Raw genomic sequence first — 104,862 nt, 5'->3', positions numbered from 1 at the left:
AAGTAGGGAAACCGGCGCTCCAGATTTCCTTTCCATCACTTTATCCTGAGTGTAAGGTTACTGCAGCACAATCTCCCCACAGTATGCAGACACTGAAATGGGTCTACTGTTGGAGATCATAGGCACTGGACTGGGACCTCGTTGGGCACAAAGTATAAAAGGAACAAGGTGCTCCAATTCTGTCCTCACTCACAGCTGGCCTCTTCTCTCACAGAAAAAAAAAAAAAAAGTATTTATATCTGGAGCTTACGTAACTTCCAGAACTACTGTCTGAAGGATGGTAGCTGGCTACATGAAGTTCTTGGATGGTAAGTGCCTACAAGTGCCCTCTCACTTGCTTTGGAGGTTCTGCCTTTGCCTCTGCGTCAATATTCAGATCCAAAGATTTCTATTTTAAAAACCAGACCTCACTACAGCTATCCACAGAGCCCCAGCAGACACAACCACAGGTTCCACTTATTCTGCTTGCTGCCCACTCACACGCACAGTCGGTGAGATTAGCATTAGTCATCATCACTATCGACTTTTGGTTTGAAGTTCTAACTTGTGTGTGTGTGTGTGTGAGTGTCTATGTGCGTGAGCTGGAACCTTTGCATTGGCCCTCAAGGTGACATAAATTTTGAGAGAAACCCCTTTAGTGCCAAAGCTCTCATGAAAAGGAAATCCCCACCCCGGACCCCCTCTATGGCTCACTCCCTCTTTCCCTTCAGTGGCACACACTGGGGGACTGTGCTAGTCTCAGCGCCAGTCACACAACATTTTCCACACAGCACTGTCAGCCTTCCAATAGCATTTGCCTTCCCCTTTCGCTTGCAGCTTTCATTTGCATGAGGGAAATGAGCCGTGGCCTCTCAAGCATAAAAAAAAGATATTTCCCTCCACCTTGCACGTGATGCATCACAAACCTACTGTACCTCCAGCTAAGACAAGGCACGACATTCTCTGTGCATCTGGATCTGAATTTAGGTTATCACATTTGATATGAAAACGAGATTTGACTCAAAATAGTTGATGGTTTCCCTGAGAGCTTGGTGCATTTGAAACCTCTATGCTGCCGGCACAACGGACTGGAGTGTTGGGGACAAACAGCTGCTGCTGCCATTGACTTTGAATCAAGGGCATGTGATGCGAGTCCAAAAAAGAAAAAAAAAAACTGTCTGGAGCAGCTGTACCTGACAAGCAGCCCAAGTGGCAAGTTAACCCCACCCAGCTGCCTCGCCATTAATAAACCTCTACCCTCTTTTCTCCTTTCTCCTTTACCATCTTCCCCGTTCGGGAGCTCTGCACATCTGTGAGAAAGTCATCATTTCACAGTCTGGCGCAGCAGGATGCCACGCAGCCTGTCAGCCACAGGAAGGGAAGGGAAATGTTTTATATCAGGAGAGAATGCTGTCGTATTACCAACTCAATATTTTAAATACAGTTCACGCCTTTAATATCTAGCAGTAAAGAGATAATACTGTAGCTTCTTAAGCATCAGAAATAATTATCAATATATCTGTGTAATATTCCCATTCAAGATGAATGAATAGATGGATACGATTAACCTGTTATTCAGTCTCCATACTATCTGCCCTTGCAGGAAGCTGGAGAAATAGCACCCATCTCCTGTTTGTGCCATAAAAAACTTGTTTCCCAAAATCTGACTTTGTGACCATCAACAGTGTGCTGCAGAAGCTGGTAGAGGGGGTTGATGCAGTTAAATAGTTGCTTTAATGATCTTAATGTCACTGAGAGGCAATTATTTTGATGTGATTCAACACCTTTAATTATACATAATTTAACAAGGCAAGTTGTCTCATTACTTGCAGTGGCGTCATTTTTGAAAAGAGATGTCAGACGGAGGGTTTTAGTTTTTTTTTTACATAGAAACTACAGAGCTACAGCACTTAACTTTTCCATTTTATTTTGTGGGTGTCAGTTTTCCACCGTTATGAGCGCCAGTCAATAAGCTTAAAGCTTCATTTTGAGGTTGGTTTCCTATCAGGGTGGGTGCTCCCAGCTCATTGGTCACTGCACTTTCTATTCAAGATATTACAGCCTTGCTAGTCCAGTTTTGACTTTGACTTTTTTATGTCTTCTACAGAGTGGTAGGTAAGGATTTTTGTATCTGGGTGGAGCTACAGTTTAACTAAAGGGGAACTTTTGGGAAGTATTACTGCATATGTGAAAAAGGTTGTATAAAGCCTTTTGAAATCTGATAAAGTGTCACTTGAGTCAGTGTCTGAAGGAGTAAACTGAGTTTACCAGACCCTTATCCCGCTCCTCATCTCTGCTTCAGTTTAGCGACTTGGGGCTACGTTAGCTGCTACTAGCATAACATATCTCTAACCCAACTGTCAGAGCTCAAGTTGCATTGTGGGAAATGTAGGCACCAGGTTTTGGCAAAAAAGAACAATTAATGGAATAAAAAATGACGATATCTCTGGTTCTTCTGCATTTATTTTGGTCCTTATTGTGCATTGAGAGTCTGACAGTGTTGTAGGAGTTCAGTGCATTTTACCATTTTCACCAAGTTTGTTCTTTGAATGTGAATGATTGATGACTTATAATATCACCTAAGCCAGTGGTCGACTATTGGTTGCTGAAGCTTAATGGGGTAAGCAAGGCCTTTTCAATTTTAAGGCATTTTAAGAAAACCTAAAAAATATACACAGTAGGCCTAGAACCAAAATGAGGAGGCATTTGGTTACTAAAAGATAGAATAGGTAGTCTATATTTCTCTCCGCCAAAGAGTGGTGGTGTGATTGGTGCTGTTATGGTTTCGTTTTTGGTGTTGTTTGTTTCTTTGTTTTTTGGTTAGCAGGATTATGAAAAAACTGCTGGCCCGATTTTCATGAAACTTGGTGGCAAGGGTGTAGCATGGACCAAGGAAGAACACATCTTTTTGATGAATGTGTTATTTCTTCTTGATTAGTTTGTCTGTCAGTCTTGCTCTCTCCAAAATTTCTCAAATAAACCATTTGAATTGATCAGAACTATTCTATTGGTCTTGATTCATGTTGATATCTGTGTGTGATGTGATTACACCGCACAACCTTTGACAGCCCAGTTTCTACACTTGTCAGTATTCATTTTCCATTCCCCCCAAAGCTAACACTTTAATTTTGAATAGGATAACAAGGCTCCAACACACACACACACACACACACACACACACACACACACACACACACACACACACAGGCACACTGTTTGCTACTCAATCATTTTGGGGCAGGATGAGTCACTGTGTGATGACGGAGCTCACCCTGTCAATCAGTCCGTCTGTAATGGAATCAAACGCTGCATATGAAGCAATTACCCGAGCCACTGATGATGTGTGTTAATAGGCAGCCCAGGGCAGGCCTGTGCCGAATGCATGGTACCACACACACACACGGACACGCATAACCAGATCAGCTCCTGGAGGGAAAGATGGAAACTACGTATGCATGACTTACCATCAGTATCAATAGAATAGACTGAAAGTCCTGAAAGATACTGATTATCGAACAGCTGGCCAACAAATAATGAGTGCATGACAATGTTGATAATTACCGTAATTAAGTCATTTATCACAAAAAAAACCTTCAGGTACTATCTTCTCAAGTGAGGGGTTCTGCTTATTCTGTGTTTGGTCATTGTAAATCTCAGTTTTGGCTGTTGGTTAGAGAAAACAGAACAGATGATTCTGACAGTTATCATCATGCTATGTTAGCAGAGCCTTGTGTAGATTTGTGTTAGCATGTTTGCAAAAAAGCTGCATAGGCAATGGTTTCCTACACTTCAGCTGTTTTCAGCCAATAGTTCAAAACACCCACTGTACACTGCCTGCTCAGCCCCAGACAGACGCAGGTACTTGCTGGTGAACAAAGTGGTGCTTTTACACCTGAAGTATTAGCTAAGACATTTCCCTCACAAGTTGGTAAAGACCAAAAACTGAGCTAAAAAGGCCTTATATTCACCAGGTAGACACATTCATGACTCCAAATGAATGACAGTGTTGCTCCAGAAGTGCTGGATGTTTAAAATAAGTAGCTTTTGCCAACAATATCACCATATCATCTTAAAGGTCCAGTGTGCAAAATGTTTATATCTATTGGCAGAAATGCATTACAATATCTAAAGGTATGTTTTCATTAGTGTTTAATCACCTAAAAATAAGAATTGTTTTGTTTTCATTTCCTTAGAATAAGCCGTTTTTAGTGGGAGTGGGAGTTGATCCTCTTCCACAGAGTCTGCCATGTTGAACCACCATGTTTCTACAGTAGACAAGAAGGGACAAACCAAACACTGGCTCTGGATAGGGCCTTTCGTGTTTCTCACCTACATGATTGGAATGGGGTGAGGTAAGGCGGTTGCAATCAGCAACTGAAAGCTGATCATATGACACCTTGTTTCCTTCCCTCAAGTGGCCAATCAGTTATTGCAGGTTTAAGGTAACTTGTAATGCATTATTATTTTACAGACTAAGTGGATAATTGATCAATTAAAAAACATACACATGCATATTCGTCTCTTATACCCAATAAAGCATGCTTTGCCCTTTAAATTTTTTTAATGCTTTGGCAACATTTTAGTTTCTTCGGCCTTAAGCTGTAGGACAGACATCACACATGACAGTGTCACAATTCCTGTATCTGTGCCTGAGCTCAACCCACAATCCAGTCAGCCCACAATCAAATCAGTGGGCTCTAAAGCAGCCTGTACCATGTTAAACCACTGGCAAATGTCCCTGAAAGACTTTGTATGGTTAGTAAATATAGATGCTACAAGCGTTTGAATTAAAGAGAGATAGAAACATTTATTTGACACATTAGAGGGAAATATTTCATTCAGCTCCAGAGAAAAAGATTCCTCACATTATTTGACACAGCACTTATGCTTTGTCCTGTTTGTTCTGAAGGATCAATAATTCCCCAGTGCAGCACAGCTGTACTGAACCTGCTCATTGACTACTTTGCCTCATATTTTTCTTATATGAAATCTATGGCTTCCTCAGACACCCCACAGATGCTGTGTATTAAAATCTTCTCACCTTAGGCGAAGCCCTTACTGAGCACTTCAGTCGTTACCGAAATGATTAACTGTGACCAAACAGTTCAATCAATAACTATGAGTCTGAGCAACGTTTGCTCTTCGAAGAGGAAGCAAGAAACCCCCCAAGAATCTAATATTCCTATGTCACAAAGACGTACAGCTTTGAACTGAGCCCGGTAATGACAAATGGAAGAATGACTTTGTGCATATACAAAGTACATTAACATTGAAATGCACTTGATTTTTATAACAGTAATTATCAATCTGAAACAGAACGATATGTACCCATACTGTATCACTGCTAAATCTCCCAGTCACCTTTTCAATTAGTTTGAATTCCTAGTCAAAATTATAGAGCTGTAAATCAGCATTAGCATAGATTAAGAAGCAGGTTAAATGGACTGCAGAAGACAGCGGTTCACAAATACAAAATGCTCTACTGTCCTCGGGCAAAGGAAAGACAAAATTGAATAATGAATGTTGGTGCTATTCCCCTGTCCAGGTGATGGATTGAATTTTGTATTCCAAATTTGCTCTTCTGGCTTGTCTTGCCTGCTAATGCTATTAATAGCAGTGATGATCAACTTCTGAAGTCTCCCTCTATCTCCTCCTGTGCTCCTCAGCGCTGGTTTGACAGGTCATCTACACCAATTAACTCCAGCATGAAACGCTGTCTACAAGTGCAGAGGTTTCAGAACCTTGGGCTTTGACATGACAGTACAGCTGCCGGTATAAATATCCAGACAGTGTGCTATGAACACATTCACAAGTCAGTCTGTGTGCTTTGAAGGGTGTCATTTCTCTATCATGAATATTCAAAGACAAAAAAATTGATTTTGGTTATGAAAAGAGATTACACTACAAATTAAAGAAGTGATAGTTTAAAGAATTACAACCCCTATATGCAATGATAATTGTTTATCAGAAGTCACTTCTGCTCTTGTGTGGGTCCCCTGACTCTTCTAATCATTTCTCCACACTGATCATCACCAAGGACAGACTGGGCCATTAAAGAGGATCAAATGCCGGGTCGCCTGTTCCCCCAAGGGCTTTTATGTAAATTACCAATGAACACGCTTCTCCACATCACAACAGACAGAGCACAACAACAACGGAGGCTGTCACTTCCTGTCAGACAGCTCCAATTACCAATCAGTGACCTGGGAAATAGACGGCGTGGCTGAGAGAGGGGGTAGACAGAGAGGAGCAGGTGATGCACAAAGCAATAACGTAAGATCCAAATGAAGGAGAGCACTGGGAGCTGCTGACAATATTTTCACATCAGATCTCTGAAGGTGGGTAAACAGAGTTTAAGTTGGTTTTGTGGTTCACTTTGTCCCTGCGTGTGACACCCAGCACTCAGTTTACCTTTGAGTGAAAAACAATATCATTTCTCTACTTTAGTGAAGAGGATAGAGTTCAGAGAAGAGGAAGTGGACTTTTCCCTCTGCCTGCCTGTCATTCATAATATTAGCTTCAGTTGTCATTCAGATGGGGGTAATTGTAACTAAATGCTCCATCAGTTGGTTGCTAACTTTGTCTGTGTGTTGACTGGTGCTGCTCCTGTTTTGGATCTTTCTTGAAAAAATGACGCTAAGAGAACAGGGAGAGTGAATCAAACAGTAAGGTTGCAGGCTGAAAAACTATTCTCTGTCTCTGCAATCACATTACATATACTCATTTGATCCATATTTATTATAAAATATCATATACATATAGTATATATATAATAATAATATAATATCATATATTATTGGCATACATACAGGCAAAGATTTTTCTGTACATGGCCGAGTTACCTTTAGCCCCAGAATGTACAATAAAAGAAACCATAGGTTGTCCTTTGAATAAAAACCTGCAAAATGTTTTGATAAGGTGCAAATAAAGCCTATAGCCAAAGCAGAATGCAAACCACACACACCTTCTCCTGTAAGACAGAACCCAGGGCCTGTTGACACATCTTCTGACATGCACTGTTCAAGCTTCCTAACAAGGAGGCAACTCTTATTAGTCTTTCCACACTCAAAGTTGCCATGGCAGACAGAGAATCATCCTTGATCCGTCATCCCAGTGGAGATATTTCTCTCACAGTGTGTGTGTGTGTGTGTGTGTGTGTGTGTGTGTGTGTGTGTGTGTGTGTGTGTGTGTGGACTGCATGTATTCCTGTCTGAATGAGGACTGCTGTGTCCAGTGGTGACCTGACTCTCTCCTCCCTCCGTTTTTAATGAGCGACAGATGGCTCCTCTCTGTCAGCACCTCTTCCGCTCATCATCCCTTCATCGATCTACAGTGTAACAACGCAAAGCAGAGCAATGGCGGCTTGATGACAAAAACTCTGGGTGCAAAGTGCGTGGCCTTTCATATAGGGACATCCCTCCCCAGTGAAAGTACAAGTTTGTTGTTTGGTTTGTTCTCAGAGATGACTCGGGCTTTTGGGACATGACAAACACTGTCAGATGGAGCAGATGGGCGAGGATAGTAACTCTTCAGTTTGAATATCAACACTTCCCCTTTTAGAAAAAATGTGTGACCTTATTCAAACAAGCTGAGAGATACACACTTCCTCTCTTTGAGTCCTGCCTCCCTGTCAACAGAGTGAGGCTGAAAGAGCAGTGCCGCTCTGGGACAGGTTTCGTTCCAGTCGAACATCAGCCACACCAGATTTCATGACTGAGCTCCCTTGGGCCTGATTACATTCGTGCGACACTGTAAGAGATAGTTTCTCCTGTTAGTTTACCCCACTGACCTCTATGAAATGCTAGACACGGAGGATGTGCTGTGCACCCACTGAGCAGGGAAAGTGAACGTTTAATTATTTCTGTGAAACCTTAGAAATTTGACTAATGACGTTAACTCCCATTCTGGAATAAAGCTTTCTGGAGAATATACTGTTGGCAAAATATAGAAGTTAGCAGTATTCATTGTTATCAAAAAAGACCAATTTGAGAAGTATGTATGGTTCAAAATTCTGAAGCACAAATAAATAATGCACTATAAATAACAGATAATTTGATTACAGTGTACTGTTTTTTTCCTGCTATGGCAGATTAGGATCAAAATGGACAAAATCAGCAGTCCAGTGGCAACAACATAGAAAAAGCAAACATGATAAACATCAAACAAACAGCAAAGCACAAGCCAGCATAGCATTACTGACAAGATACATCAATACAACCATCAGTGGCAACACCATAATCAGAAATATGCATAAACATCATCCTTTAAGTAGGCCTACATCCTCGTGATGGTCAAGCTGCCTCCTTTTCCCTGCGTTGAGGGGAGTAATGGCTGTGGGGATGAATGAGTGTTTGTATCTGTTAGTCTTGAGGGGAATCTGAAACGGGTGCCAGAGGGTAGGGATTGAAACTCCTGAAGAAGGTGGGTGCAGTCAGACAAGATGGAATTTGCCCTCTTCACCTGCTGATTTTTATACAGACCAGACAGACTACTCGCTGGACACCTGTAATTTTGATGCTTGAAATAATTTTTTTAGCCAGTGCATTCTTGGATTTGATTTTTAGACCGCCATACCAACAGATGAGGGGAAATGCTAAAATCGATTCGATGTAGGATTTGTAAAAGAGACTCATCAGGGACCTATCGACATGACCACTCCTTCAAACCATTTCAGTGTTCCACTCAAAAGTGAGATAGTTATCGATGATTGGATCATGGTATTTGTAGCTGACAACAGATTCCACCTCTTGTTCTGAAGTCCAGCTCATGTATTTTGTCTTTGATACATTAAGTTGAAGGAATGAGTTTTTGCACCAGTTGCCATGTACATAATTAGAATGGTGAGAGGACACACCTGTAGATGTAGAGAGCTCCCTTGACACTCACCCATCCTCAGATTCTGGGTTCTGTTGGAGAGAAAGTCAAAGATCGAACCAGCCAAACTAGAGTCAATACCAAGGTAGTTTATCCACCAACAGGTGGGGCTGAATGTTGTTGAAAGCTAATGTAAAAGCAACAATATCTTGCCATGAGTTTTACTGCCTTCTACGTGTTTGAATAAAAAATCAAACAAGGTGGACGTAGCATACACCCCGCCCAGTCCTATATGCAAACTGTAAAGAGCAAGTTGTTTTTTGTCCAGAAGTTCCTGTTTAAACAGTTTCTCCATGACTTCATGACCAGGGAGGTCAAGGCAACTGGCCTGTAGTCTTTCCGGACCTTTGGGTGGTTGTACTGGCAACAGGAATAACAATAGTCTTGTTTGTTGGAACCCTCTGCTGGCTAAGTGACAACTTCTTTAAAATTGGACCTGGTTGTTCTGCACAACAGGTGAGCATGAGGCTGTCAATGTTATCTGGGCCCGAGCTTGTCTTCATCAAATGTAGTAGGTGGGAGTAGGAAAGGCTAGCCCTTAGTTGATCAAATTAATTTCAAATCTGAGGTTAAACTCATGGCTCAGGGTCGGTCAGGGTCGTACATTGTGTTACACTAAGGTGAGCACAGACCTTCCCCCTTCAGGAGATGAATGTAAAAAAAGGCCTTCTAATGTCAAACTGCACATACAACATTCTACTGAAGGTTAAATTGCAGTAACAAGAAGCACAGGGCTTTAAACCTGAAGTAAATAATATTTCAGCCTTTTGTGTGGCAGTGGAAAAAAGTAGTGAAAGCAACACTGACACAACTTTTTACGCTGATAAAGGAAACATGTTTGCCAAGTGTGACCTATTTACACATCCAACCAATACTGCACAACATTATAATTCCAATATTCACTCTCCTTTTAGCTTTGTTTTTGGTCTCCACCAGCTCCTGAGGGAGTCTGTCTGCCATTTGGTGCTGAGCAGGTAATGTACAATGGGTTTCTAGAGCTTTTTCACTGAAAACAGCTGACTGCTGCGACCAAAACTGACACTAGAGTGGTGAGAGCGAACCAAAACAGTAACACTGTGGCCTGTAAAACTAAAACACTACGCAGAGCTGAAGGGAAGTGCTGAGTTGTGTGAGAATTCTCTGTGTGTTCATCACTACGAGCTCAGTGTTATGATGGGAGGTCCACACAGTACCAATTTAAGTAAACACAGAATTTATTAAGGATTACTCAACATAAGTCAGCAGTCAGTGGTAAGTATGAACTAAACCAAACGAAGTTGGATGCCAGTCAATCTTTATTATAAAAATATTGATTATGGGTGATTTAAATACAGACAAAATTAGCCCAGAATGGACAAGGATACTGACAGCTCATAAATACTGACATGCAAAAGCACTGTACAGCAGACTCCTTTTCTGCCGCTTTGTTCACAACAGTTGTGAGCTTTAACCACACTTGTGAGGTTTGTATGCTGCCAGTCATAGCTAGAGAGTTTTACAGCAAAGGAAAGAATAACAGGAAGGGGAGGAGCGAGACTTGAAAGCAGGAGGGTCCAAAAACTGTTGGTGTTCCACTCGAACAATATAGATTAAAATAGTTACACTGTGGACAGCACAGACCAGTCTGCCATGATCAGACACAGTTTCCGGACTCTGAAATACTGAAGTGAACTCATATAAAGCGCAAGAAAGAGGATCCAAGAGAGATTTGCTTCAAAGTATGTCCAACTTCTGGCAAATGCAGTCCATTAAGTGTTCTATCAATAGTGGAAAAAAAGGGATAATCTGTGAGATAACTTATTAAAATTTTACATGTTTAATGAGTATGGTACACTATGTAACAATCAGCTGCAAACAAATCAATGCTTGTAAGGTTGGTGGTAACGCCCATCATCTGCCTCTAATGCTGGAATTTAGGCAACCAATACCAGGTGTAAAATGGTGCCAAATGTAAATGCTGTGTGCCTTTAATGTGCAAAGAACAACCGCATAAACAAAAACAAGCCTTCCATCATGGATTCAGGACAAACATGCAAATCAGACAGGCGAAAGGCAGCTCTCAGATTAACATACTTTCAAAAACAGGGAACAAGTAAGATGAAGTGTCAGTTTTTCTTTACAAAACATTAATTAAGCAAAGATAAGGGACTTTTGCCATGTAAGAACACATTATTTAATAACATTGCATTATGTAATAACTCCACATTATGTAACACTCATTATTTTGCAACAATCTGCTGCATTTTGTAAAAACAGCCCAATACGTAATACAGTTTCCTACATTTTGAAATAAATGATTATATTTTGGTATCACAGTTTTGTTGTATTTGTGAGACAACAACAAGCTGATCTTGTTACTGCTTTTTTGTGGCTATTTGGACTGAGCTCAGAGTCAACTATAACACCAACGGGGGCACCGAAGGTAGGACTGATTATTACAAACGGGGGTGTGTTATTGCATAATGAAGTAAAAACAGTATTTCATTTGGTTGAGTTATTACATAAACCATTCTAATGAAATATAATGGGGCTGAAACCATAAGAGACACCTTATGAATGAATACAAACTAACAGACTATAAAAAGGAAGTGAAGACAATTCAGTGGTTTTCTGAAAAAACAGGGTCTCTTTAATAATGTAAGTGTTCATAAGTAAGTGTAAGTGTCATACTTTATCTACAGAACCCCAGACTGTGGGTGGAAAATGGTTTATCTGCTTGTCATAGATACAAACCACTTACAAAAATCACCATGAATAGCCTTGAAGCTGCACTAAATGATTGACAGAGAGGAAACCTCGCTGCTTTAGGCAAGTGCAAGCCAGCAGCGAGCCGTTAATGCCGAAACTGATAAAATATGCCGAATAAACTTTACAAACAGTTTATATTTGAGTAAATATCCCAAGTGGAATCAGTTTGAGAATCAGCTGCTTTATGAAACTAAATGCGTCTCAAAAACACTTTTGTCTTATTTCATCAGCATCTTGAATGCTTTATTCCTATTTCTCTCTATCCTTTTTGGATGTTATTTTGCAGTCCTCTCTTTCAGATAATTTGCACCTTTGTCCATGTAACTAATAAAAATAAATGGTTTGCCCCTGCAGATGTTTTTCTTTCCTATTAAGCTGCTTCCCTCATCATTTCTTTTCTGAAACTGTAGTTAACTTTGTGTACAACTTAGCTTTTACTGTCCAAGTTCTCCTGTGGAAAGAAAGTTTTCATTACTTTGTCATGTCCCTATGTTGCTGTTGTATATTATACATTTTTCTCAATGCACACTGATTTAGTACACCCTGCAGCTGCTCCAATCAGAATGACAAGGACATTAACTTCTTAAACTCTTTGCCAGAATAATTCAGCTGTAAATCAAAAAGTCATTATTTTATAGCACTACTACCCTTTCCAAACCAGAAAATACAACCTTTTACACATAAAATAATTTCAAGTGCTTTTACAGTCCTCTTTTTCATCAGTTCTTCATGGAGCACAGCACAGCAAAGTGAAATCACAGCTCAATGGTGGAAAAAGCCTCCCTCTCTCACCTTGCTTTGGCTTCGGAGGACTCGGTGCATGCTCAGTCATGAATGTGAGTTTGTACCTGCTTTGCTTCCTGATCGTGCCTGCCTGGTCACGCTCGGCTCATCATCCCAGGGATGTTTCCCCTTGTCAGAGCCCTCGTAACACAGGCAGAATTTTAACAGAGAAAGAGGGGGACAGGGTAGCTTATGCAGTCTTGTAATGCTTTAATGAGCTGTCACGCCATCAGACTCAGACAGATAATTAACCTTGATCATTTGTCATGTCAGAATATCATTGGAAAGGTCTTCTGTGTGGCTCAATGTGCTCATGCTCCCCTCTCTAGCTGACATCTGTGTGTTATCTGCACGTCTCCTGGCTGCAGGTACGAGGAGATGGAGGAGAGGAAGAAAGGAGAAGTGATTGTGATGGAGGTCAGAGATTAGGGCCAGCGGATGTTGATTCCTCTGGGAGTGCCGGTCCTCTGGGAAGTCTCATTCTTTTTATAGTCTCAGTGGTCAGGCTGGAGGAGCTGCTAAGATCCCATACAGTCCACCTGACACCTCATCTCTTTTTTTCATTTCATTTCTCTCTCTATCCGTCTTCCTCCCTCTAAACGAAAGCCAACATAAAGCTAATGTTTGTATTTGAAGTACTGAGCTCTCCCCCATGGCTTTCCATGGAAGGTTGTTCAAGTAAACACATGTACTGACTCTCACCCGTTCTTCGACTCCCCGGAGGAGGCAGCTTGGGAGAGTCACTGTTTATTTAACTGTTATCGGACATAAATGGCACGTATGACGCACCACAGCAAAGAATAGAGAACGTCTACAAGAGGAGGAATATGCAGTCACTGGTTATGTAAAGAACTTCACAAATGGAATGTGAGAAAAAGCAAGCACACACAGAAGCACCCATGTGAACTGCGTGTGTGTGTGTGTGTGTGTGTGTGTGTGTGTGTGTGTGTGTGTGTGTGTGTGTGTGTGTGTGTGTGTGTGTGTGTGTGCCTGCCTACTGTACAAACACACACAAGCATAGCGTCGCCCAAGCTACGAGAACAGTAAGAGGCTGCATCTTGTCTGTGGGTGGGACAAGATGAGCAGACAGTCCAACTTAACAAGCTTCGAGCTGAGCTGGATGGGAAACACATACACAGCTCACCCCCTGCCTCTCTATCTCATTCTCTGTCACACACAAACACATCTGTAAACACAGCAGTTCTTCATCAAATTCAATGACATCCTCCACTTATTTGTCCTGACATTTTGTTTAGCTACACATCCCAAAGTGGAAATCCCACGTGTACAGACTGCTGTTAGTCTGTCTTGTATTTGCTTCCTTTCCAACTGCAAAGGAGAAACTTCAGTGGCTGCAACATGAGTGAAAAACATGAATGGCCCTATCAAGAGTCAGTGTTTGGTTTGTCCGTTCTGGGCTACTGTAGAAACATGGCAGTTCAACATGGCAGCCTCCACAAAGGGTGACCTTCTGTGTCTTTAAATAAAAATGGCTCATTCCAAAGTAACAAAACCACAACGATTCTTATTCTTAGCTGATTATACACTAATGAAAACATACCTATGAATATTATATTCCATTTCTGCAAATAGATACTCCTAAATGTTACACACTGGACCTTTAAGTATAATTTTGAGGTCCTTCTAGTGTACTAGAAAATAGTATTTCCATTTCCTGTTACTTTATACTAACAGCGAATATTGTCATTTTTCCTCCACTATATTTATCTGACAGCTACAGTTAGCCAATTATGCATATTAAAGGTTTGGTTATAAATTGATTACATTCTAAATTACTCAGTAAGTAATTATACAGGAGCCACTAGTTAAGTTTAGATTGTGGATATGTGGATCACCCTACAGAACAAATGTGAACTTAAAGGGTAACTACACCCAAAAATTTGGCTAGAACCCTCCCTCCCAGCATATTAAAAAAAATGCCTCATGGCTACATAGTTTGTGACGTGGACAGTCAGGGGATGTGGGACACTGACTGACCACCGCTCAGTAGCACGGATAGCGACGCAGAGCTGGTGGTCAGAGCTAACAGCCATGAGGAGCTACTGTAAGACGCTGCTGGAAAGTCCGGGAGTCTGGTGAAGCTTTGAGAAGTCACTAGAAGCACATTTATGGCCCTTTGAGTCTCTGTGTGGGTACCTGTTGTAGCTCGGTTAGTGTTTCTACCATAAGGTGTGTGTGTTGGCTGGGGAATGTCAGTATTGTGTTTACTGCCACTGCAGACACATCTCAGGGAGCAAGAAGGGACATAGGGAAACAAAAGATCTGCTATATAACTTGGGGCTAGGATTTGTAAGTGATCAATTTTGTCTTTGCATCAATTCTAAATGCAACAGGTAGCGAGTGTAAGGAAGCCTGAATTGGAGTGATGTGATCATGTTTCTTAGTCAAAACCCTGGCAGCAGAGTTTTGTATGAGCTGGAGACGTGAAACAGATGTTTACTGATGCCAGAGAGCAGGAGAGTAATCTTACCGACTGGTCCATTGTGGATTGCACCAGAGTCTTACTGGCCACCAAAGGTCACTCGCCATCATCTCATCATAAAATTGGTGGATGATGTTGACAAAATGGGCTGAGCAGCAGAATTTCAAAATGACTCATTACACACACTGTCTGTGTTAACAGTGCTGAAAGACAGTCAGGCCAGGTGAGGACGACAACTTATCTGTCTCGTTCTTGTAGACTGTAAACTGCTTGCTTATTTGGTTTTACACACACAGACACACACACACACACACACACACACACACACACACACACACACACACACACACACACACACACACACAGTTGAACTGTATTTCTGAATACGTAGTTCAGTTACTTCTGAGTATTCTGTATTTGACCAGGCTGAAAAAATGTGGAACAGAATACTAGAGAGAAGATTAAAGCTTTAAAAAATAATATTTCCTCCATGATTTCCAAAACATAACAAAACAACCCTAACAATTTCTCAGCTGAAGAAACTGAATAATCATAGAGACTCTTCATTTCCTGGAGGACACCAGAAGGGACCTGCATTCTCTGGAGCTGTACCCACTGATCAAGCTCCTTTTTGCTCCATTTAGCACAAACCTCCCCTCTTCAGCTCTGGTTGAGAGACTGTTCTCATTTGCATGAAAAATATTCCATACAATCCGAGGGCAAGTAACAACAGAAATATTTGAGTTGTTGTTCTTTAAGGCAACAAAATAAACTTACTAATGGAAGTGGCTGGGTCTCAACTGCCATGTCATTGAATTGGTCAGAGAGCCAGTTTCAACATACTGTTCCAGTAATTTGTTAGTAAAACATTTATCTGAGGAATATTTTGTAACAAGACACTTTTTGATGTATATTTCCATTATCTCTCTCCCTCTCTCTCACTCTCTCTCACACACACACACACACACACACACACACACACACACACACACACACACACTACACGTATACACACACACACACACACACACACACACACACACACACACATACACACACACACACACACACACACACACACACACACACACACACACACACACACACACATTACAAAAAAAGTAAGGAAACTGTCCAGATCTGGTTTTCCTAACATGGTGCTCCCTCACTTCAGTCAGTGATCCTAAACTATCCTAAAGTATCCTAAACTAATTTTTTCATTTGTTTTTGTATGAAGGAAGTTTCTTTTTCTGTGTCAAACAAGGATTAAAGCAAAATTACTGGAGTGAAGGGCAAACAAGGAAAGTTCATGGAAGGTTCAGTTTACCAAAATGTGAAAAAAAAAGAAGGAACCTAAGACGTCATGGAAAGAAGAAAAGGCTGTAATGTGTTAATAGGCATGCTAATGCTTTTCTTGTAACTAAAACCATGTCCAGCAGCACAAACAGGCAATCAAAATGAGAAGCGCACATTTTCTTCTGTTGCTTGGGGTGTACAGATGCATGAAACAGCACCCTGAACTCAAACCTTTTATGATTACCACAGGAGCCTTGTATGGATGGATATCACAAATAAAAAGGGCTGCAGAGGATCCTGATTATTGTCGTAATTATTATATATACTTTATTATCATCTGTTTTTAAGCCCTTTTTGAAACTAAAAAACAAATATATTTAATAATTATTTACTTTTATTATATTATAAATTATATATTTTATTATATAGGATTTTCAGTAATGTTAGTTGGTACATACATCTCAAATAGCAAATCTGGGGAGCAAACAAAATGCCACCTTCAGCTTTTGGGAATTGATACCAGCTCCTCAAGTCAAAATAATGTGTTTTGGTATGAAATGAAACCATATAGCCTATATTACATAGATGAAAAGGCGATGTTGCAATGCACAGAAAAAAACCTTTTCCAATCACCCAGAGGAGATGTGTTGGACACTGTTCTTCAGCTAGCTGGTAAACTCAGCTCTAAAAAGTCAGTGCAGACGTAGTGTGGAGAACAGCCTGGCAACGCGAGGCCAGCACGTCGCTGATGACAGCGCTAATGAGCAGAGCTCCAGCAGGTTTATTCCTCCAGATGGGAAGTAGCTCAGGAAGCATTGGTGTGTCTGGGTAGGGGAGAAATTACTCATCAGCGGACCTGACAGTCATCTGGTGTCGGAGGCAGGTTCACTCCACTCCACTGGCTCTAAAATTGCTGAGAAGATAAACCTCTGACGTATGAGCGAGTTCACAGTCCTCCTTACATTTTAAGTCCATTAAGTTCATATTTTCACTCTGTTTATGTTTACACCGGTGTTGTCAACTAGGCGTAGGCCCTAGTTGAAAACTTATGTAACACCATAACAAGAAGACATTAAATTATTCTTAGGAAAATGTTGTGTAATCAGATTTCAAATTCTTTCACAGCTAACCTTTCAAGATCAATCTTGTGAGCACTTTTGTGAATCCAGCATTTCTCTTTCTCACATATTAGACTTTAGGCCCCTCACATTTCCCACACTCCCTCTTCCTGCCCCTCTGTTTTAGACCTGTGTGGTCAACAGCTCTGTGTATGTGTGATGCTGCAAACTAGAGGCTCTGCAAAGTCTTCAAACACCTTTATAAATCTGGCACGCATGCAGACAAGGGAGCGAGCTATTTGTATCTTTCATACATGAGGAAGATATAATATTCATAGGTATGTTTTCATTATGTATAATCAGCAGAAAATAGGAATTGTTGTGTTTTGTTACCTTAGAATGAGCCGTTTTCATCTACAGAGGGAGAGGGTCCTCTTCTATGAAGTCCGCCATGTTGAATCGCCATGTTGCTACAGTAGCCCAGAGCGGATAAACCAAACACTGGCTACGGATAGGGCGTTTCATCTTTTTTGCAAGTTTTGCTGCCACTGTATTTCTCCTACATGCTTGGAAGGCAAGCGGTATTTAGTTGGTTGCAATTTGCAACTTCACCACTAGATGCCACTAGATGTCCTTGAAGCCCTGAAAACCTATTGTCTTAACCACCTTCTTCTTCTGAGTGCTCTGATCCTAGATGAACGCAATATTTTCTGTTCTGTTTTAATTATTTCACATGACATTTATGTTGTCAGTCAAATCTAATCTGCTGTCTGTTTGCAGGTGTTGGCGAGTACTACTGCCAGTGGCATCTAGCGGTGAAGTGTCAGATTGTTACCAATTTATCAACGCTGGTGTCTGTATTTGAGGACCTGCGAATGAGAACCGGCTGTGAAGTGTGTAGGAGAAACTACATGGACTGCAAAAAAGGGCTCTATCTAGAGCCAGTGTTTGGTTTGTCCATTCTCGGCTACTGAAACATGGCAGTTCAACATGGCGGGCTCCATGGAAGGTGACCCGTGGCATTTATAGATAAAAATAGCTAATTCTAAGGTAACTAAAACACAGTTCCTATACTCAGGTGATTATACACTCGTGAAAATATACCTATGAATATTTGACAAAGGAGAAGAAAACGTGGGATAAAAAAATCACACCCATGCAGTCCTGATTAGCTGAATTATTTTAGTCTTAAACTCTTAATAAATCATATCTTAATATAGTTTTCCACACTTTAACTTCTTTTTTATTCAAGAATCTGAACAATTACAGAGAAAAAGTCAAACTGTTCAGGAGCTTGAAGATTGATACAAAAAGATACACTGTTCACTGTTGCTACAGTCTTTTCTCTTTGGAAGTATGGAAGTAGTGTAGCCATACTGAGCAACATTTTTTTGCATCTACATCCTTGGCTGAAGTCTTCAGTTATGAGTCTTGAGGAAGTTGTGTGATTTTTGGAAGTAAAAGACATAAAGTTGTTTGGCTACTCACACAATTTCTAAAGGTGAAACCACTCACCATTACATAATTATCATCCTTGCTGAGCGTCCACGGCTTTTTTAGTCCTTTGTGATGTTACAGCTGTTGTGCTAATCCCGACATTGTAATAGTTGTTGTTATTGTTATTCTTGCAGTAGCAGGGCCTCTGTGACAAACTCAAACACACAAAGAGCTCGATGACTGACAGCACTGCTAGCTCAATAAAGGGTCACACTCACACAAGAAAGCGGGCATCTCGGGCACATCAGCACTGTGCACATGGCATACACTTTTCCACCCACATGTTTACAATACTAATGAAACATACAAAGTCATTGACCGTACGCATACAAACACATGACAAAACAGATGTCCACTGTCCTCCTCTTTTGCTTGAGATATCTCCATCTCTTGCCATCTCCATCCCGATCCTTTCTCTATTACGCGTAATGTTTTATAGAAACCATCAGAAAGCAGCTGTCCAGATCCCGATTGCACCAGATTCGAAGTTGAGGGAGAAAAGGGCTGAGGTGTTAAAAGTTAGTAGGAGGTCTGATCACCTCTATGAGAGCTGTGCTGTGAAGCATCGAAGCCCGGGAGAATTGCTGCTGCCCACGTTACAGTCTTTAAATAAAACACTGCCCTGATTATACTGCTCTCTTCCCAGCACAGAGCTCAGACACATGCAGCAGAAGGCAGCTTGCCTACATGGCCTAGATGCAAAGCCCAGCTCAGTACAGTATGGTGCAGTACAACACGACGCAGGACGGGATGACGAGTGCGCCACAACTCAAATTAAGAGTGAGAGCAGTCAGATCACAGCACAGTGAGCATTGTGTTGTCAAACACACCACCTATACTCTCCCAGTGCAGTGAGAGGATTTCACCTGTTTGTTTCCAATGCAAAGCAAATGGTAAAAGTTCTTGAACAAAGTGAATAATCCACTTTATTTGTTTTAGTTAAAACAGGCATGAAGTTGTACTACTACTCAGTCTGCATTATGACTTCTGAGACTCTGGTTTGACAAGTCTGAAAATGCCCCCTTATGATGTCATCAGGGTTATCTGAGCTTGGCCTTCAAATAAAAAAGAATAAAAAGCCTGAATTACAAACTGGGAGTTTGAAAGACACAATGGCCTTCTCAATCTGTGTTCTTGTCTGCACTTGTGTTGTTCTTGTATGTGTGAAACATCATTAGTCACAGCTAAAGAATTGTTCCAATTCCAAATCTGCATCTAAGTACAGTCCAAATGACTGGAAGTGTTCTTGCTCCGTCCATTTTATCGAGGACACGCTGGGAGATGATTTGTGGACTTTGGGTCCACAAGTATACAGCATGCATTGCACATCAAGCAGTGGCTAAAGCAGAGAGTCAGGGTCAGAACTATGATGAACTGCTATAAATTTCATCCAGCTGTTACTGTGTCACTAAATTAAGTTTTGATATTTTTTCATATTTGAACATTTTCAGAGATATGAGGACCAGTCATCTCAGCTGCTAGCAGGCCAGCTCCTGCAATGACCAGATGGTCAACATCCATTAGACTTATCTCTGCAAACCCATTGGTAATTTGATGTTTTTGTAGCATTTTGAACATATTAGTTCATTCCTTTTGGAAAATAAATTTGGTTCCCAGACTTGAAATTGAATATTTGTTGCTGCCAATTTGGTTTGTCTGAAATTAATAAGGTCCATGTTTTTTTTTGGGCCCCTATGTACAGATCTTAATGTCTTTCAATAAAAATGTATGTATATGTAAATACATAACATAATAAATGAAAACAAACAGAGGCAGTGTGGTATGTATGAATTTTGCATTATGGAAGCTGTACAATCCCACATTTTTGGAGCATGTTAAGATATCTCAACTCACTGTATCAATGCTGACCATTCTTTAAAAAATATGTCTCTTGCAAGTAACCAAAATCTATGAAAGTGTAATATTACATTCCTGAGGTAAACTGACCATTTAAGACATTTTATCATGTATTTTTTAAACAAAGACAAAAACATGTTTTTCATTACACCAATGGGCACCTATTTACTCTTGTGACAGGCTGCCGGCTGTAGGACATTAGGTAAAGGTTGGTCAACTTGAACCATGTACAGTATTTGCCTAACAAATGATGGCAAGCAGGAATGGACACTGGATGCAAACGAGGCTGAGATAATGGAGACTGAGGCAGTGTCACACATACTTTTAGTGTGTGCATTATGGCTGTTACCTAAGAAGGTTTTTAAAAAGGGCAGGTGTTATTTAAAATAAATAAAATATCTGTTAAGGACTAAATCTAAGCAGTATTTCAGCTAATAAAACAAATCCAAAGGTTCTTTTTCTTTTTGGAAGACATTAATGACACCTGTGGGCGACAGTTTTTGGATTTGGCCTTTTAGCCAAATTCTGTTACAGTTCCAGAAATGTGTGTTGCAGCTCATTGTTCCTGTTATGCAAACTCATAAGAATCTTCCTATCTTGCTCTGTTGTGCCTCTGTGTTTATCTTCAACCAGCACTTAAAGATGAGATAAAAAGAGTCTGATGTGGAGACGTATTAGGCTCTAATTTAGCTTTGGAGTTATCAGACTCTAATTTAGATGGTAATGAGCAAAGTGCAGTGGTTCCATCATACGATTAGTCCTCATACGAGGCATAGCTATTGATGTGAAGTTGTCTCAGAAGCAGCATTCTTGGCACAAGGCCACCTTTGCAATCAGGCAGAATTTCTCCGTTCCCCAGCTCTCTAGAAACAGGCTGGAGCCCATTTGATGTGATAGTGATACATTATGTCTTGTGGGAATACATCATTTGAAAGATGTGCTGAAGGAAGTTCAGTATAAAGATATGTTGAAAGGAAGTTCCCCCATCTGCACTACTTATTCCTGGACTCCATTACTGCATGTGTAATGGAAAAATTTCCGGTTTATGTGCGGGCTCTCACACAGGTGGCTGAGACACCCGACTTTTAAATGCAGCGACAAACCAGCTGCCTCTGACAGATAGCCAGAAAGCTGCATGCTACAGTGTGAGTACATTTACTCTATTACTCTCTCTCTCTTTCTCTCTCTCTCTCTCTCTCTCTCTCTCTCTCTCTCCCTCCCTTCGTTGCACTCTCAGCAGCAAAAGGTGACAATTTGGAGAAGGGAAATCCCAAAGAAATCAGTGCCCAGTGTTATTTTTCCTCTCAGTTTCTTAATGATTTGTTTTCCAGAGTCATTCCTGCTGACATTGAAATTTCCAATAATTTTCAGCCATTAAAGTAACAATAATTTAAGACCTTTTCCTTTGGTCATCTGTAAACAAAAAGTTTCCCTCCTGGCAAAACCAAACTATGTTTTTCTAACACACAGACATAACCTAGTGCAAAAAACATGCATGCATACAGGCTCTGCTGTTCCAAGTTCAAGTAATAATTGAGATGGCCATTAACTATTAACCAGCTCCTATTCATTTATGCTGAGGCTTCTTTGTCTGTCAAGGTCATTTGGTGAGAAAGGACACCAAGCCAGGAGGGCTCTATAAAAATGAGGGAATTAAAATATCATCTTTCACAGCCATGACTCCACTGGACCGTCCACATTGAACCTGAATGAGTTCTAGTACAGTGAACACTTAAGAAGATCACATTGTGCGGCGGGGATGTGAGCTGATGATAGAGTTACAAGTAGACTGCTGCAGCACATTGCTGTGCATCAAAGTGTGACCTGAATTCGGGGCGAGTGGATGTGGAACAAATGAGGCACGAGTTGCAGCACGGTGTAACATTTTGTCAGGTTTATTGGGTTTAAATTCAATATCAAAGTGTCAGATATGTATGTATGGACTGGATATGTATACGGATTGTAGGTGCCATGTGCATGCACCTGCACACGTGTCTGACCTTTCCATTTTAGGAGCACCTGAGCTAAAATAAGTCAATGCAGGCACGCTTCTCATTCTGGCATGGGCTCCGACATTTTTCTTTCTATAAAACACACACTTAACAGACCAAGGCAAGGTCACGGATGATGTGTGCAGCTTATTAACTTCTAATCATGGCTTACACTATAACTACTGTGTAATTAAAAAAAAACTCTTGTTGTCACATAGCTGCTCTCAGAACCCTGACAGGCTTCTCTATCAGTGTCCTCCACAGAAATAATAATTAGGCAGCTGAGTGTGACAAAAGTGTTTTATATACTTGTGCATATGTGTAGGTTGAAATCCCAGTGGTGTAACAGCTACGACCTTGCAGAGCAGAGGCTGGTATTCTCTACTGCATAATGTCCTCTCTGTTCCTTATTACCCACCATCCCTTCCTCTCCCTGTCTCTCTGTCTTATCTATCATCTAATAAAGCCCAGCGTGAGTAAGAAGATCCCCTGGGCTCAGTTGAACAAGCTTTATCCCTGAGGGAGACAGATCTCTAAAGGAACACCCAACATTTTCTCCAAAACATCTGTTTTGGATTCATGAAAGTACACACTGTGCATGTGTGCAATGACTGTGTACACACACTGTAAAGGTCGTATATACAGTGATGGGGAAAGATGCTTCATTACAAAACTCCTACTAAAGCAAAAGTACAGAAGCATCCTCAACAAAATGTCCTTAAAGTATCAAAAGTAAAAGACCCCTTTTTATAGAATTATAGTATCATTATTACTGATGCATCAATGTGTAAGCAGCATTTTCGTTGTAGCTGGTCAAGGCAGAGTGGATTTTAACTACTTTATTAAGTATTTAAACTGTAAAAGCCTTGATCACATAAAGACATTTCTGTCTGTAGTTGAGTCCTAAAAACCTTATTTTGGAGTACAGTGAGAATATTTCAACCAAGACAGAATAAGGCACGAGAGAAGCAGAGTTTAGAAAGGCCTTGAAATAAGTTCAAGTATAAAATAACATAAAATAGAAATACTCAAGTAAAGTTCCGCAAAACTGTAAAAAAAAGAAAAAAAAAATTACAGTACTTGATTGAATCTACTTAGTTACTTTCCAGCTCTGTGCATATGGGCCATCCAACTTTTTCCACATACATACATTTCCAGTTAAGTATATGTTATGAATTTAACCTAATAAGATCCTTTAGTCTGTGAATAACTGGAGACACATGTGGAAGCTCACTGTAGTAATTGGACCCAAGCAGTGAACTGTTCTTATTCAACCTAACAACAAAGTTACAGGATCAATGAGTTGAAAGTTTTCCCATGACTTACTGCATAAAACCCTAATGTTTGCAGCTGGACTTGTTTGTCACAGGAGAGCTGGTGAGAATAGAGACAAAGGATGAAAAGAGGAGAAGGAGACAAAGACAGAGAAAAGAGAGAGGGCGGCATGGCAAAAAAAACAGAGGAGCAGAGAAGAGAGAGATGCTGTCCTCCAGGCGTGCAGGTGGATAGGTTCACCTGGCGTGGGCAGGCGGCTCTGCAGCGCAGAGAACAGGGACTAATGGAGGGTTTATGATTCTCCACCAACTTTCAGCCGTCTCTCAGCACCCGACAGCCTCCTACAAGAAATGGCATCATAACAAGCAGGCCTCCTCTCCTGTGTCACAGATGAGCAGCGAAGAGGAGAGACTAAACAGCTGATGGCACCGTATTCCAAGGATATTTCTCACTTCATTTTTGCTACTCTTGTTACAAGCCTTGAGGTCTTTTTTCCACCAGAAAGGAGGAAGCATAATACATAAACTCAACTCTGACTGACATTTGTTTGGAAAACAAAAGGCGAAGCCCGTGACGGCCCACTTGAGGTTTAAGAGTCACCAATTTCTTCTGGAGCCGTGTTTATGCTGTAGCTGGAGAAAGAATCAACACACTGTAGGAGTGAAGCTGGCTAAATAACATTTGGCTTGGATGCTAAAATGGGAACAAAAAAGCCACACTGATCTCTTGTAAGGTTAGAGGGATAGTTGAACAGTTTGGGAAATATGCTAATTTGTTGAGTTAGACGATAAATTTGATAGCACTCTGGCATCGATGCATGGCATTCACCTGTTCCGCTGCCTCATATCACTCCGCAGAGCCCGTCCCACCAAACCCACAAGTTTGAATGTCAGCACTAGAAGTTGGCAGTGTGTAGTGCTAAAGTCAGACTCGAGACATCTTTAACATTGTCCCGGACTCACTGGTATTTGCACTTTGACTTGGCCATTGGTCTTGCCAAAGATTCTAGTTGGTCTCGACCGAGTCCGGCAATATATGTTATTTTTTCTGAAGTTAGTTCCATCTTCAAAACAAAACCACGGATGAAGTGTGCTTGTTCAGAAAACAGGGTATTTTTTTTAAATTCAGAATCCATCTAGAACAGGCATTGACATAGGCCGTCTGGTACACTTTGTACGAGCAACGTATACAAGACTTCAAAGTGAGGAGACAGGAGTAGGTCAGACTGTGATCTGTAACATTATAGCCTATTACATTTACGCAATATAAGGTAAGTAGCCAAAACTAAAGGTACACTAAATTAACTGCAATTCTATAATATTATATACTTAAGTGAACAGTAATTTGATCCTACAGTATAGTTACATTGCACTTGCTTTTTGATCATCACAAATACAGTACAACAGCCTTCTCAGGGTGGGAGTTACATGCATGAGTGTTGAGTATGATATCAAATGAAATTGCTATACTTAAAGTAAATAAATTGGACTAATTTGATCCTACAGTGTAGTTACACTGCACTTGCTCTTTGATCATTACAAATAATGATCATCTTTTAATAGAGGATATAAAGTCTCTCTAGCATATACTCACTCTGTCTCCCTCATTTGGACTCGGTCTTGACTTGGACTTGAAGCTCTTAGGACTCAGCCTTGACTTGGTCCCAACTAGTCCTGGTCTTGAACTTCTATTGGACTTAACAAAGGTGGTGTTGACTACAGCCAATAGGAATGCCCTTTCTCTGAAATGACCTGTGATTGTGAGTCTCCTGATTTTCTAAAACCTGAAAATGGAGGCAAGGGGAGGCGCAGGAGTCTAGTTTTCGCTCCGCCCCACTTGAATTCCAATATGCTGAAAGGTTATTTTGGAATTTTTGATCAATGACACGAAGAAAGCTGCATATCCCAGCTTTAAATGTGAAGCTTCAACCAGGAGACGGTTACCATGGCTTAGCATAAAGATTGGAAATAGGATAAAACAGCTAGCCTGGCTCCGTCCAAAGGTAACAAAATGTGCTTACCATCATACTTAATGATCAATAATTAACATTAATAATTTACTCTTGTTTGCTTAATCCGTACAACACTTAAGTGGTTGTATATAGGTACTGTGCAGAAATATTTCTGGCTGGGCCATTGGTGAATCATAAGAAACACTCTTACTACATATGTGGGCCTGGTGCAGTGACTTCATGAAGTCAGTGACAAAAAGCCTCCATGAAGTCACTGCTCTTCACCAAAAATAGTTCGCCACTTAACCCCCACTAAAACCTTGTTGTTTTTACAATTTGTCTTTTAGCACAGATTTAACAAACCAGATGTAACGTATTAATTAGGGATTTTTAGGGATGCTGGTAGGCAGATTTTGTTACCTCTCAGTAAAAAGGCTAATAAGTGTATCTTCTGAAATCTCCTGTGTCCATTACAGAGAGACACAAGTCAAAACTGTTTCAATTGCTTTTAAGAGACTGGATGAATACAAAGTTTTTGGGACATAAACAGATAACAAACAAGCAGCAGCAGCACTCATTTGAAGAATTTTACTCACAGCTTGTGTGTATACATGTTTTGAACTTTTCACTCACACCAGCTGCTCTGCAGAGGCAATCAGGGACAAAATGCCAAAAGGATTCGAGGACATTTACGTAACTCTTTATAGGCCTTGTCATGTTTACTTGTGACATCCTATCCTATAAGACAGAGCTTTTTTTAGAGAAGGACTTCTGGTCCACAAACAATAGGTGTTGTTAGGAGAGTATTTCTTTGTTATTCTCTACACAAACCTGTTGGCGTTCTGAGCCGTAGTTGGTACAGCACTTCTAATTTTGGACAGCATATGGAGCACAGCGTTCTAGAGGTGTTCAATTCATGTATGAACAAATCTTTAACCCTGCATCTTCAAACTGAATTGACTATACTGAATCATCAATGTCACTGACTGAACCAATAGCTTTTAGCAGTGGCTGGCAAATGAAGCCAACACAGAAATTAAAAAAAAATATACAGGAAATGTCTTTGGTTTTAGTCTTTGTCAATTTGGTCAAATTTGTCAACACAACAAGCACGAGGAGGTGCATATGTTTACTGAGATTGAGATGTCTACATGACTGTGAGTCAATGTATTTGTATTGTAACACCTATTCCATACTCATTACCCCTGACAAATACCCCCATATTATGATTAAAACCTAAAACTAATACTGAAACTAAAACTAAACATTTTTAAACAATAAAAACTAAACTCTGGAAACTAAACAAAAATATAAAAACAAATGAAAAATACAATACTACAATAACACTGCCAAGATGGCGACGGCCAGGGTCGACCACACTGAGCTTCTCAGAAACCTATGGGTGATGTCATAGAGACTACGCCCATTTTTAATAGTCTAAGCTCTGTGAGTTTGAACACCGCTCAGCATAGAAGAAAATGGAACAAACTAACTACGAATGAAATTGAACTGAGCGAAACATTTTGAATCTGGTGGAAACTACGAATCACTTTGATTAATAATTTATTGAGGGGGATTCAATCTCGAAGGTTTGAGTTGTTTCACCAAATTATACTGTAGCCTGTACAAACTGTCGAACCTTTTGCTATAGATGGTCAATTCCATGACCCAAGTGTTCCTGACTATAGTGCCTGCCAGCTGGCTTCCCAGAATGAATGGGTAAAGATGAAGCAACTAAACTCTGTTTTGGTGCTGTTGTATCGTAAGGAGTCACAGCTGCGGTTCGGTGAGGTAGGCAACCATCCAAAATCTCAGCTGTTCTGTCTCTTACACACTGGCCATGACCCATCGTCACTCAGGCAGTCTGTCCTTAAGCTAATTTGGCTGTTAGTGACCCATCCCTGGCCCGGGTCAGGAATAAACATACAAGCTTCCATCTGACACAGGCTCGGGGCATGGCAGGGCAGTCCATCTCCTCACGTCCCCATCACATTAGAGCCACTATCTCCTTTTAGTCATACACAGCCCTCTTCCTAATGATCCAGATTAGTTAACAGCCTTGGCACCGCGGCTGTCATGTTGGAACCCCCAGCTATCCATTATAGTCCACCTTCTCCCGGTGCCACAGGTGGCTGTTCCAATAACAGCCCGCCTCTAACCCAGATAGGAGACAGGCGAGAAATTAGATCAAAAACAGCAAGCTTCTCTCTCCCAGTGCAATCAGACAATAGCATGTGCGGAGCTGCTAAATATGGGTGTAGACCGTTGGAGTGTCTTATTCTCACTGGATTGTTTAAACTACCCAATTATCCACGAGTCTCCTGAGAGATGACCCACACTGGCCCCCTGTCCCAGGGCGGTGAGAGGAAGTAGGTCTCATTATATGACAAGGTGGAGGTGGAGTTTCCTCCAGCGTGGCAGCAGTTTCATCAGCAGGGTTGTGAGTTCAGATGGGGTCAATGGTGCACGAGGAATCTGCGTAAAAACGCACGGCACAAACCGAGAACACGACCAGTGAACCCAAACACTCCAACACTTCTTATTCGAATAAGTTAAGGCTCTTTATAGTTCATCGAAACCGATTGTGATATAATATGTCAAATCTTTTTTTTTTTGCATTTCTGCCATTAGATGCCTCTAAATGTTACACACTGGACTAGATAGAGTGCAAGTTGAAACAGCTTTTTAAATGTTTTGATGATTTTTTATGTAAAACCTACATCATTATTTTTAGTTACTTATTTTAGCTTTTATTTTTTTCTACTGGTACTGGTGTAATGATGTACTGAATTAATATTATGTTAGTTATATTAGCAACTATCTTGTATCCATTCTGACTTGTGCCGAGGTGCTTGGAGTATTCCTTATGTTGTAGGTTTTGCCACGATAGTGCCTCGACCTTCCAGAAAAGTATTTCATATTATTGCATTTTATATTTGTAATTCATTTGGATCCCTTTGTAGAGATGTCAAAGGGTCTCTTTCTATTGATCGGTGTCACAAGAAAACTAATTAAATCTACTTCGACTAAATGTAGTAAAACAATAAGACGTGAAAACCTCCGAGGGGGAGTGAAGACTTTATAGGCACTGCATATTATATTGCCTCAACTGTCAAAATGCTTGCATTATTTAAAAAAATGTTAAAGTGACAAACACAAGATTTCAAGACAGACAAAATCTGAAAAGAGATTAAAAGAGATAAACTCCCAGAGAACAGACAGCACTGCCACACCAGAGCGGAGCTTCGAGGATGAGGTTTTGCACTGGCGGCAGCATCTTGCAACTTGCAATCTAAACAAGTGACCACACATGAGGAGGCATCTGATTGTGTGCCTCCGAAATGACGCAAATGACACACTTAGAGCATATGTCTGGTGACAGCAAAGATCCCTCGACGAGAGGAGGGAGGGAAGCTCCGCAGCAGGAGACAGAAAGGATGCAGATGATTGCAATGGGCAACTTGTCCCTCAGCTGACCTTAATCATTGGAGTCATACTGTTGTTGCTTAATTTATCTGAATGATCTAACAGGAAAATGATGTGAGACAAGGGGGGGCAGCGTATAAATTTAGGGACATGGGTAGGAGGGTGCTGTGTTACTGCTAAAGGCAACATTTTGAAAGACATTAAGGATCTGATTCATTTGATGCTCATGGTGGTTTGTGATTTGTGTAAGAAGTGTAAACAGCTGAAGGACACGATCATGAAAAGCAAATGAGGTCTGAGACATAATGTTGCTGTCATGTTCAGTGCATATGGGCTCATAAAACAAGTTCTCTGTGATTTTAATGTTTTTACTGACAGTCTTTTGGCTCTATACAGAGTGGTGTCTCTTTCTCTGAATAAAAGAACTAGCTGCTGTTAACACAGTCTTCACTTTGATGCTGAGTAAAGCTGGCTAGCTAGCCATATAGCATGTTCAGCCCTGTTAAGCTAAATAAATAAAAGGAAATATTTTCTTCGACTGTGTATTGTGTGTATTTACAGCAGCAGCTAGATATTTGATTCAGGGTGACTTGATCATTGTTGCTCTAGCTAACAGGAGCCAACTCGCTAAATACAGTAACATTGCTCACTATAAAACCAGATACGTTGATTTAACTCTAAAAAACAGCCTTAATCAAATGGCTTTAGTAATTTTAAGTGGCTGACTTAATTTTGATAATTATCATTTGTATTGTAAAAACAAAGTACCTGGAACCTAAGAAGTATCAAGAATGTTTTTTTAAATTACAAAATGTTTGATGAAATCCATTTAAATTTTGTTTTACTTAAAATAACTTATTGTATTACAGTATGCTTGATTAAGAGACATTTTGAAATAACAAAACACTTTATAAAAAGGGCATTTTGAAATAAAAATGTCCAATATGAAATAAATACAAAACTATGCTATATTTTACATAATTTATTCATCCATATAATATATATATAATGGAACAGTACCGGAAAGTCACATTTTTTAAATCATCACGTATCACCCAGCTTTACCAGGGAAACCCCAAGTCATGACAGTTACTGTAAGCCTTTTTGTTTTCTCTCTGCCTTCATGGCTCCTTCCTTTCACCTCGGGTAAGAGAGAACTCTGCGGTCCTGGGTGAAAAAGAAGCAGGAGACAGAGCAGGGGGAGAGGAGCAGGAGGAGGGGAGGCAGGAGAGCTGACTCACTCCAGTGTGGGGGCTTTGGTGGCGCAGAGGGGCACTGAATCATCTGGAGCTTTATTGAATATTTCCTCCATTTGATGTCATTATCGCCCCAGTGATCATCACTCCCATCATCAGCGCGGTCCCTGAGACTCCAGATTACAGGCAGGGGAGAGATAGAGGAGGCAGAGAGACAGACCAGGGGCTGAGGGGCATTTGAGGTAAAAGCCAGCATGCAAGATGAGACTGAATAAACAGAAGGAATACCAATGTTCTGCTTGGACAAATAGCAGAGAAATGGACTTGAGATTGAAGAAAGGAGCTATTTAGCTGAATATGTGGGGATGTCTGTAATAAAGTGCAGATGTATTTGTGTTCTTAGAGGTAAAAAGGCTGGAAGCAGCGGGAAAGAACTATTGATGGTGTTGGATCACAGAGTACAGTATCTGCTGGGAGTGAGTGTGTGGGCTCTAATCAATGCCGACTGAGTGATCAATACATTATTTGCTGCTGCACAGAATTTCTCTCTTGAGCCCACACATAAAAAAAAAAGACGACAGCAGAAGTCGTATTTAAGTCATTTCTATTTTTATTAGAAATTGATCACATTTCAACCCAAGCAGTAATTTTTTAACCTTCAATGTGCCATGCATACAAAATCAGAGTCAAGTCAAAAGACAAGTGTCCACCTGTTAGTGCCCAATAAAGTTTATATTTGTAAGGGGTTGATATCAAAGTCTTTCTCCTGTGCAATTAATATTCACAGATATGTACATTCAAATTAGTCAGCCTCAAATATCAAGCATCCTCGCAAAAAGAAAGCAACATTAAAAGTAAAAAGTTACAAAAAACTTCAAATTAAACAATATATTTCTCTTTTAAAATATAATTAATAACTATTCAGCTAACATGAGTTAAATTATGATTGCTTCATTTTTAACCATAGGCACGTCGTAGATAGGTGAGGCGTCGTAGAAGCCAAATGGAGGCCATGTATCTCTTCCTCTCTCCTCACTGCAGCTCATGCTTGTGTAAACAAAACCACAGAGCTATTCTACGGCCCTCGTAGGGACCGCTTCAAAAAATAAAAGTAAAAAAATAAAAATAAAAAACTGAACAATGTCTAAAGGTTTCCTCGGCTCTGGCTTCTCACAGGGTAGCTATCGGATACGTGATCAACAGAGAAGGAACTCTACTAGGAGGTCTTTCAGAGATGTCATGGCTCACAATGATTGGTTTCTTTGGTATAAACCACCATGACTTCCTACAACTACGAGAATTTTCTTCATTTGAAATGAATACATTAATGATTGGAAAAAACAACCCCCGCCTGCTCACTCTCTTTGAAACAGATTTGTCAACATACAAAACTCAATGCCTTCTTTAACGTGAAAGAACACGACTGATGTCTGTGGATGTGGCAACACGTCGATCTCAGCTTTAATGAAACGTGGGGTTAGTGTGATGTCATCAAAACTCACATTAAACATTTGAGGAAGCGTCACACCAATTATCTGTGTAATTACAAAAGTTGAGGTAATTCAGTATTAAAGAATCAAACTTTCTTGTGTTACTAGTGGAAAAGTGGGATAATGTGTCTATTTTACAGTTGCCTTTATGTTTATCAGTGTATCAATTCTCACCAGTGACAGTGATATTATACATATAGTCAATTAAGTCTTAATAAGTGATGTGAGGGAAACACGGTCCATCTGTGTGTTAGAGGGTGTTTGCTCTGTCATAGATATTTGTGTAATGACACCAGTATTCTCACATTCATTATGGTATGGGGACATGATGGTGGGATTTAGCTCTTTTTTCACTGCTGTGAAAAATAAATCAGGACCCTCAAAAAGTGTTGAACTTAATTAAACGTTAGATAAAATAACAGTTAATAAATTAATCAGTGGATAAAACTGAAGGCCTTTAAGAGATTCGTCGTTTCTCGTGACTTTTTTTTGCTGTCATTCATTTTCATGAACATTGTTTGACATCATAACGAACTTTCATTCATTCACTAGTAATGAAAAATACTTTAACATATTGATAGAATAACATGGAGGAATACATTGCAATAGTAGATTATCACAGTTTTTCCACAGCTGTAATGTTAATTCTCATCCTATGCAAAGACTATGGCTATTGTGAGTATCATCTTAATCCAGCCCAATAAAACTGTCAGCAGTTCTGAAGTGCGCATTACACAATCAGATACATGCTTAGGATATCTTTTATGATATACTGATCCTACGCTTCCTAAAAATATACCATCATCTACTTCTGTTTTCTGAAAGGGAAAAGTAAATAGGGGAGAAAGAATGCGAGTAGGAAGAAAGGAAGTGTAGATAAAATGAAAGAAAGAAGGAAAGAAGGAAGGAGTGGAATGAGCTAGTAGGTCAGTACTTTCTCCCCATGGTGACTAATGAGCCTCCACTGTCCTGGACAGTATTTTTAGGATGCTCTACATGTCCGTTGAGACACGCAAGTCGCCAAGGTGACCTGTTTTCACCATGATCAACTATGTATCCCAGAGTGGCTGCTGTTTAGGAGGAAGAAAGGCAGGACAAAAAGGAATATACTTCCCCTTGAAAGTCGTGAATTTGGCACACTTCATGTCCTTTAGCACGGCATCTTCAAGTAAAAACTTAATAAAATTAAAAAAGAAAAATAGACCCCGCAATAGTTCCTGTTCCAGTGAATGCACATGCTGATATACTGGATTCACCTAAGGCAAAAAGGATTGTGAGTGAGTGTGGAAAGTGCTCTTTGAGTACCCCTCCACATCTCATGTCCAGAGTACTGCAGAGAGTTACCGTAGTGGAAGGGGTCCTGTTAGAAGGAAAGCACTAGATGGTTCAGGGGAGGTTTTTCCTCCCTCACCTCTCCAGCGAACCAGCTGAGTCAGGATGTGTCCCCTTCAGGTTGTTCTCTTCCTTTCTCTCTGTAGATCTCTCAAGGAGACATGTTGAGTAGTTTTGTAGATTTATTGGGGTAATTGATGGCCAGGCTGATGGCAGCGATGTTCTTCAGAGCCTACACAATAAAAAAGTATGTGAATGAAATACAGAAGAAAAGGTGTGAGGGGAGACCTGAACTGAGTGAACCTGAGAAACTGTTTTATTCACCCGTGCTGTGCACTGCATGTTGAGTGACGATAACCAGGGTGACTAAAATGAAGATGGAAAGACTCCTGTGCGCTTTACGTCACCTTACTTAATAATCAAAAGTGCCTAACAGACTGAACTGTCATCAGTGTTTTTGTTCACTCCGCTGACATTTGTTCACTGCTACCTGCAAGGTGGTGATATCAGTAAGTTGTTTCTCTCTGTCTTGGTCCAGAGCATAGAACTACTGGACCAGAATGTCATTAAATCTGGTATGGTTTTCCAGAGGAGCGTTTCTATTTTTTATGACATTTTTGGGGCTTTTTATGCCTTTACTTGATAGGACAGGTGAAGATAGACAGGAGAGGGAGGAGAGGAAGGGGGCAACATGCAGCAAAGGGCTGCTGCAGTAAAGACTCAGCCTACATGGGGCGCAGGCTCTACCAGGGGAGCTACTGTGCGCACCGAGAGGAACATTTCTTATGGTTTTAGTCTGACAAACATTGCCACTATCAGGTCAAAAACTCATTTTCAACTCAAGACTTATGATTTATTGGGAAAACTAAAAGCCACATTTCACTAGCCCCCGGAACGGTCCCGTAGCCAGAGGAAACTGTTTTTTGTTTTGCTTTTTTGTTCACGCTAGAGAGGCTGTCTGAATCCTGTCTGCATCCTAATGCTGGAGCCAGTGGTGCAGGTAGCTTACAGTGGTTTTTTGAGAGCTTGTTTGCTGAAAACAGCTGTGGCCGGAAATGAAGCTGATGAGAGCTGTTTACCATAACAGGCTCTAAAACCAAAACAATGAGCTGAAAGATACTAAAAAGCTCAGCAGAGCTGAAAGGAACTGTAGAGTCAGGTGAGAATTCTCTGTGGCTTCATTACTACAAGTGACCCCTTTTACAATACAGTCATTTGATCCATTGTTAATATAAAATATTAATTAGTGCCGCTTTAACTTACATCTCCCGTCACAGTGGTACCTCAGATATTGTGTCATTTCTAATACAAGTTTCCCCTCAAATATGTTTTTAGGTCTGACCGGAATTTATTATGCTCCCTTTACACTTTCACTCTTGTCGAAGTTCAATAATTTGTAATTTTTTTGTGGCCTTTCGCTTTATTCGACAGGACATTAGAGAGAGACAGGAAAGATGGGGGAGAGAGAGGGGATGCAATGCAGCAAATAGTCTGGGTCTGGACTCGAACTTGGCCGCTGCGGTAAGGACTTGACATGTGGTACCCGCTTTACCCAGGGCCCCAATAATTAGACATTTCTGAACGCTTTAAAATTCCTACTCCTTAAAAAAAATACCCGTCACCTAGTGATTTCCTCAGAGCTCAGAAGTCCAATACAGCTCCAGGTAATTCCCCGACACACAGCAGTACTTTAGTGGGGAATTCCATTGCAAATTTCATATCATAAAGACAGGTATTTTACAATGTTATCAGTGTTTAATTGAGTTAACAACAGGATGACTAAAAGCCAGGGGAGTAGTGGAGTGAATATGATCCTCTGAACACTGTCCAACTTGTGTTGTGATATAATAAATTAATCAAAAAATATCAGGCCGCTAGAGGAGCAAAAGCCTTCAAGAGAACTAGAAGAAAGTCTCCAGTAAGAGAGTTCTGTTTTCAGTGGCTTTGGACCATTTTTCCAGGCCGTTGAGAGTGAATTTACTCTTGGACATTGCATCATTGTTATCATAATAGTTATGACTACTGCCAAGTCACCTATGGTTTTGTTTTCAAGCTGACAGGTATTAGGTAACTGCTCAACAGAACCACCCACAATGTTTTTTCACAACCCCGCATCCTCTGCTCCTCTTAACTGCCTTCAGGCTCCTCTGCTGTATTACGGGGTCCACAGTACAAAGAACGCAGTGGCTCTCTCTGCCACAAATGCTAATGGACTGTAATTACCAAATACATTAGTCCTGAGTGAGGCCCACACATATTCAAAACAAGGGGAGGAGGGTGCGGAGTGATCTACTGGGTGTCAACAGCTTGGTGATTCACTAGCAAAAGAGACTCCGGCCGCGAGCTGACTCACAGCGGCTGAACACCGTTCAATCAATGGGACTGCGTGTTGAAGAAAGGGAGTTGCATTATATTAAAACACTTGAGGGTCGCGGGCAACTTCTTCAAGCTACTATCATCGGTGTCAGGCAGCATTTCACAAGTGAAAACATCAAAGACGACCTGACAGAGCCTGGCTGAAGGCAGAGATGTAAACAGTCATCAGTGGTTATTATGCAGAAATAAAAAAGGAGTTAAGGTCTTACCATTGCAGTGTGATTGAGGAGCTGCTCGTCAGTGGTCATGGCTAACAAGTACTCCTGGAGGATTCCCTGTGCCTGGAAAACATATCAAAGGCTGGTCAGAAGGGTTTCCTCTGCCATGTTTCCAAATGCATCTTGCGAGGAAACACAGATAACCTCGCAAGCCAGATAACTGTCATGAATAAAAGGAACTTCCCAAGACAGACTACCCTAGGAGGCTACATAAGGGATGAATTCAGTTACAAATGAGGCCTGGTTCCCTGACCACTCTTCATCTCCATCTCAGCATCAAATTTAACAGTGGAATGTTGGAATAGTGATTCAAATTATAAACAAACTGAAGAGAGCTTCCACTAAAGCCCTACGGGAGAGACGTACCTCGGGTTACATAAGCACAAGGAGTTGGGGAACACAGATAAGACTACATAGCGGCTAAATGGGCTGAGACTGGCCAAATGGAGTTTTTACAGCGCTGGAGACACAGTCCAGAGACCCGGTCCACCATTCATCTCCCAGCACCCCAAATGTTTATGCTGGGGAACATCCTAGGACCATTTGTACAGTCAGTAGTGCATGACATACCGTTTTGATTCCTAAATATAGCTTTCACTTCCTGGGGTGGAGAGTTCATTGAGTCTCAGTGGACCGGGCCGCCAACTCCATACAAAGAACGAGGACCGATGCTGGAATGTGGACAGCGAAGGCCGCTAAACCTTTAAAAATAAGCTGGTTCTAGGCTCAGACCTAATATGGCCACAGAGGATTCCATGATGTGATCAGCCACTCATTAGCTTCCCATTATTTTACAGTAGAGTCAACGTGGAGCTGTTGAAGCCAGCTGTATGTCATCACTGCAGTTAAGCTCAAATGTCAACATGACATGAGGGCCACCAACCTTTGTCAACACTAATCCTTACTTTTTAGGAAGGTGGTGACAGATGCTGCACTGTGCTGGAGGTAGAGTACCCATTTTAGGCTACCAAAGCTAATACTTATTTTCAGGTGATTATAATATAACTATGAATTTTATATTCCATTTCTGCCAATAGATCCTAAATCTTACACTCTAGGTCTTTAAACAGTGACTTTTCCGCTCTATATTAGCGTCACAGCAGTCCTTGCTCGTTATAAAATCCTCAGTGAACCAATGCAGATGTGAACATAACAGCAGTGTAACCACTTTCACTTAAATCCAATCTAGATGGTGCACAGCTGAGTTGACGCATGTGTAACCCAGTTTAGAATCACATTCGCTTTATTTAGGTTTGACCGACAGCCACTTTTAGAAATTTCTTGTCATACTTTGAACCACATCCTCAACCACGTTCAACACAAACCAAAGTTCACTGTGACGGCTGCCACAAGAAGTGGCAAGTGTGTGTTTTGTTTTTAAACCAACATTAAGGTATTTTACTGTTTTATCTGGAGCATGCTGGCAAAACTTAGCTGGGGAAAGTGAATGGGTCAATATCTACTAACCACTGTGAATGCACTCCATAATACTCCTTACCACAAACAATTCCATCTATGCATCTTTTATTTACCTCTGCTAAGGGCTTCATCTCATAATACTTTGAGATGTGGATGAAGAGTTGGGGGTGACTGCAGCACACAAATGTGTGTTGTGTTAATAAAATAGGGGTCATGCTCTGTGAAGATGCTCTGCTGGATGGAGGCGCCATGATGTGACACACACCAAGTGTGTCCATCATTGCTAACACAAGGCCATGAAGGGCATCCCAGGAAAAACTACTGAGTACTGCTACTGCCCCCTGGTGTTTGTGGACACATACTGGCATCTCAGGCTCCCTCACATGAAACAACATTCAGTTGGTGGAGATGGGAGTGCAGAATCTATCCTGTATGACAAGTCAACCGATGTAATTTTATTGTCAGATCAGCAGCATCAGGCCTTACCGACCAGACCTGAAGGGAACGGGAGAGTTAGTGCTTTTCTGGGACCGTCTGGTTCAATTGCATCTACAGATGGGAAACTCCTGGCTGACGGCGTGCTCATAATCCTTAAGACTTCTCTTAATCAATAATTCAATAATTTAGACAGAGAGAGAGAGCGAGAGCGAGATATATATATATATATATATATATAGAGAGAGAGAGAGAGAGAGAGAGAGAGAGAAGAGAGAGAGAGAGAGAGAGAGAGAGAGAAAGAAAGAGAAAGATAGATAGAGAGAGAGGCATCACAAAATGGATAGCATCTCTTCCTCTCTCAAGCAGTCTGCAGGGAGCCAGTGTGGCACTGTGCTGTCTGGCAGATGGCAGGGCCGGGCTTTGGCCCTGAGCCCAGCAGAGAACAGGTGGGTGGAAGAAAAACATGCTCATCTCACAGAGAGACAGATATAGACAGAGAGACGGGGGAAAGACAGAGGTAAAGAATAAAATGTTAATTTTGTTAATTTTACACATCATTTCATTCAAATTGCCTCGCACTGAATATGCTATCGAACCTAAAGAAAACGGCGGACTAAAAAATGGTTTCTTAACAATCAGCCTTGTTGACTCCATTTATATTTAACTTACAAAGTCAATAATGCTGTCATCACAGCAAAAACAACAAACACAACTGAACAAATGCCTAAAATGTCACTTAGCCACACCTCCAGCTTTATCAACGACAACACATACAATACTGGATGTGGCCTGTATATGTGTGTGTGTGTGTGTGTGTGTTGTGTGTGTGTGTGTGTGTGTGTGTGTGTGTGTGTGCGTCACTCACAATGGCACGGGCCTCTGCGATGAAGAAGAGTTCAGTGAGGGCTCTGTGAAGAGGCAGCAGCACAGTGATACTGGTGGGATCCTGGCTCAGGCTGTTTTCCATAGACATAAAGAGCTGCCATAGAGGTCGCAGCAGCGTCAGCTCACAGGCTCTGGGGTGCAAACAAATCGATAGTGAGACGAGTAAACACATGCACACAGGCCGGAGAGGACAACAAAGTTACATTCTGAGAAAAGAGAAGCAGTGGCTGAAAAACAACCAACAGCCACTTCAATGAAAACTTCATGCATTTATCATGACTTAATAGCGCATTTTGTAACCTCCAACAGTCATAAAGAAGCAAAACTTGATTGTTCAAACTGATGAGAGGATAGACCTTTCATTGTGACTAGATTGTACAGAAAGAAAGAAAAAAGAAATGTTTGTGGGAGGTTATTAAAAAAGCCTCTTTCATTAATAAAACTACTTCTGTGTCCATCTGTATGGTGAAGTATCACAACACACACAAATACACACATTTACTCTTCTATTGAGTAATTTGACTGCTGTGCCCTGGTTTGTCAGGAACTAAAGAACCCCTCCAGATGTGGTTTTATACAAAAAACTTGAACCACCTTTCCCTCATTGAAAAATACAGAACTTATGAATATGCCTTCCACATCTTCCACAAATGAAGTTGCAAAGTGGGAGGAGTTATTTATGCCACACCTGGTTCAGGAAGTAAAAGCGCTGTTCATTATCCCAAAGACAACATTTTGTGCCTCACAGTTGGATAGCATGAAACTCTCCCAGTTAAATCATCAGCACAAAACTGAAACTGAAAACAAAGTCTGCAGCTTAAATCAATTCAAATTTATATTCTGGTTCAGGTTCTTGTTGTGGGAAAATTCTGCAACTATTGTGCCGTGTTTTGTTCTCAACTGACTGAACTGATCTCACTGATCAGAAACAAAGCTGAAATAATAGACTGGTGCCCATAAACCTACAGAGTCGCTGCATTATCTGGGAGAGTGCCATGTTTCTGTGTTAAGTAACATTAAGGATATTGTTTGCAGGTAAAATTGAAATTGAAATACTGAATGAGGAAAAAACATCCCCCTCCAACTTCTCAACTCCATTGGACCATGACTGGCTTCCAAACTAGTTGAGATCCTGCTCTTACATCCACGTCTTCAACTCTTTTCTCAATTTAAGGTGAGCAGAAAAAAACATCCCACAAGAATCTATCTATCTATCTATCTATCTATCTATCTATCTATCTATAGTCTGCACATATATCATTCTGCACAGTGAAACATCCAAGTGAAGTAACATTTTTGAGTGGAGGGGGACTTTAAAGTCTGGTTAAAGGATGCCTTAATGCCTAGAAGTCAGCTTTAAGAATGTGTTTGCTGCCTGTGTGTGACATTTTTTTCTAAATTGTGTGATGGTGGCTGAATCAGTTTGCACATACAGTATGCAAATGCCTGCACACATCCTTCACCTCATTTCCGTGGTAGTGACATGAGGGATTTATGAGGGCTTTCATGCAAACCCTGTGTGCAAGTCACTGGTGCAATCCTGCACCTCTAGGGGAAATACACTGCTGAGGTAAAAATGTGCACTGGGTTGTCTTACTCTAAGCATTACTTAGGTCAAGGTGGATGGACTTTATGTCTAAGTGAAAATGTTTATCTATACATGACAACATAAACCTTTCAATTTAAAAAGATTTCACTGACAAGATAAAAAGTGTGAGAAGCACTGACGATAAGTAGAAGGAACGGGCAGTTTGTGAATACAAGATAGAAATGTAGAAGCAAAGCTGGACTCTTACGTCTGGGACTGACACTGCAGGAGGCGGAGCAACAAGTGAATGGCTTTGAGTCGCTGGTTCCCAGTCTGGCGACAAGCCACGCCCACCTGCCACTCCCAGATGTCAGCCAGTGGCAGGTGACTGAGCACTTGGTCATCTGCCAACATTTGCTTCAGTATTTCAAAACCTGGTTAGAGGCAAGCAGAAGTGCAGAGAGGTTGATAACCTGACCAACGTGGGGATTCATTTTTTTTGTTAATCTGCATGTTATTGTACCTGTCTGGAAACGTCCTCTGTGGCCTCCTGTAACAGTGAACTTGTAGCCCCACTCTGTGTTGCTCATATCTGACATAAATCTGTAGTACAGGGTATCACCTGAAAGAGACCCACATACAAGACACATGTTGATAAACATGATTTAAATGTATTCAATCTATCTGAAATGCGCACAAATCAATACTGAGTAGAAAATAAATTAACACATTTTTAAAATATTCCTCACCAGGAATCTCGAAATCGGACCATTTCTGAGGAGAGCCACTGAAGTTGTGGACATCCTGGAGGAAATCACTGCTGCTGGACATGATGAGCTCATCACAGCCTTCCTCCGTGTAGCAGCGGGAGTCAAATTTCACTGACAGGTAGATGGCCCCTGGAATATGTACCTTGTCCTGAAGAGAGAAAAGATGGACACAACAGAAACTGAATTGAAAAATCATACAGTACAGGAATAAATAGAGAGTTCAAAATACTAGAACATTATGTCACACAAGCTCCTTTTCAAATAAGGATCTGTACTGATAGCTCTCTATTGCAAAATCTTCTTTAGTTAGACAATGTTACATGTTGTGACCAGCTCAAAGGTTGAATCTAAGAAGAAATGGCTGTTAATTCAGTATTTGATGATAAAAATAAGACAAAAAAGGCAGTTTACTCACCTCAAAGTTGGTGTTGTTGTCATATGGGTGTTTGGACTCTCTGACCTGCACGGCCATACCTGGCTCCTCCATGAACTGGCAAGCAGTGAGAGACAGACTGCACAGCATACTTTGACTGCAACCCTTGAGCACCCTCTGAAGAATCTGATCATTAATGAGTTAACACAATCACATTAATATTACCACAAAACACATATAATGTATCATGTGAAAATCACATGTTGTACCTTTTACACACAAAACTCTCATTTACCAATGTGAATACGACACAAACTCCACATTCTCCTCCTATCTACCCACCTTCTCCCAGAGTGGTTTCTCCTCCAGCTGCATCAACATGTCCAGGATGTAGGCCATGTGTGAGGCACCATTCAGTTCCAGCGCCTCCTCGCTCAACGCTGCCTCTGCAGGCCAGTCGGCAAGCAGCGAGGCCAGCACGTGGCGAGCGTACAGTGTGGCGATGGCCTGGTTGACCTTCACCAGGTATTGACGAACTGCTCGATTGCTGCGCACATCCAGTTCCTTGTGCAAGAGGGCTGAACTTTTGGTGCGCCTTTGTTTGGCGTAGCTGAGCTGTAAGTCGGCCTCTGAATTTGTGATGAGCTTCTGGGCCACTACGTTGATCTCCTCTGTGGCCTTTTCACAGTGACTGGGTTTAGACTGTGGGAGGAGGGCGATGATGGGGACATAATATTGACATATGAAAAACATCCCCTCCAAACTTTTTCTCCAAGTATCTTATGTCTTCTTGTCATAGTTAGTAATCTTGACATTGGGAATGCCAAGATTATTAACTATCTAACTATGATCACTCATTTATAAGTGGTGCTTTTTGCAATTTCAAACTCACCACACATGACACCACTATCATATCAGTGTCCACGGCCTTGGTGTTCCTCTCCTCAGAGCGAGGTCGCCTAGTAGGTTGCCACTTCTGGGCCAGCGTACGGATTGTCTCATCTGTTTTTATCTCTTCTCCATCAAATCTGAAAATAACACAAAGGCACAACAACATACAGAGAGGCAGTATTAGATTATAAAATGTGACCTTTTTCATGGTGGATCATAAAAACAAAGTAAATTAAAGAGAAGTTGATGCTGACCTTTTCTGCACCTCCAGAAAGAAGGAGTCAGTTCTCTTCATCTGCAACTCATACATGGCTCGCAGGATGGGCAGAGGGGCGTTTAAGGCATCGTGGGTGATCTGCATTGGAAAAAAAAGAGACTTAAGATTATTATATCCTACTGTACTTTGCTGCATGTATTATAAATAGTATCCCTCATCACCTGGAAGCAAATCTTTGTCTCCTCATCGAGACCCTCTAAGGGGTCAGCCTTGTTGACGTCACTGTCGTCTGCACCACAACTGGAGTGGTCAGAGTCTTGCTCCTTGTCCTGCTCTCTTTGGTCTCGCTCTGGATCCTGGGCCATGGAATGGATCTCCCTCTTGGAGGAGTAAAGCATGATGGAGAGGATTTCTAGATCTCGCAGCAACCACAGCTTGCTGAAGCCTGTGCCTTTGCTGCACTTCCTCACCAGCAGCTGGGTCAGTCCTGACTGCTGGATGTCCTCCTGAGCTTGCTCTACTCCATGTTTCTACACAAGAGGACAAAGCAGAATGAAAAATCCACCTGTGGAATAATTTCATATTGTCTTGTTCCTAGCCTAGGTCCAGATATTGTTAACCACATTTTAAAGTTTGGAGTGGTAAAGACAAAAATACTACTGCCATTGCAGATTCCTAGGTCATGGCAGGTACCTTCAGTGTATTGTAGAGGCCTTTAAGGGCCAAGGAGAGAACCCAGGAAGCCTCCACAGCATCAGGAGAGCCATTGTCCTGGCTGGTCTGCAGGAGGTGACTGATGATTGAGGTGAAATTGCTCAGGTAGCGGCTGAGCAGGGTCTTTGGGAAGCCCTGGCCCTCTGACTGCCCTGGGAGAACGGCTGTAGTGGAATCCTGAGACTGGATGAGTTCATAGTCTTTCACTAAAAAGTGGAGAAAGCCCACAGAGGGTTAATTCCATGTTTATTTCTAACCTGGCAAATCTGTTAGTAGTGCTACAAATGCACAAACCTGTCTTCCTCTTGCGTGTCTTAACATCTACCACTGCAGCATGGTTCTTTTCTGTGAAGTGTTTGAGCAAGATCATGTTGTGCTGTTCGTTGGCGTTGTCAATAAACACCGTCTGCGTACCCACACACAGCACCTGACAGACACACAGACGAGTCACAGCTGAGCTTAGAACGTCAGGGAGGACAGTGTACAACCCCTATACAGTGGCATGTATTTAACCTACCTCAGGGAAGCCCACTAGCACCAACAGGGTGAAGAGGTTTGTGCGTTTGAGAATATGTGGCAGCTGCTGAATACAATGGTCAGTGAAGGCAGCAATGACTGTGCTCCACTCAGGGCAAGCATTCAGGCTGTGTAAAATATCTGCCACTGTGCATGCCCAATCCAGACCAATACGACTGCAAAACACAGGAAAAGAAGACAAAGATTACTCATATTTCAAAAAACAATAACAGCAAAAATCCATTCAGGTGTTCACAAATGCAGAATTGTCCTCGTAGTATTACTATCTGCAGCAGTGTCATCAAGAATATGGATATAAAAACTACAATAACAATAATCTATTCCCCTGGTATCATCAAGTTTTCCTTCTTTTACCTGTCTAAGCAGACGGCCCCAAGGCTGAAAAGCAGCTGAGTGGTCTTCCAGCCTTGGGTGTCTGTACTGGCTGCCTCTCCTTGTGTTAGCAACTCATATTTGTCAGCCAGGGCCTCTGTGACGGCAGTGTCGGCCTCCATTGGAGGGATTCGGAGCAGCAGCTGACCCAGTAGCCCCAGGGTGAGGTGGAAGGTCTCGTTGAGAGAGCCAGCATTGGAAATGACCGCCCTGAAAAGCTGGGGCAGGATGGAGCTCAGACTGGGTAGAGACAGGGTGCTGCCCTGAGGATACAAGAAAATGTCTGAAAATGTTATCTCTAAAAAAATAAAACATGTCAATGCTGATGCAATATTGTGAATAATCAACATTTCAGGGACAGGAGTGCATGTTGTATAAAAATTATTTAATGTTTTAACTTGACAAAGTCTTGATTTTGGTGTTTTTGTTTAATGTGTACATTAAAGATTGATAAAACTTCCATCAAATACACGCCTACAGCCAGCAGCTGGATATCTTAGCTTAGCATAAAGACTGGAAACAACTAGCCTGGCTCTGACTATACTCTATATAAACCAAAGAGTAAAAATGACACTTTGTGGCTTTATGGGGGGTATGAGTGGGACTATTTCTTGGCCAGCAGCAGTGACTTCTGTGAGTCTCTGCTGGTTACCTAGCAACCTTAGGATGACGACAAGACTATAGGAAGTCACTGCACCCGTAAAACTCTTTTCTATGGATTAAACAAAGAAAGTATAGGGTGTTAATTAGTGAGCTTTAGAGTTTTGGTAGGGGGATTTTGTTGCCTTTGGGCAGAGCCAAACTACCTGTTTCTCAGACTTAATGCTGAGCTAAGCTAACTTGCTGCTAGCTTCATATTTAACACACAGAATGATATCTCAGACATGAGTGTAATATCTTGTCATCTAACTCTCAGAAATAAAGCAAATGAGCAGATTTCCCAAAATATCAAACAATTGCTTCAGCATTACATGGAAACAATGGTCAACAACTGGTCTTTGGTTTCACGTACTGGTTTGGCTGGTGGCAGCATGGCTGCTAGTAGTCCCAGGATCCTCTCTCTGGAGCACTCTGAAAACACATGCTCCTGAAGGGGTACCTGGGGCAGCCTCTCATCTGTCTCCTTGACAACGTCCGATGCTGGAGAGTTGACTGTTCCTGGTCCAGAAGCTGAGAATGTTAAAAAACATACAAGATCGACAGCTAAGGGATAGTCATAACCACTAGTGAACAATATCAGAGCACCAGCCTGGTGGAGGTAATCTCGGTACTTACGTCGGACCACAGGAGAGAGGGGGTCTTCACTGGACACAGAAGGCGTCTGGCTGAGGCTGGGGGAGTCCAGGGTGTCTTGGGTAACCAGCTTCCTTTTCTCTCCCTCTCTAGTGCTTGGGGGGGATGACACCTCTGAAGGAGCAAGGGGAGGAGAGCCCAACTCTGTTGCCTTTTTCTCCTTACCTGATGGTTTACTCTAGTGGTGAGAGGATAACAACAATTCAATAGGTTGACAGCCCAACAATATGAGCTCTTAAACTGTAAAAATGTATTACCTACATTATAGACAAAACAAGTACATGTATGTATCTCTACCTATTTTTGTGCATCAGCTATATTTCCAGACCAGTTTTTCTGTGAATCTTATAATGCGACCAGCTAAAAACCACAATACACCCAATACACCCACTAGATGTGTTTGGCACAGATATCTGCTCTATTTGTTTTTTTGTAACTGTCATACTTCTTGCTGCCGTAATGTTCCATTCCCTAATTAGAGATCATTCAATCTTCATATTATTTTATAACATTATAACTGTTCCTCACCTTGTCCCTGGGGGATGATGGGGAGCAGATTGCTGCAGTGCTGCCAGGGAGAGAGGAGGTATCAGTGGCTGTACTGAGCTCCTGAGAGGATTCTGGAGAGACTGGACACAGCTCACTATCAGAAGCTGAGTCGTTTGATGAAAGTAAAGCCAGCAAGGCTGAGGATCGTAGACCTATGTCAACAACAATAGATGGACAAAACGTAAAAATATAGATTAGAAGAATCTGTGATACCATGTGACATATGGATCAACAACAAAGCCACCATTTAACAACTCTGTAATTTTGAAAATACTGAATTGTAGTACTGATGTAGTTTTGAACCCAAGTTCATTAAACAATGTGTGAAAAACATATGTTAAGCTAAGCTAACCGGCTGCTGGCTCTAGCTTCATATTCATGCAGACATGAGTGTTGTAATGTTCTTCTCATCAAAGTCTCAGCAAGAAAGCTCTCCAAAATCTCAAACTATTCCTTTAAAAACAAAATTCTGGTCTGAACTTACCTTTGCCGGTCTGCCCCTTGAGCAAGCAGTCAGTGATGAGCTGGGAGCAGCATGTCTGCAGGGATGAGGCCTGGCTCAAGGTGTCGTCGGCCAAAGCCTCTCCCTCCATCTGCTTCTCACTGCTCAGTTCTGACGTGTAGAGGGCCAAAGCAGCAAACAGTAGCCAGGAGTAGTTGTGGATGTAGGGCTGGATCAAGCGGTGACGGTCGCTGATTCGTATGGTCACCATGGGGTACACTGTGATCCGATGGGTGGGCAGGTGGCTAGAGGTGGGAAGGTTAAATAATTAAGGATATGAACCACTAAAAAGTAAGCATGTTTTAAGATAAGTGTAAGATTAAACTTAAAATGTGTCACCTGTCAGGATACTTCTTTGCATGGTAACAACCAAAGCACAGGTCAAAGTCTTCACAGACGTTGCAGTTGATCCTGCTGCCAACAATAAGCCCCTGGCAATGGTCACAGGCATATTCCATATTCACCATCTCATGGTCATCCTCATGGCCCTCAGGCTTGGCACCACCTGGTTAAACAACCCACACATTCCCATTTAGGTTTGCTCTGATGCTCTTGTCCAACTTACTATTAGTGCTATTTAAGTTTCTCTAAACTCTATGCTAACAGATACTCCTGTGTGAGTAGTGTAGTTGAGTGTATGAGCTTACTGAGGAAGCAAGTCTTGCAGAGGTCCATATCCATGCACTGCAGACATCGGTAGCGGTGCCAAGGTGCCATCCTCTCACAGCCATCACAGGAGATCACAACATTGAGCAGGTCACAATAGCGTGCAATGAACATGTGCATCTGTGGATAAAACCAGGTAAATTAGTAGTAATAAACAGTATGATCATCATATCAACTGTCAGTGTGTATCAAACCTAGATCCTGGCTCACTCTTCCACTTAGAAATATTTTCTTTCCAACAGCTTGTCAACTTCATCATGCACATAAAGTGTTAAAGTCAGAGGGGTTTTTGGCGATTTTGGATTGGATCATATTATGATGGATATTAGTGTTTACTTCAGTCGCAACCATTTTTATGTGTTTGTTTTGTTAAACAAATTTACACAAAATTGTATTTGTGTAAAATGTTATGCTTACAAACAATTATAATGAAAAAATATTTCAATATGATGCTAACATACTATACTAAGATGGCAAACGTCATACCTGATAAACATCTGCATATTAGCCATGTCATTTTAGGCATATGCAAATTAGCATGCTAATGTTAATAGCTCAAAGAACTACTGTGCAGTACATTCTCACAGAGCCGCTAGCATGGCTGTTTGCTATAACCTTGATGACAGACATATCCATCAATATCACACCATCATCTTTTCTAATTGGCAGGTTGTAAGGTTGCAGCTGGTCTTTCAGCGTATTACCTGCAGGACTATATCTGCTCTATTCTTGGGACGCACAGGAAATAAAACAGAGAGCAGAGAAGCACTTGGGGCAGTCAGGTTAAGCACTGAGTACCATTTCTTTCCCCAGAAAGCTCAGATGCAGTTTGCTAATTATTGCACTTTTCTGCCTTTTCTGCACTGTGGTGTACCTTTCTTTTGTCCTCCATGGAGTCCTCTTCATCGATTTTGTCATACCACTTCTCGAACATCCCGTCCATACACTCATCCATCCACTCCTGGTTCTTCTTGTAGTCTGCGATTTCATCCTCCTCGGTCCACTGACTGCAGATGAATTTAAACCACAGAAATAATTTATCATCTCTGCAAATTTGTAGTTGTTCTGTTTGAACATATTGTAAGAAATTTGAAATAGACTCATGAAGCACAAAGCAATTTAGACTTGATTTGTAAAAATGTAAATATGAAAGCTGTGTCTTTTGCTAGCCTTATTAATAGGACAAACATTTAATTTTCAATGTTGGGTGACTTATTTTCTGAGATAAGTCTGATATTACCTGATGGCAATGTCATGAACACTGATGTTCTCTTGGGCCATGCTGAGCAGGAGGTCAGGAAGCTTGATAGTCAGGAAGAGAGGAAGGTCATGTACCTCCCAGTTCATGTCCAGAAGGTGCAACAAGCAGGTCTGCACACATGACAGGGCTGGTAGTAGGGCTCTGGAGAGCAGTGATAAGGGTAAGATTACACCACTGCACACACACTTGGAATTACACTAATCACTGCTGGAAGTGCTTTCTAATTTCAGTGAATCTAGTTATGCATGAACACATGCGTTACAAGGATAAGAGCTTACTTCTCATTGAGGCTGCTGAAGCCCTGTACTGCCTCCACCAGCATGAGCACCAACTGATGGTAGGAACACCTCACCTCCTCTCCTAGCTTCTGCCCACTATCTGACAGCTGAGAGAAATAACTGAAAAAAGACAAAGCATAAGAAAATCTTGAGTCAAACAATACTTTACTCTGTTACATAAACTTAAGACATATATATTTATTGCACCTCCAACTCGTCGTCAATGCAATCTCTTTTGGTGCAATTATGATCCGTCCTTGTTCAGCATCTTATCTAATATCACATCTATATTGTTATTGCAGAAATCCAAACTTTGGGTCAACCTTGTTCAAAATAAATATCCACGGAAAATCTACAGTTTTGAACAGAATTTATTTTTACTGATGTACCTGGTGAAGTCTTTCTGGCATGCTAGCAGCTCCTGTAGGAATAGGATGCATGGTGCTTGGAAGAGGTGTGGCTTCCCCAGGGAATGTAAACACTGCTGAACCATCTCCAGGACCTTGCACACACTCAGAGCCTGGGCTTTGCTCAGGGACAGGGTCTGCAGAATGCTACAGCAAGAGGAAGAATTGAATTTCTTAACTCTATTAAATATAAATACATAAATGAAAAATGCAAAATATAAGACAGGAGGTCAGTCACCTAGCTGTTGTGAGGGCCTGGTCCCTTATAAAGTTTAGGATGTGTTTGAGTATTGGGTATCGATCCTTGACAGAGGGAGTCATGCGGGGCTCTTCTATAGATCGACAGGACAGGAGGCGTAGGCGTGCCCGACTGAACGGGGGTTTACGAGGGAAGGCGGAGGGTGAGGCTGGTTCCCCTGGCTGGGAAGAGAGGCTCTCTGTGGAGCCTCTGTGGCCTGGCCTGCTGTGGCCACAAGAAGCACCGGAGGGCTGGTTCTGTCCTTCTTTGACCTCACCTCCCTCCTCAGTCCCTGCAGCCTGAGGCCCCAGAGTGGAGCTGGCCTGGAAGTCCCCTTCTGAGATCGAACTTGAGCGAAGGAGTGGAACACTGCTGCCCTCTGCAGCTTTGGAAGAGTCACTGTCCTGACACGGTCCTCCACAGGGAGTAAATCTGAAGAGCAAGAGGCTCTTCTCAATGCATATATCAGCTAGAGAGAAAAAACAACACAAGTCAGCAACATTATATTAAAGAGATAACAGAGTTGATAAATGGGTGGGATTTGGCTTTACATTAGCTAAAATCCTCACCTAATGTCTCCATGGTAACCTCATCATGACCCCCTTCCTTCTCGTCAGGAACATTCATTTTTCCAACGAGGTATCTTTGCTTCATCTCCAACTGACAGGAACAGAAGACATCATCACAATAATAGTTCATTAACATGATTATACATAAACTCAGCAGCAGATAATCGACAAAGATATGAATCCTGTCAGTAACACTCACCATCCATGTTCTGATGCTGTCTGCCAGTAAATACAGTTGCACAAATTCTTCACCTAGACAAGACTTGCAGTCCTGATTAACTACTCATACAAAGACAAAACAGAGGGGAGAAATCAACTCAGTTAATCAACCATGATAAAACACAGCAAGAAACCTAAAAAAATAAACAGCTTTTGTGATCTATGACAACTGATCATAGCAAAGCAATACCATAGGTCTTCAGGGCATGGTTGAGGGCTGGTGTGTGGTATACCATGGCTGCCCAAATGGCATTCACAGCCTGGTCTGTCTTTGACCCGGTGGCGATCTCGTTCCTCATTGGCTGTTTTCTGCAGGACTGCATGAGGGTCCTCATGAGCTCTGTTTTACTGTCTGTTGGTTCCTGGGAAGGGTTCCAACGGGCATAGTCCTCCAGGAAGCTCATTAACTCATCGAGAGCCCATGCATTTGTCTACGACATGGAAAAAAACAAGTAGTATTAGAACAACACCTAGCTGCTGAGATCAGTGGAATAATTTAAAGCTGAGAATGCAATTTATACATAACTGGATTATGCAGATTTGACCATACCTGGTCTGTGGGTGTTTTAGTCTGAGTCCTTTCCCTTGTTTCACACAACCCGTGTCGTAGAATGGGTTTCCATAAAGGAGAAGACTGAACATGGGACATTTTCCCTGGTGGAAGCTCCTTAACAGTGCGTATCTCTGGAATAGACAACAACCTATGTAAGTCTCAAATGTACAATATTAGAAGGATTGTTACTATGGCCCAACAAAGTAACACCAAGAAACACTTTAGATCACAGACCATCCTTTGAGAAAAGTTTTGCCTCACCGTGAGGAGATTTCAGCGCGAGGGTTCTGGAAGCAAGACGACCCATCAGGCGAGCCACCAGCAGCTGCAGGTCTGACATCCAAGAAATAGTGATATCTGGGAGGCCCAGGGCTGTCACAGTGAACTTGTAACCCCACTCATTATTACTGCTATCAGAGTGGAAGAGGAACTGGAGTTGAGGGCCAGCGTCAAATGTCACCTTCTGAAAGAGCCAAGAGAATCGACAGACGTGTAAAAGATTTTAAAAAGACTTTTACGCATTTTAACAAGATTTCACATGCAGACACAATAGAATGGTTTCTCATATCCTACCTTTGGCCACTTCTCAGTTCCAACCTTCATGTCATAGCGGACCTTCCCACCTCTAGAATCTGTGAATTCTAGGTAGTCGTATCTATGAATTTGAAGAGCATTAACTATGGGTAATAAAAATTCTCACAAAAGATTCAAAAAAAGACATCTGAATATCTAATATTTTATCTGTTCATAGGTCACCTCTTCTCTGTCTCACAGCGTTCGTCAAACTCCACCTCAAAGGAAGTAGCACCAGGGCAGGCAAAGATGGTAGTCTCGTGGCGGCTGTTCTCATAGTTGTGAGGGGACTCCATGTTCCAGGTCCTCAGCACCACTGGCTGCTGGGGCTGATGCCAGCTCTCCTGATCCACCTAACAGTGATATGGTATGCAATCAATGATTGTAACAGTCAATGGTGGAATGTATTTCTACTTTTGCTTAAGTATAGAATCTGACTACTTTTACCACCAATTGTTAGAGTAGTATTTTTGTAACACACAACCCTCCACACTCCATATACTAGTCTGCATTTTCACTTTTCAATTCATACATTGGAATGAAAAGCTGTATAAATTCTGTTGCACTAAGGTCAAATGTCAGAGTGGACTTACCTTAGAAAAGATGTCTCCAGTATCACTGGATAAGCTTTTGAGTAACTCGACCAGAGAGGAGAAGCTCTTCAGTAGCACGCTGTGAGGGATGTCCAAAGAGCAGAGCTCCAGGAGTAAAATCATCTATCAGGACCACAACAAATATTTCAGTTATTCAGCACAGTGAACGCTATAATTGGGCAGGCAAACAATTTCAAATCCTGAGGTAAGTGTTTATTACCAGTTGTCTGAAGACTGTGGCTAGGATGGAGCTGCCTAGTTTGTCAGTAATTTCAGGACCAGTGTACCTCTCCAGCAGGGAACCAAGGGTAGCTTTGATACTTCCCAGGAACTGATCCACATCTGTTGAAACAAACCATGTAGTGATTCAGAAAGCATATCCTCTTGTCCACTTAAGAATGAATTCTGTGTCTGACAGTGTTTGACTATCACATTTGACTGATCAGCACCAGGCTGTGTGTCATTTCATCATTATTTGTGTCAGAAATATTGTCTCTGTATCTCACATTTCAGTAGGATGTCTCTGGCCAGGTCCATAGCGATCGCAGTGGAGGCTCCTACTTTGAGCTGCAGGTAGCACCAAGAGATCAGACTACCCTGCAGAGCCCAGAACAAGGAGAGCAACACTGTCCTGCTGGCTCCACCACTCCCATCCACCATCATGACCTCACACTGAGAGATGAGAGACAGAGGAACATCAGAAAAGCCGATAGAAACATGTGATTTCACATCCAGACATGAAGAGAGCTGTTTATAAATGGTAGATAACATAATAAGAGATTATGCGTGCGTGAAAAAGGTCTCACCTCCCTTGTTGCCACTAGCAGCAGCGTCTCCATCACTGACAGTATGGGGCTGATGTCAAAATCTGAGGGAGCTCCTTTAGGTGGGAGCAGAAGAAGGCCACTTGGATCCTGGTCACTGTGTAAAGAAAACACAGATGTTGTGGGTCCACTGTGATCCGGATGTGTATGAATGTATGTGTTTGTATATCTATAGAATGCTCACCTGAAATAATTGCAAAGCGATTCAAACGTCACTTTCACTGACTCTGGCTGGTCCTCTTCTGTAATATTCTTCTGCAAAAAGGCATATTATTATATTACATCATCAATTTATTCTATGATTATTATTTATTTATTTATGTATTTATTTTTTAATAAACTCACCATCATGTGGAAGAGTTTGTCCCTCCTGACATGTTTATCAGGGAAGAAAACAGCTGCTCCGTTAAGAATGGCCTTGACCGCTTCCTTGTGCAACGCTTTTTCCACTAATGTCTCGCCCTCTGGACCATCCACAACTGAAAGACAAACATTACAAATATTATTGCTACATAAATTAGAATTTTAATTATCTGACCAAGTTTACCATTCAACCAAATCCTTTTTACTACTCCAAGTGCTATAAAAGCTGAGTTCTTACTGTGGCAGAGGTGAGTGTAGAGTTCCCAGACAGCCCTAACAGACAGAGGCTCTGCACTGCTGGACGTGGATGGACAAGCCACTGCTGCGGCTCCCTCTTCGGGCCCTTTGCTCTCCTCCGGGCCTCGGGGGTCCAGTGGGTTGGGCAGCATGGGGAAACAGTTCTGCATCAACTGGAGCAGCAGAACTCTGCTCTTCATCACCTCCTCTCCATCACTGAGACAAAAACATATGCTCCATTACAGGCAAGACCTTAATATGTCTGAAAAGGTTCCACTTGACTGACCAATGAGCCGGATTCTGCCAAATGGTCATTATTGCTGTACTTGTGTGTGTGTGACAGTGCTACTACTCACATCTCCCTGAGTTTACTGTAGAAGGTCCAGAAGAGGTTCAGGCTGAGACCACTGAAGTCCAGAAGATACTTCTGCTTGAAGTGGGAGGCATCCTGCAGACAGGAAGAGAGGGGGTAAATGTCTGACAGTCTTCAAATACTAACAAACACAGGACACAGCGTCGTGAATATGAAGTCCCTGTGTCACTGTCAACTGTTCAGCAGTACAGTACAGTAAAAAATATAGTGAAAGTGAAAGAAAGTGATTTAAATTAAAAACAAATCAAATCAATGGTATTTCAAGTCATAAATACAATAACACAGTTAAGTCTCTATCTCAGGCCTGTGGCATGTTAAATGGGAATATTTCTCATGATCCTTATCATTTTCCACTACAAAGAGGGGTTTCAAGGTAGCCATACCAAGTATTATTGATATTTAAATTATAATTATTATTACTGTAGTAGTGAGTTACCATGTCTTGTGTAAGCTGTTGTATGAAGAATAGTGTCTTATTAAGCAAACAAAGGCCAGAGACAGCATCACGATCGAAGCTCTCTCCCTCTGGATTGAGGTTGTCCAGGTCTCCGAGCCTCTCTGCCCCAGGGCACAGATAGCCACTGAAGCTGAGAGACTGCACTCCAAGGCGCTCAGCAATCCAGTCCTGCCTGGTGCAGAGGAATTTTACCATCAGGAACTGGGAAAACAAGGAAACAGAGGAAAAAGAGGTGTGATGACAGGGAACTGAAAACGATGGTATTTGTTTAGCATACTTAGTATGTAGCTAGCAGGACTATTTTTCTGTATTTTGAAAGTCCTAAACACTACACAGAGCGGAGGAAGAAATGATTGAGGTGTTAAACGATGAAGTTTCAATGTGTTGAGAGAATAGAAGAAAGATAAAATGTGTCTCAGTCTTAACTGGATGAAGTATGTACCTTTGCAACGCGACACTGCTGCAGCTTGATCTCCACATCGTTCCAGTCATTCTCAAGCTCAAACCAGCCAATCGGCTCGTCCTCTGACTGTCCTGGAATCTTCACACTGCAGGTCAGGTGACAGCATGGTGTGTTAACCATATACAAGGCAAACCCCAACACTGCTGAAGGGTTCCATAACTCAAAACTAACTATACTGTATTAGTATGCTCTTATTGGATGGTTCATTGAAGTGTGCTCTTCAACACCAGTACTCTTATTAATCATAGCCATCTTCTCTCATTAAGGGCTCATCAAGTTGTAAATTAATAAACACAAAAGCACACTAAACTAAAATATTAGTGACAATAATCAGACAGCTATAAAGGGATCCTTACTTGTCTTGAACAAACTCTTTGTAGTCCTTGTAGTCCCATGCATCATACTTCTTGAACCTCTTGAAATGTTTCTCTGCATCGAAAGTCTCTTCATCCTTGTAAGCAAACACCAAGCCACATTTTGCTCCAATTGCTCCTTTCCGCACCTTAAATCACACAAACCAGAGAGCAAGTGTTATTTACAGTAATCCTTTATCACTGTCAGTGTTCTCAAACTTCTCAGTGAATGGTGAAATCAAAGGGAGCCCTACTTTGATTTTCATCTGAGTGACCTGGAAGTTACTCTGGTCCTCTGTCGACAAGATTACACTGGCTTTCTTCCTGCCGCTTTCGGTAAGAAAACCTTTGGAGCAACAAAAACATTCAGTTATACTTGATGGCATGTTCACAGTCAAGCTCAAGGCAATCTTGTTGAGTATGAATTTTCTCATTGAATAAGGATTTTCTCAGTTGTACCGTCTCCAGTGGAGGATTCTGTGAGCATGTTCTCTGGTCCTGATTTCTCCTCTTTACTTTTCACATCACAGGCCTGCAGGTGCAACTGGAGAGGCTTCCCTGTAATGACACGCAAATCATTGTAAATGCATTTTCTATGACACCATATTTAATCATTTGAAGATTTTCCACACAGGTTATAATTTCATTCCTACACTGGAAGGTGATGATCACCACACTGAACTGCAGCTTTATAACTACATTTTCCATTGTATACTCCACTAACGCATCTCCTCCTTGTAGGCCAAACACTTTCTCTCCTAGTGTTTAGGTCTATGGTTTCAAATGTCCTCGTGTAAATGAGAGTAAAGGAGGGCTGGTCACGTTACCGTTGCGATTAAGTAGTCGCAGCCTGACGGAGGACATAGACACGATGAGAGAAGAGGCCTTGTACTCGGTCTCTAAATGGTCGCTGGTGCAGGACAGGGCCTGAAGCACCTTTGCCACACTTCCTCTGGCCAGAGCAAAGGCTAGGAGGGTCAGCTCTGCATCAGGACTCACACAGCAGCTACATAGACGCAAAGAAACAAACACAAGTTAGTTTTGGGTTGCTTTTCATTCAATTATTTTTTGTGTCTCTATAGTGTCGTAGATATTTGGGCCAAAAAAGTATATTTTCATGCATGGTCATGACTTTCAAATGTTCCCTCACATCTTAAAAGGATAGGTTCACATTTTTTCCAATCCATCTTAAAGAATCAGTGCGTAGGACTTAGTGGCATCTAGCGATGAACCTAATGAATATAGCTCCCCCTTCCAATGATGTAGAAGAAACTTAGGTGGCCACAAAACTCTATTTAATTAATTCTCTATTAGAATTAAAAGCTTAATAGGAAAGGAAGGAAAAGCTACATCAATATTTTAACAAATAGCAGCAGAAACATCACATTTTAACATTGATTAATGGAATAATGGATCTCTCACTACATCGAATGTAGGTGTGAGTAAACAGTCTGGAGTAATATTTAGATATTTAACTAGAATTAACTGATTATTTCAGCTATGTTGTTGCTGCTGTTTGATAAAGACCCTGAATACCACTGAAGGATTTACAGTACATAGTGTGTCATCACCCCACTAAATCAATACTATCAATACTAGACTTTAGTCTGTTTTCATTGTGATGATGTCAGCATTATGAGCTCAGTGTGGCAGTGATGGGTGAGTGTGCTGATGTAATCCCAACAGGTCATTACTCTGCTATCCTGAGGAGAAATCCATCCACCTCCTCCAGGATGTTCAAAGAGAAGAACTTGGGAAACTCTGTGGATGACGGTGTTAGAGACAATGGTGGCATGTGCCGTAAGGCTTTTCTAGGAGAAAAACAACACAAAAAGATCCGCTCAGAACCCAACCGCATGACAAATCACTACACTTAACTCAATAAGAACTGAAACATTATCTTACTGTGTGCTCTGAAGGACAGTGTGAGCCAATGCAGGGTTGGTCTCCATGGATGCGGTGACCAAGGAGGTGAGGAGAGACAGGTACCAGATGGCTGAAGCATCCGAAACAGACACCTCTTTACTCTTGGTAATCTGATAGCCCAGCGTCTTCAAGCCATGAATTCGCGTGTCACATCCGTCGCTCAGGCACCGCTTAATGTTGATTTGGATGTCTGGGATTTGGTGAGAAGATAATGCAGTTAGCCCACTAATGGAATACATCATGAAACAATGCCATAATCGGTTGCTTCAACCTGTGACATTAAATAGATGTTGATCAAGGGAGAAACAAAGAAATCGCTAACAACCATGAGAAGTGATATCATGCAGAGCCAGCTAATGAATTTCAATTGGCTCATTGTGCTTTAACAAATCATTCATAGCCACGAAACACAATATTATTAACAAAATAAAGGGCTGTGGCTGATTCAGCCTGTAGCTCAAACTGCAAACCACAGGACTGATTTGAAAATACATTTGAATCTGAATTTGTAACCTCTGCTAATATTTGACTGTTGCTCTTGCACTCAGCGGACTGGCTCACTCGCTTCGCACTTGATGTTATCCTCATTCATATATATTGTATCTCATAGCAAAAGCGGAACTTGTGAGTCTTGGCCTAGCTTCTGAATGGCTTGACAACTTCCAAAAATGGCGGATGTGCAGACTCCTGGCTTCACAGATGGCCCTTTAAGACCCGAGGCGGTATATGGAAATCCTGAGGGGTTAACATGTCAGCAGCAAAACAAAACAATAAACTCACACCAGGGCCTGGATTTGATTCTAGCTAGATTCAATCCTCAGCTCATAGAAGCTTGCATGTGTAATCAAAAGCACCGCTCTTAACCACTCAACTATCTGTGAACCCAGCAGTGGTCTTCTGTAGCTGACATCACACTCTGTCCTCAGCGGAGGGGTGCAAATGAGAAAGACAGATTCTCTACAAGCATCAGTGAAAGAACACACAAGCCCAAGATAAATAAACACTCAACTAAGGCTACATCTAGACTAATATGGTTAGAGCAGACAGACTGACAGGTGGTGACTCACAGGGGTGTGTAATGTTGGCATTCTCCAAGAGTGCTACATAGCCTGTGACATTGCTGGGGATGCGGATATCTCTGATCTCTTGCAGGGAACGCCGGTTTTTCCCAACAGCGACTGAGACCAGCTGAGGCATGTAGCTGTGGTCATTAGAAGCCACGGCAATGGCCAGACGCCTCAAAACCACATCTGGCTTCATTTTCAATCTGGGAACAGAAAAGAGACAAGTTTCCACCTTAAAGTTGATAATATGTATATCTACAAAAAACTCCATGATGTGAGGATCGGGAACATGTGACAATCAGTTGTAAAGCCCTTGAGTCACATTTAACAGAGTGGATGGCCTTGCCTTATCCAGTGTGAGCGTGCACTGCCGTCCGACTGCCAGAATGATGCGGTTTCTCCATTTGTCATCTTGTAAATGTCTGTAACATTGGATGAAGCTTCTATTGTGCTGTAGCACTGCGTGACCACCTTGACCTTGTCCACCTCCGGATCACGGTCCAGCTCTGCTCTGTACTGAATGTCTAAATCTGGGGGGAAAAAAACAAATACTGATTAGTAACAGACAGATGCAATTCTAAATCTATAATATATATACACAGGAGAAGACTCAGAAATGTGCAGTTAAAACCCGTTATTCAGCACTAGCTGGCGGATGTTCACCTTTCTCCTTCTGCAAGAGAAATTCCAAGTAGTCCTGGACCACACTGGACCTCATGGTGCAGATGCTGTTGTAGCCCTCTAAAATAGGGAAAGGGATGGCACTGCTGGGAATACGATTCCTGTGTAAGAATTTAAGGATCTTTGAGGCATGTGCCCCTAACCGGTCTTTGGTCTTGGAGAAAATGTCAACAAAACCTGTGGAGATAAAAAAGAAAAGAAAAAGGGTGGGAAGATATTCAGGGTTAGCTCTTCTACAACTTGCTGACAATACCTATTGAAATAAGGTTGACCCTGTTGATCCTGATAAACAAATCACATCTCTTACCTGGAGTCAGGGAGCACGCCTGTAGCTGTCTTATCACATGACTCAGCTCTCCCTTTAGATTAGCTCCATTGGAGTTCTTCAGAGCCATCAGCATGCTCTCTACATCCACCACCCCATCCCCCTCTGCATCGAACTGTCCAAAAGCCTGACACAGGGATAAAGACAGTATAATTAGTGACACTTTATATACTGATATAGATATAACTTGTGGAGCAAGATTTGGTATCCCTCATTGATAGGGCACATAATATGACCTACATAAATGACCTATATATTTTTATGTCTGTTTGACAAGTCATCTTTTGACATGGATTTGGCATGTAGTAGCTCCAGGTGTCATAGGTTTGGGATTTTTAAATGACCCAATGCAGCATGTAGTACGGTATTTAAGTATAGCAGTGGCATTCCATGTCTACCCACACAATAACAAATGCAGACTAAAGTAGACATTCATTAGTTCAACCTATTCATCAGCAACAACAGATGCCAGCCAACAGATCACAAAGCAGCATGTTGTTATGCTACAGGCCACAGCTGAAAACCCTGTGACTTCAGGACAACTCATTGTCTGATTTATTGCACACCCTTAAGACTGTGAAAAAGATTACAGGGTATCATATTTGTCCCTCTCATGACCTCAGTGGGCAATCGTGTTTACTAATCTGTCAGTCATCATAAATGGGCATGGCCACAGGTACAAACTGTACTACCGTTATCCCCACACGAGAACTAGAGTAGACCTGGTATTCCAAATAATGGCATTTCACATCGTTTGTGAGAGGTATTTTGTTTTTCTATTACTATATACCTCTTCACACTCATCTCTCGAGGCATCTCTGCTCTCCAACATCTCACAAAATTGTTCCACATTGACAGACTCTTCTCCTCGGTTTAACCGGTCCTCCAGCCACCGCACCAGGACACCCTCGTTCCCGGCCAGGACAGACTCCTGAATGGCGATCCCTGAGTCGCTAATGCGAGCCGCCGCTTCTCTTAGTTTCACTTGCTCTAAGAGGACCCCGGGGCTAGGCGGGCCACCGGTGGGCACGGGCACGTTATTCGATCCCCTTCCGCTTTTCCCAGAACCGGAGCCTCCACCGCCTCCGACGCCGACGCCAGTGGCCGCAGAGGCCGGACTGTCTTCCGCGAAGCCGGGGCTTTCGGTTTCTACGTCTTCCTCGTCGCCGCTGCCTCCACCGCAGCCGCTCTCAGCGTTCCCCATGTTTGTTTCACCGACCTAAGGCCCCCCAGACAATCTGTGCGGCCCACTGGGTGTCAGTTTTGAAACGGTTGTACCGGTCTGTACACAGACCTCTAACCTACAGCCAGAGCTCCGCCGTTCACTACTACCGCATTGACGTACTGTACGTCAGCTTGCCAGGAACGTCCTTTGCGTAGTAGTTTGCGCATGCGCAATCCCGATCCCGTTTACGGAAGCACCTGCGTTGTCACTGTGTTGCAGTTAGAAGGAATGTGATGTAAATGGACCCCACGCCACAACGCTTGAAGGGACAGCATGCTCAGCTATGTGTTTGTCGCGTTTTTATCGCTGGCAGTGTTGTTCCTCTCTCGCGAGTGGTCCGTTATATTTGGAAATGAATCAACCCCGGGGCCCCCCGCGCGACTACTGAGCGGCCCTGAACTATCACTGTACGACGGGCAGGAAGGCAGCAAGGGCCTTTACCTGGCTGTACTGGGGCAAGTGTTTGATGTACACAAGGGATACAAGCACTATGGACCTGGTGGTGCTTATCACTTTATGGCAGGTGATTTCTCGCTTGTCCTACAGCAGCCGTATTGTGCTAATGAAAAACACCTTATCTGTCAATATTAACCCACACAGAGATCTTTTAATGGTTAATCGTAGCAGACTGGTTAAACATTGGCTGATGCTGATTAACACACCGAAACCAGGAACATAAACCCCATCTAATAATAGCACATAATCAGCTATAATGCTATATCTATATTCTATATACTGTACTTTTATGTTGGTCTGCATTTGCAGGCAGAGATGCCTCATTGGCCTTCGTCACTGGGGACTTCACAGAGAGTGGCCTGACAGATGATGTGTCCAGTCTGTCCCCACTGCAGGTGATGGCCCTTTATGACTGGCTGGCCTTCTATCAGAGGGGCTACCAGACTGTAGGTATGTGATGATTGTCTCCCTACTCTTTCATTTACTGCACATGCATTTCTTCTTTAATAAAACTGGTCAGCTGTGACCTTCCAAGCATTTTGTATCAGGTTCAGTTCAGCTTTTGTTAAGATAATTAATTGCCATGTAGTGTAAATTCTAACATTACTCAGTGGTAGAATGTGACAAAGTGCATTTACTGTACTGTTCTCAAGGGCAATGTTGACATACTGGACTTTCCCATTTTATGCTTCTTTCTTCTTCTTCTTCTTCTTCACTACATCTCTGAGGGAAATATTGTAGTTTGTACTCCTCTACATTTATTTGACACTTACAGTTGACTAACGTTACTTTTTACACCAAAAAAGAACATCTGATATGCTTTTATATGATGCAGAACTACTACTATTGATTTACCCAGTACTATGCAGAGTATCTCAAATGAGCTCCTCATTGAAAAAACTACATTAAAATGCTCTTATTTGTCTGTGATTAAAAAAGAATATAACACTGTGAGCCATTGTGCATAATGAGTACTTTTACTTTTGTTGTTTACATTTTCCTGATAATACTTATCTACTTTTATTGAAGTATCATTATGAATTCAGGATTTCTACTTGTATTGGAGTAGTTTTAGACAATGGAATCTCTACTTTTACTTAAGCACCTGAGTACTTTTTCCACCACTGACATTACTCCTAAGACTTGTTTTCTCATCAGGTGCTAAGGTTATTTTCTTTGATTTCTCAACTGTACTACGTTTTAGCCCTTAACACCAGAAATCCATACTGTATGAATCAAAAATTAAACATTTATCCAGTATTACCAATGTTTGAACAATTCCAGAATATGCAGTATGAAGTAGTTTCTCCTCATCAATGGACATCCATCATCATGTTCAGTAAAATACCAGCCTCTCCATTGTTGAATTGCAGGTCTGCTAATAGGCCGGTTCTATAGTGAGACTGGGAAGCCCACAGAGGCCCTGTTGCAGGTGGAAGCATCACTAGTTAAGGGCCAGCAAATTAAGGCCCAGTCTGAGGCTGAAATGTTACACTTCCCAGCCTGCAACTCACATTGGAGCGCTGCTGGCGGAGGAAGAGTCTGGTGCTCCACTAAGAGGTATAGAAATAGTTCTGGCCTATTGAAATATTAATACATTTGCTGGGCATATTATGCAATCTTGTGATGTACTGTAATAAAACGTGTTACACCAGTAGGTGTTATTGGTATACCTAAGGATGTACTGATTTGTTTTGTTTTCCCTCCAGTGGTGGAGTGGAAAGAGACTGGACAGGTGTCCCAAGGAAACTCTTCTCTCCAGGCTCCAGCAGTGTTCGCTGTGTCTGTGTAGAAGACCCATCTGCAGCAGAGGAAGACCCCAACTTGCAGAAATATGACGGCTGTCCTCCACATGCTGACTCATGCTCTGTTGAAGAGCACTAGTCTCTGGGCCAGCCTAGAATATGGACCTATTCATGGCCACACGAAACTCAGGAAACAGACTTTTGCCAGTATATCACAGTGATGAACTTGTGCAAAATAAAGAGGAAGAATGAAGGAAACTCAATGCATTTGTTTTCAATGACCTTTATGTAAAGTTGTCCTCCCTTTCTCTAAAAGGATACACCAGGAAGAGACAGGCTAGATATCTGAGCATACAGATACAATATAATGTGCATAAAAGATTAAACAATGTGCATAAAAGATTAACAGAGGCAAGATTTAGGTTTGTCACAATGACAAGCACAAACTGCATTAAAGTACAAAACAGTTGTAGTGGTCAAAAATATCACACATTTATCTGTACAATTTAACAATACTTAAAGAGGCCCCACTACTTGGCCATCCCTCTGCTCCACATTCTCCCCAATGATCGGAAATGCCATGTGACCTTGATAAAGTGCACCTGTTAGGCTTAGAAATCAAGAAGCGTTAAACGTGATGGGTCGAGACAGCAACTTGACTTGAGGCAACATTGTGGGGACTATGATCACGTCCTCCTACGCGGACCTCATGGCAGATCAAAAATGGAATGTAATCATTTGGTGACTGATTTTGAAATATGATTTATGAATATGACAATGACATGTAAAAGGCTACAAATTAAATGACATGCATAGGCATAAGAGGCATTTCAGTAACTGAGGAGGATTTTTGAGAGAATTGTGTTTTGGGGACCATGTTTATGTTCCTCTCTTATTAAAATAAGCTTTCTGAGGTCACATTCCCCAACTTGCGATGTTAAAAAGTAAACATCCATTTAGTTTGGCTGATGCCTACACATGATAGACTATGTTCATCTTTGTCCATTTGTGCCATTTTTCACCTCTAACAGAAAATTAATACAACAGTCAGTGTTATAAATCTGAGTCTAACTAGATGATGCTCATTTAAAATACAAGTTGAGTTGCTTTCCCTTTAAATCCTCCTCATCTATCCCACTTTATCCAGTCAATACAGAATTGAGGCGACAGAAGAGTGAAAGATGAAAGATTACAGAGAACATGCTGATAGTTCAGTCTTTGTAGATCTGGAGCTCTAGGGGCATTTTACAGGTTTACTCTGCCCATGGTTGACAGCAGCCTCGGATCTCATAAATTTAAGTGTTAAATTTTTGTCTTTGGGCAGGTAACATAGCATGAAGGCTGCTGATGGTGAAATATACCAACAGAGAACAGGAAAACCCCTCCAAAGGTGACTTGATCATTAAAATGTTCATCATTGAATTTAAATGTTTACTTACAGCAGCTACCTGCTTGATAATCATCATTGGAAAGATCATTGAGCTTGGGAAATTGATTAACAGACTCAGTCCAGCCATCACCGAGCTGGAGAGCTGCTTATATCCACTTTAAGATACTTTGATCGAAACAGAAACAAAAAGACAATGTTTCACTTTCTATTTTTTAAAACGTCCCTCTAGAACATCAATAGTTTTTCATAGACTGGAATAGTATAAAGATGATGGTCCATAACTGTCCAGGAAACTCTTGTTAGTATGTCCTGCTACTGATGTCCCTTCTCCTGGTGTGCCTGAATAACAAGTTGGGCCTGGCATGGCCAGTGTCAGAGTGGAGGATATCCAGACCACTGCATTACGATACCCCACCCAGAGTTAGTACATCGAAGCAGATGTCACAAACCCTCACCGGCTTGTTCAAGTCAAATTTGATGATGGGTATCTCCTTTATAGAGCACTTGTGGCACAACAGGCGCCCACAGTGGCGGCTAGAATTAACAGTCAAGGAGGAGACACAGGATTACTCAAACAGTTTGACAGTGAATTAAAATTTATGAATAAATAAAATATTTATTGTACATAAAAAGCCATACTACTAACCAGTGATGTTTCCGTGTTGTAACACCAAACTTGGCAGCACATTCATAGCAGTTGGACCCATCACACCATGGGGGCTCTTTGGACAGCATATCTTAACAAATACAGAAACATAAATCATCAGTTACCTAGTTATTAACCCTGAGATCACCATAAGGGTCAAACACATTGTATCAGAGCATACGACTTAATGTGGGGCTGTCATTTTAATTAATGGTGAATGGCTGATAGATAATTAAGTGTGGAAACCTACCTAGAAGGCGGAAGAGCAACTGTTTGGTTGCAACCTGGTAGTTGAAAATGTTGATGCCCTGATTATTATTGATGCCCAGTCGAGCCCCAGCCCTCACAATGGCACGGCACAGGTTTGCATTTCCTTTCATGTAGGCCAGGAGCAGAACTGCAATAAAATACAGATCACAGTAATTTTATCACGGGTGTACCTTGGGTATTTATATGCTATTTGTATACTGTAAACAACAATAACAATTAAGCAAGCTACAGTACCTGTGTTTCCTTCATTATCTGGTTTGTCCAGAGGATATTCAGGCATACACTCCAGGAACAACTCAAAAATGGCAGCAGCGTTCTCTTTCCCGTAATGGCCTAGGACATGCATTGGTGACTGACCCCTGAGCAGACATAATGCGATGAAAAGGAAACAGGCAAGTTGACATTATGGTCTACAGGTTATCCGTTATGTCTGAAAAGGTGAAACTTTATGCACTGTTAAAATTCTGCATTCTATTGTGTTAACATACTGCTGCAAATACCTAAAAGTTTGACCATATTGATCTAAAGGAAACATCTGACTGTGAAAAACTGACTGTGCAGTCTACCTGAGATTGAAGGCCTCAGCATCAATGTTGGACTCCGTGAGAAGGGTTCTAACATTGTTAAGGCGGCCCTGCATCACAGCCAGATGCAGAGCTGGGGGTTGACAACAAGGACAGACAAAAGATGGTGATATTATAATTATTAATCAAGTACACAACAGAGAACAGTAACTTCAACAGGAATTTTTAAAGCTGAAACCAATGACACCTTTGAACAAAACAATGTCCATCTTTACTATGTAACTCTTGTGTGAAAAAACTGAACCTTTATCTTGAGGAGCTTTCTAGTGAGTCTAATGTGATGTCTAAGGACAGACAACCAACTGTTCAAAGATGATAGCAGTGAATGAAAGACTGAAACAGACTTGATGGGTAATCTGATTATTGTTCAGATTAGACATTTGTCAATTTGGGTGCAAATTATTTAATAGAAGCATCCTGGATTACAGAGCATAATAATAAAACAATGTAAGGTACCATTATTGCCATTCTCGTCCTCAGCAGCAAAGTCAACACCATTCTCCAGCAACACAGAACAAATAGTGGCCAGGTCCTGCTGGGCAGCCAAATGTAGTGCTGTCTGCCTGTGTTTGGTCACCTCGTTTACTTTGGCTCCGGCAAGAAGCTGGAAGAAGAAACACGCAAAATAAAACCAGTATCAACTTCACCACTCTTTTAATAACACTGACATTGGCATGAATTGTGAATGCAAAAGAAAGAAAATCTGAGGTTTCCTACCAGGTTGCGGACAATGATCTCAGATCCGGCCTGCACAGCCAGGTGCAGAGGGGTGAGTTTGGCTGCATCCTGAACCCTGGAGTTGACATTGGCTTGGACGCTGATGAGGAAGAGGACACTTTCGATGTCTGAATTTTGCACAGCCACGTGGAGAAAATTACGCCCTTTGTTGTCCACCTGGACAGAAGCAGAGGTTTGAGATCAGTAGAGATTAACACATGTCTGTAAGGCAACAGCAATTTTTCTAAGTGAGACACAAATTGGTGTGTGTGAGCGCTACCTGTTCAGCAGCACCCGGCTCCCTCTTGAGAATAGCCTCTGCCGCCTTGTTGTTCTTGTGTGTCATGGCACAGGCGAAGGGGGTCATTCCTTGACGGTCACGAATGTTGAGACGAATGTCTGGATGGGAAATGAGGAGCTGTATGATGACGTTGTGCTGGCTGCTAATGGCAGCATGGATGGGAGCTCTGCCCTCTGCATCCTGACAGAAATAGACAGACACAGGATTAGGAAAAGAGCATGTTTACCATTCATTTAGTAATCTCATTAACTGTATGCTGTAGTAGCAGGAAAACGGTAGCATCAGACAGAAATTGGCCCACTGATGTGACAGGACTGACCTGTGCATTAACATTAGCTCCAAACTCTAGAAGGCACTGCACCACCTCCTCCAATCCCCAGCTGCTTGCAAGGTGGAGAGGCGTTTGTCCATCTCGGGCTTCTTCGTCTCCTTCCCCGTTAGGTCCTGGCCTTCTACAGCTGTTCACGTCACAACCACTATACACACACATAAGGCAGACAGTAAGTTAGGACAGTCAACTACGTCCAGCTCAATAACACAAAGCTTAAAAACAGACAGGTTGCTAGTTTTAGATCTTTATTCTAATTTTCTCAGAATATTGGCAGTTTAGGCAGATATCCACAGCTAGGATTAGGTTTACAAAACCACGATGGTAAGGAAATTGGCTGACCTGCGAATGAGGAAGCAAGCGGTGACTTCATTATTCTCATCAACAGCTCTGTGCAGGAGAGTCTGCTGGCAGCCAGAGGGCCCTGTGCTCCAACAAGTCGCATCACAGCCATGGCGGACCTAGGTGTGACAAACAGGACTCAATCAAAATGCATATTTATACAACATATATAGAGCCTAAAACAAGGATTTAACATTTAAATTAAATTGATTTTGCTTTGGGCCATCCTCCATGCGGCTTTATGCCCCACCAGGAGTGTTTTGTTAACTTGGACATTATTCCTTGATGTATGTGCTTCTACCATTGGTTGGTAGGCCACATAGTTAAACTGTCTCACCAGCGTGGATGCAATATCTTCTAAGCCATTCTCCAGGGCCAGCCACAATGGAGGGTCCCCTTTGTCATTCACCACAGACATATCTGCTCCTCTTGTGCAAATGGCATCCACCACCAGTGGCAGCTGGTTACTAATGGCCAACTGTAGTGCTGTTTGTCCCTCCTGGGTCCTGGTAGGAGAGAAAAATTAAAGACATGAGACAAGACTAGAACAAATTAAAAACTCTCGCCTCAAAATTCTTAAGTGGATACTGAGAGATTTAAATTAATTTGTTGCTACTAATGGTACAACTTTGGGGGCTTTTCCTGACACATAATCTTTTTCCTGTATTTTGGGTCCTACTTTAGGTTGTTATATGTTACCTCTGCACATTACTTATCAAGTGTCTCTGAATATGGTTTATATAACAGAAAATAAAAAAAATGGGCCATGAACAGCAATGACCCTAGTTTTCATCTGGTCAGGCATGTAATGTCTCCTCTGTCTCCCCTCCATCTTATCTGTTGGCCACCTACTAAAGGCATAACATGGTCAAATCTATTTCAAATGCTTTACAACTGCAGTATAACCCAGGCATTACCTAACATTGATGTCTGCCTGATGCTCGAGAAGGAAGAGGGCACTCTTGCTGTCTTGTCTTTGAATGGCCATGTGAAGCAAGGTTTGTCCATTAGACATAGTGTCATTGATAGAAGCCCCTGAGCCCAGCAGCTGAGCTGCTATGGTGTGCATACCTGACAGGGACAGATTGTACATGTTATACATCACATACACAGAACACCATGCAGTCTTGTAACAAGGTTATGCACCCTAAAGATCATTTTGATCACGCAAAATCAACTGTATTACAACTTCCCCATAAAGGTGTAGTGCTGTGTACCTGTCCAGAGGGCCAAGCCCAGCACTGTCTGGTCCATGGAGTCTTTGAGACTGAAGTCTGGAATGATCTGGAAATTGTTGGTGGCATGAAGTGCATTGGCTGCAATAGAACCATCAAGAGAGAAATAAGTGGATCCATCTCAGGACGTTTGAACGTGTAGTGAGGAAACACACCTGCAATGTTTGCATTTTAGTCACAGGGAGTCAAATGGATAAAACACCCAAAACATATGCTGACCTTTTTGCTCGAGTATGACAGAGACCACATCTGAGTGGTTGTGAGCAATGGCCATGTGAAGGGGGGTCTGCATAGCCACACCAAGGGTGTCATCAGGCAGAGCCTTCTGGGTCTGCAGGTTGGGGTTGGCCCCTTGCTGGAGCAGCTCTGCTGTCAGGCTTGCCAGGCCACAGCGACATGCTGTATGAAGCGCACTCTCAACCTGAAAGAAGGTAAAATGATTGATTATATCTTTAATAGTAACACATAAGAATTTCATATCTTATGATTCAAGGAGAAGTTGTTAAGTTACTTTCAGAGGTCTACAGATGTAAAAAGACCAAGTAATGGCTGCATGTTACACTAAATATAACTGGTGCCACACTGCTAAAAAGGACACACTTCTTGCACACTAGCTCTGATTATCAAAACTATGTCATTGTTTGGCTGTTATGTGGCCTAATGTTCATACGCACCCATTTGTTGACATGATTAACCTTTGCTCCATGAGTGGCTAGGAAAAGAGCAGCTGCCTCATTGCCAGCACAAGATGCTCTCTGCATGAGACAGTTTCCTACATGGGATTAAAAGACAGGGAGATGAAGATGAGATTGTGTTTAAAAGGCACAAGTATTATTCCATTCAAGACGTTACTGTAACATGAGGTTATAAAACAGCACCTGTGGTAGTGTCAGGTGCATCAGGATTGCTTCCTCTCTGGATAAGCTGGGCTGCAAAGCTGTTCTCGTCAAAAGAGGTGCCGTTCACTACTGGTGCATCGTCCTCAAATGGGTTTACAGAAGGGTCCGAAGACACGGTGATATACTGCAGGGCCAGCCACAGAGCTGTGCTGCCCTCGTGGTCCTTGAGTTCTAGGTCAAGCCTAACCAGATGGACAGATTACATCAGGTTAGACACAGGATTATCTTTAGAGCTAAAAGATGACCAGGGTCACACGATCTTAAATATTGGCACCTCAAACAAGGTGAAATGTTTTAATTAGTTTTTCTAAATTCTCTAGAATATTGGTGTTTTTAAAAATATCAGTCTATGAAGGTAAGCAACATTTGTTGTCTGCTCTTATCTGTCAGCACGGCTTCTAAAAAGAAAAGAACATTTTGAAAAGGAAATAAAAAGGAATGGTAAGTTATCCATTTTAGTCAATTAGCTAGCTATCATGATCTTATGGAGTTCAACTAATTGAACACCAAGCACACTGTGTGACTTTCCCTGTCAGAACCAAACTTAATAATTCAATTTAAAAGACAGAATGTAACTCACTGTTTGCACTGTAGTAGCTGGTTGAACACTGGCTCATTCCCTGATGCCACAGCTTCATGTAAGGGAGTTCTAAAAAAAAGAATCCAGAACAGACACAGCTTAAGCACCATCATACTTTGCGCTGTACCTTTGCTTTCAAGTTCAAGAGGCCTGTGACCGACCTGCCCTTGCTGTTCTGCATGTTGGGGTTGGCTCCCGTCTTGAGAAGAGCCTCTGCGATTCGTGCCATGCCGCTCATCACTTCCGCAGTGTGTTTCTTGGGGCTGAAAGAACAGACCAGGTGAAGTGGGGTTTCCACTGCCCCCACCGTGGCCGCATTCACCTGAGCGGAGTGGCGAATCAGGAAGATGGAGGCAAATTCATCACCTGGAAGAAGGGGAAGGAAGATTAACAGTCACAAAGAAAGATTGTCTGCTTACATGTACACCAAGAACAAAAAAACTTGAAATGGGGTGTTTATTGAATAATTTCACCAGGTAAGCCAAAACCTTATTTTGGACACCACTTCTAGAAAAAATATATATATACGCACAGGTCACAAAAAGTGTAGTAATAATGACTTTCCCACACCTCTTTGGATGGCCTTATGCAGGAGGCTCCAGCCACTCTGGTCCACCATGTCCACATCGGCTTTGTTGTTAACCAGAGTGGTGGCAATACTTTCCAATTTACGAGAAAGCGCCAGGTCTAGTGCTAGATCACCATTGTTGTCCAGTTCATTCAGCTTGCCAGGTAGCTGAAAACAAGAGATAACAACATGAAAAACAAAACAGACAATCTGTTTATAGCATAAGGAAACATTAATTCTATCATGCTAGGAACAGTGTAACAAACCAAAATTCCTGGTTAATAAGCAGCTAATAAATGGTAATGTAGGCAGCTGACCTGCGAGTCCATCTCGATGAGAAAGAGAAAGACCACATCCTCTCGCTCAACTTTGATGGCTTTGTGGAGAGGATACTCTGTTTTAGACTTGATCATCTTGTACAGAAGTTGGGCACTCATGGTGCAGAAATCTTCTTTCCTCAGATCATCCTAAGAAAAGACAATCAATGAAACACAAGAAAATGAAATATCAGAACTGCCCAATGATGGGAAAAGTCAATGTTAACAGGCTCTTCAGCTGGAGAATTCATTATTGTTGAGAAATGCAGTTATCAGAGCTTGAGCCAATAAAAACTGAAAAAAGGAGACCGAGGTGTCAGAAGCTGTTAACAGCCATTTTCTACACCAGAGTCATAAAGATAACCTTGACAACTGCAGAGCTGTGGCCTCTCTGGATTTATTGCATCATAAATGATGACATGATACACACTGGTGAGAAAAACATAACTTTGATCTGTCAAAAAGGAGTAAACGTGATGAACCCACAGTGAAACACAGCTGGTTAAAAGTGGTTGGTGGATTCATACTTGTGAAAAAAGGCAGGTTTTTCTTGCATCAGGACAAATGAAAAGTATGCAGATACACATAATCCAGACAGCTAATAGCTGAAAGCAAACTAATATGGTTTGGTAACATATCATAAGGCCAAAAGCCTTCAGAGTACATGAAAAATCATCCATCCCCCACATGCTTGCCAAGGCATGCACACACTAGCACCCCCTACGGACACCATCTGAAGGTACTCACCCAGTGACTGGCTATGATCTCCCCACAGTAGTTCATCAGGGTGGTGGCATTAAGCTCCTCAGCTGTTTGGTAGAAGCGAATGCAGTTCCTGACATTCACCGAGGACATCACACCTTTTTCACACCTGTCTCAGCGGAGAGAAACATGTATTTTCAGGCTGTTAAGCCACATATGTTGCTCAATAACGTGTTATGCAACAGTAATGCCACCACTAGCAATAATTAAAGTTTAACTGTAGCCTGCAAAGCAAAAGTCAGTATTGTGCTGACCTCTCTCTGAGCAGCTGAAGCTGGAAGCGGTTGGCCAGCTTCATCAAGTCAATAAGAAAGGCATCATCCTCACTGAGTTCCAACTCATCAGTGTATGCCCAGCGCAACATTGCCATGGCAACCTCAGGTTTGCAATCTGGAAATTCATTATGTCATATGGTAAAAAATGTACATTGAGTGATTAATTACTAACCTGCTGTAACAAAAAATGTACATTGTCAGTCTCTGCAAACACTGGACATCCACTTTCTAATTTATTTTGAAAAACGGGAATGATGTGTACAAGAACATTTGCCTAGAAGTACTTTTAAATTTTCTCAGGCCGTCATTTGCTCACATTTATATGAATTCAAACCTTACTGGAAAATAGGCATTGGGGTCAAGACCTACTACGAGCAAAACTGTTCCCAATACTGGACTTTGACTTGCCTGCATAATCTCCTCCAAAATAAATATCAGTCATCAACTATTAACCCGTAAGCATGTGGAGTGAGTGCTGGATTTTCATCATGATTTACATTACTCCTTTAACACAGTGTGTCACACCACGGTTGCTCACCAGATAGGTCCAGTTCCGAGGTGGAGGCCAGGTTGGCCAGACTCCAGACATCACTGCGAGCTGCCAATACAAACTTGTGTGCACTGAGCTTCTCCCCTGCGACTTTCACTTTCAGATCACTGAAAAACCAGCACATTTATCTCTGAGAAACCAAGTATATATATATATATATATATACCTTGTATATGACACATATACAAGGTCTTCAATAATGCCGAAACTAGCAAAAAAAGAATAAGTGCAATGAAAATTTTGAAATGTGTTGCCTAGAACACTGAACAGAACTCAAAACACAATTTATGATGTTATGTGACAAGAACTGCAACAATGTAACAGCATAGGTGGGTTGTATCACAGAACAGAGCAGACACACAACTACATAATAACATTTGAGGAATGCCGGATTAGCAAAATCTCAAATGAAACTCGTACCCATCCATTCCAACCATGATGCTCACCTGTACTGTTCCTGCTGATAGAGGTCGGCCACAATGTCCAGCAGACGGCTAATGAAGGTGTCTGCAGCTGCAGGGCTGGGGGAACCCTGGCCAGAAGTCTGAGCAGCAAGCACAGCACAGCGCCTCTCTGTGTCGGCTAGCTTCTGCTGCATCTTCACATACTCCTGCCTGAGCAGGGCCAGGTGCTTCTGCAGCTTGGCCACCTCCTCTGTCCCACATCCAGGTAAAGGAGACAGACAGAGGGCAAAACAAGATGCAGGGATCGAAAAAGTAGGTTAGAAAGATCCATTTCTGGACACAGGTTAGGACTGAACCCTTTAAAAGCACCTTTCCCCTTTGGTCCTAATTGTGATAGTTCCAGTATACTGTAGTTAGTGTTTGGGATTTTTTTTTTAATCACAAAAAACTGTTCTTATGGCAGTGATGACATGGCAAGTTGAGGAAGAAGCATACCATAAAGGTTATGACCTGGATTTGCACCTACAGTAAAAGGTGTTAAAAGCACTTTGCTGTGTCACCACAGAAAAAAATTATAATAATAATTCAGCATTCCACATATAAAAAGACATACAAGACACAAATCTTAAAAACAGACTACAGCAGAATGTAAAGAGAGTATTTTTGCTTTGCCAGCCGTTCCCTTTTCCCTTAAGTGAAATACACTCTCTGCAGATCTGTGTGTTACAACACTAATTCATGTCTCAGCCTAGATTCCACAGAGTTTCACTGAGGCCCATTTCCTTCCTTTAAACCAGTAAAGTTTTAGTGAGGAAAGAATGCTGAGACGGCACGTTACTTTGTCCTCCCTTGTAAACCGTTACTGGCACAGCTACTGGTCATGAGGAACAGAAGGGGAGTGTTTCTGAAAACCACCTGATCAGCTCAACACAGGAAGGGTGGTATGGTGGAGCAGCAGCTTAAGACCAACTAACCAGCAGCCAATGGACCAATTCTTATAATATACTTTAATCCACCTTTGTTTGGCATCACTAATGCAGTTGTAAAGCAGCTGAAGGGTTGGAGGGTTTGTCCTAAGACAGCTGTATATACAACAAACCCTCAACATTTAAAAACAGTGCACCATAGACAAAACTTGAATTAAATTGACTTGTCAGGACTTGTGATCTTTGAAAAGCAATAAGCCAAGGCAGTGTTTATGAATACAAAACACAAAGAAAATGCAATTAAACTATGCCGCTCAGAATATAACAAAAATAAGTGCTTCTCTTTCCATGTGATTGTATTAATGTATTTCACCTAAGTAAAGGCTCAGACAATCATTTAACATGTCCATAAAATATCTGCTATCTGCTCAGTAGGAATGAAGCAGCCCGTCGCACAATCCTAAGAGCACAGATCGGAGAGTTTATTCTCTGGATTGAAGTTGGTAAGCAGATTTCCCTTGAGGAGGAACACACAGCAGACATTCCCTTATGTCCAGGCCAAATATAGGTGGTGCCCTTGGCCATGGCACTCCTGCCAGCTGGTGCAGATGACACCTTACAGGGAGTGACACACCTGCCCTGTCCTGTGAAGTCTCCTGACCCGTATTTACGCTCCATTTCACAGAACTGATTTCAAATTGTGTCTAAAAAGTATGTCTTCATGGACAAAACAGCGACAGTTATCGGATGCAGAGATTATTACGTTAGCTAGTATAATACACAGTTTGCACAGATCCCCGACGTTGACATTTAGCTAACATTAAAACCAACATTACCTGCAAATTCTGTAAGTTAACATAAGGTTTTTTTCTTACGTAGCGAACCATGAGTGTGCCTGAACAGAAAATTGTTTTCCACAGTCCCACCCAACCCAACCCACCCCACCAACATCTCTTGCCCAGTTCGGCTAACTCGTAGCTATAAAATTCAGCTAGCAGCATCAACGAGAGCTAACGACAGAGCTGGCTCCATGGCAAACCGAGTATGACAAGACAAGTGTCGCAGTGCTTCGTATTTTCAGCCGCAGACAGTACATGGCTTATTTAACCGCCAAGGCACTAGTTGATTCAGTCCGACAGATCAACAAGCATACGAGAAGAACAGGGAGTGTACCAAATAGTCAAAAAACCAATCTCATACCTTCCGCCATGTTGCTCAGCGTTAGCTCCGTGGCCCGATGCGTTCTATCGCGATACGACGGCGAGGCAGATAGTAGGCAGTGGTGCTGCGTTCAAGTGGTTACTCAAAACACGTTAATTGCTAGTACATCACATGACTATTACTCTTCTTTCACGGAATGGATTATATTATTAAAGTGCTAATCTTTTGCACGTGGTTTAATCCATAAATTTATGATTTTCTATAATAAGGTGTAACCTCCCAATTCTTCTCTCACATACAAAAGCTAAAGTCCTCGGTAACAACCCATACAGTCTCATATTATTTCATTGAGTGTGGGAATATGGAGGTGTATTCACTGGCAAGAGATGAAAGGAGTTTCCGATCCAAAGCAGCGAGGTACATCAAATTGTCAAACTTGTGTTGCCTTCAAGTGCTCCTGCCAAACTCCTACCTCTAAGATGAGAAGTTGCAGTAATGTGCCAGGCATAGTTCTACAGTACAGTAAGAGCACCCAAGTACACAGTGGATTGTATTCAAGTCCTCCTGTCAATGATGCTAAAATAACAATACATTCAAAGACTCATTTATGGCAGCTGGTGCATCTTATTTATCTGACACTCCTATTCAGACCTCCTGGAGTGTGGAGGAGTTTATTGTGAAACAAAGCTGCTGAACTGGGTTGTCATGGTCTGGTTTTTGTGGGGCCACATATGGCATCGTGGCACATGCCTGTTCCCTAGAAATACATAAAATGGAAGGCCTACTGTACATGCATTTTGTGTCACAAGACCACGGTAAAAGGTGATGAAGTCACACACTTTTTTCACTGGGTTGAGCTTTTAGACAATGATACAATGCAATACTAATTTCTGGATTATATGTATAAAAGCTATAATGGTCTCGCTGCTGATAAAATATTCACTGAGCAAGAGGATTGTTTTCCAAATAATTGAAGGTACGTTTAGTTTATCAAAGTACTGTATGGTGGAAATAAGACTCTGTTACATTTCTTATGTTCAGACACCAAACCGTTTACACAACTACAGGTGTTTGTGAGCTGGAACTAAAAGTATATATTCTATACACCCAACCTGCCATATTACATTAGCTCTAATTGACTTAATTCACGTATTTGGCTGTGTGGTTTGCCACATTATTCTAGTAATTAACCAAAAATTAAGTAAAAAATCTGTGAATGAAAACAATTAACTAGCATTGTTTATAAAAAGGAAATAGCAGAATAGGAAACTACATGCTCTTGGCACAATCCCCTAAATCCACAATAAATGAATCATGTAAAGAATGTTATACCAAGGCCATTCTTCTGTGCAACTTGAACACTTTGTGTATATGAAAGGTTTCTCTTGTCTCTGTCATGAGCAATACATAATCGTATGTAATTGCAGCCAAAACACGCCTGAATTAAATACACAAGTAAATATTGAAAAAAAGTCATATTTTAGAAGAACTCACTACAGGTGACAGGTTTCATAACATGAAAAATATACATCAGTATTTTTGTCTTTGTACATTAGGCAAAACTGCAATAGTTCAGTGAGCAGAATAATCAAGAAATTGTGGATCACGGGAAAGAGCGACAAAACAGAAAGGGCACACATACTGTATACACAAACACTCAAACATTCGCAAACAAAATCCCAGAAACATTCAGCAAAAAAACAAACCAAAACAAAAAATACGAGAAAGCATGCATAACAATTCCTACTGAGGACAACACAAACGAGGAAAAGAGAGGCTGCTAAAATAACAGAATATTGGAGAATAGGACCTCAAACTGTATCAGGATATCAAAAATTAACATGTGTACACTTCATACTAGGGGAGTTATTGCTACACCAAATTGTTACCAATTCCCTAATTATACAGATTCCCTGTGTACTGGCTATTAAATAAATTCATACATAGGTGGTACACAATTTCTCCTTCTTTTTTCAACATTTTTTAACACTTGTTCAATGCAGGGTGAAGTGGCCAAGCATTTTATTAGGAGGCACTTTTGAAAAAAGATAAACAAAATTTAGCATGCACAAAAATTAAGGGGTATGTTGCCTTTCTCAACGGAGCAAGATGGTAAGACTTCAAACTGATAAAGAAAAACAAAATCATTCAGGTACACATATGATAAAGAGTTCTGAGTGTGTTAAAGAACCCACAATGTATTCTAATATGGCGGTACTCCTCGAAAAAACCCTTCATCAGTCACGTCATTCAAGTCTCGCTTGAATCAATCGAGCTCTTCACGGGTGACCTTCCTCCAACAGCATCACAATTCTCTTTCTATTTAAGACTTCCTGTTAAAACAATCTAAAGAGAACTAATGCAGGCTGGAGCTGAGAACGGGGAAATGGACAAAAATAAATCTATCTGAACCAACGCTACTCATTTGGTCTAAGTGTCTTGATGGATGGAGAGGGAGCTTATATATTATCCGGTTTAGTCTGTGCTATATACATGTCTTTACAATATCTTCCTGAATGTTGAAGCAGTTCATAGACTTGAAAAATGTTTTATCATCTTCTGGGTTTTTTTTTTTGTTTTTTTGAGTTGGCACTTGCTTGGCGTTTTTTCTGTCAGCCTTGGTAGTCACTGTTATGTTCTATTGCAGCCTACAGTAACCAGTCTGTTCCTGCCAAAATAAAAGGAGGACAAGCCTGACGACAGGGTGGAAGAGTGCAGGAAACAGTGCCATGTTGATTTTCAATTGGAGACCTGTGGGAAAGCACACGTGAAATAACAGGAAAGAAAATTGTTAGAAAGCAGCAAAACCAATCACACAAGTCATAACAGAAACAGGCACAAATATGACTTGATGAAAAGGGTGAGAATACATCTACAGCACATTAGACCCACTGGATGTGTGTGCAATTCAAAGTCATAGACAAAAGTCATTTCTTACGCCCCAATCAAGTTAATGATTAAAAATAATGCAGTGAAATTTAAGAGTCCTGCAATAAATTCTTCCATCACAAAGGTTTGTTAAAGCTGTTTCGGAGAGATATTGATTTATAATAATTTTGAAGGAGACAGTATGTGGTGCTGCTGAACTGCATTGTGTTATACAGGGACGTGTTTCTATTATTTTGTCCACATTTATTTCAACGAGGGTAGGCTAAACAAAAGAACCACCTCTGTATAATGCAATACATCTCAACAGCATCACAGACTGCAGCCTGCAATACGATCATACAGTTAATCAAAAACAGAACATTAGTTTTAGCTAGGTGTACCTAATAAACTACAGACATTTCACTTAAATGCACCTGGTGCAACAGGCAGCCATTTATAAACAGTCGAAGTTAGTTGTGATTGAGAACCAAAGCTTTTAAAAGAGTTAAACTCAAGAATACTTGCCCTGAAAACTTGAAGCTAGATCCTTGCTAAATATCACTCAAACGCAGTCTCTTGGCTTTTTCGTACACAACGGGCAACTTTCCTTTTGAATGCACCATGTCTGTCCTCCCTCCACTCTTTCTGCAGAGGGGAAAAAGCGTAAAGAATTAATTCTGTAATTTTGTACACACACACACACACACACACACACACACACACACACACACACACACACACACACACACACACACACACACACACACACACACACACACACACACACACACACACACACACACACACACCATCTACCATTTGGATGTTACTGAAATTTGCGGTTTAAAAAGGATAAAAATGTAGGCATGTAAGGATCATCAGAAATATTTTAAATAGAAAAGCACATCCATTTACTTCAAATGCCATTTCTAATCAACCTTTTTGAACTAGTAAACTTACCGCAGCATCCACATTTGCTGGTGAGTCACCATTTGGGTCTGCCAGCATAGAGATAACACTAATCATGATGGTTTCCACTGTGTGGATAGGCAGCCAGCGTTCCTCTGGTTTCTCATAGCCGTACTTGTCCTCACCAGGCTCGTGCAAAATAGAAATACATACATCTCCATTCTTGTCAACTGGGGAAAAAGACATGTGGTATACAATTTATGAAGCAGAAAATGCTTTTTCTACGTCTATGGTATAATGGATGTTCATGTTTGCTTTAAATATTCATTTACATGACATTTAGCCAATTAGCTACCAAACCAATTAATGGTATTGTTTATTGATAGTGCTAATGAAAATATCAGCCCCCACTTTGAATCAATATTTAGCAAAGGCTCCTCTGTAAGTCTACAGTATGTGTATAGATGTATCAGCTTTGCACATCTTGATAGCCCAATCCACCCCCCCCCCATTCTTCCCTCCAAAGTTACACAGTTCTATTAACTAGCATGGTGACAGTAAGTGAATAGCAATTATCAGGTACGGTGCACTGGATTGAAGTATGGATTTTGCTAGGCCATCCAGGAAAATAACACTTGTATTAAATCCTTTCCTACACACTTTCTCCTTAACTTTATAAAGTAAATTATATTTACTTGTGTTACTACAACTTAAAAATGTTTTATTCAACATGTGCACTACCTTTTTCATAGCACAGCACTGTTTACTAGGGCTGGACCTGAATATCTGACTATTCGGATATTTCTTTTGTTGGGTAAGTTTTTGATTGGTTTTCTATTTTGGGATTTGGATATATTCTCTCTCTCTCTCTCTCTCTCTCTCTCTCTCTCTCTCTCTCTCTCTCTCTCTCTCTCCATATATACAGGGACAGACCCATATAGGCTGTATCTGTCTGCTCTCTTGACTTTCTTTGTCAGTATGTCAATATGTTTTTAAAAAGTTGCTGAATAAACATTCCTCACGTTTTGGATTCTTCTAACCTGTGATTCCATTATTAAAACAGCAGGAGACGCGAGGTGTGAAGGAGACATACATCTCTGTCTCTGTTTATCTGCAGAGTTTAACTCCATTTTACTTCTAAAATGGCTACATTTACATTTTGATAGAGGTGTAACCTCCACTTCCTCACAGAGGTCCCACTACAGCCATGAAAACGGGTCAGGGGTGAAAAAGGTGAGAAGGATATTACCCCTCTAGGGGGGTCCGGGCATGCTCCCCCGCAAGAACATTTTGAATATTCCATATTTTAAAGCATCAATGTCATGCATTTTGAGATGCATTTTTTGCCAACCTGGGGAGAGCTGGAGAAACTTAACTTCAGCTATGAGTCAAAAATATTATGGCCTCCTTACTAAGTATTATGCAAGCCATTTCATGCCAGCCTGTCACTGGGTCTAACATTTACAGTATATGAGGCACAGTGTGGTAAGGTCATGAAAACAGGTCATGAAAATATACTATACTATACTACTCCTAAAACAGCTGGGCACTGTAGTTTCTGGCAAAAGTTACCCAAACAGAAATAAACAGTGTATTTGTAATGGGACGACTTTTACAGATTTGGTGAGCTAGTGAGTATTTGCAGCAGAAGAACGGTGTATAATGGATTGACTCAAAATAAACTACAGTGTAAACAAAAGATTAAACGGAAATGTTGCCGATCTTCAACCTGAAAGGGATAGTTCAGGTTTTTTGAAGTGGGGTTGTATGAAGTACTTATCTATAGTCAGTGTGTTAGCTACATTAGCTGCTGCTCAGCCATCCCTCAGTTTGGAGAAGCAGAGAGCCGCTCCAGCACAGATGATCAGCTTTGCACTGCAGTGAACGGAGTCCAGATGCAAAGCGAATTTTAACCCCCTAAAACAAGGCCCACCTAAAAACATCTATATCAGTTCAAGTGTACGTTATATAGAGAAAATTCACACCGCTTTACATCACTGTCAGACGGGCCTTATACCATATAACTCACGTATCCCTACGCATAAGCGCAACTTTTGCCCGCTGCGGCCGCAGGAATACGTGAGTTATACGGTTGAGAAATGTAGAGCCAAAGGAAGGGCCGTCTGACGGAGATGTAAAGCGGTGTGAATTTTCTCTGTGTAACGTACACTTATTTCCATGCATTCGCGCTCCCTTCTGGCACGCGCACCTGTTCACAGTTCACTGAATCTCTGGTACCTACCCCCCCCCCAAACATTTTCTCATCGAATCTACACGATTCGCGTAAGTCACCTATTTTGGTTTCAAAACGGCGAATTTCGCCCAAAGGTGAGTGATTTTCATGTATGACAAACAAAGGCAAATATCCCATTCACAGTGTGCTACACCTGTACCTACCATTAGGGTGCCAAATATCTGTGATAAATTTCATTTTAGGTGGCCTGAGAGGATAGTCTTTGGGAAATGTCAGATGAGCTTTAAACACACCACCTTCACTGTGAACAAAAAAGACCAAAGAGAAAAATCAGTATAATCAATAAATATAAACGTTTCAATAAGAGTTGTTCAATGCATAACATAATAACACACTTCTCCGTCTATATCACATGGATGCAACAGTGATACTTACTACAGTGTGTCTGGAGGCCCGATGATAAGGACTTCCCATCTGTAGAGATCATTATCCTCGATCAGGCCTGCTGAGAATCCCTCCACTGGGTTTTTGTTCAGCTCTAGATAGAAAAACAAATGCCAATGTCAAATTGCCATTAGTTCTTATCATACAGTATGTTAACTGGACTGAAACTGTGCTTTTCTGAAGACTGCTGAGAAGTCAACATAACCCTTGTCTTGGAGGCCTTGTTTGGGGGTTGAGGAAGAAGCAGCAGGTGCTGAAACCACACACCACCCTAAGAGCCCAGAGCCAACTCGTACTCCCTCACTGGATCACACTGCAGTTCCCCAGATATATATTGTACTTTGCAACATCCAACTCCACACATAATTAATAAGAGAACAATTACTTACTAAAATACCTTAATGACTTCTATAGGTCGTTTTCAGAAATCTTGTGAGAGATCGGTTTGTAGTGCTTTTAGGCAACATATTGAGAGAGAAAGTGTGACAGTCCTATTTGTCTAGTTAGTTACCATGACATCTCAAATACTACTACTAAATTTAGTTTATGTTACAAAATGGGTCAAGGATGAACTGATCCATTTTGGTGCTGATAATGCAGATAAGTGGCCATTTATATAGATTTTTATGTTTCACTCATAATTTCTGAACTGTGAGGCAGTGCAGAAAATGTACTAAAAAAAATTATTTTACCAAAACACATACCCATACAGGCCCTCACCATAAACCCAGACAAACATACCCTTCCATATAAAAGACACCAATACAATTACTATATGTAGCATATTTGGATGACCCCCAGTAAGTCCTTCATTTGTGATATTCCTTGACATTTTGCTGAAAATTCTTTCACATTGCCAATTTGCCACTTTACCTAAAACTGAAATTCATAGTGAGCAACTATAACCAAATGTAGATTATGTGCCCATATACACTCTAAACCATCCTGCAAGATTTGGAGGGGTTTCATCAACAGCTGGCACTACTGCAACTGCATCAGTGTTCGTGAGTCGAATTGTCAAGTTTTGCATGATGCTACATTAACTGGATTTAGGAATTTACCCCAAATTGGTATAACAGTCTCTCTCTTATGTGTAATTTAAAACTGATTTGGATAAAAGATTAAGAACTGCTATTTGTGTATTGGTAGGCCTTGGGAGAGGTACAGTGTGTGCTCTTTGAGTGCTTTCCAGAGATGTATTATTTCTTGTTCAACTGGCCGTCTGCACATTCATTTAAAGCCATGTTTCAAAATAGCTGCTTCTGTGTTACAAGTGAAGTATGACACTTTGACATATTTACCTCTTCCAAGCACCATGTGTCAGTTCAAAACATTAGTGGATTTCAATGCCATATTAACATAAATCAGTGTCTATAATAAGGACCTGACTCATTTCATTCAAACCCCACTCAATATTCAGGTCCAGGTCAACTGCCAATCACTATGGAGATCAAATTTAAAAAACTACAAAGGAGCACATTATGTCCCTGACAGATAGCATATGAAATAAACAGTCTTAAACTAAACCTGAGCTGCGTTTGAAAGGTGGCTAATATCAGGGTAGCTCAACTTAATTCGCAGCTGTCTGTTGAATGAACGGATAATGCGAGATTAACATTAACATTAGTCCGCTCGATAGCTTGGGGTGTTGAAGCTAACAACAGTGACAGCGGCTAAGTTTAGCCTCCAGATTGAGCGAGTTGGTTAGCGAGCTAAATATGTTCACAATTCAACATGGCCAGCTCGGGAAAACAGATCCACTAGTGCAACACTGCGTAGATGTATGCATAAATATAGTACCTGGTCCCACGCTAATTACAGAACTAGCAAATGCAATGTCTAGAAAAGGAAAGCATCGCTTGTTATGTCGGTAAAGAGACATGTAAACACATCGGGTCACTCGAGCCAGCTAACTGCTAACGTCAGGCTAACTGCTTCTAGCTAGCAGCAGAGAGTGGCTGGGACTAGTGACAGCGGCGATCAGCTGAAATCAGTCTGCAACCTAGAAACACATCGAAATGAGTTGCTCTCCCAACACACTGAGGGCGTCACATTTCCCAACAGAGAAATATGTGCCTATCGACTTGCACTGCTATAATCTCCATGCAGTTTATTAGTCATGGGACTTTGTCGTTAGTGTGGAAGGTTCAAGAAGAGTCAGCGCCAGCAGCACCGTCGCTTCAATCACAGCTAACGTTACTGCTCGCTAACTGCCATCGGTAGCTAGGCATCCAGCATCACTTAACACCAAGGTTTCATTACCTGCAAGCTGTCTCCTGAGTAACAGCGCTGACTGAGGCTCTGTCATAGTTCAGCGAACGTAATGTAACTATGTTCAATGGTAATATGTTGAGGTAACGGCGTTAATTTAATGTTCACCCAACAGTACTCCGTCCCCTCTATTTTCCGTTTAGCATTCTCGTCATTCTTCTTCTTCGTCGCCTTCTCCTACTACTGCTGGCTGCTGGTCTTCTTCGTTGAGATTTTACTGCAGCAGGCATCCTCATTGATGCATTACTGCCCTCTCCTGGTTATTCTTTCGATTGCAATGTCCTCTCATATTTGCTGCAACAACCCTGCTCTTCACTAAGAATAAAGTAAAACAACATAAACTGATCTCTTCAGTCTAGTATGCTTTTAGCCCTCTTGGCATTTCCTGATGTTTTCCTGTATGTGCACTGTTGAATTTACCGTTTACTATCCTTAATCTAGTAATTATTAGTACCACTTTTTAGATTTTCTCCCTTATATCTCATATAAACTATATTTTATAGTTTATGTCTTCCACTTGTTTCAGCTGAACTATTACTACACAAGGCAGCCAACAGAGGGCCAAGACTACATCATGGGCTGTCACACTGTATCCTTTCATAAACCCTCAAAGAAACACTACTGTCAATCATAAATGTAGGAATGTTGCATCTGGCTATATACAAGATTGACTGGATGACATTTTGTCCCATGAATCATTCAGATCCTTTTTCTGCAGAACATGAAAAGAAGAAAAAGGTTGGACAGTTGATGGTGTTTTGTCATTTATACTGTTGAAAGTCTCGTTTGGAGGTTAGGTCGAATGGCTCTCAGTTGTATGATTCACCATTTGTAAACAATCAGGCCAGTACCTGTCTGAGATAAAGGGAAAATAATGTGTAAGTGTAGCATTTATCTGCTTTAATCACTGGGCTGCACATATCATTTCCTCATAAAACACAGGATGAGATTCACTCTGAAATGCATGAACACTGAGGCCCTGTATAAAATGTTTCCACTTTATCAAACCGGTTTGATATTGGATCTTAGTGTTGACTGCAATGTGCACAGTAGACACTAGGTGGCGGCAACTGGCCTGATCTTAAGAGCCCTCAACAAAACGATAACAACGTTTACTTTGGTTGTATTTCTTACAGGACAACAAATACTAACAATACCAATAACGTGGGAAATAATAATCACAATACTAATGAAAACTTAAAGTTTTGTAAATACAGAAACAGACAAACGCATACTGTTTTTTTGTTTTTTTTACACATTTTTCTCTTAAGTTCTTACACTGTGTCATTGACTGCCATTTCCTTATTCATGACTAATATCACTAGTTCATTTAAAGGTGGGAAATGATCTCATATCCTGACAGCTTTACAGCATATTCTGACAAGAGAGAAGGAAGGAAGTCGAGTGGTAGTGAAAAATGCCGGGTATTAACCACACATGTAACTGCGTTGGTGGCTGATGAGCCTGTCCCTGCTTTTTGTCTGCTTTTTGAGTCTGTTATGTTTGGTCTAGCGAATTAGTTGAAACAGCTGACCCTGTGATATGCTGAAGGGTCAGATCTTGGTTCACTTTGGAAAGTAGGCCTACTATGAAATCTTCATGTCCAACATGAATGTACAGGTTAAATGTTTGCCATATCGCTGAACCATGATTTTAGGTTTTATGGCAGTTAGCTTGGTGTTAAGAGGGCCACCAAGAGCGGTCTCTTAGTGATTCTCCAAACCTGCTGACAAAAACATCAATTTTGGGGTCAGCTCTTGAGACAGAGGCATTTATTTCACAATGTACTTTGAAGCTTTGCTATCTCACAACCATTCTTCAGATCATTTTAGACAATTGCAAATGGTGGACATGTGACAACAGTGAGGTTTAGAATAAAAAGTCCTGCTCAGTTTTTAAATTTTTTTTATAGAATTTACATAAATAGTGGAATGTTGGCAATAAGGATGTAGGTTAAAATATAAAAGTGCAATGATTGGTCAGTGAGATTGTTTGTGTGCATAAACATGTGTTGAAGGAAATCCTTCATAAAGCAGATTAACATCACTTCACCATCTGTACTGAACATTCAAATGGACAACAAATTGTTAACAGCGAATCTTGTTAAGCAATTTAATGTGCTTACATTATTATATATAGCACAGCAGCAATTAAACAGCTGTATGGGATTTGCTGAGACAACACTATAGCAGCAGTTTTCTTGGTTCTCAGAAGGGATGCCCCAATTAAATGTTCCCATCCTTCATGCCATTAAAAACTTCAAATGTGTTTTAGGGCACACATTTCTTAGAATTAAAAAAGTTATTTTGGGTGATTGGAAACACCACATTTAATTATCCTTCCACCATAGAATATAGACATGACATAACATATTCGTCATAATAACAATGTCTCTCTTTCAAAATGCAAATTTATGAATAATTCCAGCTTTTGTCCATCTCTTGTGTGAAATGTGTGTATAAAGCTGCTAAAAGGTTATAAATGAATTAGGCCAATAGCATATGATGATATTGAACATTATCCTTTTATTCCCTCTTTATTACAAAATAGAATAGAATTACAAATAGAAACAGTGTTGCATCACAGTGAAGATCTGTGTGAAAGCATATGACCAACCTACAGTGGGCTGGTCCCTTTGCTAACTTAATATCTCTTGAGGCATGTTAGAGCTGAGGCCTCTGTTAGCTTCTTCAAGCCTCAGAGAGACACTGGGAGCCACTCCATCCCCTGACAACCTTGAATATGGAATGAACTGAGCAAATTACATAAAAAAGACATCATCAACAAGTAAGTAAGTCTATGTTTGATAAAAGGGGCTTTGGTTCTTGCAGCTAAAGCTTTAACAGTACAATTGTATTTCACTATGTTGTTTAGAGACAGGATTTTATGCACTATAGACATTGTGTGACTGCACTGACTCTAACCGGTGCAGAATGCACAGAGGAACTTTCATAACACATTTGAAATGCTCTAGTGAAATGCTTTTCTTTACAGTATTATGTCTTTTACTTTCCTAGGTACTTCTCATTTTTCTGTCACTTTGCAACAAATTGCTCCTACACAGTTGTGTAACTGCTTTTTGTTCCGTAAAGACTGTTTCTTAAGTGTTTCCACAAACCACATTAACTACTTTCCGCCAAACTAGATTACTTTTTTTTGGGCGCAGTCGCACAGAACTTAAAAAAGCAACACATAAGAAATGTAGTCCACCTCTCACCATGTGCCATTAGGCTGATAAATGTACAGTGTGATAGAGACAGCCACTTATTGTTCTGTGATGCAAGTAGACTTTATTTGAAAGATAAAAGCAAGAAGAGCTGTAATTTGTATCCACAAATCCCCACTCTGTATGCAGTATAATTCTGTCCTGTCACTGAGCTTTATTAAGTTGTCTAATTAGACTTGTTGCCAAACTACTGTGCACATGCTACAGCACAGAGGGTAAATGATTTCTCTAAAACTAGGTCATATATCCTCCACTTCCAGGTGAAGAAAGAGCTGATCACTATGGAGCCAAAGGGATCAGTGACATCCCCCCGGGATATTCCGATACCTCGATGGAGTCTGAGCTCCAGCTCTGGTCTACATTATGGCTCTTTTGTAAACAGCCTTTCATCACTTACACCACAGGCAGGGGAAAAAGCGTCCATATCACCAAGACGTGCCTATATAGCTGTAGCTGTGCTTTGCTACATCAACTTACTCAACTACATGGAACGGTACACAATAGCAGGTTAGATGATCTATTGTGTACATGTGACAACACTTCCTACCAACAGGCAACATTCACTGCTTCTCTTTGGTGGGCTTACACATGAATTGTTTTTATTGTCATATAGGTGTCCTTCTCAACATTCAGAAATTCTTTGATATAAATGACAGTATAGCTGCACTTCTGCAAACAGGTATGATAATGCATCTCCTTCACAGACACAGTCACACACCATATCTCTGAGAAAGAAACAGTATTTATGAATGTCCCCTTTTACCCTGCATTACTTAAAATGAACTTGTGCAACATGTGGTGCAAGTGAATTGCATACTGCTGTTATTTCAAGACATTTAAAATTACACACTTACACACACAAGTCTATGACCCTTTTTGGTTCTAAATTAGTCAGAGATCTATGCTTTGATGCTCCTGTTCTGGTTAATGTTTCATGAGTGGGTTTTCTTCAACTTGTCACATTAAAAAAAAGGAATTGTTACAGCCTTTATCTGCAGTTTCCTACTCTTGGCACCTCTCTTTGGTTACCTCGGGGACCGCTACAACCGGAAATACATCATGATTGGTGGTCTGTGTGTGTGGCTTGTCACTGCAGCAGGCAGCTCATTAGTCACCAGCTCAGTAAGTGAGAGATAAACTGTGTTCACAAACACTTTTACGAGAAACAAGAAGCAAAAGGATCACAAGATGCCACTTCCTGCTGTCTGTAATTTGTCTTCCTCTATCATTTGAACTCATCATTCACCCACACCCTTCCAATGGAAATGCCCTAAATTTATATGCAGTGAGTGAGTATTAGATTAGAGCAGGGCTACCGAAAATACCCAGAGTGGGTCCCATGAACCAAAGGTAGCCTACCCGATTGTTCTAGTGAAAAACATATAAGTAAAAGTAAAGTGAAGTGAAGTAAAAATACTTTATTAGTATTCTATTTTTTTTAATTTTTTGACAGATTGAGAGACAGACAGAGTGACATTTTGCACAAGAAATCAGTCAATTAAGGGAACTTGGGATTCTAGTACCATTTTTCTTTTTAACAATACAATTGGTGTTTACTTTTGACCAGTAGCCCCTCAATGGGAAAAAAATTAGAAGCCCGTATAAATAGATGCCCAAGCAAATAGTGATAGTCAAAAGTGATTTTTGTTGTATTCTGTAGTTTCATTTGGAAATAAATGTATATTATGCATATGTGTAATTGTTGATGAATTGTTGGTAGTAAGAATGGCAAATGTTCGAGCGTCCCAGTAATTTAGAATTGAATCTTGCTGAACTGCTTCTATGCCGTTGTTGATCTCTTAAGCTCTTCTGGCTTTTGATGCTATTGCGAGCCCTGGTTGGAGTAGGAGAGGCCAGCTACTCCACCATTGCTCCCACCATCATTGGTGACCTCTTTGTTGGGACTCAACGGAGCGCCATGATCTGTGTCTTCTACATCTTTATCCCTGTCGGAAGGTTAGAAACGCAACTCAACTCAATCTAGGTCCACAACTGTGTTTTTTTATCCTTTTTTCTTTGCATATTTCAATCAACCATCATCATTTAGGCCTTCTGTTGTAAGGGATGTAATTGAAAGCATGGATTGTTCCGACATGTGTTGTGAATGGTGCGTTCACTGTTGGTGGAATATTCCAGTAATTGAGAATTTAGGGTCAATTAAACAACATGTCATTTATAAACGATACTGTTAGAATCAGATGAGAAAGATGAACAATAAACAACCATGTACACTATGAAAAGGATGATGAGAATGGCTTCCTCCTCGATGCACTCAAATGTCTCCAATATTGTAGCTTCCGGGTTTAATGCAGTACTAAAACTCGAAAGACAATACTGGCTTTCAAATGTTTCACCATGCAGCAGTAACAGAGCCATGACAACGACATTAAGACTCTGCAAGTTAATTTCCAGAATGTGCTGAAATAGCAGTAATGGCAATAGTGTAAAGTGATTGTTTTAGTAAATCAGCTACCATTCAAATCACAGACCTTTAAACTGTTCAGATTACATTTGACATGCATTGGTTTAATTTTTTACGTTAAATACCACAGGACAGGTCTACCACATTGTTAAGGTTGTTTATGGCTTGTTTATGGCTATATGACCACTCAGATGGTTTCACCACTGTGTGTGTTTTCAGTGGTCTTGGATACATAACAGGAGCAGGAATTGCTACTGTCACAGGGGACTGGCGTTGGGCTCTCAGGGTGAGAACATTTTCACTATTAGTGTAAATAATTGTTAGCTAAGCACTGACAGATATCTACTGATCGATATCTTAACACGTTTTTTTGTTATCAGGTCACACCTATCATGGGTTTAGTGGGGCTTTTCTTGCTTGTCTTCTTATGCCCTAACCCACCCAGGGGTGCTGCTGAAACCCACGGAGAGGGAGTTACAGAGCAGAGCTCTTACCTGGAGGACATCAAGTATCTTCTGAAAAAGTAGGACATGGAAACTACTACTGGATTAACACTATACTGGACTTTTGAGGCCAACCCAAATATTGACATATATGTATACATATCAATCGATATTCTTTTCTCTTTTTTACAGAAGCAATTTTTTATTTTTATTTATTTATTTTTGATAAGGACGACTTAAATTTGGTCATTAAAGGAGTGTGACCAGGACATAAAATATACATGTCAGTGCTCTCTGGTGGATGAACTTTGTAATGGGGACCCTGTTTCTATATGATCTGGCTAAATATATGCCAATATATCTGCAATAAGCTTATTGGTCAGGTTCTAGATAATTCTTTAACACTTTGCAGTAGTCCCTAAAGTTTACAGAGATGTGATTATTGATTAATGCTTACTAATCTTGATTTGTTTCTCTGACCCCAGTAAAAGTTATGTGTTGTCAACATTGGGAGTGACGGCTACGGCCTTCCTCGTTGGAGCCCTGGGTTTCTGGACGCCTAACTTTCTGTCCAGAGCTCAGGTCTTCCAGGGACTCCAACTGCCGTGCAAAACAGAGCCGTGCAACCCCACAGACAGGTGGGACATGACCCTTGACCTGCATCATCCTTCATATGCTTATATTTTCTTCAAAATCACAAGAAAGTTGTAACAACCCTGTCTGCCTCTGCTCCCTGTACAGTTATATCTTCGGTGCTGTGACGGTGGTGACAGGCATTCTGGGAGGGTGTCTTGGCACTGGTTTATCCAGATGGTTTAGGAACAAGGTGCCAAATGCGGACCCACTAATCTGTGCAGTAGGCCTGCTGGGCTCAGCTCCCTGCCTCTTTATTGCCCTCTTTGTGGCATCAGCAAACATTCCTACCACTTATGTAAGAAACCATCTTTTATCTTTGCTGCTGTCCTCTAGCTTAATAGTTGTTTTCATGTATGGCTCCAGAGTCTGTCAGTCCACCACGGAAATATGGATTGCCATTATATGTTGTGTGCAGACATCAGAGCTCAAAATAGTTTTTTTTCCTCAGTGTCACGCAACTGTACCACATTCAACTTTAAACTGTCCCAAACATAACATCCATTGTGCCAAATTGAAGTTCTTTTTTTCATTCATACATAATGAATTTAGTTTAATAACTTTGTTTCGGTAATTCGCATCACTTAATTGATTCAGTCTGGTCTGCCATGGAAGTTCTGCTAGTGATGCATGGGAATTAATTACAATATAATATATTGGAATATATTGCTCATCTTTTACCTGATGGTCTGAATAAATCTCTTTTTAGAAACAAAGTCATTAAGGACGTCTGAAAAGTTGCAAAATCTAGCAAGGAAACGGAAAGTTGGCAACACTCTTTTTTAATTTAAATACCTCACAATAAAAAATGATATATATTCCATGGCACATAAATGTAAGGATTTCATTTATAATGATACATTTCTCTACGTTCCCAGAGTTGCTATTTTTATTGTCCCTGGGACAATGGTACACTCCTCATTTTGAGCGTTGACACACATTCATTGTCACCAGAAGATGAATACTGTTGACCATGGTGATCCCCTGACTTTAAATAAATGATATATGTAGTATGTACTTTATTCAAAGCCACCACTTTAGTCTCATTATAAACAAAGAGTTGGGTTATCTGAATGTGCCACAGTTTCTACAATGATGGAAGTAAGACAAAACTTGCACATGAATAAATCATAATTATCCATACCTGTGGTGGTAAAACCACACAGTTAGAAAGATGTTGAATCTCTTCCACTAGAGTTGTATAGGGCCAATAATTAATGCTGTCAACATTAAGCACTAAACTTAAACAATGACTTCAATGTGAAAGTTTTCTTTCAGTTCTTCAGAAGGATTTTCTCAAATCCACTGAACTCGATTTAAAATGTTTAGATGTTAAGTTGTTGAACTTTCACCTAATATGTCCAGATGCACTATAGGTAATGTTGATAACATAATGCACAAGTCACTCAGTATAGGCATTAAAGCTCCAACAAAATGTTGTAACAATAGACACGGGGAAATCAAAAGTTGAAGCTGTTCTCATTAAGCACTCATTAAGTATTTATTACATACTTAATTGATTTATCGATTGATTAGTTGCTTAAATGTCTCTTTTCAGGTATTCATTTTCATAGGTGAAGTATTGATATCACTAAACTGGGCTGTCATGGCTGATATACTGCTGGTGAGTTTGAATGATGGGTGCGAGAATACAAATATGGAACAGTCTGCTGAATCTTGAAGTCAGCGGGTTGTTTTGTGTCACTTTTTATTTCAGTATGTTGTTGTACCGACCAGAAGGTCCACAGCCGAGGCTCTCCAGATTTCAGTCTGTCATCTCCTGGGTGATGCTGGGAGTCCTTACCTAGTAGGAGTGGTGAGATTTGGTTCCACTTTCCCACTGTTGTCAATAGTACCTCTGCAAGCTTGACTAAACCACTTCTTTCTGTGTATCATTGAGAATTAATGCTATCTTCACACCTGTACCAGTAGATTTCTGATGCCATACGCAGATCTAAACCTACCACTCATAGTTGGGACTTCGACAGTCTGAAGTACAGCCTCCTGCTCTGCCCATTTGTTGGGATCGTGGGTGGGGTGTTTTTCCTCCTGACTGCCTTCTACATTGCTGAAGACAGGAAGGCAGCTCTGCCATTGGTTGAAGGTACATGTACCTTAAATGCATAGTTAATGTCTTTTCATCCTCTTGTGAACGACAGAAAACTATACTGTACTGTGAAATCCCTGCAAATTCTACTGTGTTGAATTGTTGTTGAAGGTTTCATTTTGTATTTTGTAAGAGTTATGCCTGGATGATTCAAGGGCACGTTACTAAGTCCTCACCACTGTGTTTGTTTGTTAATGTTGGTACACATGCTGGAGTGTCCAAGCCTTCCTGAACAACAGCCCTCTATTCAACTCATTTACTACAAGATAGCACCCCTCTTTATTAAGTTAAGAACAAATTCTCCTTATCTGCACACATGCCCCAATAACACACAGGCAGTCTAGATTTGCTGGTAACTCAGAGGCAGAACTGGCCCAGACTTGATAAAGACAGCATTGTCTTTGTGAGTTGACCTCATTCTCTCCATTCTGTTAGTTGGTGTGTGAGGAAGCTGCAGGGCCACTTAGTCGGCATCACCTAGCAGATAGGAGCTGGTTCCTTCCTAAAATGGTTTCACAGGCACTTCTCTGATCCTGCACCAACAGGATCTATATATACCTTCTCACTTAGTTTCCATGTCATTCTAATGAATGCTGCCTACTCCAAATCAAAATGTTTCAAATGTGTTGTTGTGCGTGTGTTTTACCAGAAGATCCCCCACCACCACAGGATCCTTCATCCGAGCCCTCCATGGAACTGAAAAACCAGGGAGACGGGAATAAAGCTGGACAAAAGCAGCCATGAAATTAATTTAATTGTAAATATTTTAAGTTAAGTTAAAAACTACTGGTGTGGACAACAGGAAACAGGATGTTGGAGCTGGCTTGAAATTATCCTTTTCGTGTCACTTTACAGCCACATACTGATGGCAGATGCTTTTAGAAAATGCTTCTGTCCACTATGACTTGAATTGGATTTTCTACAATTAAAATCAAGTCAGTTTTATTTGTGTAAGTCAAAATCACAAATTTGCTTCAAAAGGCTTTCCAGTCTGTACAGCATACAACACCCTCAAACATAAGACCCTCAATTCGGATAAGAAAAAACTCACCCCAACAGGGGAACAATGGAAAAAGAAAAGTGTAAACAATGATATTACTACCTAAAAAAAAACAAAAAACATACAAACTGATTTGCCTACCTGTGACAGTATTATTACAATGTTACCTCCCATTCAGGGGCACTGCAGTATAGTTGAGTAAATGCTTATATTTTCTGAATGGAAACATTGTTTTTAACTTTCCATTAATAAATTCCTTCCTTCCAAGTTCAAGTTCTCCTTTTTTTTCTCATTTGCCTCATAGGGCTTCCGTACTGATGTAATCAATCCCTCAACTGTCGGAATGTTTTAAGAGGTTAGGATTTAGTGGTATCTAGCGGTGTAGTTGGAGATTGCAACCCCCTCACTTCACCCTTCCCTTTCAAGCACCGAGGAGAAACTAGGTGGCCGCAAAATGTGCAAAAAATGCAAACACCTTCATTCATAGCAAGTGTTTGTTTTGTCGGGTTCAGGGCTACTATAGAAACATGGTGTAAGAAGAACCACTCCCTCTATAGATAAGAACTTATTCTAAGGTCACAAAAACACAACGATTCTTATTTTCAGGTAATTTTACACTAATGAAAGCCTATGAATATTATATTCCATTTCTACCAATAGATCCTCCTAAATACACTGTTACACACCTTTAATTGACAAAGAGAGGTTTTACTTTGCTTCAAACTATATTACAGTAGACCCAGCTGTATATCAATATATCAGTTTACAGTAACATTTGACACCTGAAAATCACATCACAAAAGTAATGGAATTATATTTATATTTGCCCATTATATTCTAAAAGAAAAGAAACCTTAAGCTTTCTGCAAGTGATAGTCCAGCCCCAAGACAATTTCTTTGCTGACACCAAAATTGTCAAAATGGTCGGCTTCACTATCATCCACTTGTTTTTTTCCCCTTAATGAGTCTCCTGGATTTTGCTGACACTCATGTGGCCAGTTTGGGCTACGGTGAATCTCAATCCATACTGAGATTCATCAGATTAACCTCTCCATCCATGAATGTCCCAGCCAGCATACAGCTGGTGCCTCCTAATGAGGACCACAGGGGCCTCAGGCTGAACCACAGCATGCACATAATGGAGTTAAAGATGGAGGATTTACATTCTTTATTCTCTGTATATGCTGTAGCACTTGCTGGATATCCATCTCATAATTGCACTTTCACCCCCAATTTCAGTGGATCTACTCTGGAAGTGTCACAGAACTTTCCATGCACTGTAAGGACGTCTAAGGAGTGTTTCTGTTGAAGAAAAATGAATAAATCGTATATTCTGTCTATTTTCTAGACATTTATAAAGTGTCCACTAGATGGCGCAGCTGCAGCACTGTAAAAAATGCCATCATTAGGATCCCAGTTGTCTTCCATTAGTGAGGTACAATGGATTTGCCAGATGTTCACTGGGACCTCTGATAGAACTGCCCTAAAATGTTAATGTCTGCAGCTGCCAAGGCAGCATACATAATGTACAGATTTACTGTAATGGTCTTTAATATCTCTGTGTGTCTTGGGCAGCACTATTACATGTAATGATCTTACTGTAATGATAAGTAATTAGCATTCCTGTTAGAAAATAATTTGTAAGACGATGCTATACAAAGCCTAGCAAACAGTTATTATTTTTATTTTTTTACATTATTTTATTGATTTGGCCTTTAAGAGACAAACAATAAGAAAGAAATGTATTTAAAGAAACAAAAGGAGTCCAACAAGGAAAAATATATTTGTACACAAATATATCCTGTCTAAGCCTTTATGTTATTTCATGTTTAGTTCGATTGATAATTATTTACTTAATTTACATTACATTTTCAATTTTTTTCTATTTCCATTATCTATGTTGATGATATGTAACCCCACACCAACTATTACTACTACCTATGCAGTGTTGGCACTGCAATATAAACCCACACAGAGCATTGACATATACTTGGCCAGGGTGGCTGAAACCAACTCTACCATATATGGTTTAAAAGTGGTCGGAATACATAACCAGGCATGGTAAATACATGTATAATTACTTACAGAATATAGCCTACCCAAATTAATGTTATGTTTTCAGAAACAAAATGTCCCCTGTTTCTAACCACAATCTGCTCCCCATTGAGCATCTGTATTCTTTAAAACAAAATAGGTTTACAGCAAGTCTACACCCTTAAAATCAATATGTTGCTCAGTACCACACATGTATTTATACACTAAATGCAAACATACAGCAAACATAATTTTGAACACCGCCTCATATTAGGTAAGGAATTCCATTTCACAGGGAATTACTCCTTATGGTGTTTTTTTAAGAGTAGCTCTTCCCATTTTCAGTTTTCGTGTTGTATGGTGAAGGCAGGTGTGATATTGAAGGGTGAATGTGACAGGAACCTGAGCACAGCACACACTGAAATCCACCAATTTTGTACTTTTGAACAAGCATGAACCCCATACAAATCACTCATTAACCATTTCACTCAAGCGTGAAAGGATCTCCTCATGAATAACACTGACATGGATGTCTCCCTCAGTTGTCTGTGTGATGTGTTACCATGTTAAACCAACCGTATGAGTGTCTGCCTCTGACACTTGCACTTCGTTTGAGTGTTTACTTTTGATATTCACTGAACCCTAAACTGTGAGTGTAAGTCGTGCCCTCTGATGAGTTCACAGAAGATGATAGGTGTTAAAATTCTTCATCTTAAGCTTGGCTGCTCTCGTCAAAGACTCGCACAGACCAGACAAACAGGACATATTTACACACCCTGGTATGAACGCTGCTCGTCAATCAAATTCTACACTGTTAGTCTGCTGCTGCAGAGGTGTCTAACGTCCCCTGGCAAATCCTTACAGCTGCATGTCATTTCGTGTCTCCATTGTTTTGTGCTGGAGTAAACCACGCAGGGAGGTCAGAGGGCATTGCCCTTGTCATTCTCAAGTACAAGGTCATACAATAATTAGGCTGCACTGTCATCATAATATTGTTTACTCTTAATAACTGCTGCACAGTCAGACAACTTGGTTGATGTGGAATTGTGTTCATGAATTTTTCTGTTGATTGACAATTCTGAACAAATATTTCCTACTAAAGTGTTGAAACTGTTGATGGAACCTGACATTTACAGATGGATGAAAGCTGTTGTTCAAGGACGCTGAGCCATTGTTAAAGGTTTAATTGCTTTATTGTGGAATTCGCTGGTATTTCCTTTTGTTTTTGAACATCTCAGCCTTACACTTGTAATTTTCCAGAAGTTATGTGATTACTCAGTACTCAGCTGAGGGAATAGACTGGGCAGCAGGGCATGTATGTGGAATAACAAGCAAACACGCACAGTAAAAGGCATGTGGAAAACATTCTAGAGGTAACAGTTCAACCTGCAATTAAAACACAATAGGTATTGTGCGCAACGTTTCTGAACACTTTATCTGCATACCTCTCCGTTTCCCCTGTCGACCCTGGCTGCACAGGAAACTGTCACAATGGCTAATAAATTGTCCAGGCCAATCAATGAGGGAGCCAGGAGCCAGGGGGAGAGCGGATACAGTCCGTGTTTACGTAGGGATGACAAGCATTTTAGTCATGAAAACAGCCTCAGACACAGTCAAACCAAACAACATGCTAATACACACAATATTGGATCAGTCAGCATTCAATCAGAATGCTGTCACGATATCAATAATAACCAGTAAATGGCTCATGTGCTTTACACATATTGACTGGAACAGATGAGACAGCTTATCTGCTGCATGTTTGTGTTATTCTCACCCTTCCACAGATCAGCCGCAGGACATTGATAAGAGAAGTCAGACCACATTTGTGGATGTGAAGATGTACTCTTTCCTTATCGCCAGAAAACTGCTGCAGTGACATGACATCACACAGAGGAAGAGCCCTCTCCGCCCTCTGCAGGGGCCCTTATTTGGACAATTACATCATATGAGCCTTCCTGTCCTTACACCTCAGCTAACAGGGAGAAATATACAGTGCATACACAGTACAGTGTCAGGAGAAAAAGAAGATCAGTGTTAGTTAGTAAAAAAGAAAAAAAAAACACCCCACAGCACAGTTCTTAATGTGTTTGATGCATGATACAAGAACTTAATGAAATGTGTTGATTGGACTGTTGGGGGTGATCATTCAGACACATGCAACATTTAAGAAAATGTCATTAATTAACACATGTGTTCTGTCATGCAAATTAGGCAGTTGCAGTCCAAGAATGAAACATTGCTGGAAGAAAAAGAAGAAAAAGTGTAATTTTCAGCTTAATTTGTAAAATGTGTTCAATATACGTAATATGTCAAAGATTCCTATTTGAGTCTGATTTTGATACAAGGCTGGATAGCACACTAATTTCTTTGATATGCTTACTGTCATGCAAGTGACTTTGTCTGGAGCAGGAGTACAAATTTGGACTACAATGAAAATGCAGCCAAATCTGAGGTTTGCCCTATAATGGCATATGCACATTCTGGTCCTATGTATTTAGCATTCCTGTTTCAGAGGCTTGCTGGCCGCTGGGCTGGAGAGAGCTGATTCACAGACACAGCCATGGCAATGGGGTAATTACAAAGACCCATGCAGTCTATAAATATGAGCTACAGCACCACACAGATCTGGTCTCACTGCAAGTCAACCTCAGCCACATAGCAGCTCAAATTTCTCCAATTAGGCAGAGCTTCATGTGAGTTTTCAGTTGTATAAAGAATGCAGTCGGAGGAAAATTATTCAAACAAATGAGATGAACATGATGATACGGGGGCAGTGAGTGAAGTCAGGCCTGGTTTTACCTCCCAGACAGATCAACTGAGAGTGATGACCAACGGCCAAGGAGTCCAGTTTGAATGGAGCTGTCGAATAAATAATTAAATGAGCAGATAAAAGATGCTGTCTCTGCCTCTGAACACTATATTTAGTCGCCGCTGTATCTCTGCCTCCTGCTGCTGGGCTGTACAGTATAGCCTCCAGATCAGACTTCCAAGGAGTGGAGACATCAGCACAGATCTATTCAAATCCTCAGCTGCTCTGCCGCCAGACACTCTGTTGCTTGAGTTTGGGAGTGCATGGCGGGGGGGGGCTAGATACAGCAAGCTACTGCCAGGCACAGACAGTCCAGAGGTCAGGAGGTCACAGCAGATGAGAAAAGGTCAGCCCACACCTCAAGACTGACCGAAGCCTAGACGGCACCGGCTCCAAAAACAAAGGTATGTGAGAAGAGTGGAAGAAGGGTGGTCCAGTGCCAGCAGTGATGGTCACAGGTACTAACATGTGTTGATGATAACAGTTTAGCCTTTAAACGGACAATCTTGCTGAATGTTGCTAAATAGCTTGCTATTACAGGTAATCGTAAGTCAATTTAGTCCCATGTTGGGCACATGAAAATATTGGTAATATTATGGCATTGATCTATTGAAGTTAAAGAGGCCTACGTTAAAGCTATCCATTTGACCTCTTATGAATGAATGAGTTCCTTCTGCTCACTGGTCTGTGTGAAATGGGTTAGATGCTTCATTGCCTGACCTTTCAACCGTTCCTATCACTTGTATGAATTGATTACATGGGTCAAATATTCAATTAGCTGAACTGAAATAGGGGCAGAAAACTGGCTATACAGTGTGATATAACTTTCAAACTACATCAAAGTGTATGATGAAAGAGATGCTTCAAAATACAATATAAACATACATTGAGTATATACATATAGGGGAAGGTGGCTGAAACCAACCCATACCAATGGGAGTGTATGGGCGTGGTCACAATACATACCCTGGCATGACAAATACATACCTACAGGATATGACCTACTCCAATTAACATTCACTATTCAAAAACAAAATGTCCCTGGTTTCTAACCACAGTCTACTCCTAGTCATTACCTTGAGAAACTATATTCTTCAAAACAAAATACAGTAGAAGAAGAGGTGGGGCTCTGTGTACACGCCACCACCCCCACCCCACACCCCAAACCAATAAAGGTAATGGAGGAGGATAGGCCTTGTGCCAAAGAGCACACAGCTCATCAGAAGTGAAGTGTCAGAATTTTAGTCACTACCTTGTCGCTGTGCTTGTGGCTTTTGGGCACCACCACAGCCTGTTTATTAGGGAATGAAATAGTGTGACTTGAGGCAACCATGTACTAAAAGGACTGATGTCAGATGTCACAAAATGTACTCTCCTGAAACATCTTATCTTCATGGAAGAAAATTTGGACAAATGAGCAACTGGTTGTTTTTTCCTTAGCTAAACCAAACATCTGGATGGCCTGTTCATTCTCTCCTTCCGGATCTTTAATGTACAAAGTGTACTCTGGGAAGCTGGGATACTTACTTCTTGGTGCAGGAAGGGGAAATGTGCATATTTAACTGGATGTAAACGTGGCTGATGGAGAAACAATGGGAGGATCACAAAGAACTGTGTGATGACTGTATTTGAAAAGTTCCTTGATTGCTTTCATTGCATAACATTTTGTTCATCCTTTTCTACTCTAAATTCAGTTTATTACCGGAGACATAGTCACAAAAGAAAAATAGAAAGATATGTATATTATACCTTAAAAACAACAACAATCAGTTGAAAACATAATCACCATCAATTACACATTTTAAAAATGTATAGATAGACACTGTGTGCTGCTTTTAAAAGGGGTTATCAGAATCTACTTGATTACTATTGCGTGGTTACAGTAAAAACATGAGCAATATCACTGCTTGATACACTGCAGATTCTTGAGAACTTCATGAGCGGTGACGTGTTTACCAGAAACACAGCTGATAGACACGTGTAAGAGGGACATTTAAACTTTATTGGCAGCCCAATGCAGAGAGCCGGCCTTATCGTCCTGCAGGCGCTGGGCACAGCGATTAGCAGGTTATCTCCCATCCTGCACTGGAGGCTTGGCCCTGAGCTGAGACAGGAAGGAAGGCCGGGGCAGTGACTCTGTGGCTCCGGGCCACATTGCAGAATAATGAGAAAGATAGGTCCAGGTCCACCGAGCCATTCTGTGCCATGGAAAAACACACAGGGTCCCACAGACATGACCAGCATATCAAACACATCCCAAAGAAAGAGGAGGGTAGGTGGGGGCAGCAGAGAGGGAGACAGGAACAACTGTTTACTGGGGCTCCCTCCTAAGCCCTCCGCGTGAGACCACTGGCTGGTTTGGCCCCCCTTCTCTTTTCCTGCATCCTCTTATCCTGGATGTCAGTCTGCAGCATTACAAAAACAATTCTTGTCAGTATCACTTGATCATTTTCTGCTGAGCCTGCCAGGCTGCGCTGTTTGAATCATACTTTCCAGATTCAAACAGAGGGGATTTTACAGACATCAAAGTTATTGGGGAGTTAAGTGGATGATTGCTTTGAAACTAGTTCGGCAAAACAAATGCCATGAGGGGCTTTAGGTTCTGCTGGCAGAACTTTCTCATTTCTGTCTGAATAAAACAATACAGGTCAAGCCAGTGCATGCGAATGGATTCAGACCTCAACTCTGATAGCCTTGCAATGCCAAACGCCTGCAGAGCAGAGCCAGGCAAGCACCCAGCCTTTTCCCTGACTGATGCCAGGATTCAGCCTCCCTCATCTTCTATCTACCTCCCTTCCGGATTTAGTTTAGCATTTCATTAGCTTAAATACAGACAGAGAGTTTGATTTTATTTTACTTTCAGGTTATGTAGCTGTATGCTTATGTGTAAGCTAGAATAAAACTAGCCAGGATGTCTATTACATAGTCATTAGTAGGCTACCCAGTTCATTGGGGAAAAGAGCCTATTGGCCAATGTCCCCTCCGGCTTTCAACAAAATCAAACTACACTTGTCAGGAATGCCCCTTAACACACCCACCTCTCACTCATACACTGAACTCTGTACTCATGCTAAATCCACAACATCTCAGCTTTTCTTGCTCTACCGCCCACCTTTCTGTTTAAATTCCCTACGCTCCTCTATTTGATATACAGCTGATCATGCTGTTTCGGCAAAGTCAAAATAGCTATGTGTGTTGTACTGTACAGAACAGAACAGTCTTAACAATGAGCTGGAGATGTTTTGGCTCCTTTCTGACAGAGCACAGATGGCACAGAAACACTCATCTGCATGCAGGATTGGACCTCTCCCAGCCATTCAAAAAACAGCTAATTTTCCTATTTAGGCACACAGTTATCTTGCAACAGAAGCTCATCTCATCAAAAGTCATCCCATTAAAAATTCATTGAGGGGTAGATGCTTATCATAAGCAATATATCACATCTGAAAACAACATGATGTGCAGCGTTGTAAAGCATTATCACAAGGACGTGCACAAGGCCGAGCTAAAATTGCCTGAGCAACAGCCCATTTTCCCTCTGCCATTTGTCCATTTGCCCTTTGCCTGTGCTGCTCCTCTAGACGAATGTTTAATTTTTGCTTCTGTGGCTGCATAAAAATGTAATCGCCATATCATCCATACTTTCATTAGGCAACTTTATGATAGGCATGCCTCCACAGGAAACTGAGATGTGGTGACCCAGAGCTGTAGAAAAAAAAGTAATGTGACACTGTAGCATCCACTCTCTGTATTGCTGCCATTGTATGAGGGTTGCAATATATTTTTTTTACCCGCCCTTCTGATTCTGACATTCCTACCCTAACCCTAACAAATCTTATTCCTCATCCCTAAATGTAGCCAACCAAACTAATTAAGGTTACGAGTAGTAGCTAGAGTAGGACGAGTCATGACTTTGCCCAAAAATTGGCTCCTTTGGAGTTGTGGAAATGATAAATAACAAATGGTTTAACCAACAGGATGACCTGTGAATACAGATCTCCACATATGCTTCCGAACAATCGATAGCTTGGCAATATTGCCCTAGTTTATGCTATCACATGAACCAATCTAAGGAAGCTGGCTGGCTAACATGCAGTAGGGTTAGGGGTAGTGATATATTTTTCAGTTTAGAGCAAGAGCGTCTCAAAATGTTACATGCATGCACCTGCACTTTCACCTTCTTCAGTAATACTTAATCCATCACTGAAAACTCAGCAGTCTCTCAAGTCTCTCAGAAGCATCAATAAAGAAAGTTATATCCAAACTTTGTATGGAACCAGAGAAAAACAAAGTCCCCACAGTCATTTAAGGCTCTCTACATCTTCTGCCATAGATTGTTAGTTGGGGACTTTCAGGAGAGTACACAAACCACTGAAACTGTCCAAACTGAGCCAGTTGCATTGTGTTCATCTTTTCTTAACCGAACCAGATTATTTTTCCGCCTATGTTTATTCTGTAACCACCAGGAATGTCACAGACAAACATGTCCAACAGTAGGATTCATCCAGCTTCATTCTCCATTGACCGCTGTGCCTTGAACAGCTTGTTGGGATGGAGAATTTTTTTTGTAAGAAATGGTTTACAAATAAATGTGACTTATAAGTGGCCAACTTCATCGCTCTCAAACAACTTTTTTAGTACTGTAACAGTAACAGTTAAACAGTTTTTTATTTTTCAGCCACAAGTAATAATTCAACAAAAATAATTTGGTGAAAAATTCAATCAGAACCTTCCAGATAATGTGACATTTGGGTCACAGTGAAAAATCTGTGCTTTAATGAGTCTGCTATGCTGGTGAGTGAAAAATAAATTATGTAGATTATAGTACTGCAGTTACAATAATCAGATATTTTCAGTTTCACTCAGAGACTGTTTAAACCACTGCTGTTGTCTTTTGTGTAAACATCTCCCAAATGTTTGCAGTGCAGCAAAACACAGCAGACAGCTCAGACAGATGGTGTGACAGCCAATCATTTGCCCTGAGATGTAGTATTACAGAATTCTCTTAAATAACATTCCCACCAATGTAGGGCCAGTGTTTGCTGTGGTCTCAAAGTCACAGTAGTTGTTCCCCAGCAGCTATTGGCCAGTTCAGCACAGGTCTGCGGATGGTGCAATCCACAGAGGGTCGAACATCATCTCTTTTGGTTATTGTGTTTTTAAATCACTATTCCTTAATTTTCACCAAAAAAATAATAAAATATAACATGCAGTTATATAGGATGATATTATTCAATTATGAAGGGGTAGTCAAAGCTAAAAGGTGTGTGCATATGTGAGTTATAACTGTAACTGTGGGGTCTGAATGATTATTCAGAATAAACTTTTGGCTTGATGACATCTGGCCCACACAAGCTCAATGGGATATTAGGATGCACACAAACACTCCAGTGAATGTTTCATTTCTTCTTTCTGTCAAATTAAACAATGAGTGACATGAGTGTGGACAATGTGGTTGTATAGTACTGTATATTTATAGTGTATAGTGTATTGGGATCCCCCTTACTAGTTGCCTTGGCAACAGCTACTCTTCCTGGGGTCCCTATCAAAGAAAGTACATATAATCAGCCATCAGTACATACAATCAGCCATCTATTAAAAGAGAACAACTTAAATGGGTTGACAAAATAATAACAATAGTTCACTGTAAAAAAATGCTTATCTGGGCGTATTGTTTGTGGTATTGTGCCCAGTAACCAGGGCCCAGGGGGCTTTGTTGAAGTGAAATTCTATTTTTTTTCCCATACACCTTGACAGCGGTTCCCATACATGACAAGACCAATTTATTCATTGAAGAAATTGTTTCCATTGTACAGTAATTTATATATACTATAGCAGTGGTTGCCTACCTGGGGGTTGGGACCCCCTCTCAAGGTCACAGATGCTTCATGGGGGGTCACAAGGCCTTCTTGATTTTAAGGGGTGTAAGAAAACGTCTGTGAAAAAGTATAAATGTAATGTGAAGTATAATAGAACAATGGCTGTATAACTGTTAAAAATGTAACAACAGGGACGTATAAGACATCACAAATACTGTTGCAGCGGTGTCGTCAGACATGAACATACTTCTCACATTGCAAACAAAGAACTTTTCTCCCGCCCCATGCAGTACAAACAAAATCTGCCACAGAAAGGCTTTTTTTTTATTAGTCATCTATTCAGAAGTATTCAGTAGAAATGAAGGACAAGTTTCCTCTTTAGGGAGAAAGCTGAATGTGTACTGTAGCTATGGTAATGTACCTGAATGTATCTGTGCACACACAAATCTTTGACTATTAGTTTAATTCTGCTTCACACAAGGCTCGACAATGTAGTTGCTTTTAATTATACATTATCTTCGTAAGCTACAATCTTTCATTAATCTTCAGTCCAACACCACAATCAGCACTCTTGGGCCTCTGCCATTGAATGTAAATCTCCACGAAAGAAATTTCAGTCTTATCTTTGATTCTGGTTTAAAATTTGATAAACAAATCAAGTCCATAGTCAGCACTATAATCTTCCATCTTTGATCACTTACAAAATTAGAGTTCACGTTTGTCAAGAATTTGAAGACCACAGTTCCTGCTTTTATTGCTTCTCATTTTGACTACTGCAATTGCCGCTCTGTAGTCATTCAAACAGCCTTGTGTTTCCTGCAGCTGGCTCAAAAATGCAGCTGTGGTTGCTTACTGCTACCAAGAAGAGAGACCATATCTCCCCTGTTCTGGGTTGAGAAGTACAATTGATTTTAAGATTCTGTTTTTAAAGTAGTGTGTGGAGGGGAGCCTGGTTGTACCTCACAACTCCTCATCCCCTATTCCACCTCCAGACCCCTCAGATCTGCTGACCAATCACTGCTCTTCACACTCCCAGTTAAAATCCATGCAGGGGTAATCAGGCATGTTCTCTTATGTTCAATATGTCCACTAAACTGTGGACTAGTTTGCCACTCACTGTTCGACCTGAAACCTGTCTGAAGACCCATCTCATCATCACAGTCATCATGATTACTGCCCACGCTCTGTTTTGTATTTATTTGTTTCTGTTTATCTGCTCTCTGTGGTTTTATCCAAAATTATTTATTCTATGCATTTATTTATTTACTTACATCCACTTAATTATGTCAGTGTTTTTA

The 104,862-nt window shown here is 41.1% G+C and overlaps 5 protein-coding genes across 9 annotated transcripts; 2 read left to right on the top strand and 3 right to left on the bottom strand.

Annotated features, from left to right (window-relative positions):
- Nucleotides 1-30,961: 30,961 nt before the first annotated feature.
- zzef1 (zinc finger, ZZ-type with EF hand domain 1) lies at nt 30,962-60,029 on the bottom strand. Of its 2 annotated transcripts, none has more exons than XM_051400289.1 (54): nt 59,492-60,029; nt 58,684-58,828; nt 58,359-58,553; nt 58,042-58,225; nt 57,699-57,898; nt 56,611-56,821; nt 56,400-56,516; nt 55,533-55,711; nt 55,165-55,263; nt 54,960-55,051; nt 54,709-54,854; nt 54,332-54,437; nt 53,869-54,090; nt 53,416-53,507; nt 53,061-53,275; nt 52,805-52,938; nt 52,644-52,714; nt 52,442-52,556; nt 52,142-52,307; nt 51,856-51,977; nt 51,636-51,758; nt 51,226-51,395; nt 51,043-51,124; nt 50,731-50,932; nt 50,467-50,600; nt 50,107-50,347; nt 49,897-49,976; nt 49,698-49,788; nt 49,129-49,597; nt 48,873-49,037; nt 48,484-48,603; nt 48,185-48,346; nt 47,819-47,951; nt 46,926-47,064; nt 46,618-46,783; nt 46,261-46,523; nt 45,756-45,928; nt 45,210-45,405; nt 44,947-45,137; nt 43,917-44,197; nt 43,543-43,717; nt 43,320-43,452; nt 43,005-43,231; nt 42,533-42,841; nt 42,349-42,449; nt 42,096-42,231; nt 41,546-41,905; nt 41,246-41,389; nt 40,810-40,978; nt 40,584-40,682; nt 40,329-40,494; nt 38,513-38,663; nt 35,782-35,853; nt 30,962-33,428 (listed from the first exon to the last, which is right to left on the bottom strand). In XM_051400289.1, exons 1-54 carry the CDS (start codon nt 59,903-59,905, stop codon nt 33,348-33,350), a joined length of 9,129 nt encoding a protein of 3,042 aa, XP_051256249.1. In that variant the 5' UTR covers nt 59,906-60,029; the 3' UTR covers nt 30,962-33,347. The 2 variants fall into 2 exon arrangements, with proteins under 2 accessions (XP_051256249.1, XP_051256250.1); XM_051400290.1 differs by having other exon boundaries at nt 44,947-45,104.
- A 53-nt stretch (nt 60,030-60,082) lies between these two features.
- LOC127363618 (neuferricin) lies at nt 60,083-62,390 on the top strand. Its single transcript, XM_051400340.1, has 4 exons — nt 60,083-60,449; nt 60,692-60,832; nt 61,756-61,942; nt 62,092-62,390. The coding sequence occupies exons 1-4, from the start codon at nt 60,200-60,202 to the stop codon at nt 62,264-62,266; spliced, it is 753 nt and encodes a 250-aa protein (XP_051256300.1). The 5' UTR covers nt 60,083-60,199; the 3' UTR covers nt 62,267-62,390.
- Nucleotides 62,391-62,394: 4 nt separating this feature from the next.
- ankfy1 (ankyrin repeat and FYVE domain containing 1) lies at nt 62,395-74,558 on the bottom strand. Its single transcript, XM_051400308.1, has 25 exons — nt 74,422-74,558; nt 72,338-72,545; nt 71,880-71,998; nt 71,321-71,456; nt 71,052-71,175; nt 70,305-70,454; nt 69,990-70,155; nt 69,581-69,785; nt 69,420-69,488; nt 68,819-69,021; nt 68,615-68,712; nt 68,160-68,361; nt 67,923-68,021; nt 67,623-67,776; nt 67,043-67,211; nt 66,706-66,824; nt 66,355-66,511; nt 66,015-66,215; nt 65,735-65,911; nt 65,474-65,621; nt 65,000-65,090; nt 64,668-64,792; nt 64,414-64,560; nt 64,164-64,254; nt 62,395-64,051 (listed from the first exon to the last, which is right to left on the bottom strand). The coding sequence occupies exons 1-25, from the start codon at nt 74,429-74,431 to the stop codon at nt 63,919-63,921; spliced, it is 3,501 nt and encodes a 1,166-aa protein (XP_051256268.1). The 5' UTR covers nt 74,432-74,558; the 3' UTR covers nt 62,395-63,918.
- Nucleotides 74,559-75,842: 1,284 nt separating this feature from the next.
- On the bottom strand, nt 75,843-83,259 carry ube2g1a (ubiquitin-conjugating enzyme E2G 1a (UBC7 homolog, yeast)). Its single transcript, XM_051400344.1, has 6 exons — nt 83,060-83,259; nt 80,789-80,891; nt 80,557-80,654; nt 78,211-78,389; nt 77,776-77,895; nt 75,843-77,133 (listed from the first exon to the last, which is right to left on the bottom strand). Exons 1-5 carry the CDS (start codon nt 83,103-83,105, stop codon nt 77,809-77,811), a joined length of 513 nt encoding a protein of 170 aa, XP_051256304.1. The 5' UTR covers nt 83,106-83,259; the 3' UTR covers nt 75,843-77,133; nt 77,776-77,808.
- A 2,444-nt stretch (nt 83,260-85,703) lies between these two features.
- spns3 (SPNS lysolipid transporter 3, sphingosine-1-phosphate (putative)) lies at nt 85,704-93,166 on the top strand. Of its 4 annotated transcripts, none has more exons than XM_051400326.1 (13): nt 85,704-85,855; nt 86,555-86,801; nt 86,908-86,973; nt 87,280-87,416; nt 88,099-88,250; nt 88,936-89,002; nt 89,097-89,239; nt 89,645-89,797; nt 89,901-90,090; nt 91,351-91,416; nt 91,510-91,608; nt 91,725-91,896; nt 92,552-93,166. In XM_051400326.1, the coding sequence occupies exons 2-13, from the start codon at nt 86,576-86,578 to the stop codon at nt 92,641-92,643; spliced, it is 1,563 nt and encodes a 520-aa protein (XP_051256286.1). In that variant the 5' UTR covers nt 85,704-85,855; nt 86,555-86,575; the 3' UTR covers nt 92,644-93,166. The 4 variants fall into 4 exon arrangements, with proteins under 4 accessions (XP_051256286.1, XP_051256283.1, XP_051256284.1 ...); XM_051400323.1 differs by having other exon boundaries at nt 92,549-93,166; XM_051400324.1 differs by having other exon boundaries at nt 85,711-85,859; nt 92,549-93,166.
- Nucleotides 93,167-104,862: the final 11,696 nt, after the last annotated feature.

Source organism: Dicentrarchus labrax, unplaced genomic scaffold, assembly GCF_905237075.1.
Source record: "Dicentrarchus labrax unplaced genomic scaffold, dlabrax2021, whole genome shotgun sequence".
Taxonomy (NCBI): Eukaryota; Metazoa; Chordata; class Actinopteri; family Moronidae; genus Dicentrarchus; species Dicentrarchus labrax.
The sequence above is the reverse complement of the archived record's forward strand: the minus strand, read 5'-3'. Positions and strand labels throughout refer to the sequence as shown.

What these genes read in the sequence shown, in the direction of transcription:
- zzef1 (XM_051400289.1), bottom strand. Translation starts at nt 59,905, where the DNA reads ATGGGGAACGCTGAGAGCGGCTGCGGTGGAGGCAGCGGCGACGAGGAA. An exon ending in TGCTAGTGGGCTTCCCTGAG is followed by an intron (nt 43,453 to 43,542) that starts GTAGGTTAAATA and finishes TGTGTCTGTCAG; the next exon opens with GTGCTGTGTGTGGGTACGCA. An exon ending in CAGAGGACGTTTCCAGACAG is followed by an intron (nt 40,495 to 40,583) that starts GTACAATAACAT and finishes GCCTCTAACCAG; the next exon opens with GTTTTGAAATACTGAAGCAA.
- LOC127363618 (XM_051400340.1), top strand. Translation starts at nt 60,200, where the DNA reads ATGCTCAGCTATGTGTTTGTCGCGTTTTTATCGCTGGCAGTGTTGTTC. An exon ending in TGCTTATCACTTTATGGCAG is followed by an intron (nt 60,450 to 60,691) that starts GTGATTTCTCGC and finishes CTGCATTTGCAG; the next exon opens with GCAGAGATGCCTCATTGGCC. An exon ending in GAGGGGCTACCAGACTGTAG is followed by an intron (nt 60,833 to 61,755) that starts GTATGTGATGAT and finishes GTTGAATTGCAG; the next exon opens with GTCTGCTAATAGGCCGGTTC.
- ankfy1 (XM_051400308.1), bottom strand. An exon ending in TCATCGAGATGGACTCGCAG is followed by an intron (nt 70,156 to 70,304) that starts GTCAGCTGCCTA and finishes TCTTGTTTTCAG; the next exon opens with CTACCTGGCAAGCTGAATGA. An exon ending in ACAACACGGAAACATCACTG is followed by an intron (nt 64,052 to 64,163) that starts GTTAGTAGTATG and finishes TGTTAATTCTAG; the next exon opens with CCGCCACTGTGGGCGCCTGT.
- ube2g1a (XM_051400344.1), bottom strand. Translation starts at nt 83,105, where the DNA reads ATGACAGAGCCTCAGTCAGCGCTGTTACTCAGGAGACAGCTTGCAG. An exon ending in ACTCAGGAGACAGCTTGCAG is followed by an intron (nt 80,892 to 83,059) that starts GTAATGAAACCT and finishes TTTTCTATCTAG; the next exon opens with AGCTGAACAAAAACCCAGTG. An exon ending in CAGCAAATGTGGATGCTGCG is followed by an intron (nt 77,896 to 78,210) that starts GTAAGTTTACTA and finishes TCCCCTCTGCAG; the next exon opens with AAAGAGTGGAGGGAGGACAG.
- spns3 (XM_051400323.1), top strand. Translation starts at nt 86,576, where the DNA reads ATGGAGCCAAAGGGATCAGTGACATCCCCCCGGGATATTCCGATACCT. An exon ending in GGAACGGTACACAATAGCAG is followed by an intron (nt 86,802 to 86,907) that starts GTTAGATGATCT and finishes ATTGTCATATAG; the next exon opens with GTGTCCTTCTCAACATTCAG. An exon ending in CAAACATTCCTACCACTTAT is followed by an intron (nt 90,091 to 91,350) that starts GTAAGAAACCAT and finishes GTCTCTTTTCAG; the next exon opens with GTATTCATTTTCATAGGTGA.